Source organism: Microcaecilia unicolor, chromosome 7 (genome assembly GCF_901765095.1).
Source record: "Microcaecilia unicolor chromosome 7, aMicUni1.1, whole genome shotgun sequence".
Taxonomy (NCBI): Eukaryota; Metazoa; Chordata; class Amphibia; order Gymnophiona; family Siphonopidae; genus Microcaecilia; species Microcaecilia unicolor.
The window spans coordinates 101,422,332-101,535,878 of record NC_044037.1 but is presented as its reverse complement, the minus strand read 5'-3'; the positions used below and the strand labels follow the sequence as shown (position 1 = coordinate 101,535,878).

Below are 113,547 nucleotides of genomic sequence, written 5' to 3'. Positions count from 1 at the left end.
AGGAGATGCTGTATAGAAGGGGAGGAGAGAGAAACGAGATGCTCAAAGGCAGGGAGGGAGAGGCATACAAAGGAGATGCTCAATATCAGGATAAGAGAGAGCATGCAACAAAGAGGAGCTGCTGGATGGCAGGGTGGGGAGACAGAAAGACAGAGGAGATGCTGGATGGAAGAGGGAGAGAGAAACGGAGAGGAGATGCTGGATAGTAGAGGAGAGAGAAAGAGTCTTCAAGCATAAATAAAATTAAAAAAAAAAGAAAGAAAGAAAAAGAAAACAGAAAATAAGGTGACATCTTTTTATTGGACTAATTAGATTTTTTGACTAGCTTTTGGAGGCCAAAAGCTAAGAAGAGAGTTCTAGCTTCTGAAAACTAGTCAAAAAAATATATTAAGTTAACCCAATAGGTAAGAGGAGTAGCCTAGTGGTTAGTGCAGCAGCATGAAAACCTGAGGAACTGGCTTCAATTCCCACTGCACTTCCTTGTGACTCTGGTCAAGTCACTTAACCATCCATTGCACCAGGTACAAAATAAGTGCCTATATTTAATATGTAAACCACTTTGATTGTAACCACAGAAAGCAGTATAACAATTCCCCTTTTAGGTTTTTTTTTAATTCAATTTTAATTTAGTGAGTGAATTATGTCAATTTTTGAAATTTTACATCTACTATATTTATGTTTTGCACAGTAAAGATGAACAGGCATCACTGTTTCTATTTCTCTGGTGTTGCATTGCATACAGAGTCTGACTTGTTGAGGTTTCAGTATAATTTTTATGTACTTATTTCCAATTTTCATTTAGGGTTGCTTATTCTATACTTGGTGAGGATTTATCTGTGTTCATTTGTGAAAAGAAGACCAGGTATTCTGTTAGCATTGCTCATCTGTTAAGGATTAATCTGTACTAATCTGGCCTGTTCAATGTTCCCAGTAGGAGTGTTGATGTTTTTGTGTCCACTGCAATGTTTATGGTGCTACCACTTCATAGATAGGCCTTTGTTATATAAATTCTGGAACTTAGTGATATTATGATATGGTAGGATTGATTTATAGATCCTGAGTGATTTTTGTAGGGGTTTGTATTATATCACAATGTGCCTGATTCTATATTTTGGATTTATATTTAGTTCATGCTTTTCTCAACAGTAGCTCCATGCAAACTACATTCAGTTATAGTAGATATTTTCCTGTCCCTGGAGGGTTTACAGTCTAAGGCTCCTGTTTACAAAGCCGCGCTAGAGGCTGTCATTGCGGTAATGCCGTCACAGCCCATTCACTTTGAATGGGTTGTGTCGGCAGTGCCGTACAGCAGCTGCTATCGTGGCTTTGTAAACAGGGGCCTTAGTTTATACCAGAGGCATAGCCAGACCTCAATGGGATGGGGGGGGGGGTCAGAACCCAAGGCGGGGGGGACGGGACATTTTGGCCCGCCTCCCTGCTGCCGCCCTCCCACCGCCACCTCTGCCTCCCTGCCCCCGCAAGGTACCTTGGCTGGCGGGGGTCTCCAAACCCCGCTAGCTAAACCGTTTGTCCCGTGCTGGTCTTACATTGCTGGTGCCATGTCCTGCTTTCAGCACCATGCATGGCACGCTCGTTTTAATGAAACTGAGCACATGATCAGTTTCACTAAAACGAGCGTGCACGGTGCTGAAAAACAGGAAAGCGCACCAGCAATGTAAGTCCAGCAAGGGACAGATGCCTTAGCTGGCGGGGGTTAGGGACTCCTGCCAGCCAAACCCGGGGCCCCAGATCCAGTTTGAGGGAGCCCAGGCCCCTGTGGCCCCCCTGTAGCTACATCACTGGTTTGTATCTGAGTCAATGGAAGTTGGTGGCTTGTCCAAGATCTCAAGGAGCAGTGGGATATGAACCCTACTTTCCCTGGTTCTCAGCCTGCTGCTGTTTTAGGTACTTCTAATACAGACAATACATATTCCAGTTTTGGTAACTCAGTAATAAACTAAAGGCCATCAGATCTGAAACCTGGTAATCACTTGGCAGCTTACCAAAAGAAAAAATAAACAAATAGGCAAATCATTTTATGGTTTTCAACAACCACAGGATTTCTCTTCCAGTGCTACTGAACACCACTGGTTACATGGCCATCAGGAAGATGCTAGAACTGACTGGGAGCCAAGTGTACAAGTACCTGCATATATTTCCAGAATACTGCAAATATTGTTTTGTTTAATATGTTGTATTATTTTAGTGCATTGTTTAGATTTGTTTGGCATATAATTTCCTGGAGTATATTCAGTGTCCATATTAGCATCAGTAACAGAGGTGCTAGAAGGGATGTAGCTGGTGCAGCTGTACCAGAAACAGAAAAAAAGGTGGAAGGGTTGTGTTCCGGAAAATCAGTCTAAGGAACAAAGGTCCAAAATGTCCAAAAATCCTTTATTCTCCAACAATTTCCCAAAAGCACATACAGCCTTGACCCATCAAACATGACCCTTCCACATTTTTTCTGTTTCTCTTCGAGTACTGTGGTAGTTTGTTGTTCCTCCTGTTTGCTGCAGCTGTACCAGAGCCATAGTGAAGGTGTCCTTCCCTGCTGTGTTCTTACGTGCCCCTGCTGTCCCTTTACTGTTAGCATAGGTGTTGCTCCCACCCCAAGGTTTTTAACTTGTCCTACCCTATTCCCTTGCTCTAGCCCCATCTCAGTTCCACATTAGCTCCCCAAACAGCTAAGTAGCCTAATGGCTATTTTCACCCTAGATCATTTATGGAACATGCCACATACACATTTTCAACTCATAAAAGCATAAGGCTTGCCATACTGGGTTAGATCAAGGTTTAGCAAGACCAGTATCCTATTTCTAACAATGACCAATCCAGAACACAATTATCTGGCAGGATCCCAAAAGTTAGATAGATTCCATGCTGCTTATATTAAGAAATAAGCAGTGTATTTGCCTAGCTCCAGCTTAATAATGTTTTATGGACTTTTCCTCCAGGAACTTGTCTGCTTTATCACACCCCCTGCCAACAAATTGCATTAAATGAAAAATGATTTTCTCCAATTTGTTTTACCTGTACTACTTAGTAACTTCAATGTGTATCTCCTAGTCTTTGTGCTTTTGATAGAGTAAACAACCGATTTGCCACTCCACTCATTATTGTATATAGACTCTATCATATCTCTCCTCAACCATATGCTCCTCTTCACCCCTCCAGAACAGTCCAGCTACCTGGGCTTACACTCTTCTGCCAGCAGATGGAAACTGAGAACCACGCGAATGCAATCATCTGAGACCTGGGTGGCATGAAGGACTCACAGGAGCAGGACAGACGACAGACTCAGAAGCAAGCAGGCAGGAAGAAGCTAGCTGTGCCCGAGCCCCCCCCCCCCCCTTGGAAGCCAGACCCAGGAAATTTTGTCCCCCCCCTGCCCCCCTCTTGGTGGCCCTGGGTGTATTTGGGGGGCAAAGAGTAGGCGTGCCCAGTGCTAATCAGTTAGTGCAGGTTTCAGTGTATTATCGACGACAACACCCAGATCCCTTTCTTGGCCCGTAACTCCTAACGTAGAACCTTGCATGATGTAGCTATAATTCAGGTTCTTTTTTCCCCCCATGCATCACCTTGCACTTGCTCACATTAAACGTCATCTGCCATTTAGCCGCCCAGTTTCCCAGTCTCGTAAGGTCCTTCTGTAATTTTTCACAATCGTGTCGCGAGTTAACGACTTTGAATAACTTTGTGTCATCAGCAAATTTAATTACCTCGCTGGTTACTCCCATCTCTAAATCATTTATAAATATATTAAAAAGCAGCAGTCCTAGCACAGACCCCTGAGGAGCCCCACTAACTACTAAATTTGGATCATTTGTAAGGCATCCAAAGGGCTCTGTGCAGAAGAAAACCCTCATCACTGGTTGCAATTTGAAGCAGAAAGAGGTGTCTTTATGTTTTCTTCCATTCATATATAAGAACGAACTCCATATACAAATTCGGCTGGAATCAGATTATATGCAACTGCAAAAGAAGTTGAAAATATTTTTATTTGATGAATTTTTAAGGTTTTTATTAATTGATGCTTGAAGTTTTTAATATGCTTTTTCATGATTCTTATGTTATTTGTGAGCATTCCTGATTGATGTTATTCCTCATGTTATTCGTGCGTATCTTGACATGTTAACCACCTTGAACCTCTCTTTGGGACTAGTACAGTCTACAGGTCATGGATTGGATTGGATTCTACTAATGTTGAGGATGCTATTAAAACATCAACTCAAATGGCTTTTAAAGAAATTGAAGATTGTGTGCAGATCCAATGGTCACAGACTGTTTATACTCTGATGTGGAATAATGTCCAATTTAAGATTCAAGGAAAAACCAAGATGCTGGGATATGGTATATTGGTCATAAAAGCAATGTGATAGTCATAAAAACTTGGAAAGTTTACTCCTTCCTTCTCTTTGGTGTTTTTCAGCTTTTTAATAGCTATACAGGGAGGTTTTTTGTTCCATAGAAAGGAAGACAGGCATTTTTCTATGTCTTTATATACCATTGATTTGAAGAAGAAAGGCAACATACTGACCCCCCTACTTCTATAAAAGTTGCTAAAAATTGTGTGTGCAAATTGGGCACAGGACAGGAGGGAAGAGAGGACAAGATATATCAGGCTACAAAGGTGGGGATGGAAGAAAGAGAGAGCAGATGCTGGATTAGAAAGGTGGAGGGAGGAAGGCGCTGGGAATGGTGGAACTATGTGGGAAAGGCCAGGAAGGGGAGGAGAAGGGTGGCAAGAAAATGGATGAGATGACAGTGATTACAGAGGGTAGAAATATGGTAATGGAGAATAGATAAAGATGGAAGGGAATGGAAGCCTGGGGAAGGAGTGAGATGGGAAATGAGAGAGCTAGTGGGCGAAAGAAGAAGATAGAAATCTGATAGGTAGCTGAAAAGTGAAAAGGAGGAGAAGGATGAGAGAGGGTGAAATTTGAGTTGACAGAGGCAGAAAAGAAAAAAAATGAGAGGACAGAACTAAAAAGGAATGATCATTATATCAGAGGTAGGTGTAGTGAGGGAATAGACAGCAGAGAGAAGACAAATGTACAGCAGCCGCTTGAAGGAGAATTAGTAGATGACAGGAAATTGGAACCAACATAATGGAAAAATAAAACATCCAGACAACAAAGGTAGAAAAAAGCATTTTATTTTGAATGTTTTAAATGGAATATATTAGCTTTCAGAAATGTGCATAGCAATTGTCTTTGCATTGTGTTCAATAGAAAGGAAATGCATTTCTGTTGTTGTTTCTCCAGTGTTGTAGTATATGTTAAGTTTAACTTCTTGGGATTCTCAATTCAATTTTTGTGTAAATATTTTAATTTCTAATTTGTGATCCCTTGGTCTGTATTTGGTGAAGGTCTGTCAGTGTGATTAGTATTGGCAGTGGGGAAATTGGAGGGGAGGCAGGGAGGAGAGGGGATCAGAGAAAGTGCCCTCCTTTATTTTCTGACCTGGGCCATAGCATGCCTAACACTGGCCCTGACCCTTGCTTTATATCTGGTGGGGAACCCCAAGCATCCCCAGCTGAGAACCTCCTCCAAAGGCAGCCAGAATTCCCTTCTACCAAATCCAGTCAGTGACAGCATCCTTGAGCCACCGACTACTAAGCACGCATGTGGTGCTGGCATTAGTGGCTTAGGGACATTGCTGCTGCCTGCCAAGCTTGGTAAAAGGGAGTTCTGGCTGCCTTCGGAGAAAGTCTTCAGCTAACAGAGCTTGAGGATCCTCGTTAGTTAAAGTATTTATATTTTGAGGTGGAGGAATGGCGGGGCAGAGAATTTTGTGCCCACCCACTTTAGGCTCAGGCCCACCCAAATTTGGCTATCTGGCTATGCCAGTGGTTCATTTCTACGTATTCACTTCATATCTCCTCATCTATAAGCTGACCACTCAAGTACATTATTTTGGTAGGCACAGCAGGCAATTTTACTGCCATTATTTGCCTAGTACAACATTGAAAACATTTAATGCAGCGTGGCAATCCTACACAAATAAGTAATATTATAACAAACATAGCCAAGATTATTTGGATAATTTTTCTTCCCCATGATCCAAAATCAAGTAACCAAGATGTTAACCATGATCAAGCCAAAGCACCATAGCCAGCATCAGTACCTTTGGGAACATAAGCCAAGTTTTCAAAGTAGACTGCTGAGCATAGCAGAGCCTGTGATTGATCATCCATGTATATACAACAGCTAGTATTAACTATTGCAACAAATACCTCCTTGGGCAGAGAATAACTCATCAAATTCTAACCTACCCTGAATGGTATAATCACGCATCTTGTTTCACCGAATCCATCCTTGAACTGAATAGGTATAGGCCAGTGTGGTTCCTGAACCAAGTCCTGGAAGCACCCAGATAGTCAGGTTTTCAGGATACCCACAATGAATATTCATGAGAGAGATTTGCATGCAGTGGAGACAGTGCATGCAAATATCATGAATATCTCTCATGAATATTCATTGTGGATATCCTGAAAACCTGACTGGCTGAGGTGTTTCCAGGACTAGGTTTGGGAATCACTGGTATAGGCAGAATCCAAGAACTGGTGTAACATAACATAACATAACATAACATAACATAACATAACATAACATAACATAGATTATTGGTTAGTATTTCTGCATGCAGCTCCTTACTACATGGGCCATGAACCACATGCCATGCCACCATTTGTAAGGGGTTTTAGACTAGGATATTTTACTATATCTCTGGACTCTTCAAGCTCTCTCTTACTTAAGTACATAACTACATAAGTATTGCCATACTGGGAAAGACCAATGGTCCATCGAGCCCAGCATCCTGTTTCCAACAGTGGCCAATCCAGGTCACAAATACCTGGCAAGATCCCAAAAATGTACAAAACATTTTATACTGCTTATCCCAGAAATAGTGGATTTTCCCCAAGTCCATTTAATAACGGTCTATGGACTTTTCCTTTAGGAAGCCGTACAAACCTTTTTAAAACTCCGCTAAGCTAACCACCTTTACCACATTCTCTGGCATTGAATTCCAGAGTTTAATTACATGTTGAGTGAAGAAAAATTTTCTCTAATTCGTTTTAAATTTACTACATTGTAGCTTCATCGCATGCCCCCTAGTCTTAGTATTTTTGGACTAGGGGGCATAAAATGCCTACCCAGGCCCACCCGTGGCTACGCCCCTGAAATGAACTGTCTTTAGTACGGGGAGAATGATGTAAAGGGTGATGAGATCCAGGCTTTCATGAACATTGAAGCATGGTTTGAATGAGTTCTTGAGAAATCATATGACCAAAGGAGGGATTTATGGACATGAAAGAAGGTTTGGGAAAGTAAAAGAGGAATCTGTGGTGATAACAGAGTTAAAAATTATCTCCCGGATTCTATATAGAGCACCTAGAGATCCGTGCTGATATTGGTGCCGAATCTATAACAATGTGCAAAACTTAACAAGCTAATGAGTGCTGATAACCTGTATGATCCACCACGCAAATTCGTGAAGCGTTCCATATTTTTCCTTCTTACCTACAAATGCACTCAATCTGCCGCTCCTCACTACCTTTCTACCCTCATCTCCCCTTATGTTCCCGCCCGAAACCTCCGTTCACAGGACAAGTCCCTCCTCTCTGTGCCCTTCTCCACCACCGCCAACTCCAGGCTCCGCTCATTCTGCCTCGCCTTACCTTATGCCTGGAACAACCTTCCTGAGCCCATACGCCAAGCCCCCTCCCTGCCAATCTTCAAGTCTGCTTAAAACTCACCTCTTCATTGCTGTGTTTGGCACCTAACTCTTACCGTCAGTAAATCCAGACTGCCCCAATTTGACCGTTCACTTGTCCACTAGATTGTAAGCTCTTTGAGCAGGGATTGTCCCTCTATGTAAATTGTATAGCGCTGCGTAACCCTATTAGCGCTTTAGAAATGTTTAGTAGTAGTAGTAGTAAGAAGCTATAATGAACACTTATTGGCACTGATTAGAATTTATGCGCATAACTCACTAAGCTTATTCTGTAACAATGTGCTCCAAACTTCTAACATGTGCAGGCAAAAAGGGGCATGGTTATGGGCAGGGAAATGGGCATTTTGTGGATGTTCCAAAAGTTACACATGTAGTTATAGAATATGGCCCAGTGCACATAAATCTACATGTCAGGATTTACACCATGTTTTCGTTGGTGTAAATGGATTCTCATAGTTTTAGGTGCTAAGATATCAACTGAGCTTATTCTATAATCAGCACTTAAATCTAGGCACCGATTATAGAATACGCTTATTCAGCACTGATTTTTAGGCGCCATATATAGAATCTCCCCCATATTTCTTAAATTAGAAAAAATTATATTCTTTGAATAGAAGCTTGTTATAGTTACAGTGCAGGTAAGTGCAGATAAGCAAAGTTTATTTCAAGGACACAGATGTTCATCCTGAAACAATCAGAGCTCTGACATCATTTCCTTTTGGCGAGGGCGGGCGGGACGCACGCTGAGAAGGCAGGGAAGCGAAGGACAACGGAGGAGCTTGATGCCTTGACTAGCGCCACCCACCAGTTCGCCGCTGCGACTTGGTTAGAGACAGTGAGTGGAAGGGAGTTTGACATGGGAGAGGGGAGGGAGGAGAATCGCTGGCGAGGGGAGGGAGGAGAATCGCTGAAGAGGGGAGGCCAGGGGAGGGAGGAGAATCGCTGGACATGGGTGGATGGCAGGGGGGACGGGGGGGGGGGGTTGCTGGACATGGGAGAGGGGATGGCAGGGGAGGGAGGCGAATCGCTGGCCATGGGAGAGGGGAGGGAGGAGAATCACTGGACATGGGAGATGGGAGGGAGGAGAATCACTGGACATAGGGCAAGAAATGAAGAAGAAAGGCGGAAAGTAAAGAAATAAATGAAAAGGAAGCGCTAGAAACGGAGTTAAGAGAACAAATAGAGAGCAGCAGAATCGGAGACTAGGACCAATATGGATAGAAAAACAAAATCACCAGACAACAAAGGTAGAAAAAATCATTTTATTTTCATTTTAGTGTTTGGAATGTGTCCAATTTGAGAATTTACATCTGTTGTCTTATTTTGCACTGGGTATACTGGAGCTGTAACAACTTACAGAAATTATTTGTAATGAAAACAAATCACGTTGTTTCTTTCACTCATACTAGTATATTTTCAATGATGTCTGTTTATATGCGCTATGGCTGTTATAAGGGGTGTGGCTATAATAGGGGTGGAGTCATATGGTACATATGTGGTGACTCCGCCCACAATGAGTACCGGCACCTTTTTTTTCTACAAAAAAAAGCAATGGATACATATGATAATTAGCAATGGCCAGATGTTATTTTGTTTAGTTTAGATTTTTGAATATTTACTGTATATGAAGAATTTGCTGACTGTGTATTTTCTTTGTGCTTTATGATGCCAATTATATATCTTTAAGGTTATAATTCCCACTTCAGGCACGGGCAGCTCCTTGTGACTCTGGGCAAGTCACTTAACCCTCCATTGCCCCAGGTACAAATAAGTACCTGTATATGTAAGCCGCATTGAGCCTGCCATGAGTGGGAAAGCGCGGGGTACAAATGTAACAAAAATAACAAAAAAATAATAATAATGCGATCATATATCTTTAAAGTTTGGATATCTTGATATGAGTAGAACATCTGCGTCCTGTTTTTCCTAGTCTTTGTCTTTTTCTTGAAGCCATTTATCATCTTAATTATCCAGTTAACTTGCCAATATTTTGTCTATAAAAAGAGGACCTTTGCCAATTGTATTTCAAACGGAATCAGACTTAGAGAGAAACTGTCTCTCCGTTCAGAATTTGTTCCTTGCCTAGGCAAATACATTGTACTCAACAATGAATAAATCAATTACATTGCTGATTTGTTAAACTCGTTCTTTGTCTTTACAGCATTATCACTATGGATTTTTCTCTGGGTTCCACATGGCCTTGTCCGATAAATACACACAAATAAAACGATTTGTAAAAATGGAACTGCAAACAAGTTTTGGTGAGAAGAACTAAGAGTTCTCTAGGGGAGGAATAGGGAATCAATAAACTAAATTTTGTACACATGTTAAAATTTTGAAGGTGATTCTATGTGATGTGGAGGGGCATAATCGAAAGGGACGCCCAAGTTTTGCAAAGGGGCGGGGAAACCCGTATTATTGAAACAAGATGGGCATCCATCTTTCGTTTCAATAATACGATCGAGGATGACCAAATCTTGACATTTAGGTCGTCCCTAGAGATGGTCGTCCCTAGACTTGGCCTTTTCTGATTTTCGGCGATAATGGAAACTAAGGACGACCATCTCAGAAACGACCAAATGCAAGCCCTTTTGTCGTGGAAGGAGCCAGCATTCATAGTGCACTGGTCCCCCTGACATGCCAGGACACCAACCGGGTACCCTAGGGGGCACTGTAGTGGACTTCAGAATTTGCTCCCAGGTACATAGCTCCCTTACCGTGTGTGCTGAGCCCCCCACAACCTCCCCCACCAAAACCCACTACCCACAACTGTACACCACTACCATAGTCCTTACAGGTGAAGGGGGGCACATACATATGGGTACAGTGGGTTTGTGGTGGGTTTTGAGGGCTCACATTTACCACCACAAGTGTAACAGGTGGGGGGATGTGCCTGGGTCCGCCTGCCTGAAGTGCACTGCACCCATTACAACTGCTCCAGGTACCTGCATACTGCTGCGATGGACCTGAGTATGGCATTTGAGGCTGGCACAACATATTTTTAAAGTTTTTATTTTAGAGGTGGGAGGGGGTTAGTGACCACTGGGGGAGTAAGGGGAGGTGATCCCTGATTCTCTCCGGTGGTCATCTGGTCAGTTCGGGCACCTTTTTGTGCCTTGGTCGTAAGAAAAACAGGACCAGGTAAAGTAGTCCAAATGCTTGTTACGGACACCCTTTTTTTCTATTATGGGTCGAGGACGCTCATGTGTTAGGCACGCCCAAGTCCCGCCTTCGCTATGCCTCCGACATGCCCCCGTGAACTTTGGTTGTCCCCACGATGGAAATCAGTTGGGGATGCCCAAAATCGGCTTTCGATTATGCCAATTTGGGCGACCTTGTGAGAAGGACACCCATCTTCCAATTTATGTCGAAAGATAGGCGTCCTTCTCTTTCGAAAATAAGCCTGATAGGCTGACAACCATTTCTCCTCCTGAAGCAGTGGGGATACATGATTGTATTTCTTAGTGCTCTAACCATTTTCACTGTTTCATTTTGGATAAGCTGTAACCATTTGAGATTTGTGAAATGAATGCCTTATAATAAGGTACTACAATAATCAAGAATGCTTAGAACTAGAGAGTAAGTGAAATCTGCTCAAGGGAAGATTTTTCACACATGATAAATAAATCTAAGGGCTGAGTCCAAAGAGAAAGACACATCATCCTACAGAACCCAAAGCAAGGTCCACACTGCCACCTAGGGGCATGTAGCTTATTCAGGTTTAGTAAGCGAAAAGCAGACCAAGGGTATAGGAGTGCTAGGCAAATTTATTAGTACAAATACCCGATGTGGCCATGTTTTGCCTACAGCTACATCAGGGGTTAAAAACTAATAAGAAACAGCTAAAATATTCAATTTGTCAAAATGATAAAATCAGCTCACATTAATAAAAATATAAGAACATTAAAATAAATAAAATATATCTAATTGATCACAATAAAAACATCAGTAAATATTCAAGTGCCTTGAATTGGCTCATTTTTAAACTACTTTTTTCATAGAAACTATGTTTTATTGCTATTTTGGTTTTAAATAGTCCTGTTTGGATTTCTTATATTTTTTCATACATTTTTTACAGATATTTGGAGACATAACTATTAGGGGAAGATGGGTATTTTCCCCCATAGGTACATATTCCTTTCACATCATAGTAACTTAAGTAACATAGTAGATGACGGCAGAAAAAGACCTGCGCGGTCCATCCAGTCTGCCCAACAAGATAAACTCACATGTGCTACTTTTTGTGTATACCTTACCTTGATTTGTATCTGTCATTTTCAGGGCACAGACCGTATAAGTCTGCCCAGCACTATCCCCGCCTCCCAACCACCAGTCCCGCCTCCCACCATCGGCTCTGGCACAGACCGTATAAGTCTGCCCAGCACTATCCCCACCTCCAAACCACCAGTCCCTCCTCCCACCATCGGCTCTGGCACAGACCGTATAAGTCTGCCCAGCACCATCTCCGTCTCCCGCCACTGGCTTTGCCACCCAATCTCGTTTTAGCTCCTTAGGATCCATTCCTTCTGAGCAGGATTCCTTTATGTTTATCCCACGCATGTTTGAATTCCGTTACCGTTTTCGTTTCCACCACCTCCCGCGGGAGGGCATTCCAAGCATCCACTACTCTCTCCACTACATCTTTGGCTTTACACACATTTTCTGAGTAGATACATTTTCACATGTAACGTCTGTGTGTTTTTACATGCAGTTTGTATATACATGTTCAAATTGTAATTCATCATGTATATTTAATTGGTTTTTGCTCCAATTGTTTCTCTATTTATAATTGTTTTATTTGGAGATATTTCTAATTAGGTTTTTCATTCAATGTTATGTATTGATGTTTTTATTGTGATCAATTAGATATATTTTATTTATTTTAATTTGCTTATATTTTTATTAATGTTGTTTACTGATTTTATCATTTTGACTAATTGAATATGTTTCTTACTAGTTTTTAACCCTGATGCAGCCATAGGACAAAATGTGGCCATGTCGAATATTTGTACTAATAAATTTGCCAGCACTCCTATATCCTTGGTCTGCTTTTTGCTTGCTGTCACATTGGTGTGCAGATCATCGCCTCTCTTGTTGAGTGCTAGCTTGTTCAGGTTTAGGCAGAACCATTGCACCCATCTGGAGATGCTGTAGTGAAATGGTTTTAACCTCCTCACAACACAAGCATGGTATGGTCCCATTGCCAGAAGCATACTGGGCTACTGTGGATTCAAACGTTATCCTTGCACTTTCCATGTCCTGCATGATGACGATGGACACGTAGGCAAAGCACTCCTCTTAGGTAGAGTTATATATTCTGTCAATTATTTTTATGCTTTCCAATTTGATGCATTTTTCTAACACTATCTTGTATGTTTATCTAACAGGGTCTTCCTCCTCATCTTTGGACCAGTTTAAGAAACAGTGATATACTATGGTTTCTGTGTTTGACAATGCATGACTGGTGTGATATACAAATGTATGTGTATGGGCCAAGATTCCCATGTTGGACATCACTTCCCTAACCCTCTCTCCCCTTCCTTGGAGAGAGAGAAGAGAAAAGACAGATTCAACAGTGGGCAATAGAGGTTCTTTATCTTCAGGGAGGAGCTTACCCGAGATGCCAAGGGTGAGCCATCCTAAAAAGTGAGCTTTTCAAACATTGTGTCCAGGATATAAATCAAGAAAGATTTAAGTATAGTATTGCTTTGAAAATACAAGCAGCATAAAATAATATTTGCTTTTCTTTGGAAATATAGTAACGTGGAGGGCCATAATCGAACGGGGCCGGCCATCTATAAGGGCAGCCATCTCTAATGATGGCCCCGTAAACCAGCGTACCCGACCGTATCATCGAAACAAGATGGCCGGCCAGCTTTTGTTTCCATAATACGGTCGGGACCGGCCAAATCTCAACATTTGGGCCGCCCTTAGAGATCGCCGGCGTTAGAGATGGCCGCCATTGGTTTTCGCTGATAATGGAAACTAATGGCGGCCATCTCAAACCCGGCCAAATCCAAGGCATTTGGCCATGGGAGGAGCCAGCATTGGTCCCCCTCACATGCCAAGACACCAACCGGGCACCCTAGGGGGCACTGCAGTGGACTTCACAAACTGCTCCCAGCTGCATAGCTCCCTTACCTTGGGTGCTGAGCTCCCCAAATCCCCCCCAAAACCCACTACCCACAACTGTACACCACTACCATAGCCCTTAGGGATGAAGGGGGGCACCTACATGTGGGTACAGTGGGTTTGGGGGGGTTGGAGGGCTCACATTTATCACCACAAGTGTAACAGGTAGGGGGGATGGGCCTGGGTCCGCCTCCCTGAAGTGCACTGCAGTACCCACTAAAAAGTGCTCCAGGGACCTGCATAGTGCTGTGATGGAGCTGGGTATGACATTTGAGGCTGGCAAAAAAATGTTTTGTTTTGTTTTTGGGTGGGAGGGGGTTGGTGATTGGGTTACCATATGTCCGGATATCCCCGGACATGTCCTCTTTTTGAGGACATGTCCGGGGAGGTTTTTCCCGCCCGCCCGTTTGTCTGGATTTCTGGACAAACGGGCGAGCGGGCAGGTGAGCGGCGCCGTGGGTCTCGCCTCCCCTCCCCTTACTTACTATCTGCCCTGGTGGTCTAGTGACCTCTTCGGGGAAGGAAAGAGCCCCCTCTTTCCTGCCCGGAGCGCTGCCTACCCTTGCCCTGCATCCTTCTCAGTCTCGGCTCGGGATTCAAAATGGCCACCGAAGTTGAAGCGGCCTCGCGAGACTTCAACTCTCGGTGGCCATTTTGAATCCCAAGCAGAGACCGAGAAGGATGCAGGGCAAGGCAGCGCTCCGGGCAGGAAAGAGGGGGCTCTTTCCTGCCCCGAAGAGGTCACTAGACCACCAGGGCAGTAGATAGTAAGGGGAGGGGAGGGGAATATGTGACAAGGGGGAGGGGAGGGGAGGTGACGGGGGGCATGGGAGGGGAATATGTGACAGGGGGCGGGGTGAGGATGCAAAAGGGGCGGGGTGTGTGCAGGATAGGGGCAGGGTGTGGGCAGGACATGGGCGGGACATGTGTCCTCTTTTTAAGAGGACAAATATGGTAACCCTAGTTGGTGACCACTGGGGGAGTAAGGGGAGGTCATCCCCCATTCCCTCCGGTGGTCATCTGGTCAGTTGGGACACCTTTTTGAGGCTTGGTCATGAACAAAAAGGTTCCAAGTAAAGTCGGCCAAATGCTCGTCAGGGCCGGCTTTCTTTTTTCCATTATCGGCCAAAGCTGGCCATCTCTTAACCATGCCCCCGTCTCGCCTTCGGTACACTGCCGAATGCCCCCTTGAACTTTCGCTGGCTCCGCAACGGAAAGCAGTTGCAGCCGGCCAAAATCGGCTTTTGATTATACCGATTTGGCTGGCTTTAGGAGAAGGCCGGCCATCTCCCAATTTGTGCCGGAAGATGGCCAGCCTTCTCGTTCGAAAATAAGCAGGATAGTAACATAGTAAATGACGGCAGATAAAGACCTGTATGGTACATCCAGTCTGCCCAACAAGATAAACTCATTTTACATGGTATGTGATACTTTATATGTATACCTGAGTTTGATTTGTCCTTGCCTTTCTCAGGGCACAGACCGTAGAAGTCTGCCCAGTACTGTTCTTGTACTAAGTTCTGAAGCTCACGTCGAAGCCCCTTAAAATTTACACTCCAGCCCATCCCTATCTATTCAGTTATGATCAGGGTGTAGACTGTAGAAGTCTGCCCAGCTCCCGTTTTGTTTCCCAATTACTGGCGTCGCAACCCAATCTCTGCTAGGATTCCATGGAACCATTCCTTCTAAACAGGATTCCTTTGTGTTTATCTCACGTATGTTTGAATTCCATTACCGTTTTCATCTCCACCACCTCCCGCGGGAGGGCATTCCACATATCCACCACCCTCTCCATGAAAAAATAGTTCCTGACATTAGTCCTGAGTCTGCCTCCCTTCAACCTCAATTCATGTCTTCTAGTTCTACCACCTTCCCTTCTCCAGAAAAGGTTCATTTGTGGATTAATACCTTTCAAATATTTGAACGTCTGTATCATATCACCCCTGTTTCTCCTTTCCTCCAACGTATACATGTTCAGGTCAGCAAGTCTCTCCTCGTATGGTTTGCAGCACATATCCCATACCATTTTTGTAGCTTTTCTTTGTACCGCTTCCAGTCTTTTTACATCTTTAGCAAGATATGGCCTCCAAAACTGAACACAATACTCCAAGTGGGGCCTCACCAATGACTTGTAGAAGGGCATCAACACCTCCTTTCTTCTGCTGGATATGCCCCTCTCTATGCAGCCTAGCATCCTTCTGGCCACGGCCATCGCCTTGTCACATTGTTTCTTCACCTTTAAATCCTCAGACACCAACACCCCAAGGTCTCTCTCCTGAGTTGATATTACTAATCTCTCCCCTCCTATCCAGTATCTCTCTTTTGGGATTCTGCACCCAAAGTGCATCACTGTACACTTCTTGGCATTAAATTTTAACTCTACAAAATATCAGAAATCTAATTTAAAAAAAATATTTTTTAAAGTTTTTTTAAATATGCTGATAGTGCACAGTAACTAGGCTGTCACTCAAACTGACTGGCAGTTTAGTAGTGTCAAGCCCATCCAGCCATCATAGCACCAACCACCTCCAATCCTATGTGTTGCTCACAGTTGAGGCTGTTAGACAACCATAGTCCCAACAGTGCTAGTAAGATCTGAATACAATAACTGTAAAATCAACCCTTCCATATAGTCAGTTCCTGAAAATTAAATGACTTTGTTTAGACCCAGAGCTATATCAAAACATATCTCAAGAGATACATAGAGGGGCATAATCGAACGCGAACGCCCATCTCCATGGGCGACTATTTCCGAAAACGGGTACGTGAAGGGGTGGACCAGACCGTATTTTTGAAAAAAATGGGCGTCCATCTTTCGGTTCGAAAATACGGTTTGTACGGACCAAATATGCCATGGATTTAGTCATTTGTGAGCTGGGCATTTGTTTTTTTTTAGCGATAATGGAAACTAAAAATGCCCAGCTCACAAACGTCCTAATCCAAGCCATTTGGTTGTGGGAGGGGCCAGGATTCGTAGTACACTGGCCCCCCTGACATGCCAGGACACCAACTGGGAACCCTAGAGCTCAGTGCGGTGGACTTCAGAAACTGCTCCCACATGCATAGCTCCCTTACCACGGGTGCAGAGCCCCCAACCCCCCTCCCCCAAAACCCACAAATGTACAACACTACCATAGCTCTTAGGGGTGAAGGGGGCACCTACATGTGGGTACAGTGGGTTTTGGAGGGCTCCCATTTACCAGCACAAGTGTTACAGGTGGGAGGGGGATGGGCCTGGGTCCGCCTGCCTGAAGTGCACTGTGGTACCCACTAAAAGTGCTCCAGGGACCTGCATACACGCAGGCCTCTAGGACTTGTTGCTGCTGTATATCCTTGGCACACCAGATGACACCTGAAGACTAATCTACTACTACTACTACTACTACTACTATTTAGCATTTCTATAGCGCTACAAGGCATACGCAGCGCTGCACAAACATAGAAGAAAGACAGTCCCTGCTCAAAGAGCTTACAATCTAATAGACAAAAAAAAAATAAAGTAAGCAAATCAAATCAATTAATGTGAACGGGAAGGAAGAGAGGAGGGTAGGTGGAGGCGAGTGGTTACAAGTGGTTACGAGTCAAAAGCAATGTTAAAGAGGTGGGCTTTCAGTCTAGATTTAAAGGTGGCCAAGGATGGGGCAAGACGTAGGGGCTCAGGAAGTTTATTCCAGGCGTAGGGTGCAGCGAGACAGAAGGCGCGAAGTCTGGAGTTGGCAGTAGTGGAGAAGGGAACAGATAAGAAGGATTTATCCATGGAGCGGAGTGCACGGGAAGGGGTGTAGGGATGGACGAGTGTGGAGAGATACTGGGGAGCAGCAGAGTGAGTACATTTATAGGTTAGTAGAAGAAGTTTGAACAGGATGCGAAAACGGATAGGGAGCCAGTGAAGGGTCTTGAGGAGAGGGGTAGTATGAGTAAAGCGACCCTGGCGGAAGATGAGACGGGCAGCAGAGTTTTGAACCGACTGGAGAGGGGAGAGGTGACTAAGTGGGAGGCCAGCAAGAAGCAGATTGCAGTAGTCTAAACGAGAGGTGACAAGGGTGTGGATGAGGGTTTTGGTAGAGTGCTCGGAAAGAAAGGGGCGGATTTTACGGATGTTGTAAAGAAAGAAACGACAGGTCTTGGCAATCTGCTGGATATGAGCAGAGAAGGAGAGAGAAGAGTCAAAGATGACCCCAAGGTTTCGAGCTGAGGAGACAGGGAGAATGAGAGAGCCATCAACAGAAATAGAAAACGGGGGGAGCGGGGAGGTGGGTTTGGGGGGGAAAATGAGAAGCTCGGTTTTGGTCATATTTAATTTCAGGTGGTGCTCCGAAAACGTCCTTTATTGGAATAAGCACGTTTACTCACAGTTAACTGCAGATCAGAGGTTGTACCCCACTGGCAACGAGTCTCCCAGGTACTGAGATTAGCAGTAGGCCAGAGCTGGCAGAATGCTGTACAATGCCCTCTTTCAGAAAAATTCAAGGTAAGAACTAGGTTCTGTACCGTGGCTAACACATGAAAGGGATCTAAAACTGGCTTACAAAAATGGCCACTACCTCATGGACTACCAGAAACAAAACAGGGCACACTCTGACCCATTAGGCAGGGGGAAAAGCACCATGGGAGTAGAGCCTACCACCTACCAACATCGTGAGCATTTAACACAAGCTAGTGGAATCACGGAGCCCAATACCTTACACCCACCACAATGCATTGCTGATGTGACTCTGCAGTGCACATAACAGAAAAGGTGTCACACTCACCCGAGAGCTACATCAGAACTAGGGAAAAGCTGTCACAGGATGGAACACATTCTGCTGTCATGGAGGTGGGTACGGCATTTGAGGCTGGCATAGAGGCTGGCAAAAAAGGTTTTTCAAGTGGGTTCTTTTTGGTGGGAGGGGGTTAGTGACCACTGGGGGAGTCCAGGGAGGTCATCCCTGATTCCCTCCGGTGGTCATCTGGGCAGTTGGACCACTTTTGGGGGATTTGTTCGTGAAAAAACAGGGTCCAAAAAAAGTGACCCAAATTTGCGCTAAAAACGCCTTTCTTTTTTTGATTATCAGCCGAGGACACCCATCTCTCCTCGGCCGATAACCGCGCCCCAGTCCCACCTTCACCACGCCTCCAACACGCCCCCGTCAACTTTGGTCATTTCCGCGACAGATTGCAGTTGAAGCCGCCCAAAATCGGCTTTCGATTATACAGATTTGGGCACCCACGGGAGAAAGACGCCTATCTTCCGATTTGGTTCGAAATATGGGCGTCTTTCTCTTTCGAAAATAAGCTGGATAGACACTTTATGGACACTCTCCCAGCAAGGTAATATTCACTTATCAAGAAAAGTTTGTCTTTTCTCAGAACTTCCTTTGAAAACTAAGGGGCCTTTTTACTAAACCGTATTAATAACTAACACATGCTTAATACATGACAAAAGGCTAATTTACACTTATTTGTATTTGCTAAAATCACCTTTTTAAAAAAAACAAATCAAGGCGATGTATAATAAAAGAAAAAAAAGAAAGGAACTCCATTATAAAAGGACACTCAAACATACCAAGAGTACATCCAAATAACCAAGTAACATTGGGCTCTTTTTACAAAGCCGCAGTAGCGATTCCAGCATGGCAAATGTGACAAAGCCCATAGAAATTGAATGGGCTTCATCATATTTGCTGCACCATAATTGCTAGCATGGCTTTGTAAAAGAAGTCCATTGACTGCATGCTGTTCCTAAGACAGATACCCTTTGCTGTCAGTTCCCAGGGACTATAGACAGCATTGAAGGCTTGGTTGAAGAAAAATGCTTTCAGACCTACCTTAAATTTTTTAAAAGATGGTTCTGATCAAAAAGGAGGGGGCAGGGCATTCCAAAGAGATGGGGTCAGAAAGTAGAAAGTGCTTTTTCTAGTTGACTCCCAATAAGTAAGAGGGACTGGGAAGAACAAGGTGATGGTCATTCAATGATCGAAGCTGGTGTACTGGAATATAAGGGGTCTTCAGGAAGGCTAGATAGTCTGGGGTCATCCTGTGAGCCCAAATGTTGAGGCCCCATATAGTTGAGAGATTAGTCTGAGGGTATTACTCTTCATATATATTTATACGTATTTGATCATTTATTGAGTTAGCTTATAATATTGGATTCAATAGTTGAGCTAATGACTGCAGACATGTTTTTGAATATCAGCCTCATAAATGCATAAAATAAGATGACAACTTTGCACATGCCTCAGAGCAGATATAAATTTCCTCTTTATTTACCATCGGGAAATTTAAAATGGGAAAATATGTTTATTTTCCCTTTTAAAACTGGTGTAACATACATATTCCTGCCAAACAAGTTACACACCTATTTTAGAATTAGGTTACAAATGAAAGGTGAATATTTTATATAAAGGGACTCTTGCTGTTGGATGGAATTTCAAGAGTCTGGGTGACGATATTTCACAGAGAAGGGTGAAGGGAAACTGTGGTCCTCATCCCTTTTTCAAGCTATGTTTGGTCTCAGCTTCCCATAGGTGACCTTCTCATCTTTTTCCTTTAGAGCATCAGATTAAATCTCTGCCCGGAATGCCAATGTCGTCCCCATCATTTTGTGTTGATAATGTGCATCAAAAGCTTCATTCTGTGCCACTGTGAAGTGGTGTTTCCAGTTCCCTACTTCTCCTGGTGAGAGAAAAAGAGATGCTAGTTGCAACTACATCACATGAACACTTACATTTAAGAGCCCTCCCTTCTCACTTCTGAGTTTGGGGAACCTCAGATGTGGACCAAACACAAAAATGGCAAATAAATTGTCATGGACAGGGTGCTTCTGATGCCGATTAGCTGCCTTTCACCAGTGACCACCTCTTCAATATCTTTCATTCTTCTATAAAACACAGTTTTCTAGAGTCACTCCTTATCATTAGTAACCAGGCTTTTATTAGGTCTTCAAACATTCAATCACAGCCTTAGCTTCCATTGCCCTATTAACCCTGCAGTATCCTCGCTGAAATTGGTACAAGTCTGTTTGCACAGTTACTGTTACACAGGTCTTGTATTCTGCAAATACCATTCCCTGGTTCACTGTGGATAACAATAAGACAAGAAGGAAATTAAAAAAGGAAAAGAAAAATACTACTAAACAATTCTATACCATAGTAAGAACCAAAATACAGATGAAATACTCTGACCAACTAATTTTTAGAGGTTAGGTATTTAGAAAAAAAATAAAGTTTTCAATGATTTGCAGAATATCCCATAATTAGTGAGTATATGAATTTCTAATGGAGGAGTGGCCTAGTGGTTAGGGTGGTGGACTTTGGTCCTGAGGAACTGAGTTCAATTCCCTGCACAGGCAGCTCCTTGTGACTCTGGGCAAGTCACTTAACCCTCCATTGCCCGCCGCATTGAGCCTGCCATGAGTGGGAAAGCACGGGGGTACAAATGTAACAAAAAAATATATATATTAATACAGCCAGATATTGAAGAGAAGAGTCAACGATTCTTTCCAACTTAATCTGATTCATTGAAAGGAAATGTAACATAAGCTGATTGTGAGTTCTTCCCTTTACAAGATTATGTAACAGAATATGCCTAGATTTATGTGCAGAACCACACGTAACTCTATGCGTGCTATACAGAATCCAGGGGAATATGGGTATTACTAAGACAGCAGTGATAGATTTCTCCAGAGGACCTGGGAAGAGGGAGGTCCCCGCCAATGGGCTGGAGATTGTCCAAGGGAGGGGTTGGATGAGAAGTTGCAGAAATAAAGTGGTACCCTGTGGTTAGTGACAGCAGGGGAGAAATAATAAAAGGGATTGAGGTGAGGTACATGAGGTCTTTGGCTGCCTGTACCCCTGCTAGGATCCTTGGGAGCACTTTGGGATCCTGGAGTAAAAGAAATAAATACAGGCTGAATAAAGCAGTAGTTGCTGTCTCTAAAAGTGGCAACTGAGAAGACGACAGAGCTTCAGGTGGATGAGGGGAATCCAGCCTGGAAGCAGAGCAGGGGAAGCCTGTTCAAGGCCGGGGTGCAGCCCTGTGAGGTGCATCACTGAAAGAAGGACAGTCTATAGGTTCTGTGCCTGAAGGAGTTGGATTGGTAACAGGAGTAACAGAAACAGCCTTGGGTTTATTGCTGGCACAACAGGATGGGCAAGGGACAGGAACCTGTGTAAATAAGTACAGTTTTGGAATACTTAAAGAGTGAAGTGGAGTGTATAAGATTATCACGGGTAGTCAACATGAGTCAATACCATGGTCTGAACGATCAATCTAAACACCTGTCAGAAATTTGGATCTTATATGTCTCAATTTCCACAACACCTTAAAATCTCTATTTGCTATCTCCTGAGCCTGAGATTCAAAAGTGAGATATCTGTCAAAGATTACCCCCAAATAGTTCAGGGTAGACTCCAAAGGAAAAATCATACCTTCAAGATTTAGGTCTTTATCCATGATTGCATTAAACTGATTGCTAAATAGCAAAAACTTGGTTTTCTCCTTATTTAATTTTAACTTGAAAGTGATGGCCCATTCCTCCAATATTTCTAACCCCATTTTCACAGTAGAAACTACACTTTTTTTTTTGTTACATTTGTACCCCACACTTTCCCACTCATGGCAGGCTCAATGCGGCTTACATGGGGCAATGGAGGGTTAAGTGACTTGCCCAGAGTCACAAGGAGCTGCCTGTGCCTGAAGTGGGAATTGAACTCAGTTCCTCAGTTCCCTAGGACCAAAGTCCACCACCCTAACCACTCAATCTCAAAAGGAATAAACATAGTGATGTCATTAGCATACATTAGTAATCAAAAACCGTGTCTTGAGATTTTACGTCCTAGAGACACCATCATCAAATTGATTAGAATAGGTGAGATGGGGGATCCCTGGGGCATCCATTCTTCAGACAGCAATTCCTTCATTTTTACTCTATAGTATCTGCAAGACAAAAACCCTTTAAACCAACTCAAAACTGAACCACTGATACCATAATAATCCAAGATGGTTAACAGGACCTCATAGTCCACCAGGTTAAAAGCACTCGACATATGAAATTGCATTAGGAGAACTCTCTTTCCTAAACTAACCTTCCTCCTAACTTCTAATGTTGCCAGTACTGTCTTTGTATTATGCCCACTCCTAAAACCTGACTGAGAACAGTGCAAAATGTCATAATGGGTCAGATAATTGGTCAGTTGTTCCATGACTGCACCCTCCATAAGTTTAACCAACAGAGGGATCGATGCAACAAGTCTATAATTTGACTCAATACCCAATTGCAATGTAAGATTTTTAGGAATGGGGTAAGTACAATATGACCCTTCACCTCTGGAAATCTGCCTTCAGCCAGCAGTTTTATCATTCCTTGAAGCAAGAAAAACAAAAATTCACCAGGTCTGCCCCACAGTAAGTGGGTTGGACAGATGTCCAGTGGCCAATGGGACCTAGAATACTTACATATATATGTTCTAACTGAATTAATAGATGGACAAGAGAATCTCTCCTAGCATTTATCAACATAAGCACCACCTATCTCATAATCTAACTCTTGAATATAATCTATTGGCTATGAATTTTGAATGGGAATTTCTTTCTTCGCCTTTTCAATTTTAGTCTTAAAAAAATAAGGCAAGCAAGTCTGTAAATGGGATCCTGGAGTAAAAGAAATAAATACAGGCTGAGTATAGCAGTAGTTGCTGCCTCTAAAAGTGGCAACTGTGAAGGAGACAGGGCTTCAGGTGGATGAAGGGAACCTAGCCTGGAAGCAGAGCAGGGGAAGCCTGTTCAAGGCCAGGGTGCAGCCCTGCAAGGTGCATCACTGAAAGGACAGTATATACAGGTACTTTCTCTTTCCCTAAAGGGCTCACTATCTGTTTTGTACCTAGGGAAATAAAGAGTTAAGTGACTTGCTCAAAGGAACAAGGAGCTGCAGTAGGAATTGAACCAAAGGTTTCAGAATCAAAGCCTGCTGCACTAACCATTAGGCTACTCCTAACACTGGTAGCCATTTTGAAGGCTTTCATAACTGTGATTCATAAGATTCCTAAGACCCACAAACATTGTTTAGATAAGGTCTTTTAGCCTCTTCTTTGAAACTGATGATTTCTGATTTCCTGAAATTATAAGTGGATTTAGTGTGTCATTTTTGTGTTTGAGCCACATCTGTTGCAATATAAATTCCACTACACCACTGAATTGATATATTATTCTTGAGATTAGTTATTATTGTCCCCCGTTTTCTGGTTTTGACTGGAAAGAAATGTGACAGGTGATCTTTTCTAGAACTTCCATACTCAGTTCTCTCTCTAAGAACAACATAACCTTATGGTTCTCAAGTATGAGGTTTTGCTGAGGGAAAAGATGGTATTGTACGGTCTGTGCCAGAGCCGGTGGTGGGAGGCGGGGATAGTGCTGGGCAGACTTATTCGGTCTGTGCCAGAGCCGGTGGTTGGGAGGTGGGGCTGGTGGTTGGGAGGCGGGGATAGTGCTGGGCAGACTTATACGGTCTGTGCCCTGAAGAGCACAGGTACAAATCAAAGTAGGGTATACACAAAAAGTAGCACATGTGAGTTATCTTGTTGGGCAGACTAGATGGACCATGCAGGTCTTTTTCTGCCGTCATCTACTATGTTACTATGTAAGGAGCCCCTCTTAATACCTTTTCTCATAAAGGGGGAGATAGAATGATCAAGGATAAAACTGGGTAATGATGTATAGTTCGCCATTGGGTTCTCCCTCATAACCTGGAAGCATGTATGATGGACAATCTTTTGCAGGACCTCCTCGTCCAGGTCCTTCTCCAGGAAGTGCATCACCTTCCGGATCTCACGAGCAGGATCCTGCATAGGGAAGAAGATACTTTAAAAATACAGAGTATATTTGAGCAAGGGAAAATAAGCCTGTGGTAGTTGGGAGGGGGGGGGGAGGTTAGATGTAATGTCAGAAGTGAAGCGGCAATTTTCAAAGAATGAACCTTTGTTTACTCACAAAAAAACTGATAATTACACCACCCCTATCTGTGAAAAAATTCACATGCTGTGCACAACATGCATACCTTTTGTTACTGGTAAAAGGGACATAGCAAGGTAGTGATACAACAGGCTGTGTGTTGTTTTTCTCATGTATTTTGCACCTACAAATTTATGAGTTAAAGATTCCCTGCAGCATTCTCTGCCACACGACTATGTTACTATGTAAGAAACACCATGGGGAGTTTTCCTTTGAAAATGGGCTTTCAGGCCCACAAGTATTTGTAAATGTGGAGTGGCAGTTTAGAAAGGACATCTAACTCAGAATATGGACGTCCAAGTCAGAACATAAGTACATAAGTAGATAAGTTTTGCCATACTGGGACAGACCGAAGGTCCATCAAGCCCAGCATCCTGTTTCCAACAGTGGCCAAACCAGGTCACAAGTAGTACCTGGCACGATCCCAAAGCAGTACAATACATTTTATGCTGCTTATCCTAGAAATAAGCAGTGGATTTTCCCAAGTCCATTTTAATAATGGTCTATGGACTTTTCCTTTAGGAAGCCATCCAAACCTTCTTTTTACCCCACTAAGCTAAATGTTTTTACTACATTCTCTGGCAACAAATTCCAGAGTTTAATTACACAATGAGTGAATAAATATTTTCTCTGATTCGTTTTACATGTACTACTTTGTAGCTTCATTGCGTACCCTCTAGTCCTAGTATTTTTGGAAAGAGCAAGCAAGCGATTCACGTCTACCCATTTCACTCCACTCATTATTTTTTAGACCTCTATCATATCTCCTCTCAGCCGTCTTTTCTCTAAGCTGAAGAGCTGTAGCTGCTTTAGCCTTTCCTCATAGGGAAGTCGTCCCATCCCGTTTATCATTTTTGTTGCCCTTCTCTGTACTTTTTCTAATTCCACTATATCTTTTTTGAGATGCAGTGACCAGAATTGAACACAATATTCGAGGTAAAGTCGCGCCATGGAGCGATACAAAAGCATTTTAATATCCTCATTTTTGTTTTCCATTCCTTTCACAAATGAATGTCCAGCTCACATGTATTTTAGAACAAGGTACAGCCTGTGCACAGTTCACAGCTCACATTTATTTAATATACCGCAAATAAAATAAATATCTAAGCAGTTTACAAGCATTTATAAGTTAATTAGAGAAGCGGAGGTGAAAGTACAAAAGGATTTTGAGGATAGAAGAGGAAATTTTCAATGAAAAGAAAGTTACTACTTTTAATTCATGGGTAGGACACACAAGGTGGGGGAGGATAGTATGAAAGAAGATGAGACAGTGAGAGGAGAGCCACTGCTGTAATGGAAAAGAACTAATGAGAGGGCCAAAAATGCCAGTTAGGTTCCAGTGGAAATGTTTTGAAAAAAAATGGGTTTTAAATTGGACCTTAAACCAAAGTGATGAAAGTCCACTTCACAGATGCAATGGGAAAGCATTCCAGAGAGTAGGAGCATTCTACCAGAATGTGAGTGGATCTGAAGGAAAGAGGGGATAACTAGGAGATGTTGATGGGAAGAATATATGGAATGATTCAGGGAGTAAGGGATAAGGTGCATAAATGAGAAGCGGGAAGACCTGATTGAAGGGTATGAAAGTTTAGGAGGATAATTCTATAAGTGATTTGGTTTTGAACTTGTAACGTGTTCGGTTCGAAGGAGGGGAGTAACACTATCAAATTTTTTTGCACCATATATTAATTTGATGTGAGTGCTCTGGATAAGCTGTAGACATCATAATTGGTAGTGGGGTAAGCCATGAATTATAGAATTGCAATAATCAAGATGGTAGATAAAAGAGAGTGGATAAGGGGACACAATGGTGGTTGGTCAAAAAAGGATCTTACAAGGTGAATTTGACAAAGGAGAAAGAAAGATTTAGTGACAATAGTGGAAATATAATGTTTAAATGTTAAGCAATTATCAATGATAACTCCAAGAATTTTAGCCTCATCTTTGAGTGGAATGGGTATACCTGAAATAGAGGGGGCAGAGGCAAGGCATGATGATTTAAACAAGGGAAAGAAAAGAGCAACAGTTTTAAAATACATGTGAGATGGATGTCCAAGTATTGGAAATGTTCAACATGAATATCCATTTTACAAACTTAAACGTCCAAATTATGAAAGAAGAGGGGGGTAAAGGGACAAGGACATCTGTGTGGCAGCATAGGAATGTCCAACTTATAAAGTGGCCACACAGAAATCCATGCAGAGTAGAGCAATGGCGGAGGAGGGGGTAAACCGTGGGGGACCTTGGCTCCCCCACTTTGGGATTTGGCCCCTTCCAAACCTGCAGCATCCTGTTAAATGGCTGGTGGGGATGCCAAGTCACTCACCTCCTTCTTGTGCTGTATTCAGAAGCTAGTGATGTGCCTTCAGCTGCCGACTCCATAACTTCCCAAGCATGCTCAGTATGCACGAGGAGAAGTCCTGGTGTCACAGTGGCAACTGGAGGCACACTGCTAGCTTCTGATTACAGCAGCAGCATAAGAAGGAAGTGAGCAACAAAGGTATTTTTAACAGGGGGTAGTGCCCCCCAAGTCCATCCCTGGGCCCCCCCAAAATTTGAGGGCTGGATACACCCCTGGAACAGAGGGGTAGCATAATGGTTAGGATTGGATTGAGAATCAGGGGACCCAGGTTCAAATCCTACTCCAGCTGTTTGTGATTTTTTTTTTTTAATTGTGAGCCCTCCAGGAACAGAAAAATACCAACTATACCTGAATGTACACCACTTCAATAGCCTTAATGCTTGCAGGTGTATATTAAGGTACAGTAGATATTTTTCTGTTCCTCAACAACTCACATTAAAAACAAAAATCACAAACAGCCAAAGTGGGATTTGAACCAGGATCACTTGAGTCACAGACCACCACTCTAACCATTCAGCTACTCAGAGCTACCTTTGTTTTTCATTAAGAATGTTCATAATACCTGAAGCTGTCATTGATCCTGGTATCCCTTGCTGGTTTCACATTCAGCAGAGAGAAAAAGGGACAGCAACCACTGGGTAATTAAGGGGGTGTCCTGGTGTAATTCCTCCAGTGCTCAGCTGCTCAGTCGGACTATCTTCTATAACCTGGACATGACAAGTACCAGGTCTAAATAACAACTTCAATCTTTTTTAGACATGAATGTCCCTTTCCCTTCTGTGATTGGAGTTGGAAGTCCATATTTTGGGCCCTCCTTAGTCCTGTCGAAAACATGCCCTGACCATGCCCCCTTGCAATATTTATTTATTAGGATTTATTTATTGCCATCTTAAAGTAATTCACTCAAGTCGTTGTACAACAAGAATAAGTCAAGCATAAGCAATAGACAATTACAGCAGTAAAAATATTAAAATAGCAGTACAAGTATGGAGTGTAGTATACTACATTACAGTGTCAACACAATACACAATAAAACATTTTAATAGACAGCATAGGGTGTAAGCAAAGATGAAACATATAGATAGAGTAAGAAAATAAGGGACTAATTTAAAGAAAGCTGCAAATAAGGTCAGAGAGGTGCTTGAACATTATCTTATCTAGGGTAGGAGTGGATAAACATGTCCTCCTGCTATAGTATGTGCAGCTGGTGTCATTTACTTCTTCTGTTAAAGGCCTGGTTGAAGAGACAAGCTTTCACCTGCTTCCTGAAGTAGATATAGTCTTGTGTTAAGTGAAACCTTTTAGGGAGTGCACTCCAGAGTGTGGGGGCTACTCTGGAGAAGACTCACTTGCGGGTATCACATCATTGATGTCCTTTGGAGAGGTTGTGGGTAGGGCTACTCCTTGTGTAGACCTTAGTGACCTTGGAGGAGTATAGAGGGAGATCCTGTTCTTCAGATACTCTGAGCCATTTCTTTTAAAGCCTTTGAAGATCAAATATAGATCTTTAAATTTGGCCCTGTGTTGTACTGTTAACCAGTGAAGTTTTTGCAAAAATGGTGTGATGTGGTCATGTCGCTTACAACCTTCCATTAGTCTTGCTACAGCATTCTGAATTACTTGGAACTGGTGCAGACCCTTTGTAGTCAGACCAGTGTAGAGTGTATTACACTAATTCAGTCTTGATGTTATCATGGCATGCACAACTGAGACAAGGTTTGCCATCTCAATGTAAACAGAGAGGCAGCATATCGCAAGTGATAAAAGCTACTCTTGAAGGTTGCTTGGATTTAGGGGATCAGAGTAAGTGTTGAACTGAGCTGTATTCCAAGGTTCCTGACCTGTGATTTGAGGGGGAGTTTGTATTTCCCAAAAGAGATTTTGATATCAGGTATGTGCCCACTTGTGTTAGGGACCATAGAAGCTTGGTTTTACTTGGGTTCAGGCAAAGTTTCTTGTTTGTACCCCATTCTTGAACTGATGTTAGACAGGTAATCAGTTTATTCAGGGCTGTGGTTAAGTCAGGTTCAATGGGTATGAGTATGGACATACTGCAGTGTCAGAAGTCCATATCTTGCCCTCGTAAAATTGGGATGTGGATGTCCATGCAATATGGACATCTAAATGCCAGTTTTCAGGCATCTAAAACAAGAACAGAGCTTCTAAAATAACCACCTTAGCCTCCCAGTATTTCAGGGCTCCATTATCTCACCTCCTTTATATCTTCATAGAACATGTACAGGATCCTCTGCTTGTCCTTCTCATCCCAGTAGCCACGTACATGATCGTACCAGGAGCCCCAGCTGACTGGAAGGATACAGAACAGTTGTGAATGGAGCTAACAGAAGCAGATGTTAAACATGTTGCAGCCCTTGAATGAAATATACAAAATATAACTTAGATTGTGAGCTCATTAGGGACAGTGCAAAGTACCTGCAATAGAAATTGTAAACCTCATAGCAGGGGTGTAGCTAAGTGGGGCCATGGGGGCCTGGGCCCCCCCCCCAATTTCGTCCAAGCCCCTGGTTTTGCTGGTGGGGTCCCCAACCCCTGCCAGCCAAAGACTTCTTCGGTGCTAGTCTCCTCGCCTCCCTCCACCGCCTCGCCGCTCTCCCCCCACCACACCCCACCGCACCAAATACCTTTGCTGGGGGGTCCCCAACCCCCGCCAGCCAAAGGCTTCTTCAGCACCGGTCTCCTCGCCTCCCTCCACCACCTTGCTGCTCCCCCGCCACACTCCACAGCATGCTCAGTTTCACTTAAAGGAATGTGCAGGACATCAGGAGGAAGAAAGCACAGGGCAGTGAACACAGCGAGCTGGAGACCGGAACTGAAGAAGGCTTCGGCTGGTGGGGGTTGGGGACCCCTGCCAGCAAAGGTATTTGGTGCTGTGGGGTGCGGCGGGGGGGAGGGACTGGCGAGGCGGTGGGGGGGAGGCGAGGAGACCGGCGCTGCAGAAGGCCGGCTGGTGGGGGTTGGGGACCCCTGCCAGCAAAGGTATTTGCTGCTGTGGGGTATGGCGAGGCGGTGGGGGGGGCAAGGCGGTGGGGTGGCAGACTAAAATGTGCCCCCCCACCTCAGGCTCTGGTCCCCTCCCACCGTGAGGTCTGGCTACGCCTCTGCCTCAGTCACCTCAGGGATGACTTGCTGAAAATAAATAAATAAATAGAACCTCTCGCTCATAGCTGAGGCACAGGAAAGATAACTTCTGAGCCTTTCGCCTATTATAATCTTTGCTAATCTTTTAGTCAGCATGGCCTCTTTTGCCCTCCCAGAAAGCACAGCTTCAACCACATGTCAAGGCACATTCCCTTTAAATCTGTTTGACCACATCTGAGTATATATTATTGATTTAAACTGTTTCTAAGTAAGCAGGGTCAGCAGGGTCCTATGATGCTTGAACCATTTTCCATTCTGAATCCTCTGTCTCATTTTATTTGTACCACATGAAGTGTTTCTACCGTAGTACCACTGCTTACAGCTGCCACAGTTAGGGAACTGTGTGCATGTATTTATTTTTATTACATTTGTACCCCACGCTTTCCCACTCATGGCAGGCTCAATGCGGCTTGCATATTGTATACAGGTACTTATTTGTACCTGGGGCAATGGAGGGTTAAGTAACTTGCCCAGAGTCACAAGGAGCTGCCTGTGCCTGAAGTGGGAATCGAACTCAGTTCCCCAGGACCAAAGTCCACCACCCTAACCACTAGGCCACTCCTCCACTCCATGTGTATAGGTATGTGTGTTTTTCATTTTTCCCCATATTTCTTTCATCTCTGTGGGAAAGAGTTGCTTGAGATAGGGAAGGAAAATGCTGGAGTATGGAGGGTGTGGGAGAAGGCAGGAGGACAAGGGGTTGTGATGGGGGAAAGGAGGCAAGGATGAATGCTGAAGTGGGGTGAGGAGAGAAAAAGACAGGAGATAAATGCTGGGCTGGGGTGAAGGGAAAAAGGAAACTTGGAGAAATGCCTTCACAGATGCCCTGTTATAAAATTACTCTTCATGTGTGCAGTTACACACAGGCAGCACCCAAAAGGTTGATCATTTTTACCCTGGGACATTGCTGGAATGAAGAGTCACATGACACAAGCTTATAAAGAAAATGGTCGTTAAGGGGGGGGAGTTATCAATGTGGGCTAAAGTCATGCTATTTTAGCACAGGTTCTAATTGTATAAAATGGGATGCTGTGCGACATGTGGTAGAATAACCCATCTTAACAGTAGCCCATGTTGATAACTACCCCCTTAATCAAGTTGTTCAGTAAGGGGAAATAGGAAAGATTCAGGTAATAATTAGTGGCTGCATGATTGTATACGGAAGTGGAGCTGGGGGGAGGGGAGGAGGAAGGGGATTATTTTATATTTCCTTAATTGCTTCCTTCTGTGCAAAATGTTCTGTGGAGTGGAGGAGTAGCCAGTGATTAGTACAGCAGGCTGACAATCAGGGGAGCCTGCTTCAAATCCTACTACTGTTGCTTGTGATCTTGGGCAAGTCACTTAATCCTCCATTACCTCAGATACAAAATTAGAGTTAAGAAGACCTCCAGGACAGGAAAACACCTAGTGTACCTGAATGTAACATGCTTTGAACTCTACTGATTTAAAAGTATAATCCCCCACTATACCACTGGTAATAATCAATCTATAAGTAATACAAGCCAGGGTTTTTATAGAACCTTATTAAGAAAACCAAAGGGTATAGATGGAGAGCTTCATATATAATTATATGAGCAGAAATTATAAATATTTGTGTGGAAAGGAGAAATTCTCAGTTTGGACTCACCCAAGCAGAGTGCCACCATAAGGTTCTAGGCTATTCCTAGAGGGTGGATGGGTTTCTGTATCATTGAAGATCTCCCATGTGTTCAAATGAACAACAATGAGCAAACCAGTGCTCCCAATGCCAATAAAGTGACAATCACAACAAAAGATGTGACAACAATTTTATCTATGCTATAAACTGAATCTCCCTACTTATATCCTGATTTATAAAAGTATTGGCTCTCATATACATCCATACACTTACACAAGCGTTCACCCCTCATTCACCCATTTTTTTTCTCATTTATTTCATGCTATAATCAAGGTAATGGTACTTTAGTCACAGTATTGTTCCGTTTATATTACTTAAGGCTAAAGTGAAATATAAATTTAAGATGTTAACTCATACTCATATTTGTATCATAGAAATGTTGTTCCTACTATACTGATATTCGTTTGCTTATCTACTTATTTAGATACAATTAGGATATTATAATGCCTGTAATAATTGACCACTGAACTCCTGTGACCTCAGAAACTAAATGCCATGCAAGGCTAATCTCTCTATATATCCACTACCAATTCTATAAGAAGCGGATATAAATAATATGAGAGGGACAGAGCTCATATATGAGAATATACTAAAGGCACACTTATCTCAAGGCTGCTGAGTGTGTGCACTACATCCGAAAGCTGCTGCTTTTCCAAGCGTCGTGATATTTTCTTCGCTGCTGTTCTCGATAGTGTAGCTGGCAGAGTACGTCTGTGTCTGACATTGCAGGGTTTCGAGTTGACCTTCGTCATGGACCCAGATCAAAACTGCCACTCTCTGTGAACAAATATATACTGCGCCAAACTTTTGTGGAACTAGAAAGCACATCTGAGCTTAAAGAGTTCTTATTTATATGCTCCCATGGCCGGAAGTGACAAAGCATACGTGGTGGAAACGTCTGACATCATCTCCAAGCCAGAATAAATCCCGGTGACAACACTCACTGAAAAAAGTAACACAACAGCTATATTTGAAAATATGTATCTCCAACCCACCCAAATAGTTCATCAGATGGTACTCAATTACAAATGTTGGCTCAAGCTATACATTGAACTAAATCACTGTATTCCATTCTATAAAGGAAGGGTAGGCTCTTCTCAAAAACCGGAGGAGACGTAATGATGAAAAATCAAATCTTTATTGCAAGAAAACCAGAAACGACTCAACACAGCAGCCATGCTTCGGCGCCTCACGCGCCTTCCTCAGGAGTCTACAAAATTTGGTTATAAAAACATACAAAAAGATGTATGATAAAATAATAATAATAACCAAAATCGACAAAAGAAATATATAGGAGACAAATAAACCTAATAATATAAAAATTATTTACATATATGTAAAAAAGATGTCATACATAATCCATCAATCTACATATATGTAAAAAAGGAAAATAACAAAGCAGATAAAACCAAAGTTTAATGGAAAATAGGTAATATAAAATAGCAAGCCCGACACAGGCCGTGTTTCGCCCAACTGATGCAGCCCAGTTGGGCGAAACATGGAAGAAATTGGAGAGTCATGTGATAGGAGATAGTGCTTTATTGTGGATTGGTTCCATAGTCCTACGGACCCCGCCATCCTACAAACGTGCCCACCAGAATACAAAATCACGCACTGGACAAGAAATGGAAAAAAAAGAGGAGGCGGAATAGCTTTAATACACAAACCTGAATTCACCATCACAATCACAGGCGAATCTACCTCACCACAACTTGAAATTGCTTCGACAAGAATCAACCATCCAAGCCTAATAGGACACCTTAACACAATCCTATTCTACAGGCCACCAGGAAAATGGCAAGACGCCCAAACACAACTCATGGATTTCATCTCGAATACCTGCGTATCAACCTCAAACATCCTCATACTAGGCGACATCAACTTACACCTAGAAGATGACACCATACCAAGTACACGAGAATTCAAAGAACTCCTACAACTCTGGGATCTGCAAACACCCAACTTACAACCAACACATGAAAAAGGACACACACTAGATATCATAACAAATAGACTCGAACCGAACTCAACTATCACACTTACCAACACAAAATGGACACCCACATTATGGTCAGACCACCATAAAGCAAATGTCACCCTTTACTGGCAAAAAATACAACCAAACACAATCAACAAACATGAGCGAACAACCTACACAACGAGAGGAAAAATAAACCCCACAACATTCTGGCAACAGATCTACCAGAGCGAATGGACTACAAACGCTAGCACCATCCAATTCCTCCAAGAATGGGACGATATAAGCATAACAACATTAGACAAAATCGCCCCAGCCCAAACCAGAACATCACACAGGAAAAATGCAAATCCATGGTTCAATGAAGAGCTGAAAAAACTGAAAACACAAGTCAGGAGACTTGAACGAGCCTGGAACAAAAAGAGAGATGAACAAACACTAAACGACTGGAAACAACTTCGAAGAAAATACAAATACACCATCAAACAGACAAAAAGACTACACTACAAAACATTAATAGGACCAAACTACAAAGACACACATAAACTCTTCAACCTCGTAAACAAACTGTTAGACACCACACCTGTCACAACCAACAGCAAAGATATACCAAGTGTCGACAACCTTGCAAAATACTTCAAGGAGAAAATTGTACAATTACGACACAAAATACCCGCAAGCCCTATAGAATACACCGTTCTCCTAGACTGTCTAGATCCAGTAGAAGGAACACACCCAGCAGACAGAACCTGGACCGAATTTGAACTATTACCAGAAGAACTCATCTCTAAAACTCTCAAAAAATATGCCAAATCTAACTGCAAACTAGACAAATGTCCAAACAGCCTCATGCAAACTGCTCCTCAACAATTCATAATAAACCTAACAAACCACATAAACTACATGCTACAAAATGGACTCTTCCCAAAAGAAAAAGGAAAAATCTTACTCACACCAATTCCTAAAGACACAAAGAAAAACACGAGCGAAATAACCAACTACAGGCCAATTGCATCCATACCACTAATAACCAAGATAACCGAAGGTATGGTTACCAAACAACTCACAAACTATCTAGACAAACATTCAATATTGCACGATGCCCAATCAGGATTCCGTTCGAATCACAGCACAGAAACAGTATTAGTCACCCTTATGACCAAATTCAAACAAATAATTGCAACCGGCAACAATATACTCCTACTACAATTTGACATGTCTAGCGCCTTCGACATGGTTGACCATGAAATCCTACTACACATACTTGAATACTTTGGCATCGGAGGAAATGTCTTGAATTGGTTCAAGGGGTTCCTAACCCTGCGCTCGTACCAAGTCACATCAAACTCAACCACGTCCAAGGCATGGATACCTGAATGTGGAGTCCCACAAGGATCACCTCTCTCTCCAACTATATTCAACCTAATGATGATCCCTTTAGCAAAACTCCTATCAAACCACAACCTCAACCCGTATATATATGCCGATGATGTAACCATATACATCCCATTCAAACAAGACATCAAAGAAATCTCCAACGAAATCAATCAAAGTCTACACATCATGAACACATGGGCAAATGCATTCCGCCTGAAACTAAACGCAGAAAAAACCCAAAGCCTGATACTCACCTCCCAATACAACACAACTGAGTTCAACGTGATAAACACACCAAACCTAAAACTTCCAATCTCAGAAACGCTAAAAATCCTTGGAGTGACTATCGACCGCCACCTAACACTCGAAACTCACGCAAATAACATAACCAAGAAGATGTTCTTCAGCATGTGGAAATTGAAAAGGATTAGACCATTCTTCCCAAGATCCGTCTTCCGTAGCCTAGTGCAATCCCTCGTCCTTAGCCACTTGGACTACTGCAACTCATTATACGCAGGCTGCAAAGAGCAAATACTGAGGAAACTTCAAACAGCCCAGAACACAGCAGCCAGGCTCATCTTCGGAAAACCTAAATATGAAAGGGCAAAACCACTACGAGAGAAACTACATTGGCTTCCACTCAAGGACCGCGTTACTTTTAAAACTTGCACACTAGTCCATAAGATCATTTACGGTGAAGCCCCAGCGTACATGTCTGATTTAATAGACCTACCACCTAGAAACGCCAAAAGATCATCCCGAACTCACCTCAACCTCCACTACCCAACCTGCAAAGGCTTGAAGTACAAGACGATACACGCGTCAACCTTTTCCTACAAGAGCACGAAGTCCTGGAATACATTACCACGCTACCTAAGAATGATTAACGAACAAACCTCCTTCCGTAAACTACTGAAGACACACCTGTTTGAACAAACCTACGGAAAGAGCCAAAACACATAGAAACTACTGACTGTTCACAATGCAATACACATCCACATCTGATCCATCATCCCTTTATCCAGTCAATCACACATTCAACCATGGAACTACAGTATGTACACTATATGTCTAGGTGCCTATAAATGCCCTTTTTTCTCTCATTGTCTCCTTCTAATGTCCCTATGTTGTTGTCCCACTGCTATACTACTAAGGATATTCGAATGTCTCGCACAACTCTGTTCAATGTATTCTATAACCTAGTCGTAACAAATGTATTTCTATTATTCAAGTCTTATTGTAAGCCACGCTGAGCCCGCAAATAGGTGGGAAAATGTGGGATACAAATGCAACAAATAAATAAATAAATAAATAAATAAATAAATAAAAGAAATATATAGGAGACAAATAAACCTAATAATATAAAAATTATTTACATATATGTAAAAAAGATGTCATACATAATCCATCAATCTACATATATGTAAAAAAGGAAAATAACAAAGCAGATAAAACCAAAGTTTAATGGAAAATAGGTAATACAAAATAGCAAGCCCGACACAGGCCGTGTTTCGCCCAACTGATGCAGCCCAGTTGGGCGAAACATGGAAGAAATTGGAGAGTCATGTGATAGGAGATAGTGCTTTATTGTGGATTAAAAAACGGTTAAAGGATAGAAAACAGAGAGTAGGGTTAAATGGTAAGTATTCTCAATGGAGAAGGGTAGATAGTGGGGTTCCCTAGAGGTCTGTGCTGGGACCGCTGCTTTTTAACATGTTTATAAATTATCTAGAGATGGGAGTAACTAGTGAGGTAATTAAATTTGCTGACAACACAAAGTTATTCAAAGTTGTTAAATTGCTAGAGGATTGTGAAAAATTACAAGAGGACTTTGGGAGACTGGGCATCTAAAAGGCAGGTGACGTTTAATGTGAGCAAGTGCAAAGTGATGCATGTGGGAAAGAGGAACCCAAACTATAGCTACATAATGCAAGGTTCTACGTTAGGAGTCACTGACCAAGAAAGGGATCTTGGTGTCGTTGTTGATGATATGTTGAAACCCTCTATGCAGCATGCTGCGACAGCTAAGAAAGCAAATAGAATGTTAGGTATTATTAGGAAAGGAATGGAGAACAAAAGTGAGGACGTTATAATGCCTTTGTATCGCTCCATGGTGTGACCGCACCTCGAATATTGTGTTCAATTTTGGTTACCGCATCTCAAAAAGGATATAGTGGAATTAGAAAAGGTACAGAAAAGGGTGACGAAAATGATAGGGGGGGGGGGGGGGGAACGATTTCCCTATGAGGAAATACTGAAGTGTCTAGGGCAGCTTGGAGAAAAGACGGCTGAGGGGAGATATGATAAAGGTCTATAAAATAATAAGTGGAGTGGAACGGGTAGACGTGAATCATTTGTTTATTCTTTCCAAAAATACTAGGACTAGGGGGCATGCGATGAAGCTATAAAATAGTAAATTTAATATGAATTGGAGAAAATGTTTCTTCACTCAACGTGCAATTAAACTCTGGAATTCGTTGCCAGAGAATGTGGTAAAGGTGGTTATCTTAGCAAGGTTTAAAAAAGGTCTGGACGGCTTCCTAAAGGAAAAGTCCAGAGACCATTATTAAATTGACTTGGGGAAAATCCACTGCTACTTCTGGAATGAGCAGCATAAAATGTATTGAACGTTTTTGGGATCTTGCCAGTTATTTGTGACCTGGATTGGCCACTGTTGGAAACAGGATGCTGGGCTTGATGGACCTTTGGTCTGTCCCAGTGAGGTAATACTTATATACTTACCTTTCCAATGACACAAGCTACAGTCATTCCATAATCTCACTCTTGCTTATCTTTGTAAGATGTGTTTGTCACTTGACTGAGCAAACAATCCATTGCTAGTGGCCCATTTTTACTGTAATTGAATCTATTTCCATGTAATGTAACTGTGCTTCAAGGGAGTGAGCTGAGTTATTCCAGGTCAGGAATTATTAGTGAAATTTTGAGCATGAATTTAGGAATATTTTTTAAGCCAGTTAGGAGCATAACTCTCAAAATTAGGAGTCTAAAATCTTTTCAAATTGATTCTATGATGTCCATGTTTCTCGTCCTCAGAGACAAGTCCCATGTTGTCAACCAGCAAAATAGCTGCCTAACTTGCCTGAATAGTTGGGTGAGGAGAAACAAGTGTTCTTGGTGTTTTCTCAGATACAATTTTGTTTTCATTTCTAACTTATTCCAGAAACTTAGTACAAAAGAATGACCCTATTGACTATGGCACTGATATTGAGACAGTGGGAGTTAGACTGGCTAACCCCGGCTGTCGAACCCGGAAATTCAATGCCGGGGCCGTATCCGGCCATCAGCATTGAATTTCTGTTTTTTTTAAAGGTGCCACACATATGGAGGGGCATAATCGAACAGAAACGCCTATCTCCATGGGCGTTTATCTCCGAGAACGGGTCCGTGAAGGGGGCGGACCGAATCGTATTTTCGAAAAAACATGGACGTTTATCTTTTTTTGAGCTGGGCATTTTTGTTTTTCAGCGATAATGGAAACCGAAAACGCCCAGCTCAAAAACGAATAACTCCAAGACATTTATTCGTGGGAGGGGCCAGGATTCGTACTGCACCGGTCCACCTCACATGCCAGGACACCAACCGGGCACCCTAGGGGGCACTTTTACAAAAAAAAAAAAAAAAGGTAAAACAGCTCCCAGGTGCATAGCACCCTTCCCTTGGGTGTTGAGCCCCCAAAATCCCCTTCAAAACCCACTGCCCACAAATCTACACCATTACTATAGCCCTAAGGGGTGAAGGGGGGCACCTACACGTGGGTACAGTGGGTTTGGGGGCCGGTTTGGAGGGCTCCCATTTACCAGCACAAGTGTAACAGGTGGGGGGGGGGGGGGATGAGCCTGGGTCCACCTGCCTGAAGTCCACTGCTCCAGTGACCTGCATACTGCTGCCAGGGAGGTGGGTATGACATTTGAGGGTGAAAATAAAAAGTTGTGAAACGGCATATTTTGTGGTGGGAGGGGGTTCGTGACCACTGGGGGAGTCAGGGGAGGTCATCCCCGATTCCCTCCAGTGGTCATCTGGTAATTTAGGGCACTTTTTGGGGCCTTATTCGTGGAAAAACAGGGTCCAGGAAAAGTGCCCTAAATTCTCGCTAAAAACGCATATTTTTTTTCCATTATCGGCGAAAGGCGCCCATCTCTGATCGGCAGATAACCACGCCCCAGTTCCGCCTTCACCACGCCTTCGACACGCCCCCATCAACGTTGTCCGCATCCGCGACGGAGTGCAGTTGAAAACGTCCAAATTCGGCTTTTGATTATACCGCTTTATTCGTTTTTGGGAGATAAACGTCTATCTCCCGATTTGGGTCACAATATAGGCGTTTTTCTCTTTCGATTATAAGCAGGATAGTCAGTTAAGCCGATATTCATCAGCTGACCGGCTATGTTCTAGTGACCAAAGATAGATCTGCTATTTACGCGTCTATCTGGCCGCTAAAGTTAACCAGTCAGCCGCTCAAAGTCAGCCTTAACCAACTATTTCACATGACATAGTTGGTGACCGGGCTTTTTGCTGACTGGGATATTGAGCAGGAGATAACCAGTTATCTCTCGCTGAATATCGGCAGATAGCCGGCTTCAAGGTATTTAGCCGGCCAGGTGCCATTCCTGGCCAGTTAAATACCTTTGAATATTGGGTGGTATGTGACTAGGATATCTTAAAGGGCTAGATAATGATATGAGAATAAAGTATAGACAATTCAATAGATACATAGAGGTTGATATTCAAAGTGATTTAGGGGTCCTTTACAAAGGCGCGCTGAAAAATGGCCTGCGGTAGTGTAGACGCGGGTTTGGGACGCGTGCAGAACCATTTTTGAGCGCATCTGTAAAAAATGCTTGTTTAAAATTTTTGCCGAAAATGGACGTGCGGCAAAATCAAAATTGCTGCGCATCCATTTTGGGTCTGAGACCTTACCACCAGCCATTGACCTAGCGGTAAAGACTCATGCGGTAACCAGGCGGTAATGACCAACACATGCCAAATGCCACTTGGTGCGCATACAATACGCACTGCTAAAAATAAAAATTATTTTTCGGATGCGCATATCGGATGCGCGTCAAAAATGAAATTACCACAAAAGCCATACGGTAGCCATGCAGTAACTCCATTTTGGCGCATGTTGGGAGCACATAGACGCTTACGTGGTTTAGTAAAAGGGCCCCATAACCAGTCAAAAATAGGTCCTGGCAGGTTAAATTGCTTGTTCAGAGCTAACCACTCATATTCAGCGGCACTTATCTGGTTAATGGTGCTGCTAATGTTCGGTTAACACCCAACTCAAAACTGGCTATTTTGGGGGCATTCTGGAGGTGAACTCAGCACTTAGCCAGTTAAGCGCTGATATTCAGCACTTCACTGGCCAAGGTAACTGCATAAAAAAGTGCTGAATATCGCATTTAATCAGCTATGGTTTCACCACCTCTGCAAACCCGGAAATTCAGTGCCAGAGCCTGGACATGGTCTAGCATAGAATTTCTGGGTATAACACCGGCAGCATTCAGCAAAACACTGAGTCCTGCTGACTGAATATCGGCCCCATAAATTTTGAAATTTCTAAATTTAGGTGAATTTTCAGATAAAAACTTAGGCTTCATAGTTTTTCTTAAAATAGTGGACAAATTTAGACTCCTAATTTAAGTACAATAGTTTTGTTATTCGTTCCAATCCAACAAAAGTTGAAAATAATTATGGAAAAGAAGTTGAAAAATATCTGTCTGGGAACAAAATAACTGTTGGACAATATGACAGAATGGGATGAAACTTGGTGCAGGAGTAGAACAGGTGAAAAGATATATCAAGTTAGAATCAGGGCTGGCCTGACCAGTAGGCAGTCTGGATGACCACCTAGGATGGCATACTTTGGGGGAGCAGCAGTCAACAGTTCTACAAATGATTCATTGCTGCCAGTGCAGGGTCTTGATCATCAGCTCATATACATGCCTGTCAGGGCCCGCCCTCTCCAAACTGCCTATTTCAGAAGGGGTGGGACCCCGCAGACCTTGAGAATAAGTGGATACTCAAGGCTCTATGCTTGCAGAAGTGACACTTACTGACACACACTAACTGCTTTGCCAATGCTGTCTTAGAAAAGTTAGGGAAGGGAAGCCTGAGGGGGTAAGGAGGAGGGAACAGGAATGTTGAACACTCCGGGGAAGGGTGAATGAGGATCAGGAGATGCTATACACCTGAGGTAGAAGGAGGAAATGGGAAATGTTCAACACTTAAGGGGGATGTGGAGATAGATGCAAGACACCTTGGGGAGGGAAGGAAGGGAAGGAGATGCTGTACTTCTTGGAGGGTGAGAGTAGGGAAGGGAAGGAAAGATGCTGGACCTGGTAGGGGAGGCCCTTGAGCCACTTTTTGGTGGGGAGGGGGTGCATGGCTGAAGGTTCTCCTAGGTTGTCAGATAGTCTTGGTCTGGCCCTAGTTGGAGTATGGGCCAGATCTGGCTGTGGGTTCCAGAGAAATAAGTCCCCCCTAAATAAAAAAGGCCTGATGCATTTTTTATGGGGAAGAAGTTCAAGGTTCTATAGCATAGAACATTTCCTACAGTGAAACTACCTCCAAACTGCCCCACCACCCTGCAAACTGACAAAGCCTCAAAAAATACCTCCCCCAACTGTCCTAATTCCAAAAACTGCCCCATGTAACTGCCCCAACACTGCACAAACTATCCCAACACCAAAAACTACTAACCCACAACTGCACCAATACAAGAACAACCCCAATAACTGGCCCACCACTCCACAAGCTACCTCATTCACAAAACCTAACACTAGTATCTGCCCTACCACCCCACAAACAATCCCACCCCAAAAAGCTATCCCATGGAATCTGCCCCACCCACAAAACTACTCCCTATAACTTTCACTAACCCCCAAAACTACTCCCCTACAACTGCCCTAGCATTCTGCATACTGCCCCAATCCCAAAATTTACCATCCGACAACTGAGAATGTGGCTTAGTCCTATTTTATGGAACGTACAATTTAAATGGATGTTTTAAAGGGGTAATGTTGTAAAGCAAAGCATGCTTTATATGTGGGAAATGGTTATTAGAAAATTGTGTGAGTGAATAGCCACATGCAAGCATGAATTCCAACTAAAGCATGGATACTTACATGCAGTTTGTGAATAGGCATTCCCAAAGATGGCAAAAAGGGGCATAATCGAATGGGGGCGCCCATCTCTAAGGGCGGTGCTGCGAAAGGGCGGGGAAACACGCATTATCGGAACAAGATGGGCGTCTGATGCATCACAGCGTCTGGATTTCCACAGTCCATTTTAGACTCTTTTCCCTTTTGCATCCCTTCTTCCTCTATTCTTCTACCTCCTCTACTGTCATTGTAATTGTTTTCTCAGTTCATTGTAAACTGCTTTGGGGCTGCTTTCAGTGGCAAAAAGTGGGGTATAAATGTTCTAAATAAATAATAAATAAATAAATAATATGGTCAGGGATGGCCAAATCTCAATATTTGGGTCGACCTTAGAGATGGTCAACCTAAATGTTGAGATCGCTGATCTTAGAGATGGGCAACTTCAGTTTTCGCGGATAATGGAAACCAAAGACGTGTATCTCAAAAACGGCCAAATCCAAGCCCTTTGGTCATGGGAGGAGCCAGCATTTGTAGTGCACTGGTCCCCCTCACATGCCAGGACACCAACCGGGCACCCTAGGGGGCACTGCAGTGGACTTCAGAAATTGCTCCCAGGTGCATAGCTCCCTTACCTTGGGTGCTGAGCCCCCCAACCCCCCCCCCCCCCAGGTCCGCCTGCCTGAAGTTCACTTCACCCACTACAACTGCTCCAGGGACCTGTATACTGCTGTGATGGACCTGAATATGGCATTTAGGATGGCAAAAAAGTATTTTTAACCTTGTTTTTTTATGGTGGGAGGGGATTAGTGACCACTGGGGGAGTAAGGGGAGATCATCCCCAATTCCCTCCGGTGGTCACCTGGTCAGTTCAGGCACCTTTTTGAGTCTTGGTTGCAAGAAAAAATGGACCAAGTAAAGTCGGCCAAGTGCTCGTCAGGGACGCCCTTCTTTTTTCGATTATCGGCTGAGGACGGCCATCTTTTAATCACGCCCAAGTCCCACTTTCGCTACCCTGCCGACACGCTCCTGTGAACTTTGGCCCTCCTCACGACGGAAAGCAGTTGAGGATGGCCAAAATCGGCTTTCAATTATGCCGATTTGGCCAGCCTTGCGAGAAGGACGCCCATCTCCCGATTTGTGTCAAAAGATGGGCATCCTTCTCTTTTGAAAATAAGCGTGATAGTTAGCAAACCTGGGGTAGAGTTCTGATGTATGTGCATACTTTATAAAACACACACATCCCTCCGGATTCTATAAAGGTCACCCAAATTTAGGTGCAATCCTGAGTTATGTACACAATTAAATTAGTTGGCACTAATTTGGAGTTGCACGCACAATGACCTATGCGTGAATCTATAAGAGCTGTGCGGCGCAACCCAAAAATGAGTGTGGCCAAGAGAGGGGCATGGGAAAGGTCAGGGGTGTTCAAGAAAGTTATGCTCAGTGTTACTGAATTTGGGAGTTGTGTACCTAACTTGTACGCCAGGATTTGCATCAGGTTTCAGTTGATTTAAGTCCTTTGAGCACTAGAATCTGCACTAAATGTTATTCTATAAACAGCACTCAGCCCAGAGTGCTCTTTATAGAACAGTGCTGAGTAGTGGTTTCTTGGTGTCATTTATTGAATCTAGCCCATAGAGTACATGCACATAGCTGCACCTGTGCCCTATTGGAAATATTTTTTTCAGCCTATTTATTTATTTAGATTTTGCTCACACCTTTTTCAGTAGTAGTTCAAGGTGAGTTACAATCAGGTACTCTGGATATTTCTCTGTCCCAGGAGGGCTCACAATCTAAGTTTGTACTTGAGGAAATGGAGGTTTAAGTGAATTGCCCAAGATCACAAGGAGCAGCAGTGGGATTTGAACCAGCCACCTTTGGAGCAAGACCAGTGCTCTAACCACTAGGCCACTCCTCCACTCCACTTGCCTATTTTATAAAGGCAAATACAAGCTTATGGTGAATGAAGTAGGTACAGTTTTGGCCCTTCTATAAAATTACTCCTTTGTCACACAAAGGCAGATACTCAAAACAAGGGGGAAAGCAAGAAGATCATGGCTCATGGAATTCTTTCCAACCCTTCTGCATGAGTATGCGTGTTGGGGCAATTGGTGTAGTTTTTTGGAGTGGGGCAATTTTGGTAGTAGTAGGGTAATTGCATGAAAAAATTTCAAAGAAGGGGCAGCCTGTGGGGCTGTAAGACATTTGTAAGATTTTAGAGTGGTAGGGTACTTTCCAGGTGCTAGGTTTTAGGAGTAAGGCAGTTGTCAGGAAGGTAGGTTATAGAGTGGGGCAATTTATAGGGTGTAAGGGGTGTGGTGAGTGGTTTAATTTTGGGGTGTGGAGTTTACAGGGTAGTGGGGCAGTGGTAGGGGATACTTTTGGGTGTTAGGGCCATTGTGGGAAAGGTTTTGGGGCTGGAAGCAGTTTGCAGGGTTTGGGGCAGTTGGGGGATCAATGCTGTTTGGGGTTAAAGCAGTTTGAAGAATGGTAGCGTAGTTGCAGAGGTAGGTTTTTGGGTGCAGAGGTAGTTTTTTGGGTTGGGGAGATTTGTGGGATGGTGGAGCAGCTGTGGAAAGCAGGTTTTAGAGCTGGGACACTTTACAGAGACGGTTGTGGGAGTATTTTGGGAGCTGGGGTAGTTTACATTATGGTAGGGCAGTTGAGGAGGTAGTTTGGGGGTTCAGGCAGTTTATGGAGTGGAGAGACAGTGATGAGGGTATTTTGGGAGGGGTTGGGGTATTTTTTTGACTGGGGACAGTTGCAAGGAAGAGTTTGGGGTGAGGTAGTTTGTGGAATGATGAGGCTGTTGCTGGGATAGGTTGCGAGGTTGGGGAATCTGCATTGTGGTGGGACAGTTCTAGGGGGGTAGTTTTGAGGGGTGGGGCATTTTGTGAAATGGTAGAGCTAATGTGGTGGATAGTTTGGGGTTAGCAGCTGAATATGACTGCTAAATGGATAATTATTTCAGCCTGGCCTCAGCCTACACCAAACCCAGTATCTTCTTATACAGATAAAGAAATTATACATTCACCAGCTACCACTGACTAAATAACTTCTTTTAAAATTGCCCCCTCCCACCACCGCTGAGATTGGTTGGCAGGTGTAGTGTTTTATTCTGTAGAAATAATGAAAACCATTCAATCTTTTTCAGTAATGACTCTTTCACCAACTTCTACATTGTGCTCTTTATTCTGTGGGGTCCCTCAAAACTCCATCATCCTGAGGATTCTGGTATTAAAGCTTTTCTCTTTGCTGACACTTTTCCCACCACTCCTTTATAACCTGAATTGATACCATTTCAGGATTGTTTGTAGCTTGTTGCAAATTGTCTATCTGATAACAGGCTGGTGCTGAACAATTCACAAAGAAACTTCAGACCGCTCAAAACACAGCAGCCAGGCTGATATTTGGCAAATCGCGATTCAAAAGTGCCAAACCCCTCCGAGAAAAACTGCACTGGCTTCTAATCAAAGAGCACATTACCTTCAAAATCTGCACCCTGGTCCACAAACCAGCTTATAATCGAAAGAGAAAAACGCCTATATTGCGACCCAAATCAGGAGATGGGCGTCTTTCTCCCGTGGGCGCCCAAATCGGTATAATCGAAAGCTGATTTTGGGCGTTTCCAACTGCAATCTGTCGCGGAAACGGGTAAAGTTGACGGGGTCATGTTGGAGGCATGGTGAAGGTGGAACTGGGGCGTGGTTATCGGCCGAGGAGAGATGGGCGTCTTTAGCTGATAATCGAAAAAAAGGAGTTTTTACCGCGATTTGGGGTCACTTTTTTTGAACCCTTTTTTTTTCACGAACAAGTCCCAAAAAAGTGCCCCAACTGACCAGATGACCACTGGAGGGAATCAGGGATGACCTCCCCGACTCCCCCAGTGGTCCCACCAAAAAAACCCCACTTTACAAAATTTTTTTCCAGCCTGTATGCCAGCCTCAAATGCCGTACCCACCCTCCATGACAGCAGAATGTGTTCTATCCTGTGACGGCTTTTCCCTGGTTCTGATGTGGCTCTCGGGTGAGTGTGACACCTTTTCTGTTATGCGCACTGCAGAGTCACATCAGCAATGCATTGTGGTGGGTGTAGGGTATTGAGCTCCGTGATTCCACTAGCTTGTGGCAAATGCTCACGATGTTGGTAGTTGGTAGGCTCTACTCCCATGGTGCTTTTTCCCCTGCTTACTGGGTCAGAGTGTGCCCTGTTTTGTTTCCAGTAGTCCATGAGGTAGTGGCCATTTTTGTAAGCCAGTTTTAGATCCCTTTCACGTGTTAACCACGTTACAGAACTTAGTTCTTCCCTTGAATGTGGCTGAAAGAGGGCATTGTACAGCATTGTGCCAGCTCTGACCTACTGCTCATCTCAGTACCAGGGAGACTCGTTGTCAGTGGGGCACAACCTCTGATCTGCAGTTAACTGTGAGTAAGCGTGTTTATTCCAATAAAGGATGTTTTCGTAGAGATTAGTCTTCAGGTGTCAACTGCTGTGCCAATGTTATATAGCAGCAACAAGTCCTAGAGGCCTGCGTGTATGCAGGTCCCTGGAGCACTTTTAGTGGGTACCGTAGTGCACTTCAGGCAGGCAGACCCAGGCCCATCCCCCCCCTACTTGTAACACTTGTGCTGATAAATGGGAGGCCTGCAAAACCCACTGTACCCACATGTAGGTGCCCCCTTCACCCCTAATAGCTATGGTAGTGTTGTACATTTGTGGGTAGTGGGTTTTGGGGGAGGGGGGTTGGGGGCTCAGCACCCGTGGTAAGGGAGCTATGCATGTGGGAGCGTAGTCTGAAGTCCACCGCACTGACCTCTAGGGTGCCCAGTTGGTGTCCTGGCATGTCAGTGGGGCGAGTGTACTACAAATCGTGGCCCCTCCCACGACCAAATGGCTCGGATTAGGACGTTTTTGAGCTGGGTGTTTTTAGTTTCCATTATCGCTAAAAAAAACAAACGCCCAGCTCAAAAACATCCATTTTTTCGAAAATATGGTCTGTCCCGCCTCTTCACGTACCCGTTTTCTGACATAGACGCCCATGGAGATATGCGTTCGCGTTCGATTATGCCCCTCAAAATCATCTACGGCCAAGTCCCAGGCTACATGACAGACCTCATAGACCTACCACTCAGAAACATAACCAGATCATCCTGAACATATCTAAACCTCCACTACCCAAACTGCAAAGGACTTAAATACAAAGCAGTCTATGCATCCAGCGTCTCCTACATAAGCACACAACTATGGAACACACTGCCAAAAGCTGTGAAAACAGCATACTTCCATCTAAACTTCAGGAAATCATTAAAAATCAACCTGTTCAAAAAGGCATACCCCACCAACCCAACATAACCACTTACACACTGCAACACAACAAAACCAAAGATCGTAATGAACACTACACAACCTCCCTCTCCTCGATCCCCATTGTACCTGTAACACATGTACCTATATTCGACTATATCACCTTGTATTTGTTTCTCTACTGGACTTGGCGAATGCCCTTACGGTATTAAGCAAGCCACACTGAGCCTGCAAATAGGTGGGGAAATGTGGGATACAAATGCGACAAAAAAATAAATAACAGGCTGGTGCTGAATCCTGGTGAAACTACAGTATACTGGGTTACAGGCAGCTCTCACCAGCCTCAGCTGGCCCCCTTCCTCTTCAATATACCAGTCCCCACTCTGGATTCTTTCCACTATTTTATTTATTTGGATTTTGCTCACACCTTTTTCAGCAGTAGCTCAAGGTGAGTTACATTCAGGTACTCTGGATATTTCTCTGTCCCACGAGGGCTCACAATCTAAGCTTGTACCTGAGGCAATGGAGGGTTAAGCGATTTGCCCAAGATCACAAAGAGCAGCAGTGGGATTTGAACTGGCCACCTCTGGATTTCAAGACCAGTGCTCTAACCCTAGGCCACTCCTCCACTCATGATAATGGACTTTATTAAAGACATTCAGATTTACGTCTTCCAATGCCAATTACATAGCTATATAGGCAGAAAGTCAATCACAGGCCCATAAAGTCCAAATCTTTCAAATTTTCTGAGTGCTCTCTCCAAAGTAATCACAAGGAAGCTGAAAAGCGCACAGCGAGTCTGCAGCCAAGTAATCTGTGCAGTGATTTGCAGCCCCTTACACAGCATAAGAGAAAGTCTAGAAAGTCATAAGTGTGAGGCAAGTGGCAGCAATGGAAATGCAGCCAGGCTCAAGCAGCTCTCCCCGGCTGTGCAGGTCCAGAAAACAGAGTGGGGAGCACACGCCAACCAAATGACACACCCAGTTGTACACCACGGTCCATGCTCTGGCCTCTCAAAAACAGATTACAAATGTTGGGAAAGCTGGGTATTCTGCATTGCATCAGATCCGCTCTCTCCGTGGTGTCCTAGATTCCTCTGCCCTCCACATTGGTTTATGCCTTTCTAATATCACATGTTGGTTATTGTAATTCTGTGAATGCTGGGTTGGAACAGTTTTCAAGTGGTGGGGCAGTGTACAGGGTGATGGGGCAGTGGTAGGGGTAGGGGTAGTTTTGGATGTTGGGACAGTTGTCATCCTAAAGGCTTGCAAACCTTGCAAAATACCGCAGAGCATCTCTTGGTGTTGGACAAGACATTTTGATCACACCTCCCCTTTGTTGTTCTATCTGCACTAGTTGCTGTTCATGCCCGGATTAAATTCAAAATTCTTTGTGTAACCCATAAGGCCTACTATTAGGGAACCCCCCTCTACCTGTCTTCAATACTATTCCTTATACCCTATTCGGTCTCTGCACTTCCTGGACGCCCGCACCTTGGTTTTACCCTCACCATGATGTGCATACTTTGAATCTACCAGACACACTGCGTTTTTCCTTCTTGCACTACGGTTGTGGAATGACTTGCCTCCTCCACTATGTGCAGAACAGTCATTTTCTAAAATTTAAAGCCTCTTTCAAGACTTATTTTTGAGTCAATTTTTAGGCATATGCTCTGATGCTCCCCTAATCACGTGCTGCTCTCCTGATGATGCCCTTTGTATGTTACCTCCCCTATGTCTCTCTTGTTAGTATGGTCAACTGTTCCTGTCCTATTTTTACAAAATTGGTATTCCTTTCTCTTTTCTTGACAGTTATTCTTGTAAACCACTTTGATCTGCCTGCCAGATAAAGTGGTATATCAGGTTCTCATAATAAGCAAACCAATACTCCAGCAGAGACAGCCCCAACTTACGTTTTTCCTCCATAAAATTCTGAAGGTATTCATGCCAGGACCCTGGCTCTGGCTGCATCATGTTCATCTTGTCAAAGTGGTAGAATGAGACCACACAGTCCTTGGCATTTCTGGCCACATAAATTGTCTGAAAGAGGAAGAGAAGGATTAAAAAAAAAGCTGCATCTGTGGAAGGAGTCCATGGTAAGAAATGCCATTTATATCAGGTTGTCTATATGTGGAGGCCAAGTAGGTGCTTATTTCCAGTCTATTTAATAAAGACACATAGCTGCCTATGCTGTTCATTTTCAAAGCACACAATCAAACACACACTCAGGAAATGTCCAAGCAGGCAAGCTGCACTGAATAAAACGATCAGAGAAGGGGCGTTTCGGGGCAATATTATGGGCGGTGTTATGAGATGAAGGTTTTCTAGCAATAACAGATAGCTGGGTGAAATCCTTGGGGTGGAAATGAAAATGTCCCAATTTAGACCTGCTATAAATGTGAACAAGTGAAGCCACAACCTGTCTATGGACCCATTTGTGCTTTCGTTGAATTGGAGAGAGGAGAGGTGGAGTTGGTTACGATGTGAAGGAGAGTGGAGAGTTGCTGAGTGGTCTGTTTGTTGTCTTTGTCTGCCCCAGTCTGAAATCTTTGCCCCCTACATTTCCTGCCTTGTCTCTCTTCTATTTCACCTCCTAAACCCCTTCACCACATCTGCTAGCCCCTGCCCACAGACATCCCTGACTGTCTCTCAAGCTCCTTTCCCTTTTTGCTCTATCTTTCGCCCAAACACCCACACCTCTCTCCATACCCCTTTACCTGCTCCTACTCCTGCTCTCCTTGTACAGCTGTGCTGTTCATCTGTGTTTGTCCACTTCCACTTTGTCAGTATGCTGTGTACTGTTGCTGGGTGAGTGTTGCAGTGACCTAGTACTGGGTGAGTAAGTACTGTGTACTGTTGCTGTAGAGCTGCCAAGGGATCCCAATTTTTGATAGGGAGATTATAGTACATGCTCCCTAGCCCCGCCCACTCTGCCTTGGCCCCACACACTCTACCTCATGGATCCACCCCATCACACCTCAATCCCACGGCCATTGCAGAAAATATTTTATTTACACCAGTGACCACAGGGGTGGGTAAGGGGGAGTGTTTGAATTTATATATTATATCCCCTATCCAGCATCTATTCCCCCCAGGGACATAACCACAAGGGGACCTCGCTCCCCTCCCCCAACTTTGAGCTTAAATAAAATTGTGGCACTGATTGAATTGCTGGCGGAGATGCCCAGGCCCCCCTAGCTCAAGAGGTCCACTAAGTGAGCCCTCTACTGTGCTGTTTGAGCAGTGCAGCAGTCAGCAGCGTGCTTCAGCTGCCGATGCCGGACCTCCTGCATAGGCTCAGTTCAGGCACTTGAAAATGGAAAGTAAGTATTGAATTAGCCTAATACCTTTTCCATTAGCTTTCAGAGGCCAAAACCTCCCACCTCAGGTCAGGTCACTGCTATTATGGTATCCCCTCCAGACTTGAGGAAAGAAGTGTTAGTCTCTGAAGACTAATCAAAAATGTATTAAAAGCCCTATATAAAGGTATCATTTTATTTTCTATTTTGTGTTTTAATTGTATTTATTAACCTTTATTAGCACAGCTACCATATTACTTTGTCCTAAATTAATAATAAAATTATTTTCTCTTTGTTGTCTGGCCATTTATTTTTTTCAATTCTGTTGGTTCCATTCTCTTGTTTCTGCTTTCCTTCGTCTTTTCTTAACTCTCTTGCCAAGGTTTCCTCTCCATTTGTCATTTTTCTCCCTCCTGTTTCTTTTTGTTTTCTTCAATTTATTTTTCTGCCTCTCTGTCCAGATTTAATTTATTCTTACTATCCAATCTTTAATTTCCCTCTTTTTACTTCATCTACCTATGGCTTTTCATCTTTCCCTCACCCTTGTTCTCCCCTCTGCCCCTTCCTCTTATTCTTCAGCCTGTCACTAACTTTATCCTCCCCCCCTTTCCATCCAGCATCTCCCCTCTTTCTCTCTACATCCTTTCATCTAATGTCTCCTCTCTGTCTCATTACCCTTTCATCCAGAGTCTTCCCTCTTTCTCTCCCTATCCTTCCATCCAAAGTCTTCCCTCTCTCTCCTTATCCTTCCATCCAGGGTCTTCTTTCTTGCTCTTCCTACCCTTCCATTGAGCATCTTCCCTCTTTCTCTCCCCATCCTTCCACCCAACATCTAACCTCTCTCTTGATCCTTCCATCCAGTGTCTCCCTCTCTCTCCTCTTCCTTCCATCCAGTCTCTGTCTCTCTCTCTCTCTACCCTTTTCCATTCAGCATTTCCTGCCTCTTTCTCTCCATCCTTCCAGTGTCTCCCCTCTTTCTCTCTGCATCTTTCCATCCAGTGTTTCTCCTCTTTCTCTTTCTACTGCTTCATCCAGTGTATTCCCTCTTTCCCCATCCTTTCAGTGTCTCCCCCTCTTTCTCTCTGCATCCTTCTATCTAGTATCTTTTCTTTCTCTCCTTAACCTTCCATCTTTCTCTCCATACTTTTCCATCCAGTGTCTTCCTTCTTTCTCTCTCTACCCATCCATCAAGCGCCTTCCCTCTTTCTCTCTTCATCCTTCCAGTGTCTTCCTTCTGCATGCTCTCATCCAGCCTCTCCCCTCTTTATGTCCTCATCCTTCCAGCAGCTTCCCTCTTTCTCTCCCTTCTTTCATCCAGCACCTTCCCTCTTTCTCTCTATATCTTTCCATGTATGGTCTTCCCTTTTCTCCCCATCTTTCTACCCAGCATCTTTTCTCTCTGTCCAGCCCTTTTCCATCCACTATGTCCCCTTTTACTCTCCCCATCTTGTTTTCACTCAACATCTCTCTCTATTTCCCTCTCTCTATCCCTCCAACATCCCCACTTTTTTTTAGCTATCATTTTTCCTCCCCTCTCATCATTTAGCATCTCCTCTCTCTCTCTCTCTCTCTCTCTCTCTCTCTCTCTCTCTGTGTACCCCCTTCCCTTCCGTTCTTCTTCCCCTTGGTATCTTCTGGGTCCTGCTGCCACTTCAACTTCTCCTGATGAGCAGCAGCGGTGGTAAAATAACAGAAAGCAAGCACGGAGTCACAGCCTACAGGCATGCGCTGTTGGCTCTGCCGGTCCTCTGCCCCGGAATGGAAAGTTGACATCAGCAGGGGGCAGAGGACCGGCAGACCCGACAGCATGTTCCTGAAGGCTGCAGCTCCACGCTTGCTTTCTATTGTTTTGCCGTCTTCTGCTCATTGGGAGAAGCAGCAATTGCGGTGCAGTGTTGTCCGTTTCAACGCCAGCAGGAGAATTTCCTGCTTTGGCGGGACTGTGGGAGATGACCCGCAAAAGCTGGAGTCTCTCTCTCAATGCGAGATATGTGGCAGGTTTGTTGCTGATGCTGAGTCAGTATCTCACTAGGTGGTTCTGAGCTCTGCAATAGATGGAGGTGCGCACAACGGTGTTAGTAGAGTAAGGAGGTTGCACCAGTTGTGGTGGGACACCTGCACAAGAAGCACAGATCTGCTGAATGCTCTTGCACTTGAGGCTTTGCTGGATGTGGCTGAGAGTCTGGAGGGGAGAGCTAGGAGAAGGCACCCCTATCAGAAAATGTTTAGGCCATGGATCCTTCCTGGACCTCAGTGACTAGGAGTGCCTTAACAGGTACCACTTTTGTAGGGCTGCCATACAGCACCTCTGTCAGCAGCTAGGGACCCAGCTCCAGGCCAGGACATGCAGGAATAATCCTGTGCAATGCACCTTAAGGTTACAACTTCCCTCGCCTTTCTTGCCACTGGTACCTATCAGTCAGTGCTCTCGCAGTCACAGCAGACCTCACTCAGCCCACCATCTCAAACTGTCTGACCAAGTTCCTTGATGTCTTCCTCACCACACATCTCCTTCCCCCGTACTGTCCAGGCCCACCAGAACAACATGACCCCCTTTTTATTCCATATATGGCTTCCCCTCGGTCCTAGGGGCTATTGACTGCACACACTTGACTCTCAGACACCCCCACCCCATCACTCCCGGGCACAGGAGGGCATCTATAGGAATAGGAAATCCTATCACTCTATGAACATGCAGGCCATGTGTGATGCCCAGGGGATGATAATGTGTGTGCTTGGTACCCGGGATCCTGCCAAGATGCATACAATCTACAGCACTCAGAAATCTGTCAATACTTTTACTAAGGGGAAATCACTGGCGACTGGCTCCTAGGTAAGCAGCACTGGGATTCCCTCCCCTGGTAACCCCTTCCCTCCACCCTCCAAAGGTGACCAGACCTTGCTACACACACCCATGTCTGTAATCCTTGTCCCCTCCAGGTGATAAAAGCTACCCCCAGCAAACATGGCTCATGACCCCCATTGTACACCCCCCAAATGAGGCAGAGGAGTACTACAATAGATCCCATAAGAGCACCCGTGCCATCAAAGAAAGGCCCTTTGGCCATCTAAAGAATCACTTTCAATGCCTCGACTGTTCGGGGGGGGGGGGGGGGGAAGCTCCTCTACACCACAGAGAAGGTTTGCCAAAATCTTCATGGCATGCTGCATATCTTTGCTCAGCAAAGAAGGCAGCCCCTGCCAAAGCCTACACAGCAGCAGCAGGCAGAACTGGACCAAGAGGAGGAGGATCTCCCCCTTCCCAACAGAGCAGACCAGGCACCAGACCACCTGGGGGGTGCAAGCATGACAAAGGCTTACATGGACAGAGTTTCAGTGACAGTGAATGTTACCTTTATTTCCCAAACAAACGTGACAAATCCACCAGCACCACTCCCCCCAACACCCTCCCTCCCATCCTCCACCTACCCTCCAACTCCCTGACACCCCCCCCCCCCCCAAATATACACACCCCCAACCGATGTCTATATTGAGCAATCTAGGTACCATTTTCAAATCTTAACGTTGTCTTAACATTGCAAAGGGGGAGGATGCAGGAATAGTCAACACCTGTGAAACTAACTCTTTTGCTCTCCATTCTATCCCCCCAGCACTAGCCAGCAAAACCCAGGAAGCCATGAAGCTGGAAGATGCCTCATTTGCTACTGTGTGCAGGTAAACTGAGACCACCGAGCCCCTCTTCCCTTTCTGATGGGGAGAAGATATGAGACCTGGTCTGCAATCAGGTTTTTGTTACACAGGCTTCCTTGAATTTTTCAGGATCTAGCTCGTGGACAAGATAGAGCGCAGGCACCGATCAGCATCAGTGGCGTAGCCACAGGTGGGCTTGGGTGGGCCAGGGTCCACCCATTTATGGCTCAGGCCCACCCAACAGTAGGAAAACAAAAAGAGCAGATCATGTAAAGGTGAAATGTAATTTATTTAAACAATATATCAATACTTATGTAAATATAGACAGCCCGACACAGGCCGTGTTTCGCCCAACAGGGCTGCTTCAGGGGCTATAAAAAGATAAAATATATATAAATATTGTCTGTTATAATATTACACATGTAGATAACATATATATTATATATATATATATATACACATATACATGTATATACACACACAACACTTATATCGTACATATATAAATTAGAAATAATAATACATCATCTGAAATTATATTGAATATTAATAAACTAGAGTTCAAAAAGGATAAAAGGAACAGCTAACGCTTAAAATTAAAAAATAATAATTAAATTAATTAAATAAATTAAAAAATATGAATTAATGATAGGCAGACATAAACTAAGACACCCACCTATACAAGAGTCCTTTATTGCCAAATAATAGGCAGACGGAGCAAATCCTGTCAAGATGAAGTATTTGATCCATCAGCGTCCCTATATACTACACCACCCAGAAATAATGTAGACAAACAGATGCAACACTTAGGCCAATTCTGGAAGAAGAAATCGATAACGGATAACTCCACCTCTGAATACCCTAGAGGACACATATCATATCGAGGCAGAGGACGAGGCAGAGGTAGAGGAAGGGGTGGCTTTTTTCAGAATAGGCAAAGACAGGAAAACACAATCAGGTATTAAGTACAGTATATAATATCTCAAACAGAGAATTGACTGACACCGAAAAAAAGGTTCTTAGTAAAGGTCTGTCATTTATACCAACACCCAAATACGATGCATTTAAGACTAGAGTAGAATTTTTCAAATTCATACGCAAATTGAAAATAATGGAATTCTTCTCAAAAAAACCATCCGAATATAATGACCTCTCAATTGTCAAAAATAATAGTAAATGGCTCCCACCTGGCAACACTCACCATCTGATTGAAACTTATGAAACAGTGGTACTTAAAGAGATATTAGCATTAGAAAAACAAGGTAAGAAAAGAGTATTTTACAATTTAACCAAAGAAGAAAATGCTGCAATTAAGGTTTTACAAACAGATCAAAGTATCGTTATCAAACCAGCAGATAAAGGAGGAGCCATAGTAATTATGAATAGGGAAGACTATATCCATGAGGTTCATAGACAAGTAAATGACACTACCTTTTATAAAGTTCTAACAAAAAATCCTACAGAAAATATTCAGAAAGAAATTTCCACACTAGTCCAAATAGGCAGAGCAGCGCATTATTTAACAGAAAAAGAAGCTAATTTCCTTATAGTGAAAGAACCTGTAATACCAACAATATATATTTTGCCTAAGATACACAAATCCCTGTCTAAACCCCCAGGCAGACCCATAGTATCTGCATGTGGCTCACTTCTAGAACCATTATCCATTTTTACTGACAAATTCTTACGTCCTTTGGTTCACAAAATTCCTTCCTATGTACGAGATTCTGCAGATATGATCAACACACTTGAAACAATTTCACCAAGTGAAGACATGCTCTTAGTGACTCTTGATGTAGAGAGTCTGTATACTAATATTCCACAGGAAGAATCCATTGAAATTATCAAAGAACAACTACTTGAACAAAATACATCATCTAGATTTCCAGTGCAATTCATTATCGAATTAGCCACGATAGCACTTACCAAAAATTTCTTTTCATTTAAGGGTAAATTTTACCACCAAATCAAGGGAACAGCTATGGGTGCCACGTTCGCACCGTCTATCGCAAATCTATATGTAGCAAGTTTCGAGAAGAAATTCTTGCCAGGTAATAAATATATGGGAAATGTATTTCTGTGGAAGAGATATATTGATGATATCCTCATGATTTGAACAGAAAGTGACCTGAAAGACTTTTGTAATTGGATAAACACTTTGGATACCAACTTGAAATTCCAAATGAACTATAATAAAAAAACTATTCCCTTCCTGGACATCAATATAAGTATTAAACAGAATAAATTCATTACAGATATCTATCGTAAACCCACAGACGTCAATAAATATTTACATTATGAAAGTTGCCACAGTAAAAGTTTGAAAGCTAATTTACCCTACAGTCAATTTTTGAGATTGAGACGATTATGCTCAGACTCAAGAACATATGTAGACAGATCTAAAGATATGTCCAAACGCTTCATAGAAAAGGGCTATCCACAGAAATGTGTAAGAGAAGGTTTTCAGAAAGCCTTGAAATCCACAAGGGAAGCATTACTTAGGCCAAGTCATAAAACTAATACAGATAAGATTGTGTGCACACTACCTTTCACTAATATGTCCTATTCCATTGTTAGTATAATCAAAAAGCATTGGCACCTATTGGAGAATCTAGAAATTTTTGACCAAAAGAAACTTATTGTTGCTTACAAACGAGAGAAAAATTTGAGAGATCTTCTAGTTCCATCTACACTACCGAATATAGATGTATCACTAAGAAATCTTCCTAAGGGACATTTTCGGTGTGGCAAATGTACTGTATGCAATGTGAATATTAAGACCAAGAGTATATTTATACAATCAGCAAATAAAGAGATCCATTTACACCATTTTTCTAATTGTCAGACAAGCAAGGTGATATATGTTGCCATATGTCCCTGTAAATTAGCCTATATAGGCAAAACAAAGAGGAAACTTAACATTAGAATTATAGAACATAGGAGCGCCATAAAAAATCAAGTCTTGGAAAAACCTTTAGTAGCGCACTCACTAGCCCTAGGCCATAAGTTTGAAGAATATATATTTTGTGCAATCTATGTATATAAGAATAAGTGGAGAGGAGGTTCAGCAGACACATTTCTACTACGGAAAGAGCAGGAATTTATCTATAATTTAAACACCCTCCATCCACATGGTTTAAATGCAGATACTGATTTGTCTGTCTTTCTCTAAAAAATATTTTATGATGCAATTTGTATGTCTCCAATATGTGTTAACAAGTGCTTTTTTGTAACATTCCCAAAGAATAATAAGACAGACTTCTAAGACATCCACCACACATACAGTTTATTTATTCCCATTTCTCTTTCTAATCAGTTTTATCATTCATTTTTTAGTACACATTTTTCATTGGTCATTCATTTTTAATCTATTTATATAATTAAATATCCCGTTCATATCAGTGACGTCATTTGACCCCTGACCCTCCTTTTGTTTCGATTTGACAATTATTTGATCTTCCATCCTTCTATAATTAATATAAGAAAGGAAGATTCACTAGGTATTTTCCACAAAAAGAACTGCTGCAGCCATCATTTAGGCAATATGAGTTTGTTTTAGTAGTCTGAAATACGACGACTGTGACGTCATCAGCTGCATAATTTATCTATTTTTAACAACCCTTTTCATTAAACTACTTGTTTTATATAGTTCCCCCTTCTTTGAACTGGTATAGCACTGGTGCTTAGCAATTATAAACAGAGAAAGTGAGACTTTCATGTCTTGAAGCCTGACCTTTGAACCCCCATTTCCTGTTTTAAATTTCCTCTGTTCACTGCCGGGTTTTTTTTCAGCGTTTTCAGAGATGCGCGACTGTGATACTGGCTTTTTGTAAGTAAACACACTTTACTTTTAGCGGTCTGAATGGCAAGCACCGAATATATATATATATATATATATATTTTTTAAAGTATATAGGAAAGTGTCTATAATGCAAGCAGCACTTTGCTTTTGTCTTTCCTTTTTTTTGGCAAGCATGATAGACATATACGTGACGGTAGCACTGGTTTTATATAAACTGCACCTCTGCTCTAGTCATTGAAATACAAGTAGTATTTTTTATTCTCGCGCGTTAAACACGATATATAAATATAATATTGACTATTTGGAAGCAGTTCTTCTTCAATAATGAGCAGAAAAAAGATCTAGAGGAACGTGATGATACCTCCGTTTTAGTTTTTAGTTTTTTGTACACAAGCAGCACTTTGATTTTCGCGCGTTTTTCAACGATGCACAAACATAGTATTGCCTTCTTGTAAGCAGCTATTTGACATAAATTTAGAGAAATATTATTGTGGGATTGATACTTTTGCTCCAGCAATTCTTTGATGATTGACCTATTAAATATTATAGTACCACTCCTCTTTTATTAGGTCAGCGGATTACTATATATTTTGGAATCTCTGATTGAGCTGTTTTTTCCAAACCAATTCCTCATATATGTGAGTTGAGATTTATTTTCAAAACTTTCTGATTTCAGTTTGCCTTATTCCAGTAGTAGATAAAAATTTTTTTAACTAATAAGAACTTTTTTATTTTTAGCTATTGACAGGACTTGCTCCGTCTGCCTATTATTTGGCAATAAAGGACTCTTGTATAGGTGGGTGTCTTAGTTTATGTCTGCCTATCATTAATTCATATTTTTTAATTTATTTAATTAATTTAATTATTATTTTTTAATTTTAAGCGTTAGCTGTTCCTTTTATCCTTTTTGAACTCTAGTTTATTAATATTCAATATAATTTCAGATGATGTATTATTATTTCTAATTTATATATGTACGATATAAGTGTTGTGTGCGTATATACATGTATATGTGTATATATATATATATAATATATATGTTATCTACATGTGTAATATTATAACAGACAATATTTATATATATTTTATCTTTTTATAGCCCCTGAAGCAGCCCTGTTGGGCGAAACACGGCCTGTGTCGGGCTGTCTATATTTACATAAGTATTGATATATTGTTTAAATAAATTACATTTCACCTTTACACGATTTGCTCTTTTTGTTTTCCATCTTGGAGTTTGCAGACCGTCTGCCTTTGTGCTTTCTTGGACCCACCCAACAGTAGCACATGTTTAGTGGTAACTGGTGGGAATCCCAAGCTCCACCAGCTGAAGATTTCCCCCTGATGGTAACGAAAATGCTACTCTCCACAACACCGGCACCTGCGCATGCACAGTTTTCAGTGCATGCCTGCTGCCATGGTGGAAAGAAGCGTTTTCCCTCCAGCTGAGATCATTTTTTTTTTTTTTTTGGGGGGGGGGGGGGGACACTTGGTGCCCACCCAATTCTTGCGTAGGCCCACCCAAAATCTGTTGTCTGGCTATGCCCCTGATCAGCATGGAGACAAGGGGCAGCTTAATCTTTGGAAGCGCAATGCTTTTTATGGATTGGACTATTTATGTTGTAACCTCATCTTCAAGGACAAATAGTTTACCTTACTATACCCAACTGAATACTTCAGGCAAACTTTCATCAAAACAGAGATGAAATACAACTATTAAAACTAGCCTTGTCGTTCTATTGCTAAAATAGAAGGGGAAAGAAAATCTAAAAAAAAACAAAAACAAGAAACTCAAGATCACAAGTGAGTTCTATTAGTAAAATTCAATAAATTTATTCTTACTTAATTTGTAACATTAACTTTTAATATAATCAATTTTATGTTTTTATTTTACAGTTCATCATCAGAAATTTCTACAACAAACTCTGACTCTATCAGATAAGTACCTCTCTTATCTTAAAACTAAATTTAGTTTTAAAACGTATGTAATTAGTTCATATTAACCCAAGTTAACTATATTTTAAAGAAATTGATGCTTTGTGTACACTTTTTCTTTTATTTCTCTACAGGTTTCTCGCCGTTAAACAGGTAAGATTTCAATACTCTCTATGCTCTACTTTCTTTAATTTCTCAGTTCTTTATAATTCCAGATGTAGAACTTGTCTGAACTTTGGTCTTTCACTGAAATTTCAGGCTCTCTTGGAAATCTTCTGTTCTTCGCCTTTCTTTTACGTTGGGTACCGTTTTCAGTTCGTATGAAGGAGAACTCTGGTCCAGAGGTACCTTTCTACTCTAATTTTAAAGAACGTAACGGGAATAAAACTTTTTCCCTAACTAAAAAAATATATACATTTCTTTAAAGGGTTTTATTTTAAGCTTTTTATTATCCTTTTATTACTCCCTAACTAGCTGCCCACATAAAAAAAATTAATAGTCCAGTTTCCCTGTGCTAAACCACCCACATTAAATTTTTCAGAAAGAGTTTTAAAATTTAAGAGTTTTCATATTATGACATTAATATATTAACAGGCTCATTTTCGAAAGAGAGGGACGCCCATCTTTCGCCATAAATTGGAAGATGGACATCCTTCTCACAGAGATGACCAAATTGGTATAATCGAAACCCGATTTTGGACGTCTCCAACTGCAGTCCGTCGCAAGGACGTCCAAATATCAAGAGGGCGTGTCAGAGGCGTAGCGAAGGCGGGACTTGGGAGTGCCTAACACTTGGACGTCTTTGACCCATAATCAAAAAACGCAAGGATGTCCCTGATGAAACACTAGGACGTTTTCACCCGGACGTGTTTTTTTTATGAATAAGGCACAAAAAGGTGCCTGAAATTACCAGATGACCACCGGAGAGAATTGGGGATCACCTCCCGTTACTCCCCCAGTGGTCACTAACCCCTTCCCACCCTCAAAAAACATCTTTAAAAATATTTCATGCCAGCCTCAGATGTCATACTCGGGTCCATTGTGTTGAGTTTAATCACCAATTTACTCAATTGAAATGGTTAATTATTGATCAAGTTTTCGATTCCTCTAGAGGAGGGGATTTGGTTCATATACTTAACCAGAAGGAACAATTTTGGATCTTTGAATTAGGGGCATTAACACCACATGGACTCAATGATTTAATTGAGTGGAATACGATCATTTGATCCTTTTACTGCTGAGTTTTTTATTGTGATGATTATTCTATCATTGAGGAGGAGTCCGAGTATGACATCATTTCCTGCTAGGGAACATTTAAAAAGTCTTTGCTTGACAGGAGCAGAGCACCAATTGAAGAGTGGCACTTTTTGCAGCTTTATTTTGTTAAATCATACTTTGAGTTCCTGAAGAAGTGAAAACAAAACCCTGCAGAGTCGAACTCGCTATGGTTTATTGGGGAAACATATAGTGTATGAGCGCTTTAGATCTGGAATAGTCATTAGGCTCATACGCTCTGCTTCTGAGAAGGTGCTGTGGTGATGTATTACTTCATGGGGCACAACGTTGTTATCATGGATTGAAGTCAGCCCTGGAGCGGATCACCGGCCTCTACGCTAAGTGCTTGAATTGATTGTATTGCCTTATACTCCAAATAAGAGTGCTATGTAAATTGAGCATTTTAATTAATTGGTAAAAGAAAAACTATAGGAGAGATATTCTCCATATACATATTTGCTGTTGGTTTAGGTGCAAGACTCTGAACAGAGTAAATGAGAGTATTGATCCAGAGGTCTTAAAATATTGAATAATTTTATGAGCACATGAGGCTGTTTTTGCTCACACAAAAAATAAAAATTAGTGGAGAAGTTCTATGATCGAGAAACTTGTCCACCCTTAGAGGCGTAAATCATTTCGGTGTAGACTCGCTTGGTGAGTATATACTCTGAGATCTCTCCACCCTTATCAAAAATGTATATATACAAATATTTTGTTGGTTTTTTCAAAATATTCTTTGTGTACTTAGTATATTTGACTTATCTGGATCATTCTTTTTCTCATTTCTTCCCTCCATAGTAGACCCTGGTTCTTTACAGACTTTAATACTCGGGTCCATGACAGCACATGAAGGTCCCAGGAGAAGTTTTAGTGGGTACTAAGTGCACTTCAGAAAGGCAGACCCAGGCCCATACCCCCCCCCCACCTGTTAGATTTGTGAGGAAACAGCGAGCTCTCCGAAACCCACTGCACCCACATCTAGGTGCCCCCCTTCACCCATAAAGGCTAAGGTAGTGGTGTACAGTTATGGGTAGTGGGTTTTGGGGGGCTCAGCACACAAGGTAAGGGAGCTATGTTCCTGGAAGCATTTTATGAAGTCCACTGCAGTGCCCCCTAGGGTGCCCAGTTGGTGTCCTGGCATCTCAGGGGGACCAGTGCACTACAAAAGCTGACTCCTCCCTTGTCCAAATGGCTTGCATTTGGACGTTTTTGGTTTCAAAAATCACCATAAGTCAAAGATGTCCATGTCTAGGGATGTCCAAATTTAAGGATTTCAACGTCTCTGGCGGTATTTTCAAAATGAAAGGTGGACATCCATCTTTTTTCGAAAACACGGTTTTCCCCGCCCTGGTTTTCAATGTTTTGCAAAGACGTCCAAATCGCAACTTGGACGTTTCTTTTGAAAATGCCCCATATATATTTTTCCTTTGTACTATGTCAGATTTTTCTTTAAAATATTAATTCTCTGACTTTCCAGATTATAGCTACAGCGCTCAAAGACTTAAGCCTCACAGAACAGAGCTCAAGTTCAAGTAACACAGGATTTTTTATTATTCTGAATTAATATTATTCTCCCAGCTAACACCTGCTTAATAACACAGTATTAACTATAGACATAGAACTCCTCAGCTCAACTCCTTTTCTATGATGGGTGATAACATTTACAAACCACACCATTCTAATTTTGCTGAGCTTCTTTTATCACAAATGATATAATATTTTAGTTAGTTCTAATATTAAGACTCCTCACACAAGTCCTCTGTCAAATCACCTGAAGCCAAATAAAAAACTCCATGAGGCTTCTTTATTTAACTAATTTAATTCAGTCACACTCTCTCTTATCCCAGAATTATATAAAACAATTTATTCCGTTTAAAAACAAAATTTTTCACTTGACAGAACAGACACTCTCAATACAGGTCTGTTCAACTCTCTACTTACCACCCAACTGACTAAAAACACCGTTTAGAATTTTTTAACAGCACTACTGAGCTCGATCTCTAAGCCACAAGCTCCTGCCACAACATACCCCTAAACCACATTTAAAAGGCATTTTTAAAACACAATAAACATTTTACCAGCATATATTTTAAAACAGCTTTTAAAATAATGTGAAATTTTGTGCCTTTTTTTTATCCTTAGTGTTTTTTAAATTTTATTTTCCTCTCTGCACGCCACGAGCTGGCATCTGGCTCATGCTGTCAGCCTTCTCTTCCCTGAACCGGCGCATATGCAGAGCCTGAAACCTTCACTGCCTTCTGGCATCAAATAAAAAAAATAAATAAAAGAACGAGGAGCTCACCGGCAAGGTTGCCAGATTGAAAAAATTTTCCCCGCCGAAAACCAGCCCCAAACCGCACAAAGTCAAACCCCGCCCCCGACATCATTAACCCCGCCTCCAATGTCATCAACCCCGCCTCTGATGTCATTAACCCAGAGAGGAGCCAGATTGGAGGCTTGGTAGGGGGTGTGCAAACCCTGAATGACCAGAGGTGCTACTTGGCATTAGGTGGGCAGGAGACCAGTGGATGGTTTGGGGATATCTGTACTTGGGCAGGGAAGAGGTGATGGGCAGTCAACTATGGCAGGTGTGACTTAAGGTTGCAGGGTCTGCATTGCTGAACTGCTGCTACCGTTCATATATGTATGTCAGTGTGGACCAGAAGTTTAGAGCATTGGCAGAGATGGTTAGTTACCTAGTTCCAGGTTGGAGATTTTTGGAGCAGTCCTAGTTTTGACCTTACATTCCAAAGCAGAGTAGGTCTGGTACTGCCTGATGCTGCCCATTGAAATCAGTACTGCAAGTCCCATAAGGAACCAGGATTGGGTGGTGATGCATCCAGGACTGTCCCAAAATGTGCAACCTGGAACTGGGTGACTTGGCCTCTCTGCAAAGGTAGTGGAGTATCAGACTTGGATGGGAGAGGCCTCAGGGCATGGGGGACATGTTCTGGTGTTTTCAGTAGGGGGTGGGGTCTGATAGCCTTCCCACTAACTTAATGCATGTGATCCTGGTAAAGTATGGTGCTTGCACATGGTTGATGCTGGATTTCTAGCAGCACTGGAAAAAAACTCACCATTCCAGGGTCCTGCAAATGATCCTCCAGGCCCTTATGGCAACGTTGTGTGGTGGCAGGTTATGATGCCTTTTCATTATTTCCCTCTTGTGTCTGAGGCACAGGAAGACAAGGTACTGTGACTCCTTGGGTGAAAAGTTGGACTCTTTTCTCAAGGACATGACTGAGTCAGTATGGAAAATGCCCGTCCACTTGCAGTATCATATATAGATGTGGTACACATGGAGGGGACATCCTGACATTGGCAGACGTTTTTCTGTGCAGGACCATTTCCACATGTGGATGTTTCCTAAGGGTTATTTTCCATTGGCGGATATGACTATCTGATGACATCTATGTGATATATCTGTTACAGAATGCTGGGTCAGCACATCCCACCTGGGCACCAGCATTTACCCCAGGTTTCAGCAGCTGAAAGTCTGCTGCACAAAGTTAGGATGTGGGAATCGGCATCAGGCGCTGCCAGGGTGTTCACTTGGTGGAAGTCTATACAAAACCGCCAGGTTCCATCTGCCTTGGGAACCAGCACCACCGGACTCGACCAAGGGCTATAGGACTCCTCAATTACCCCGAAGTCTAACATTTCTTTCACCTGCCGTATGACTTCTTGTTTTTTAAGCGGAGACAATCGGTATGGTCTCTGTTTTACCACTTTGCCCCCTTCCGTTATGATCTCATGCATTATAAGATGCATTTCTCCTGGACAGGGGTTCAGCACATCCCGAAATTCTTCTAAGAGTTCCCGCACATCTTCCTGCTGCCTGGGGCTTAAGGTCATATTAATGTGGGGCTCCGATGGCTTGAATATATCCGAAATTTGGGGCCCAACTCCTTCTGTTGCTCTTCCACCCCCTGGGCAACCAAAACCTCTCTTTCCCGCCAAGGTTTCATAACATTATTATAGTATGTTTGAGTCCTTCCTCTCTCATTATTTATCTCATAGGTAGTGGGCCCCAACTTCCCTTGCACTGTCCAAGGTCCCCTCCACCTACTCGTAAATTTATGTGGGGAATCTGGTATCATAATGAGGACCTTGTCCCCTATTTGGAATTCCCTCCTCTTAGCTCCTCGATCATAATAGATCCTTTGATTTTCCTGGCTATCTTTGAGCCGCTCCCGGGAATATTTCTCCAACCCTCATAGACGTTCCCTCAAATCATATAGAAAAGACACGACCATCCTATCCTCAGGGTCAGGGGCCACCCACTCACTGTTCCTTAAGAATGCCCAAAACACCCCTAGGAACCCACCAGTACATTAGCTCAAAAGGTGAGACCCCCAAGGATGCCTGGACATTCTCCCTACATATGTAGAGGACAAAGGGCAAAAGTTGATCCCAGTTCTCATAATTAGAATCCAACCCCTTCCGTAGAAGAGCTTTCAAAGTCTTATTGAAGCGTTCTACCAAGCCATTGGTTTGGGGGTGGTAGGCTGCTGTGCAGATATGTTTGATGTCAAACGCCTCCCATACTTGGGTTAGAGTACTTGACAGGAAGTTAGTACCTCTATTCATCAGGACTTCTCTTGGCAGGGCTGGTCTTAGCAAGTGCGGGGCCCTTTGCAGACCAATTTGATGGGGCTCCACCCTAGCCCTACCCCCACCCTAACTCCGCCCCCACCCTAGCTCCAGGGCCCGCCACCCCTCCCTCTGAGCTCCAAGGCCCCTAGCTTCAGGGCTTGTCGATCTTGCATAGTCAATACCAACTGAAAGCCATGTCTTTTTCACAAACACAGATACACCCTAATCCACTATAGAATAAGTAATCATAAACTTTCTATTTAGACAAAAAATAAACTGAACCCCCAAGATGCCAGACTCTGCATACAATGCAACACCACAGAAGCAGAAAATGTCCCCTAGTACTGTGCAAAATATAAAGACAGCAGATGTAAATTTGAAAAAAACAAATACCAATCACCACTTTACAAATTAACAAATAGAAATAAAACAAATATAGAAAATAAAATACCATTTTATTGAACTAATACATTTAGCTTTTAGAGGCCAAAGCATCCTTCTTCAGGTCAATACAGTATAGTACTGTTACAGTATCCTATCCTGACCTGAGGAAGGGGGTTTTGTTCTCCGAAAGTTAGCCAAAATGTATTAAAATTAGTCCAATAAAAAGATTAACTTGTTTACATGTTCTATTATAAACATTTATTAAAACATCTACAATACTACTTTATCCTAAAGCAAAAAAATAAAAATATATATTTTATTTACAGTTTGTTGTCTCTGGTTTCTGCTTTCCTCATCTTCTTTTCACTGTCTTCCTTCCATCCAGCATCTGTCTTCAGTCTCTCTCTGCCATCCAGTGTCTGCCCTCTCTGCTGTCCCCTCCATCCAATGTCTGCCCTCTCTCCCTGCTCCTTCCATCCATATCTGCCCTCTATCTCTGCCCCTTTCATCCACCATCTGCCCCAGTCTGCCCTCTTTCTCTCCCCCATCCATTCACTGTCTGCCCTTTCTATCCCTTCCATCCACTGTCTGCCCTTTCTCTCTGCCCCTTCAATCCACCATTTGCCCTCCCTCTCCCATCCATCCAGGGTTTGCCCTCCCTCTTGCTCCCCCATCCAGGATCTGCCCCTCTCTCCGCCCCTTTTTTTCAGCCCCCAGTTCCAGCCCCACTATCCCACCAGTCCCCCATTTCAGCCCCAGCCCTTTTCTCCCACCAGTCCCGAGCTTCAGCCCCCCAGCCACTTCTCCCTGTCCCCTTTTCAGCCCCCAGTCCACAGTTTCAGCCCCTGCCCCTTTTCAGCCTCCAGTCCCAGTACTAGCCCCCTTATCCCACCTACCCTCCTTTTCAGCCCTCAGTTCCAGCCCCTTTCATCCACATGCCTTGTATTAGGGCCCCCCTTTTCAGAACCATTCTCCCACCTGACCCACGCATGCCCCATTTTCCCACCAGCCCCAGGCATGGCCCCCATTTTCCCATATTGCCCCTTCTCAGACCCCAGTGCCAGTCCCCTTCTCCCATCTGAGAACCCCCTCCCCAGTCCCCTTCTCCCATCCAAGAACCCCAGTCCCCTCCCCACCCGTCCCCTTCAACCATCCAAGAACCCCCTCCCCAACTCAGTCCCCTTCTCCCATCCAAGAACCCAAGTCCCCTCCCCACCCATCCCCTTCTCCCATCCGAGAACCCCCTCCCCAGTCTCTCCCATCCAAGAACCCCAGTCCCCTCCCCACCCGTCCCCTTCAACCATCCAAGAACCCCCTCTCTACCCCCTTCTCCCATCCTTGAACCCCCTCCCCACTCGTCCCCTTCTCCCATCCGAGAACCCCCTCCCCAGTCCCCTTCTCCCATCCAAGAACCCAAGTCCCCTCCCCACCCATCCCCTTCTCCCATCCGAGAACCCCCTCCCCAGTCTCTCCCATCCAAGAACCCCAGTCCCCTCCCCACCCGTCCCCTTCAACCATCCAAGAACCCCCTCCCCACCCCCTTCTCCCATCCTTGAACCCCCTCCCCACCCGTCCCCTTCTCCCATCCGAGAACCCCCTCCCCAGTCTCTCCCATCCAAGAACCCCAGTCCCCTCCCCACCCGTCCCCTTCAACCATCCAAGAACCCCCTCCCCACCCCCTTCTCCCATCCTTGAACCCCCTCCCCACCTCAGTCCCCTTCTCCCATTCAAGAACCCCAGTCCCCTCCGCACCCGTCCCCTTCTCCCATCCGAGAACCCCCTCCCCAGTCTCTCCCATCCAAGAACACCAGTCCCCTCCCCACCTGTCCCCTTCAACTATCCAAGAACTCCCTCCCCACCCCTTCTGCTTCTCCCATCCGTGAACCCCCTCCCCACCTCAGTCTCCTTCCCATTTGAGAACCCACTCCCCACCCTCACTGCCTTTAAAATAACAATTTCGAAGTGCTGGAGTAACAGGCAGCAGCACCTCGCGTCTGCCCTGCTACTAAAAATCTTTTCGACAACGTCTTTGGGCCTTCCCACATTGAGTCCCGCCCTCCTCTGAGGTAACTTCCAATTACCGTGAGGGCGGGCGGGACTCAATGTGGGAAGGCCCAACGACGTCGTCAAAGAGATTTTTAGTAGCAGGGCAGACGCGAGGCGCTGCTGCCTGTTACTCCAGTGCTTCAATTTGTTTTTTTTAAAGGCAGGACAGGGCGAGCAGCGGGAGCGGACTCAGAGCACCCCCCACCCCCCACACACACCACCCGCTGACATCTGGGGCTGACCGCCCCACCACGTCGCCGTCGTGTGTTGTTGAACTTGGGAGGGAGGGAGAGTGGAGCTCAGGCGGTCAGGGAGGGGTGACCTGAGGCGTGCCACACGGGGCCCCCCTGAGCGCGAGGCCCTATGCGGCTGCCTTGGTCGCCTCGCCTTAAGACCGGCCCTGTCTCTGGAAAACCCCACCTCACAAAATATACGCAACAACTCCACTGCTATGGCTTTAGCCGAGATGTTACATAGTGGCATTGCCCAGGGAAATCTAGTGGCCATATCCACCACCACTAATATATAGGTGTATCCCCTACTGGACTTGATAAGGGGCCCGACAATATCCATCGCTACCCATCCCATGGGCTGGCCTATACGCGGAAGGGGCACAAAGGAAAGCGCCCTGGTCCTTGCTCAGATACCCTTTGGCAATTAGCACAGGAGTTACAATATTTTTCCACTTCTTTATACACCCCCGGCCAATAAAAATGATTCAGTACCTGCATTAGGGTATTTTGCCCCCCTTTATGTCCCCCTAAAGGGTGGTCATGAGCCAATCTCATAACCAGCAGCTGGAAGCCCCTAAGAACCACCAATTGTTTCCTATATCCCTCTCCTCCTCCTCCCGGGGCCAACCGGAATAGCAAGCCCTTCTCCACCATGAATCGGGGATAGCTTGTCACCTCTTCCCCCTTGGCTTGCTCCCATGCATATGTTAGAGATGGGTCTGACTCTTGCTCCCTCAAGAAATATGGGAACTGCCCCCTAAGAGTATCCGGGTCAGTATGGAGCTCACCTTCCTCTTCTGCTTCCCCCATAGCCTGTCTCCAGGCCCTCTGGGTATTCCTTTTAAGTGCTCGCTCCTTCCTTGTTTTCCCGGGGGAAGCCAAAATATCTACATGAAAGGGAAGTAGCTGAGATACGGAAGTTTCAGGTTCCCGCTCATGGCGCTCTTGAGCCCTGGTGGTTACTAGGGCCTCTTTTTCTTTTAGACACTGAGAAAAAGGGGGCCAGGGTCTGCCCAATATAAGCTCCTGGGGAAGATGAGGAAGGACCGCCACTGCTACACAATTACTCCCCTTAGGCCCCATTATCCTGACCTTATGTAGAGCATAGCGGGTCATAGCACCATGTATGCACTGAATCGCTACCTCCCCTTTATAGAATTTAGTTTCCATCCCTAACTTGTCCCTAACTTGCTTCCACAATCCCTGAGACAACATCGTCTGATCAGCTTCCGAATCCAGCAGACCTTCCACGGCGATCCCCTCCACCTTGGGTATATTGGGGAGCCACCTGCTGACTGGCGTGAGAGGTGAGGCCCACCCTCCCATGACAGCCCTTGTGCCAATGCCCCTTCTTCCCGCACCTGTAACAAAGCTTTCCCTTCTCCCCTTCCTCCTGTTGGGGACCCAACGGCATCACCCGGGAGCTTCGGCTACGCTCACCTCCTTGGGGTCCCTCCCCCACCTTCCCATGGTGCCGACATTCCAGATAGCATTTCATACTTCCTATAGCCTCTTCTAAAGTTTTACAGCCCCTCCGCACCAGATACACCCTTAATCCGGTAGGTAGGGCCTCTAAGTACTGTTCCAGGATTAATTCCTGCATTATCTGGGATGCATCTGCGAAAGAGGAACCCGAATTATAGCTATGTCATGCAAGGTTCCACGTTAGGAGTCACGGACCAAGAAAGGGATCTAAGTGTCGTCGTTGATGATACGTTGAAACTTTCTGCTCAGTGTGCTGCTGCGGCTAAGAAAGCAAATAGAATGTTAGGTATTATTAGGAAAGGAATGGAAAACAAAAATGAGGATGTTATAATGCCTTTGTATCGCTCCATGGTGCAACCGCATCTCGAATATTGTGTTCAATTCTGGTCGCTGCATCTCAAAAAAGCTATAGTGGAATTAGAAAAGGTGCAGAGAAGGGCAACGAAAATGATAAAGGGGATGGGACGACTTCCCTATGAGGAAAGGCTAAAGAGGCTAGGACTCTTCAGCTTGGAGAAAAGGCGGCTGAGGGGAGATATGATAGAGGTTTATAAAATAATGAGTAGAGTTGAACGGGTAGATGTGAAGCGTCTGTTCACGCTTTCCAAAAATCCTAGGACTAGGGGGCATGCGATGAAGCTACAATGTAGTAAATTTAAAACGAATCGGAGAAATTTTTTCTTCACTCAACGTGTAATTAAACTCTGGAATTCGTTGCCAGAGAATGTGGTAAAGGCGGTTAGCTTAGCTTTAAAAAAAGTTTGGATGGCTTCCTAAAGGAAAAGTCCATAGACCATTATTAAATGGACTTGGGGAAAATCCAATATTTCTGGGATAAGCAGTATAAAATGTTTTGTACATTTTTGGGATCTTGCCGGGTATTTGTGACCTGGATTGGCCACTGTTGGAAACAGAATGCTGGGCTTGATGGACCTTTGGTCCTTCCCAGTATGGCAATACTTATGTACTTATATCTGGGGAACCATTTTCCTCTCTGGCTCTAACCACTTCCCTGCCAGATCCCCTAATTTCTGGGTCAAGGCCCTGGGTGTCTCCCCCTCCGCCCACCTTAACTCCCTAAATTTCCTTCTATAGGTTTGCCTGCTCAGCCCACACCAGTCCAAGATTGCCCCTTTTAACTTAACATAATCCCTTACCTCTAATGAGGGAAGGCTCTGGAAAGCCGCAAGAGCCTCCCCTGTCAAGGAAGGGGCTAAGCGAATGGCCCACTGCTCCAGGGGCCACCCTGCAGCTGTGGCCACCCTTTCAAAAGCACTCAAATAGTCCTCTATATCATCATTGTCCGCAAGCTTGCCCTATGAGAGCCAGTTAATATTTAAAGGTCCTACCGCCACAGAAGGTTCCTCTAAACACATCGGGGCTGAGGCCAGACTCTCCGCCTGGGCAGCCCCACCTCCTCTAAAGAAGTCTTGGAATAAGTCCAATAAGGGCTGCTGCTGCGCCCGCGTGGCTTCCAAGGACTCTTCCATCAACCTCTGGGCCAGCTCCTGTTGCTTCTGGAACTGATAAGTCATGAAGGCAAACAGCTCCTTAGGATCCATAATGACCACCTTCCAGCAGCCCCTGAAAAGGGAAACACAAGAAACACACCAAGAGCGGCCATCCCAAAAAAAATGTTTCCCTTTTTTTTTTCAAGCCCAGGTAAACACCTGAGAATCCTCAACTGCTTCCATACACGCTTACCAGAAACAGGAGAGTATTTCGCCTTTAGCTATGTCAGCCCCTTGGATGAGCTGCTGGAACCCTTGCGGCCTCCTGACCTCCGTCCTGCCAACGACTGTCCGGAATTCCCCGAGTCTCCTGCACCTGGTAGTTCAACAGATCCCGCCACCACTGCCACCAAAATATGTCAGCAGGTCACCACTTTCAGGCCTTCCTGCAGATATAAACTCGGCTGACCCTGGAAGGGCCCTTCCCTGGACACAGCACTCCCAGAAGCAGACACCAAAAATATGTTTAAAACCGCTTTATTCCATCAGCAAGGCCAAGACATTTCCTCTTCCAGACACAGTCCTTGGTTACAGCACATCACTCCTGGTTCCTTCCCCCTGCCAGCCACAGTTTCTGGATACAGTTTAAATTATTCACTGCTTCCCCAGCATGGCCCGATTCCTGGACACAGTTTTAAATCACTCACTCTTTCACCAGCATGGCAGTGTTCTGAACACAGTTCAAGTCACTCACTGTTTTCCCAGCATGGCACCACTTCTGGACACAGTTCAAATCACTCACTGCTTTCCCAGCTTTCGCGTTCCTGAGGACCTTGGCATACTGTCAGGCTTCTTCCCCGGGAGCACTGGGTTCATGAGTCCTTGGGCCACTACCGTGGAGCGGCAGTGGCAAGCAAGATCACCTTCAAGGTAGAGACGAAACAAGACTGGACCAGAACCCTGGACTGGAGTCCTACACAGGAATACACGGGACTGGAACACACCGGACGGGTGCGCACTGGAGTGGAGCTCGCTGGACTGGAACACACTGGAGTGGACCCACTGGACTGGAATATACAGGAGTGAAGCCCGCTGGACTGGAACCCACTGGAGCGGAACCCACTGGACTGGCTTCACCTACGCTTAGCCACCTTTCCCCGAGGGTTGAGCCCTCAGGTTCGGGCAGCCGGCAGGGCTTACAGGAAAAAACGGAACTGGAACTTGCAAGCAGGAACAGCAGGAATCAGGATACAGAAGTGCCCCCAGGCACCTAGGCGAAAGCAAGGCAGACAGGCAGGGAATGTCCGGGTTCCCGCAGTAGGCAGGTTCAAAGCAAGTCTCAGGGCGGGCGGCTAGCAAAGCAGTAGTCAGGTTCAAAGCAAAGTCTCTGGGCAGGCGGCTAGCAAAGCAGTAGTCAGGTTCAAAGCAAAATCTCTGGGCAGGCGGCTAGCAAAGCAGTAGTCAGGTTCAAAGCAAAGTCTCTGGGCAGGTCATGGAGCAAGACTAAGGCAGCTGCTCCAGTATCAAAGAGTACTGGCAACAGCCAAAACAAGGGCTGAAGCTCCAGAAGCAAAAGAAAACACACACGGGAAAAACCAGAAAGCAAAACACGAGAAGACTAGGAAACTGAACACAAGCTAACAGGAAAGCAATGCCCAAGCTAACCAGTCATATACTAGAAACATACACAGAGCAAACACAGGAGAACTAGTAAAGCTGTACACAGGCTAACAAACAAAGCTGTGCCCAAGCTAACAAGTCATACACCAGAAACATACACAGAGCAAACAATGTAGCAGAGTACAGAGCACTCTACATACCAGGGCCCTTAGACGAAATGCAAAGGCAAGGGCTGCAGTCTCTAAGTGATTAATAAAGCCCTTCAACACCAGAGGCACAGCTGCAGCAATCTCCTTGCCTCCAAACAGAGGCTTGACACACAGAGAAGTCAGCCCACAGGAAGGAACAGCGGGAGCCATCTTGGATACTGGCATAGAGGAGTCGGCAGCCATCTTGGAAGAGGCATAGCCCACACAGGTGAGGTCCAGTAAGGCAATCAGCACACAGAGCCAGAGAGAAACTAAGAAAGAGACAGACACAGAGACAAGCAGAAGCCAGCACAGCCACTGACTCCCAGAAACAGGGTAAGAATGAGGGTGGTCACGGCCACAGACGTGACACCAGCATGGCATGACTTCTGGACACAGTTCAAATCACTCACTGCTTCCCCAGCATGGCATGACTTCTGGACACAGTTCAAATCACTTATTGCTTCCCCAGCATAGCATGACTTCTGGACACAGTTCAAATCACTCACTGCTTCCCCAGGATGGCATGACTTCTGGCCACAGTTCAAGTCACTACCTGTTTCTCCAGCCGGGTCTGACTTCTGGCCACAGCTGAAATAATTCACCGCTTTACAGCAAGGCACCTCTCTCCCCCTTGAGTGGAACAGCTGCTTAACTTTTCCTCCAAGCTTTCCCCAGCCTTGAAGAAGGTTTGTTATGAAGCCTTTCCCTTGTTCCTGAGCTACAGCAGCAATCTCAATGTGCTCACTTCCCCAGTCATCTTGGGCTTGGATCTCCTCTCCGACCTCTTTCTTCCCCTCCCATTCCATGGGCTCTTCTCCCTTTATGGTCCCCAGCTGGTCCTCTCCCTCCTTATTATTCCTCCTCAGCCAATCCCCCTCTTCTCCCTCTGGATCCTGGGACTTGTAGTTCCCTTGCTGCTCTCTTTGCTTGCCCCCAGGGCTTTGCAGCGGTTCTTGGGAACTGTAGTCCTCCCTTCTCCGGCTCTTGGGAAATGTATGCCTCCGTGGGGGCGTGGCTTCCCAGCCCCTAGAATCCTGGGACTTGTAGTTGGAATCCCGGGTATGAAACCTACCCATCTTGCTCCTCTTCCAGATCCCTTCTTCCCTGACCTTCAGGGGTTCCTCACAGTGTGTAAATCACAACTCCAACCCTGAATATGCCTGCTCACAGATTATGTAAATGCACACATCTTCTTAACATTATTTTTACATATTTAAAAAACCCTTTATAAAATTACACCCAGGCTGAGGAGGATAATCTGGGACCATGAATATGCAGTGTGAAAATAATGAAATGATTTTGCCAGTCAAACACAAGAGCTGCAGCAGCAAGGACACAAAGCTAAACTGTGTGGGATGTTCTAGGATGAAGTTTGTATTGTTAGTACTACTACTACTACTACAAATCATTTCTATAGCGCTACCAGTCATACACAGGCACAGCGCTTCACAATTGAACATGAAGAAAAGACAGTCCCTGCTCAAAAGAGCTTACAATCTAAATCAGGACAGACAGACAGGACAATAAGGGATAAGGGTAGGACAGACAGATAGGACACATAGGGAAAAGGGAACTATTGAAGAGAGGAAGACAAGATAAAGGTTACGAGCATGTGACAAGTTAGGAGTTAAAAGCAGCATCAAACAGGTAGGCCTTTAGCCCGGATTTGAAGGCGGCCAGGGATGGAGCTTGACGTAACGGCTCAGGAAGTCTATTCCAGGCATAAGGTGCGGCGAGATAAAAGGAACAGAGTCTGGAGTTAGCAATGGAGGAGAAGGGTGCAATTAGGAGAGATTTGCCTAGTGAACGGAGTTCCTGGGAAGGAGTGTAGGGAGAGATGAGGGTGGAGAGGTAGTGAGGGGCTGCAGAGTGAATGCATTTATGGTCAATAAGAGGAGCTTGAATTGAATACAGAAACGGATAGGGAGCCAGTGAAGTGACTTCAGGAGAGGGCTGATATGGGCAAAGCGACTTTGGTGAAATATTAGTCGTGCAGCAGAATTTTGAATAGATTGGAGAGAGATGGCTGAGTGGAAGACCTGTGAGAAGCAAATTGCAGTAGTCTAAGCGAGAGGTGATGAGAGTGTGGATGAGGGTTCTGGTAGCGTGCTCAGAAAGGAAAGGGCGAATTTTGGCGATATTATACAGGAAGAAATGACAGGTTTTAGCAATTTGTTGAATATGTGCAGAGAAGGAGAGGGAGGAGTCAAAGATGACCCCAAGGTTATGAGCAGATGAGACAGGAAGAATGAGCGTGTTGTTGTCAGAAATAGAGAGTAGGGGAAGGGGAGAGGTTGGTTTAGGTGGGAAGATAAGGAGCTCCGTTTTGGACATATTGAGCTTCAGGTGGTGGTGAGACATCCAGGCAGCAATGTCAGACAGGCAGGCAGATACCTTGGCCTGGATTTCTACCGAGATTTCTGTTGTGGAAAGGTAGATCTGGGAGTCATCAGTGTAAAGGTGATAATGAAAACCATGGGCTGAGATCAGAGCACCAAGGGAGGAAGTATAGATGGAGAAAAGGAGAGGTCCTAGGATGGAACCTTGAGGTACACCCACTGACAGTGGGATAGAGGAAGAGGAGGATCCACCCGAGTATACACTAAAAGTACACTGTGAGAGATAAGAAGATAACCAGGAAAGAGCAGAGTTCTGAAATCCAAGTGAAGATAGCGTGCCAAGGAGTAGGCTGTGATCAACAGTGTCAAAAGCAGCAGAAAGATCGAGAAGGATGAGAATTGAATAGAGCCCTTTTTGATTTAGCCAGGAATAGATCATTGGAGACTTTAGCAAGTGCTGCTTCAGTTGAATGAAGAGGGCGAAAGCCAGATTGGAGTGGATCAAGAATAGCTTGAGAAGAAAGAAAGTCAAGGGAGCAACAGTGGACTGCACGTTCTAATATATTGGATAAGAAAGGGAGGAGGGAGATGTGGCGATAGTTGGAAGGAGAGGTAGGATCTAGAGAAGGTTTTTTGAGTAGAAGGGTGAATACGACATGTTTGAAGGCATCAGGGAGAGTCGCAGTGGAAAGTGATAGATTGAGGATGTGACAGCAGGAGAGATAGTGTTGAGGAGATGAGTGGAGCAGGTGGTTAGTTTTGAGGATGAAAGAAGAAGTAAAGTTACTTCTTCAGTGATTTCGGAAAAGGAAGAGAAGGAAGCAGGGGTAAAAGGGTTGAGAGAGTGGACTAAGGGAAGAAGGGGTGGAGGAGGAGAGCTGGTGAATTCAAGTTTAATCTTGTGAACCTTATCGTGAAAGTAATCAGCCAGAGTCTGGGGAGAAAGTGAAAGGGGGAGTTGGAGGAGAAGGCACTTTGAGGAGAGAGTTTAGCGTGGCAAAGAGACGTCGAGGGTTCGAACCATTAGCCAATTGGATATAATAGTCCTGTTTGGCAAGTTGGAGAGCAGATTGGAAGGAGGTCAGCAAGAATTTGAAGTATATGAAGTCAGCATGGGCACGAGATTTAAGCCAAAGGCGTTCAGCAGAGCGGGCACAAGAGCGTAGGTAGTGGATAGTAGGGGTCAGCCAGGGCTGGGATTTGGTATGTTTAACGGTACGAGACATGGGAGGAGCGAGAATGTCCAGAGCAGATGACAGAATAGCATTATAGGAAGAGACAGCCTCATTGACGGACTTGGTTGATATAGCAGTAGAGAAAAGATATGAGATACTGGAGGACAGGGTAGAAGGGTTAATAGCCTGTAGATTCCTAAATGTGTTGATTAGAATAGGACGAGACTGGGGAGGAGGGTGTTTAAGTGTGAAAGTTAGAAGATGATGGTCAGATAGGGGAAGAGTTGAGGCAAGGAAATTGGAGGGTGAGCAGTTGGAGAAGAGTACAAGATCAAGACAGTGGCCATTCTGGTGAGTAGTGGCGGTGGAGCACAGTTGAAGATTGAAGGAGGATGTTAAGGCAAGAAATTGAGAAGCATAAGAGTCAGAGGGGTCATTAGCATGAAAGTTAAAATCTCCAAGAATGAGGGAAGGAGATGAAGGTTCAAGAAAGAAGGAGAGCCAGGCATCAAAGTCAGTGAGAAAGGAAGAGGGGGATTTAGCGGGGGGTCGATAAATGACTGCTACCCAGAGAGGTAGAGGAGTGAATAGACGGATCGAGTGGACTTCAAAGGAAGAAAAGCAGTGAGACTGAGGTGGAAGAATGGGTTGAAATTTACAGGAGGGTGAGAGTAGAAGCCTGACCCCGCCTCTGCGGCCAACCGAGTGAGGAGTATGGGAGAAGAGATAGCCTCCATGACATAGGGCCGCAACTGAAGCAGATGAAGGGTTCAAAAGATAAAGAGGTCATGGATGTAGGAAAGTTTGTTGCAGACAGAGCGGGCGTTCCAAAGAGCACAAGAGAAGGGCAGAGAAGAAGGGGGGTGGAGAGGATTAGAAATAAGATTGGAGGTATCACGGTGAGGCCTACACGAATAGGATGAGGGTTGATGTGGGGGACCAGGATTGGGATTAATGTCACCAGCGGAGAGCAGGAGAAGGAGTAGAAGAGGACACAGGAGAGTAGGAGAGGTAAAAAGGTGAGGGGTGAATGGAAGGAAGGAAGTGTTGAAGGTTGAGAGATGGTGAAGAGAGGGATAGAGAGATGATGAATACAGGGGGAAGACAATCCAACTTAGTTTCGAAAGTGATCGCCAGCCATTTCCCGACATAAATCGGGAGATGGCCGGTGATTTCGGAAAAGCGGTGAAATTGGTATAATGGAAAGCTGCTTTTTTTGACAGCATCGCCGCTTTCCCGTCGCTTCGTCGGCGAAAGTTCAAGGGGGCGTGTCGGTAAATTAGCGGAGGCGGGACATGGGCGGGCATGGGCATGGCTACCAGATGGCCGGTTTTCGCCGATAATAAAAAAAAAAAAGCGGCGTTAGGCAGTATTTCGCCAGCTTTACTTGGTCCTTTTATTTTCACGACCAAGCCTCAAAAAGGTGCCCCAACTGACCAGATGACCACTGGAGGGAATGGGGGATGACCTCCCCATACTCCCCCAGTGGTCACCAACCCCCTTCCAAACTAAAAAAAATAAAACTAAAAACCTTTTTTGCCAGCCTGTATGCCAGCCTCAAATGCCGTACCCACCTCCATGACAGCAGAATGTGTTGTATCCTCCGACAGACTTTCCCTGGTTGCAATGTGGCTCTCGGGTGAGTGTGACACCTTTTCTGTTAGGTACCCTGCAGAGTCACATTACCAATGCATTGTGTTGGGTGTAGGGTACTGGGCTCTACTCCCATGGTGCTTTTCCCCCCTGCCAACCAGGTCAGAGTGTGCCCTGTTTTGTTTCCTGTTGTAGTCCATGCGGTAGTGGCCATTTTTGTAAGCCAGTTTTAGTTCCCTTTCCTGTGTTACCCACGTTAGAGAACGTAGTTCTTACCTTGAATGGTGCTGAAAGAGGGCATTGTACACCATTGTGCCAGCTCTGACCTACTGCTAATCTTAGTACCAGGGGACTCTTTGCCAGTGGGGCACAACCTCTGATCTGCAGTTAACTGTGAGTAAACGTGCTTATTTCAAGAAAGGACTTTTTCAGAGAGATTAGTCTTCAGGTGTGAACTGGTGTGCCAAAGTTATACAGCAGCAATAAGTCCTACAGGCTGTATGCAGGTCCCTGGAGCAATTTTAGTGGGTGTAGTACATTTGTGGGTAGTGGGTTTGGGGGGGGGGGGGTTGGGGGGCTCAGCTCCCAAAGTAAGGGAGCTATGCACGAGTGAACTTTTCTGAAGTCCACCACAGTGACCCCTAGGGTGGCTGGTTGGTGTCCTGGCATGTCAGGGGGGCCAGTGCACTAAAAATGCTGGCTCCTCCCATGGCCAAATGCCTTGAATTTGGCCGGGGTTTGAGTTGGCCGACATAACTTTCCATTATCGCTAAAAAACAAAGCCGGCCATCTCAAACCCCGGCCAAATCCAAGGCATTTGGCTGGCCACAACCATATTGTCGAAACAAAAGATGGCCGGCCATCTTTTTTGAAAATACGGGTCTGGCCAGCTGTTTGCGGCGCCGCCAAAATACATCACCGGCGCCGTTCGATTATGCCCCTCAATGTGTTCCTGCGGTGGGAAGTGGTTTCATAAGGAGAAACAGATTGGGAAGGGATAGTGCCAAGAAGAGCAGGTGTACTGGAGCCACAAGAATAATAAATTTTGGTACAGAAATGGTCAGAATAAGCTGAAGGGGGTGGAGGTTCAGATAGGCTCAGAGCAATTAGGAGGGGGATGGTAAAGGAATTAAAGGTAATAGCCAATAATACATGATAATAAAATTCAGGGTAATGCAGCGAGCAGCAATAGAAGCAGTAAGAGAGAGTGACCAGAAGAAGTCAGTAGTAATACAAGATAAATACAAGTCAATAATACAAGATAAATATAAGATAAGTACAGAATAGGGTAATACAATATGCAGTAGTAGAAGCAGTAGTAGAGAGTACACACCACTTCTAAATTTTTGTGAAATTGGGGTAGAAATGAGGGGTGAGTTGTGTGTGTGGGGGGGGGGGGGGGGAGGGTACTACTAGTGTTGGGTACTTTTTATGGATTTTGTGATTTTATGAGGGTGGTTTATGGGGGGCAGTTTTGTTTTTTATTTTATGATTTTATATTGTAAATCACTTCAGGACCTTGGATAGAGGCAATTTAATAAACAGAATTAAATAATAAATAGATTAAGTTCATGTGAGGGAGGGGGACTTAGCAGATGAAGGGTGTCTGAAAGTCTAGAGGAGAGAGGTAGAGGAGGGAAGAGGTTTACCTTACAGTTCAGCTTCCAGAAAGACTTGGGCACCAACTGAAATGGGAGGTGTGTTTTAATAGTGCGAGGAGATGGGGTCTTCTGAAGGATATTCACACCTGAAGAGAACAATGAGAGGTCTATGATTCCATAATATTGTACCATAGGATAATCATAAATGCTTTGGAACAAGTAACACAAGGTAAGTCACCTGACGGGAAGGGTTTTGGACTGCAAATTTCCAAAAATGGTATCCGATTGTGGATGGGAGCCCGGCGAGCCTTTAATACATCCCCTCCATTATTAATGAGGTCCACGATCTCTTGTATCCATGTGGTGCCTAAAGACATGCAAAAATATGTGTAAGTTGCTGTCACTGAAAAAATAAGGGTGATGTGTGAATGTGTCAGTGTGTGTCTTTTTAAATGTCCCTTTGACTTTCTACTCAGAAATTTTCCCCAGTCTCTGGAGTTTCCTACCAGCTTTGGGGTAAGCGGCTATGAGCAAATCATCTGTCCGGGCTTGAAATTCCTCTATCCGCTGCCAGTTCTGGGCTATAGGTTTCATGAGTGGGACCCCATGTACCATTCTTAGGGGAAAACGCTTGAAGACACCTTGTAGCACAAATGTCAGGATTTCATTGTTATTCTTTTCCTCAGCCATCTCTGCACCAGGGGTGGGTAGTCAAAGATCTATGACAAAAGGAAAGAGTCTTCAGGATCAACATGGAGGAAACTAGGATGAAGAGCTAAGAGGTAAGCCAATGAAATTACAAGTATTTATGCAGGCCATGTGACCAATAGCACTTAGCTGGTTAAGATAGCCAGTTATATCTGCTGAATATTAACTCTTAGTGGCTAGCCGCTAAGGAGGAGATTCTATATATGGCAGCTTAAAAACTGACACTGAAATCAGTGCTAAGTGAGGCTTGAGTGTTCTTTGTCATGATTCGAGATTTATGTTCCGTAAGGCGCACCTTCACAGGACGAGTGCTTCTCCCAACGTATATCAGTTTGCAAGGACATTGTATTATATAAATCACATTCTTGGTGTCACAGTTGGTATAATCTCTTGCTTTCAATTTTTTCCCTTTGTTTGGCACTTCCCAATCAGCTCCTACTATTGCTGACTTGCATCATTGGCATCTCCCACACACATGCTGTGATCTCCCTGAGTCCTTTGTATATATGGTTTATGAAACTTACTGGGGGTTAGCCACTCTCCCACAGTTTTCCCTCTATTATATGCTATTATAGGAAACTCTTCAAAACCTGGGTAAAGTTGGATCATGTGCCAATGTGTCCTGATTATTTGTACCAATTTTTTACTAATTTCAGTATAAGGGAGCACACATGTTAATCTGTTGTGGTCCTCTTCAATGGATTCCAGCACCCCCGCCCCCCCCCCCAAAAAAAAAACCCAAAACAAAACACTACAACACCAGACTAATACGAGCCTTTAATAACACGGCCAACCCCCCCACCTCCCACCCAACAACGCTGACCCCCCTCACAGCCCCCTCCCACACCCTCTCGCCCCAAACATCCAAGTCCACCCAACCCTCTCTCACTTACACACACACACACTCTCTCTCTCTCTCTCTCTCTCTCTCAAACACACACAATATATATCTCTGTGACACACGTGATCTTTCACTCTCACACAAACACACTCAACCACCGCCCCCCCAACCCCCCCCCCCCCCCCCCCCCCGCAGAAAAACACTCACACACACATACACTGATACGGAACATGGAGAGATGCACACTCACACTGTCTGTCACTCTATATCACCCCTGCAACAATAACCACCCTCAAAGCCACACACCCCCCACTTCCTCCCACTTTAGCAGCATGGCCCATCCTCCAACCCCCACCCCCTCCCTCCCCACCCCACTTAAACCAAAATTAAAAAAAAAACAAAAACAAAACTACACCACCACACTAATACGAGCCAGCAACAACACGTTGAAAACCCACCCACTCCCCCCACCAACGCTGACCCACCTCCAAGCCCACAGCCACACGTTCTTAGTTCACCAGCCCTGCACCCTCCCTGTCATTGTGAGACACACAAACAATATCACAAAAACAAAGACACTCGCAAACAACCTCCCAGTCCGCCCCACCGTCTATCACGTTCACACACACACACAAATTCTGTGACACAAAAACAGTGATGCAGGCACACAGATCGCCACACACACCCCCTCCCCAACCAATTCAAACCCCCCAAACTAACAAGATTCCTGTACCTCCAAGAAACACAGTACAACCCAACAGCCAACCCCTTAAAATTCACCAGACAACCCCCTTCCTCTAATATTGTTACCCCTCCAAATTCACAAGACAACCCCCTTCCTCTAACATTGTTACACACGCACGCAATAAACACCACACACACACATACACACTGACATTCGCCCCCACACTCCAACTTTGCCCCACCGTCTATCACTAACACACACACACGCTCAATCTATCTCTGTGACACACATGATATTTCTCTCTCACAGACACACTCACAGCCACCCCCCCCCCAAACCCACAAAAAACCCACTCACACACACATACAATGAAGCGGAAATTGGAGAGATTCGCTGGGTGGCTGGAGGGGGGGCAAGGGAAAAAGGAGAATCGCTGGGTGGCTGGAGCAGGGACAGGGGACACAGGAGAATTGCTGGGTGGCTGGAGGGGGGCAGGGGAGATAGGACAATCGCTGGGTGGCTGGAGGGGGGCAGGGGAGAGAGGAGACTCGCTGGGTGGCTGGTGGGGGAGCACGGGACAGAGGAGACTTGCTGGGTGGCTGGAGGGGGCAAGGGAAAAAGTAGAATCGCTGGGTGGCTGGAGGGTAAGCAGGGGAGAGAGGAGAATCAATGGGTGGCTGGAGGGGAGACAGAGGAGACACAATCGCACCCAGCAGTCTCACTCTCTCTCTGTCACACACACACACTCGCACATTCACTCTCTCTCTCTCACACGCAGTCAATCTCACACATACTCTCTCAAGCATACACACTCCAAGGAAAACCTTGCTAGCGCCCGTTTCATTTGTGTCAGAAACGGGCCTGTTTTACTAGTAGCTTTATAAAACAGAAAATAATGAGATTGCATATGACTTGTAGATGCAGTTGGCCATAGGGTATATTTAAAGAAAGTAGACCAATCAGTATGCTCACATTTCTTGCCTGATGATGACCAAATGTCCAAATTGATCCAATAGAGTGAGAGAGTGCATATTTTTTGAGCGTAGAGCTTTATAAAATAAGGAAGTTGTATGTCCCGTGAGTGAATCATGTCTGAAATAATTGAAGTAATTCAGAGCAATGCGGCCAGTCTTGGAAAGATTTATACTCAGACGTTAAGCTATGTTGTAGTTGATGCTATTTGAAAAATTCAGTGCCAGGGAGATTAAAGATTTCTCTAAGTTGTGAAAAGGATAATAATTTGTTTTCATAAAATTGATGATGTAGGTGAGTAATGCCTTTAGATATCCAGGAGGTCCAAGAAATAGGACGTTTAACAATTTTTGAGAGTTATACCATATAGGGGCATCAAAAAAATGCCACCTATTTTTCGATATCGAGTTATCTAACATTTGGATGGCATGTAAGGTTGAGAGAATAGAATCAGGCAAATGTGGATTAAACAAAGAAGAGTAAGGTAAGTAGTGTAAAGGAATGGGAAGGGAGAGATAAGTTTCAACTAGTAGCTATGTCAGGCATTCCAATGAGTCCACAGAACAATTGAGCCAAAATGTGCTATATCTTAGGATAGCAGCAATATGATATAAATAAAAATCTGGAAAACCAAATCTCCCTTCACATCGAGCAGCTTTTAATGTTTTCATAGCTATACGTGCCAGCTTATTATTCCATAAATATTTGGAAATCCTGCTCTCTAATTTTTTTATAGAAAGGGATAGGAGCCAATTTAGGTAACATGCCTAAATAGTAATTAACAACAGGTAAAATAGACATTTTAATAGCTTCCATACATCCCCACCATGATAGGTTTGTAAGAGACCAAGTATTATTTATTTATTTGCTTGTTTGTTTCTTTGTTGCATTTGTATCCCACATTTTCCCACCTATTTGCAGACTCAATGTGGCTTACAATATTACATCATGACATGCGCCATTCAAGAGTAGATACACAATTGGTTACATACAGAAAAAAAAGTGTAACATAATGGAATAGTCAATTCAGTAAGTTAGAAAACAGCCAGACTATGAAGTAAGTAGTGATGCATTGGAATATTAAAGATTTTGTCTACTTTTGACAATATAGCCTCAAGATTTATGCTCATGAGGTGCTTGTGATCCTTGTGAAACAATAAACCTAAATATTTTACTTGTCTTGGAAACCATTTTAGATCACAATTACCTATATCATACATGGTGGTGAAATCATTGAGAGGCATAACCTCAGATTTGTCCCAGTTTATACGATAACCTGCAAACGAAGAAAACTGAGACACAAATTTGTAATAATTTTGATATGGAAATGGACAGTTGAGAGAGAAAAATAAGTAAAACATCAGCATAGGCTAATGTTTTAAAATGTTTATTACCAATAAAAAGACCATGGATATCATTGGAGGATTTAATAGTAATAAGCAAGGGTTCTAAGGCAGGTTAAAAAGGAGAGGGGAGAGTGGACATCCTTGTCTAATACCTCTATATAAATGAATGGGTTGAGCCACAGAATCATTAATTTTAAGTCTAGAACGTGGATGGGTATATAATAATTTGACCCAGTTATAAAAGATTTCAGGACATCCAAACTGTTTGAGGGAGTTAAATAGATGAGGCCATTCTACCATATTGAAAGCCTTTTCGGTATCCAATGCTATAGCAACCAATGGTTGATCTGATCGATAAGCAAGATTAATAAGCAAGTGAAAAGTTCTAGCATTATCACCAATGTAACATCCTTTCATGAAACCAACCTGGTCAGGAGAGATGAGGTGACTTAAATGGTTTTCTAATCTACTGGCTAATATCTTTGCCCAAATCTTACAATCTAGATTCAAGAGAGATATCGGTCTGTAGTTGGAAACTTTAGAGCTATCCCTATCAGGTTTAGTGAGAACAGAGATATGGGCCTCAGCAAAATTCCCCTGGCCAGTAGGGGGTTCCTATAGATAAGTATATAGTTCATACAACCATCATGGTGATAAGACAGCATAACATGTTTTATAAAATTCAGCTGGATACCCATCTGGGCCAGGGGCTTTGTGAGAAGACAATGATTTAATTGCAGTTTATATTTTACATAGTAACATAGTAGATGACGGCAGAAAAAGACCTGCACGGTCCATCCAGTCTGCCCAACAAGATAAACTCATATGTGCTACTTTTTATTTGTACCTGTCCTCTTCAGGGCACAGACCGTATAAGTCTGCCCAGCACTATCCCCGCCTCCCAACTACCAGTCCCGCCTCCCACCACCAGTTCTGGCACAGACCGTATAAGTCTGCCCAGCACTATCCCCGCCTCCCAACCACTAGCCCCACCTCCCAACCACTGGCTCTGCCACCTAAACTCAGCTAAGCTCCCAAGGATACATTCCTTCTGAACAGGATTCCTTTATGTTTATCCCACGCATGTTTGAATTCTGTTACCGTTTTCATCTCCACCACCTCCCGCGGGAGGGCATTCCAAGTATCCACCACTCTCTCCGTAATAGGTAATGGAACTTCTAGAAGTTTTTTTATTTGAGATTCTGATAATACTGGGTGGGAGAGAGAGGGCAGAAAAATATCTTGATCTATTGAAGTATTGGATAAGTTGGAATTATATATAACTAGTAAAAAAGGCCCGTTTCTCACACAAATGAAACGGGTGCTAGCAAGGTTTTCCTGAGAGTGTGTTTGCTTGAGAGAGTGTGTGTGAGAGTGACTGTTTTAGAGAGAGAGAGAGTGAATGGGCGAGTGTGTGTGTGTGTGTTTGACAGAGAGAGAGTGTGTCTTTTAGACAGAGTGTGTGCGAGTGCGTATGTGAGACACAGTGACTGTGAGAGAGAGTGTGTTTCACACAGATACGCTGTGTGTGAGAGAGATTGTGTGTGAGAGAGAGTGAGAGAGTATGTGTGCATTACACAGACTCTCTGTGAGTCCAATTCAAGGTGTGTTTCGGAGTGTGTATGTTTGAGAGAGTGTGTGTGCGAGAGTCAGAGTGAATGTGCGAGTGTGTGTGTGTGGTGTGTGACAGAGTGAGTCTGTCTGTGTGAGAATGAGAGTGTGTGTGTGAGAAAGTGTGAGTGTGCGGCAGGGCCCCCCCCCCCCCCCATCCGTCTCTCGGCCTCTGATTCCCTCCCCCCTGTCTTCCCTCCCCATTTTTCTTTCCCTCCCCCCTTGCAGCTTCTGGGTCGTGGCCCCCCTGGCTCCGCCTTTCAGTGTCATGGCCCCCCCGTTCCCTCCCATGACCCTCTTATGCCAGAGAATATAAATAAATAAGTTACAGAAGGGAATACATAAGTCGCTTCTGTTTGATTGTTTTAAAAGATTTATAACTCACACAATCCACAATGTTCAAGGCAACTTTCAAATAAATATACATATTTAAAAACAATCACAAAATAAACTTAAATTAAAATCATTTCCACATCTCCAGATGAACATTGACCATCCTAATTCTTTGATTAGAAGTTTTCATTACCATACTTCTAAATCAAAATCTATTCGATTGTACAACCATTTTTAGAAAAACTTAATCTCCTAATGCATTTTGAAATAGTAAGGTTTTTAGCTCCCACTTATAATGATGTGCTGACGCTATTTTTTATATTCAGTGGCAAAGTATTCCATAGTTTCATCCCCCCCAAACCTTTCAATTAATAATTTTTAACCAAGGCACATTTAAAGATTCTCGGTCCGCCTCCTTCGTTCCTTCCCTGAGGTAGGCGGTAGGGGAATTCCTCCTTCCCTCCGCCTGTGGTAGCGGCAGCAACCACCGTCGACTCTCGGGAAGCGCCCGAGGGAGGGTACGCAAGGTTCACCTCCGAAATTGGAGGCGCTGCTTCCGAGTGGGTGGAGGGTTGGTTTGTTGACATCATCCTGGAGTGGTGACGGCGTGTACCTGTTCTGGGAGCTGAGGGGGAGGAGCGCGTGCGCAGTTGCAGTCGTTCTGTTGATCCCGTGTGTGAAAGTGGTAGCGGGGAACTGTTCTTGTTTCATTTGGGGGGGGGTGAGCGGCGGCGACCTCTTTGGGGGGAGGGTGGAGCAGTGGGTTTTGCGACTCTGGTGGGGGTTGCTGTGCCTGGTCCACTTCAAGTCGCCGCGAGCCTACGTCTTGGAGGGGGGGTGGGGGTCAGCGTTGGCTCGGGGTGGGGTGAGATGAGAGTTAGTGCAGCGTGGCATTGAAGAAGTTGGCAGTGTCCTTTGTTGAGTTGTTTTGTTTCGTGCTTGGTCCTTTTAGCGTTGCTTTGATGTCGTGTAGCTACTGTGTGCTGCTGGTTTTCATTGGTTGAGTGTTATTTGTCCGCCCTCTACATCATGACATTTGACGCAGGGGGCGGGGCAAACACTCATGTGTGAATTTCGGGTTTCACCACCATGCTTTTAGAACGTTGGGAGTTGTTGGAGGCTTCAGAACGTTGGAGGTGCGTTTTATATAGAGAGATGTTTGGTAAAATGTTGCAAACTCTTTAATAATATCATCATCAGTGAAGGAACAGCCATCAGTTCAATCACCAGCAAGATGTATGTTTGGGTAAGCATAAACTGATTTTTATGGAAATGAAAGCATGGTCCAAAATTAAAATGGGTGAAATCAGAGGAAGTAGCAAGTAGGGATTTAGATATGAGGAAGTAGTCAATCCTTGAATATAATTGGTGCGGTGATGAGAAAAAGGTGAAGTCCTTTTGTGTAGGATTGAAAGCATGCTATGAGTCACAGAGTCCAAAGACTTTAATTAGAGATTGTAGCTGATGCCACACTTTGGAAGGATGATATATGCAAGTAGATTTACAATCTAGGATATAGTCTAGAGGCATATTAAAGTCAGCTCCTAAAATGAATTGAGTACCCTCACATTCCGTCAGAATATCCTGAACAGATTGTAGAAAAGAATCAGTATTTGGAGCACACACGCAAGTTTGATATTACAGAAGTTAATGAGTGTGAAAATCCATCTCCCATCAGCGTCCATAACTAGTTGAATGATATTAGCATTAAGGGAGTTTTTAATAAAAATGGATACTCCTCTTTTCTTGGAGATGGCAGGAGAGAAAATATGTTGAGTCGCCCAGCTGAAAGAAGTTTTCTTACAAGCTTCACAATTTAAGTGTGTTTCTTGTACAAAAAGGATATCAATTTGTTTTCTAAAGGCATACAAATTGGGCAGTCGGCACACACTCAGACGTACTCCTTTTATATTAAATACCAATACAATATTCTGATTTCAACAAGAAGTGGAATTTATTTTGGCTACAGTCAGGACTTCAAACATTATATTTGAAAACATAATACATACAATATTACTTCACTTGCTATATTTTAACATTTAGCTCTTGCCTAGGTACACAGCCTTTTAACAACTGCTACCTGTTATTACCTCACAGGTGTGCCATCCAAGCATCCTATCAGGCTCATTTTCGAAAGAGAAGGGCGTCCAAAAGGTGACACAAAAGGCACATGGGCATCCCCGTGAAAGAAGGTCGCCCAAATCCAATAATCGAAACAGGGCTGTAAGGACGTCCTCCGCGCGAGGACGCCCATCTATGGTCATCCCCACAGGGGGCGTGTTAGGGGCAGCGTTATGATTTGGGCACCCCCAGTGTATAACGGCTAGCGAAATGGTTTCGCATGGGTGGGAACATGGGCGTCCTTAGTTAGACCTGAAATAAAAGCGACCAGGGTAAGGAGGAAGTCGTCTTTAGACCCATTAGCGATTTTGTGCAGTTGGAGAGTGGCAAGAGCATTGTTGGGAGAGAAAGCTGAATCGTTGTTTGGAGAGAAAGCTGAGAGTTTGAGTACCTGTTACTTTTGTCTGTGTGCCATAGTTGGAACGCTTTTACCCTCACCTGCCTCATTTGTGTTTTACCTTTTCAGCTTTCCATACCCCTTCTAGCCCCCAAACCCAGACACTACTACTACTACTACTACTTAACATTTCTAGAGCGCTACTAGGGTTACGCAGCGCTGTACAAAATAAACAAAGAAGGACGGTCCCTGCTCAGAGGAGCTTACAATCTAAAGAACGAAATGTCAAGTTGGGCAGTCTAGATTTCCTGGGTAGAGGTGTAGAGGTTAGGTGCCGAAGGCGACGTTGAAGAGGTGGGCTTTAAGCAGAGATTTGAAGATGGGCAGGGAGGGGGCCTGGCGTATGGCCTCGGGGAGTTTGTTCCACGCATTGGGTGAGGCGAGACAGAAAGGGCGGAGCCTGGAGTTGGCGGTGGTGGAGAAGGGTACTGAAAGGAGGGATTTGTCTTGAGAGCGGAGGTTACGGGTAGGAACGTAAGGGGAGATGAGGGTTGAGAGGTAAGGAGGGGCTGCAGATCGAGTTCATTTGTAGGTTAGTAGCAGAAGCTTGAATTGAATGCGGTACCTGATCGGAAGCCAATGAAGTGACTTGAGGAGAGGGGTGATATGAGTGCATCGGTTCAGGCGGAAGATAAGACGTGCAGCAGAGTTCTGAATGGACTGAAGACACCACTACTCCTTCCTCTATCTCCCCCATCCCCTCTCCCTATCCTTCTCCATTCACTGTCCCCAAGTTCATATTTCATTCCCTTACCTGTTTGTAGTCTTAGTTTGTCTCTGTCCTGTGTACTGCTGCAGCGTGTTTGTGAAGACTGTTGTTTGCTGCTTGGAGAATGAGTGGCTAGAGGGTGTGGCAGGAGAGTTTGTAGTGGGACAGAGAGTGCTTGCAGTGTTTAGGAATCTACAGGCTATTAACCCTTCTACACTGTCCACCAGTATTTCTAATCTTTTCTCTATTGCTATATCAACCAAATCCGTCAATGAAGCTGTCTCTTCCTATAATACTATTCTGTCATCTACTCTGGACACTCTCGATCCTCCCGTGTCTCGTCCTGTAAAACGTACCAAACCCCAGCCTTGGCTGACCCCTACTATCTGCTACCTATGCTCTTGTGCCCGCTCTGCTGAACGCCTTTGGCTTAAATCTCGTGCCCATGCTGACTTCATACACTTCAAATTCTTGCTGACCTCCTTCCAATCTGCTCTCCAACTTGCCAAACAGGATTATTATATCCAATTGACTAATTCTATTGGTTTGAACCCTCGACGTCTCTTTGCCACGCTAAACTCTCTCCTCAAAGTGCCTTCTCCTCCTCCAGCTCCCCCTTCACTTTCTCCCCAGACTTTGGCTGATTACTTTCATGATAAGGTTCACAAGATTAAACTTGAATTTGCAACCAGCTCTCCTTCACCCCCTCTTCCCTTAGTCCACTCTCTCAACCCTCTTACCCCTGCCTCCTTTTCTTCCTTTTCCGAAATCACTGAAGAAGAAATTTTACTTCTACTTTCATCCTCAAAACTAACCACCTGCCCCACTGACCCTATCCCCACTCATCTACTCAACACTATCTCTCCTGCTGTCACCCCTTTCATCTGTCATATCCTCAATCTGTCACTTTCCACTGCGACTGTCCCTAATGCCTTCAAACATGCCGTAGTCACCCCACTCCTCAAAAAACCTTCTCTGGATCCTACCTCTCTTTCCAACTATCGCCCCATCTCCCTCCTCCCTTTCTTATCCAAGATACTAGAACGTGCTGTCCACCATCGCTGCCTCGACTTTCTTTCTTCTCAAGCTATTCTTGATCCACTCCAGTCTGGCTTTCGCCCCCTTCATTCAACTGAAACAGCACTTGCTAAAGTCTCCAATGATCTATTCCTAGCTAAATCCAAAGGGCTCTACTTTATCCTCATCCTTCTCGATCTTTTTGCTGCTTTTGACACTGTTGATCATAGCCTACTCCTTGGCACCCTGTCCTCACTTGGATTTCAGAACTCTGCTCTTTCCTGGTTTTCTTCTTATCTCTCACAGCGTACTTTTAGTGTATACTCAGGTGGATCCTCCTCTTCCTCTATCCCACTGTCAGTGGGTGTACCTCAGGGATCTGTCCTAGGACCTCTCCTTTTCTCCATCTATACTTCCTCTCTTGGTGCTCTGATCTCAGCCCACGGTTTTCAAAATCACCTTTACGCTGATGACTCCCAGATCTACCTCTCCACACCAGAAATCTCGTCAGAAATCCAGGCCAAGATATTTACCTGCCTGTCTGACATTGCTGCCTGGATGTCTCACTGCCACCTGAAGCTCAATATGTCCAAAACTGAGCTCCTTATCTTCCCACCTAAACCAACCTCTCCCCTTCCCCAACTCTCTATTTCTGTCGACAACACGCTCATTCTTCCTGTCTCTTCTGCTCGTAACCTTGGGGTCATCTTCGACTCCGCTCTCTCCTTCTCTGCACATATTCAACAGATTGCAAAAAACCTGTCGTTTCTTCCTCTATAATATTGCCAAAATTCGCCCTCTCCTTTCTGAACACGCTACCAGAACCCTCATCCACACTCTCATCACCTCTCGCTTGGACTACTGCAACTTGCTTCTCACAGATCTTCCACTCAGCCATCTCTCTCCTCTTCAATCTGTTCAAAATTCTGCTACATGATTAATATTTTGCCAAAGTCGCTATGCCCATATCAGCCCTCTTCTGAAGTCACTTCACTGGCTCCCTATCCATTTCCGTATACAGTTCAAGCTCCTCTTATTAACCTATAAGTGCATTCACTCTGCTGCCCCTCACTACCTCTCCACCCTCATCTCTCCCTACACTCCTTCCCAGGAACTCCATTCACTAGGCAGATCTCTCCTAATTGCACCCTTCTCCTCCATCACTAACTTCAGACTCCGTTCCTTTTATCTCGCCGCACCTTATGCCTGGAATAGACTTCCTGAGCCATTACGTCAAGCTCCATCCCTGGCCGCCTTCAAATCCGGGCTAAAGGCCTACCTGTTTGATGCTGCTTTTAATTCCTAACTTGTCACCTGCTCATAACCTTATCTTGTCTCCTCTCTTCGTCCCTTTTCCCTATGTGTCCTATCCGTCTGTCTACCCTTACCCCTTATTTGTCCTGTCTGTCTGTCCTGATTTAGATTGTAAGCTCTTTTGAGCAGGGACTGTCTTTTCTTCATGTTCAATTGTGAAGCGCTGCGTATGACTGGTAGCGCTATAGAAATGATTTGTTGTAGTAGTAGTGTGGCTCTGCTGTGTGTGACTGCATTGTTTGTCGGTGGTGGGAGAGCAAGTGTCAGCTTCTGTTTGTTGCTGCTGTGTTTCACCAAGTTGATAGGGAGAGGTGAGCACTGGTGTCACTGCATTGCACCTGTAGTGTGGGGAAATGGAGGCACTAAATGCACAGGTGGCTTACATGTTGGAGGACGAAGGGAGGCACCGCAGGAGGTACTCACGCCCATGAGTTTTCAGGCCCCGTAGCAGTTTCGTAGACCTCAATGACCTGCAGTGTCTCACTAGGTACCGCTTTGATAGGGCTGCCATTCAGCACCTTTGTGATCAGCTCCAACCCCTCCTGCAGCCCAGGACCCGTAGGAACAACCCCATCCCTGTGCACTTAAAGATCACTGCTTCTCTATCTTTTCTGGTCACTGGGAGTTTCCAGTCTGTCCTATCTGTGAACACGGGTCTCACTCAGTCTTCCATTTCTAACTGCCTCACCCAGTTCCTTTATGCCTTCCTTACCCACACCCCTGAGTACATCACCTTCCCCACCACCCCCCAGGCCCTGCAGAACAACATGGCTGATTTCTACACCATAGCTCACTTTCCCTCAGTCATAGGCGCCATTGACTGCACACACGTCGCACTCAGAGCCCCCCCCCCCCCCCCCCCCCCCCCCCGGGCACAAGAGGCCACTGATATGAACAGGAAAGCATTCCACTCACTCAATATGCAAGTTGTGTGTGATGCCCAGGGGGGGATTCTAGACATGTGTGCCCGATACCCAGGTTCCACCCATGACGCCTATATATTGCAGCATTCAGGAATCTTCTGCAGGTTTGAGCGAGGGGAGATCACCGGCAGATGGCTCCTAGGTAAGTGCAGCATGGATCTTCCCAAACTATACCTCCTCCACCGGGCAACCCTCAGCACTGTCTCCCTCCAGCTCACTCCACAACCCACTATTCCCCCCCCCCCCCCCAACATCCCCAAGGTACCCGCTCCAAACAATACACACTCATCTTTCTGATCCTGCTTCTCCCAAAGGTGACAGAGGCTACCCACAGCGGAGTTGGCTCATGACCCCCATAGTGCACCCACAAACAGGGTCAGAGGAGAACTACAACAGTAGACATCAGACCACCCATGGCATCATCGAGCGGACCTTCGGACAACTTAAAAACAGGTTCCGATGTCTGGACCGTTCTGGAGGGGAGCTCCTATACAGACCCAAAAGGTGACAAAGATATTCCTGGCCTGCAGTATGTTACATAATTTGGCAATGCGCAGAGGACAGGCCCTCCCAGACGAGCCACAGCCACCACAGCAGCAGGCCCCAGATGAACAGGATGAGGAGCCCCCTCCACCTCCCGCCCACAGAGCAGAGCAGAGCGCAAACCAGCTGGGGGTCAGAGCCAGGCAAAGACTGATCGAGACAAGTTTTTTGTGAGAGTAAGTTGACATTTATTTCTATAACATAGTATTTACACACCACCACCACCACCACCCCCCTCCCACCACCATCACCCACTCTGTGCATATTCCCCTCCCCCAACCCTCACCCCCCCCCAGCATGTCCATCACTTTCCCCGTCCCCTCCTACCCCTCCCACCGTGTTCCTTTGCAGCTGGTGCTGCAGGGGAACTCTGTTGAGAGTCCTCTCATGAGCTCCCACTTTCCTCTGTGTCCAGAAGGCAGCCTGCTGCCTCGGCTGCCCGTGGAAGTCCGGCCACTTTGTGGTCTGTGGCGTGCCCTGCAACCTGGGCACAGGACCCAGAAGGGGAGCTGGTGTGGTGGCTGCTGGACCAGTGGCTGGAGAGGCTGAGGATCTCAAGCTCCTCTTCTTAGCAGGTGGTTGCTGTGCAGTGGTGGAAGTAGATGCCACTTGTTGCTGCATCAGGGCTGTACTAGGTGCTTTCAGGTCACGGCGTAGGCCCTAGATGCTGTGCTCCAGCCGTTGGAGCTGCTGTACCACTTCACGTTGGGCCTGTACTGCTTCCCGTTGCACCTGGAGCGCTTCCCTTTGCAGCTCCAATTTCTGGCGCCGGTAGTCTTCCATGTGCACATTCTAGCCCAGCAATTGTGTGGCGAGGCGCAATAGCTGCCTTCTCTGGCTGGATGGCCTTTGCTGAGGAGGTGCCTCCCCTTCTGCATCTTCTTCTTCTTCAGTGTCACCATCGGGGATAGCCTCTGCTGCGGGTGGTGGAGGGAGAGCCTCTGCTGCAGGTGGAGGGAGAGCCGGCGCTGCTGCTGCTGCTACTGGGTCCTGTGATTCCACCCCATGGTCCTGTGTGCTTTCTTGTGCAGGCAAACTGGTTTGCTGCTCTGTGTGCTGGGGCTGGTGGCCACTAGGGCCAGCTTCTTCCTCTGACTGGCTGTCATCACCTTTATAGCAAAAGAGGAGGAAGTGTGTTGGTCAAAATAACCCACTTTTGTTTTTCAGCATTCATATACATAGCCCCACATGCAAAGCCCAACAAAGAGATTGTGAGGAATGGGATTGGCAGGCAAGCCACACATGTCATTGTACATGGTACAGAGCTGGAGACGAGGAGCGCAGTGTACTACAGAGACTGATGTGCAAGAGAGCCACACAGGCAGGTGGGTAGACATAGAACTGTGGAAGGAGTACACTGTTATGACCCGGTAGTAGTGAGCCCCTGTGCCCCGACTGAGCACGGCAGAGATGGAGTGACACCGCACTCGGTCAGGCAGCCAGACAACCCCTAGCTTCACCTGGAAAGCGACCACCGTTCACCGGGAGTTGAGCTCCCAGCTGCAGGTAGCCACCAGGACTTCTGGAACCGGCGGGGTTGCACGGCCACTGACCAGAATAGCAAGAAACAGACACAGTCCAGAACCAGAACTCCAACAGGCAAAGAATAGTCAATTCAGTCCAGGGTCAAGGCAGGCAGCAAACAAGCGTAATCCGAGAAGACTAGCCAAGGTCCGGTACACAGGAAATCAGGAACAGAAGAAAGTCGGTGAACAGCACTCCGACAGCAACTCCTCAGAACAAATGAGGCCGAAGCAACGAAGGACTGAAGGCAGGGCTTTAAGTAGTGGAGGAATTAGGCTCAAGTATGTGCAGCTGATTCAAGATGGCTGCCCCCATCAGCAGAGGTGCCTTCGTCCAAATATGGGCTTCCTTCCTGACCTCGTTACTCCAAGATGGCTGCCCCCTCCTGAGCTAGCCAAGATGGCTGCTGTCCTTGATCCAACCCGGATGACGGCTGCCTGACATAGGAAACCGACCCTCCTAAGACTGAACCTTGTCCCTCTTGAACGAAGCTGAGGAATGACTTAGCCGGGAGGAGCGTCGAACAGGTGAGGGACGTAACAGTATCTCCCCCGAAAAGCCCCCTCTTCTCCCCGGCCCGGGTCGAGTAGGGTGAAGGGAATGGTACTCAAGGACCAGGTCCGGAGCATGGACATTGGTTGCTGGCTCCCAGGAGTTGTCTTCTGGTCCGAAGTGCTTCCAGGACAGCAGGTAGAACAACTTTCCACCACGCAGCAACCGCCTCTGGCGTCCAGTTCTTAACATCCGCACCCTTCCGCGTGAGGTCCGTTAAAGGAGCTGTGATAAGGGAGTAGTCTTTGATAAACTGCCAGTAGTAGTTGGCGAATCCCAGGAATCTCTGCAAGGCCCGCAGACTCTGGGGAGCCGGCCAGTCATGGATTGCAGCCAGTTTCCCAGGGTCCATTTGCAATCCGATGGCAAAGACAATATATCCCAGAAAAGGCAGACTCTTCTTGTGGAAAGAACACTTCTCCAGCTTGGCATACAGCCGGTGCTCCCGAAGGCGCTGGAGCACAGTGCGGACATGGTCAACATGCTGTGACAGCGAGGTGGAGTAGATCAGAATGTCATCCAGGTACACGAACACGGAGGTGTAGAGCAGATCCTGGAAAATGATGTTGACAAAATTCTGAAACACCGCGGGAGCATTACATAGGCCAAACGGCATCACCCAGTACTCGAAGTGACCCTCATGAGTGTTAAACGCCGTCTTCCACTCATCCCCCTTCCGGATCCGCACCAGGTTGTAGGCCCCGCGCAGATCCAGCTTGGTGAAAATCTGGGCTCCTTGGAGGCGATCAAACAGCTCCAGAATGAGAGGAAGTGGGTACCGATTTTTCACCGTGATCTTGTTCAGGCCCCGATAGTCGATGCAGGGGCGAAGTGACCCGTCCTTCTTCGACACGAAGAAGAACCCGGCCCCTGCAGGTGAAGTAGAGGCCCGGATAAAGCCCTTGAGGAGATTCTCTCGGATGTATTCCCTCATAACACGGGACTCTTCATGGGACAGGTTGTACATGCGCCCACGGGGCGGATCGGTTCCCGGCAGGAGGTCTATGGCACAGTCAAAAGACTGGTGAGGTGGTAACGTGTCAGCCGCCCGGGCACTGAACATGTCCCGAAAATCCTGGTAGTCCTTGGGCAGCCCTGGCAAGCCCTCCTGCAGTGCTTGGAGCGGAGCAGAGCAGAGAGGCAGAGGGGGCTTGACCTGCTGGAGGCAGTGCTGGACACATCGGGAGCCCCATTGCCCGATCTCTCCGGTGGCCCAATCAATCACAAGGGCGTGTAGACGGAGCCAGGGCAATCCCAAAATCACCGGATGGATGGCTCGGGCGAGAACCAGGAACTGGATCTTTTCCTGATGTAAAGCCCCCACCTGCAGATGTATAGGTGAGGTAATCCGAGTGATGGTCCGGGGAAGACTATCCCCCTGGATGGAGGTGACCCGAAGCTCAGGCTGACAGGGCACCGTGGAACTCCCCAACTGCGCCAGGAACTCAGCGTCGATAAAGTTCCCTCCGGCCCCAGAATCCAGTAGGGCCCTGGTATAAACCTGACGTTCCTCGTCTTGGAGCAGGACAGGAACAGAGAGCAAATTGTCCGGAAGGGAGGCCAACCGGCCCAGAGCCACTCCCTTCATGGGGCTCGGGCCGGGGCATTTCCCGACCTCCCAGGCTTGTTTGGGCAGCTGCCCGAGAAATGGCCGGCCTCCCCACAATACAAACATAGATGGTTTTGGAGTCGATGATTTCTCTCCTCCCCGGACAGGCGATGCCGCCCCAGTACCATGGGTTCCTCCTTGGTTCCTTCCGAACCCTCTTCGAAGGACCTGGGCATCTCTGGGCAGCGGGGAAGGCCTCTGGATCTCTGCGGTGCCGGCTGCGTGGCCCTCTCCTGGGCTCGCTCCTGGAACCGGATGTCGATTCGTGTGCAGAGTGCAATAAGGGCGTCCAAAGTAGCAGGAATCTCTCTGCCAGCCAATTCATCTTTTATCTGGCCGTCCAGACCCTGCCAGAAAATGGCTGTTAAGGCCTCCTGGTTCCACCTGAGTTCCGCGGCCAAGGTACGGAACCGGACGGCATACGCCCCAACTGACCCGGAGCCCTGCTGGATCCGCAGCAGCTCCCCTGAGGCAGAAGAAGGTCGGCCAGGAACATCGAATACCATCCGGAACTGCCACAAGAACTCCTCCAGGTTTGCCAGAACCGGACTCTGCTGTTCCCACAGCGGGGACGCCCAAGCCAGCGCAGCACCAGAAAGCAGGGAGATGATGTAGGTCACCTTTATTTTGTCAGACGGGAAAGCCTCCGGTTGCAGCTCAAACAGGATCTGACACTGGTTCAGGAACCCCCAGCAAGCTACGGGAGTACCGTCAAAGCGAGGTGGCTCTGGAAGTCGCAGACGTGCAGCGGAAGTCTCCGCTCTAGAGCCTGGAGGGTCCGCAGCCACCTGCCGCTGGAGTCCTGGTAGCTGACTGCAGACCTCCTGCAAGGCGCTGGACAGGCGGGTTAGTTGCTCCTGCTGCTGGTGGAGAACCTGAGCCAGGTGAGACAGCTCGGACCTGTCTGGCGAGCTCATTGCTTTGGCCTACTGTTATGACCCGGTAGTAGTGAGCCCCTGTGCCCCGACTGAGCACGGCAGAGATGGAGTGACACCGCACTCGGTCAGGCAGCCAGACAACCCCTAGCTTCACCTGGAAAGCGACCACCGTTCACCAGGAGTTGAGCTCCCAGCTGCAGGTAGCCACCAGGACTTCTAGAACCGGCGGGGTTGCATGGCCACTGACCAGAATAGCAAGAAACAGACACAGTCCAGAACCAGAACTCCAACAGGCAAAGAATAGTCAATTCAGTCCAGGGTCAAGGCAGGCAGCAAACAAGCGTAATCCGAGAAGACTAGCCAAGGTCCAGTACACAGGAAATCAGGAACAGAAGAAAGTCGGTGAACAGCACTCCGACAGCAACTCCTCAGAACAAATGAGGCCGAAGCAACGAAGGACTGAAGGCAGGGCTTTAAGTAGTGGAGGAATTAGGCTCAAGTATGTGCAGCTGATTCAAGATGGCTGCCCCCATCAGCAGAGGTGCCTTCGTCCAAATATGGGCTTCCTTCCTGACCTCGTTACTCCAAGATGGCTGCCCCCTCCTGAGCTAGCCAAGATGGCTGCTGTCCTTGATCCAACCCGGATGACGGCTGCCAGACATAGGAAACTGAAACCGACCCTCCTAAGACTGAACCTTGTCCCTCTTGAACGAAGCTGAGGAATGACTTAGCCGGGAGGAGCGTCGAACAGGTGAGGGACGTAACATACACAGGACACAGAGGCTACAGCACAGAGGTATAGGAAAGAGATATGCACAGTTTGGTGATGGGGAAAAGAGGAGGGAGTGGGGAAGGCCCCCAAAGCTGTGGTAACTTACACACACATTGCTGGAACCCTCCCCCCCCCCCCCCCCCCCCGGCTACTCCCTGTGTCATGGTCTGTAAGGAATAGTGATTTGTATTGCATGTGGTGTTCTTACCCCTTCCCCTACTGAGGAGCACCACACTGTCTCCCACTTGTGTAAAACAGAGTGTAGTGCAGCACAACAGATACCCCAGCTTCCTAATGGTGAACCTACCCATGTGTCAAGGGACCCAATGCCATGGAACCCCTCCTGGGGCAAAAGCCCATGAATGATGCGCTCAATGGGAGTCAAGTTAGCAGTGTCATCTGGTGGGGGGGGGGGGGGATTGGCACCAGCCTTCCTGCTGACATCACTTCTCAGCCGGCGCCACTTCCGTTTGCAGTCTTCCACATCCCTGCCACAGTGGAAGACCGCGTTGAGTCAGTCCCTTACTGCCTCCCATTCTCTCTGCTTTGTTGTAGCAACCAGCCTCTGGCCCATGAGAGCAAAGAGATGCATGTGCCTCCTCTGGATTTCCTGAACCAGCAGTTCAATTTCAGGTCGCTGAAATTACCCTTGCGGGTGGGTGGTTGCTTTGGTGCCATTGTACCAATGCGATGCAAAGAATCGAAAATGCAGAGAAGGGCGCTTATTACATACTCTCCCAGGGATGCCCATGTAAGAACGCGATGGGTGTCCCTGAGAGAGTATGGAACTAATTTCGATTATTGACAAAATACTTAAACGTCCCCAGCTGCTCTGGTGATTTGGGCATCCTTATTTCGATTATGGGTAGGGAACTATGGACGTCCCCAGCTGCTCTCTGTTTTGGGCATCCTTATTTCGATTATGGGTGATAATGATAAACGTCCCCAGCTGCTCTTCCCATTTGGAAGTTTGCATTGGCGCCTCTTTAAAACAGCTTTCTCTGTGCTTGCACTTTAGTAGTTTTTCTTTAGATTATGGGGTGGTATTTCAAAGCGTTTTAGCTTCAGTTATAGTAAAACTTGTTTTTACCACTGTATGCTTTTGTACACCTGTTTGGGGGGGGGGGGGATTTTTTTGCCAATTCTTGAAAGATAACTGGTGTGTGGCCTTTGTACCTTTCCTTTCCAAAAGTTTCAGACTGGGTGTTAGCTGGTAGCTTAGCATATACTCTGCATTTTCTACATGTGACCAACTCTCCATTCTCTACCCTCCAAGAGCTCCTTGCTGTGTGTCATGTGCTCCCTCACTGCCCCCCATTCTCTCTCTCCTTTGTTGAAGCAGGCAGACTCTGATCCCTTGGAGCCAGTGGTGTGCTGGAGCCGGCTCGCAAGAGCCGGTTGTTAAATTTTCTTCCGACTTGCGAGCCGGTTGTTAAAAAACCGCAAGCCGGCTCTGGCTCTCCTCCCTCCCTCCGGATCCTGTCCCTCACCGAATCCTCGTCCTTTGAATTCTTTGGGGCAGGCAGTCTTGCCTGCCCGCTGCCAGCGCTGACTCTCCCCCGCTGCTGGTTCGCACTTTAAAAATTGCCGCCGAGACTTCTGCTGAAGTCTCGGCGGTCATTTTGAAGCACGATCTGGCAGCAGGGGAGAGTCAGCACTGGCAGCGGGCAGGCAAGACTGCCTGCCCCAAAGAATTTAAAGGACAAGGAGTCGGTGAGGGACCGGATCCGGAGGGTGGGAGGAGAATTCGCTGAACAACTCAGGAGGGGGTGGCAGGGGAATGAAGGGAGTCGCTGGGCATGGTGAATGGAGGGGAGAGAAGGGTCACTGGGTATGGGTACATGCAGGGGAGAGGAGGGTCACTGCTGGACAGGGCGGATGGAGGGCAGGGAAAAAGAGGGTCACTGGGTATGGGTGCATGCAGGGCAGGGGAGAGGAGGGTCACTGCTGGACATGGGTGGATGGAGGGCAGGGGAAAGAAGGGTCACTGGGTATGGGTGCATGCAGGGCAGGGGAGAGGAGGGTCGCTGCTGGACATGGGTGGATGGAGGGCAGGGGAAAGGAGGGTCACTGGGTATGGGTGCATGCAGGGCAGGGGAGAGGAGGGTCGCTGGGTATGGGTGCATGCAGGGCAGGGGGAGAGAAGGGTCGCTGGACATGGGTGGATGGAGGGCAGGGGAGAGGAGGGGAGAAAGAAGAAATGCTGGACATGGATGGAGGGGAGGGAAGAGTGAGGAAGGAGATGAGATGAGGGGAAAGGAAGAGAGGAGAAAAACTGCACATGGATGAAGAAAATAGGCAGAAGCTGAGGACCAGAAATGAAGAAGAAAGGAGGAAAGGAAAGAAATAAATGGAAAGGAAGCCCTGGAAACGGAGTTAAGAGGACAGATAGCAGCAGAATCGGATACTGGGCCAGCATGATCAGAAAAACAGTCACCAGACAACAAAGGTAGAAAAAAAATCATTTTATTTTCATTATAGTGTTTGGAATATGTTCACTTTGAGAATCAGGTGCTCAACATTAAAAGTTTTACTTATTTATGGCATTTTATCCCACATTAAACATGAATTAGATTGGAACCTGGGATCATTTAATTTCTTTTTCCTGGAGAGAGTAATGCATTGCCCCCCCCCCCCCCCCAGGCTCTCTTCCCAGCTATAACCAGCTCTGCAATTTTGGAGGGGGGGGCACGGACGGGGGGGGGGGGGGCGCAGAGGTAGATTGGGGGGGGGGGCGCAGAGGTAGATTGGGGGGGGGGGCGCAGAGGTGGACCTGGGAGAGAGCCTGTTGTTAAACATTTACCAGCACACCACTGCTTGGAGCCAACAGATTCTTGCACCACAAGTTCAAGGTAAGCTCATACCTCTCAGCTACCTCTTCCCTTTCTGCTGTGTAGGTGCTAAACAATCACTTCTTGCATCTTGCAGGACAGCTGGTCAAGAGGATTGCAAGAGACAGCAGTGGACTGTAATACACTGGACTCTGAGAGCCATGATTGCTTGTTGTCTTGTTTTCTATTGGACACACTCACTTGTGGCTGCCTGTGGGGTGGGAGAGGGGAAGAGGCCCTGAGAATGGATATGTACATCCCTCATGGTCAAGGGCTCCCCATTCTCTGTATGTTCTCTGCATTCAAATCTTACCTCTATTTTCACCAGGTTCACGGGTATCCACAGCTGGTAGTTTTTCTCCCACTTTGCACCTCATGTGTCTTCCTGCTAGGTTCCATTCTTCTTTATGTGGTGAACCCCATTTCCCTTTTATGAAGTACCCACCCATTCTCACCTTAAGTCATGGTGAGGGAGAGGGGTTCTGGTTACAGTTCCTATTCTAAATTACCTGCAGGTGGCTACAGCCTGGTGCCTATATAATTCCCCTAGCCTGTGCCCTTCTGTACCTGATATATTATATTGCAATTGTGATGAAGTAAACATCTATCTAATGCTTTTACCGTTGTTTTCCCTTTTCTCCTCAACACTATATACCATTGCTGATACATTCAATGTGAAAAGATGACCCAGCTGTTTCTAGCTCCTTCCTTGCCCTCACCTATGTGGTTTGGTTGTGGGTAAGGGTGTCTGGTGATCAGAAAGCAAACATCGTCTATGCGCTACCTATGGTTATCTGCAAGTTTCTACTTAGCAGATCACTAGTGCTAGACAACATACCTATTATTTACACAATTCTGTGCTGTGGAGCTCTATGGTAAGGAGGGGGGAGAGGCTGGATGGGCATTTCTGTTCCTCCAGATAATACTGGTCAAAATTCAGCAAAGGAATGTAGTAATAATAATCAGCTGAAATGAGCTAAACTAACCCAATGATTCAAAAGTGTGTGGTGACAACTGTGTAACCTTTTCTTTTTTTAAAGTGGAAAAAAAAAAACCTCAGTAGTCACAGCTTGGCAACAATGTACACAAAGCACTCAAATGGCAGCGTTATTTTGACTGCGTTCTTATTACTGGTCAAAAAACTAAGTGGAGTTTTTTGACCAGTGATAAGAACGCAGTCAAAATAACGCTGCCATTTGAGTGCTTTGTGTACATTGTGTACAGGAGCTTAGTCAAGATCGGGAGGCGGGGCTGGTGGTTGGGAGGCGGGGATAGGGCTGGGCAGACTTATACGGTCTGTGCCAGAGCCGGTGGTGGGAAGCGGGACTGGTGGTTGGGAGGCGGGGATAGTGCTGGACAGACTTGTACGGTCTGTGCCAGAGCCGGGGTTGGGAGGCAGGGCTGGGGAGGTGAGGATAGTGCTGGGCAGACTTATACGGTCTGTGCCTGTGCCAGAGCCGGTGGTTGGGAGGTGGGGCTGGTGGTTGGGAGGCGGGGATAGTGCGGGGCAGACTTATACGGTCTGTGCCCTGAAGAGCATAGGTACAAATCAAAGTAGGGTATACACAAAAAGCAGCAAATATGAGTTATCTTGTTGGGCAGACTGGATGGACCGTGCAGGTCTTTTTTCTGCCATCATCTACTATGTTACTATGTTACTATGTTTTGCCAAGCTGTGACTACTGAGGTCTTTTTTTCCACTTTAAAAAAGAAAAAGTTACACACTTGTCACCACACACTTTTTAATCATTGGGTTAGTTTAGCTCATTTCATTTCTGTTCCTCAACAGAAATGCCCACCTAGCCTCCCCCCCCCCCCCCCCCCTTACCATACAGCCATGCAGTTTGGAAGGAACAGGTGGCCTTCTCTATGGCCACACTTACGACACATATGTACCAAAGTTTCTCTGTCACAGTTCACCTGTCATGCAACCCAGATTGCTGACTCCTCTCACATCAACCCCAGCATTTGATAATATGTAGTGCACAAAGTAGATACACTTACTGTCAGCACGTCCCCCTCCAGCCACCTCCATCTGCACTGTCCGCTCCTGGATCTGTACCGGTCCGTGCTGTTTGAACAGCCCTCCATGCTGTCCGTCTCGACTTCCACACCAGTCTGTGCTGTTTGAACAGCCGTCCGTGCTGTCCGTCCTGAATTCCACACCAGTTAGTGCTCTTTGAACTATCGTCCGTCTTGATATCACCTCCAGTATCTGTCCCCCTGGGAAACCAGCCAACCTTGTTCTGACGGTAAGTCCAAAGTTCCCAGGAGCAGTTATAGCATACTTCAAAACCCATTGTTCTGGTTGTGCTTCTTCCCCTCAGTAAGGGTAAATACAAAAGAAAAACTATTATCTCCTCTTTTACCTCGGGCTATCTCCCAGCTTCACAGTCCTGGAAGCCAGGGTCACTGGGATAGTTCAGTTCACAACACTGCCCCAAGATCCTTTAGTAAAGTTTCAGTTCAAAGCCCCTGCTTCAGCATACAGTTCTTCCCCCCACCCTAGGTTAATTCTCAATACCCGTAACCCAGTAGAATCATCAGTCTTATTGATATCAAATTCAGTCTTTTCCCCTTTCTCTCTTAAGTACAATCAAGAGACCGGGTTCAACTTCACCACCCTCTTTGCCAGCCAATAACTCTCTGACAACCACCCACTTAGTTCAGACTGACCTGACCTAGAGGCATTGATACTAATACCAGTCTTGGTTTAGCAGTCTCTTTCTCTCTCGGCAGCACTCCCACATGCAATAATTCCTCTTTGTCTTTCAGGCATACCTCTCCTGAGTCTGGAACAGAAACCTCCATCTGCTCCTCCTCCCCCTCCTCCATCTCTCCCTCTCCTCTTTGTACAAATTCCTCCCACTCCATAGAGTCATTCCCCACCCTCTTCTCCCCTTGATTATCCTCCATCTCCCAATCCTCTCTTGACCCTACTGCCTCCTGGGGATTGTAGTTCCGCTTCCTGTGTTCCCTCCTCTCCTGCAAGAGGCGCTGGGTTCTGTAATTCTCCCCTCATACAGGGCGCCCTCTCACACCCAGGAAATTGTGGTCCTTGTAGTTTCCTGTTCTTAGAACCTTAGCTCCCCTCCTACCGATTCTTTCCCCTCCTTGTTAGCCTACCGCATTGCCGACACCTCCAGCCTCATCGCTGACACCTCCTGCAGCAACTGGTTTTGGCTATTCACCAGTTGCTGCAGGAGGCGCAGTGATGGGGCTGGTGCTGGGGATGGTGTGAAGAGGGCTGGAGGTGTTGGGCTCTCCTCCTCGAGGGGAGGCATATCATGCCAGGGGTCCTCCTCCTCCTCCTGCTCGACCACCGCTGCAGGTAGTCCTGCCTCCTCCTCCTGCTCCTCCTCCTCCTGCTGGCGCTCTGTGTATGTAAAAGGATTGTCTTTGAGATCAGTGCATTCAACATGGCTTGCATAGTGCAGGAGCTGGCTGGCATGAGGCAGGAATGGGGAAAGGTGGGGTCAGTGGTGAGCCCTGGGCTAGACACATGGGGTATGAGACGCATGAGATGACATGACAGGGAACCCTGGAAGCTGATCTGAAAAGGGAGTACACTATAAGATGTGTTGGCAGGGAACACTTATTCCTCCAAAAAGAAGGTCCAAGTCTCCTGCAAAACGCATAAAACAACAAAGAAAGTGGAAGAAAAACCAAAATAGACCAGCATGTTAGCATTTTGAGTTGTGACTATGGTAGGATGACCATTTTGGGGTGGAAGCACTATTTCTTTACATTACTTTCAAATCATGCTATGACATCCACTAAGAGCAGGACATCAGGCAAGAATACCATGAAACAGTATCCACCCCAGAAAAGGGGATACAGAAGTGAGGCATGTCATCTCATTCATCTCAGAGGAGGTTTGTTGGAAGTTGCAGCCACACTCATGGGAGGGTAGCAGCAACCTCAGGCCTTGATCTGGGACAGAGGTGTTATGACTTACTAGTTGCCTATTAGCCACATGGAAACTGATATTGTACACGACATTTGCATTATTAAATAAATACATTTACAAATGAGTAGAGATGCCCTGTTTACAATACTTACGTTGAGACGTGAGGCGCCGTCGCACGCTCCTAACAAGATTGGGGCTGTCATGCCGTCTACGCCGGAACTTAGGGACTCCAGGTCCCTCTGAATTCCAAAACGTCTGCAAGATACAAGTTTGTACACCAGGAGTCAGGTGATGGCCCTTCTTCCTTTCACAAAACAAATTCATTTGGCAGCCAAATTGTAGAGACACGCAACAGTGATTTTGGGGGGGGGGGGGGGGGGCATTATATTGGTACAGGTGATGTCATTGAGATGGACATGAGGACAGAGAGTACCATTTGTGTGCAGTAACATAGTAACATATATTGTAAGGATGTGCGAATGTTTTTCCTTTCTAGTACATAGATCCTATTAATGAATGTGCATGTGCACATACCGTATCACTGATTTTCCTTGAATACAGACTACATTTAGTGCTTACATTGCTGAGGGGGCTCTTAAATGTGGTGCTACAGGAGGGGGACCTGATAGCCTAGGAACAGTGGGGGGGGGGGGGGGTGAAAAAAAGCACTTACCTTTCCAGCCTTTCTCGTATCTGTGTCCATGTTCTAATGGACACAGTCCTGGGGACAGGTGGTGGTGGTACATGAAGAGCCTGCGCCGGTGCCTCAGGCAAAGCTCCACGAGGAGCAGACCCTCCGCCAAGCTAAAGTTGGGTTCTCTACGAAGCGCCATGTTTCTCAGTGAATAACCGTTGAAAAACGTGCATCGCCTTATATGGACGTCCATGCGTGATGGATGTCCTTACATGCACAGTTCCATATATAGACGAGTCGGCACATGGACGTCCTGCTCCATATATGATGGGTTGGCACGTGGATGACCATCACACATGGACCATCATCACGAGTGCGGGGCGTTATTTGGATGAGTACGTGTTCATACTTGCAGAGCCTTCCTTATATAGTAACATAGTAGATGACGGCAGAAAAAGACCTGCACGATCCATCCAGTCTGCCCAACAAGATAAACTCACATGTGCTACTTTTTGTGTATACCTTACCTTGATTTGTACCTGTCCTTTTCAGGGCACAGACCATATAAGTCTGCCCAGCACTATCCCCGCCTCCCAACCACCAGCCCCGCCTCCCACCACCGGTTCTGGCACAGACCATATAAGTCTGCCCAGCACTATCCCCGCCTCCCAACCACCAGTCCCGCCTCCCACCACCGGCTCTGGCACAGACCATATAAGTCTGCCCAGCACCAACCCTGCCTCCCGCCACCAGCTCTGCCACCCAATCTCGGCTAAGCTCCTTAGGATCCATTCCTTCTGAACAGGATTCTTTTATGTTTATCCCACGCATGTTTGAATTCCGTTACCATTTTCTTTTACAGATTATTATCAAGTTTACGAACCTCTTCAAATCCTATATAATAAAAAGCACATCCAACGTTCTGAAGCTGACTCCGTGGCCACTGCCTGGAAGCATTCCTGCTCTCTGTATCCATCTCCTGAATTGACATCACGTACTTCCGGGTGCGTCACCAGCAGCAGTGCCCAATCACATGATAGCAGCACGAGGCACCTCCAGCGTTCTGTGGCTGACTGCAGTGAAGGGTTCGTAACGGGGGGGACCAGAGCACACAGAGAGAGAAGTGCCGAGCCTGCATGCCTTTTCCCGCTGCTGCTGCCAGCCGCCGTAACCCCGACTTGGTACATGAAGATGACTTCTAAAACCCCAATGCACACTCCCGCTGACCTTATCTCTCCTCTCCAACTTCCAACCCCTGCCCTCCCCCTACTCCCCGACCGACTCCCTCCCGAGTCACCGTTCAACCACCCCATACTCTCCCCCCTCCCGTCACGACTCCTTTGGATGTAGAGGACCCCACCCTCTCCCCCCGACTTCCAGGGTCGTCGTCTCTCCGTTACTCCCTCCCTCCCTTCCAGTTCCAGGCACCCTCCCTCCGAATTTCAAAAGACATCTTCACTTACATCATTGGAGTTAAAGTGGCCCTTCTCTCTCTCTCTCTCTCTCTCTCTCTCTCAGGACATGAGAGAGAAAAGGGCTGAGTCTGCACGCTTTGGTCCGCTGCTGCCGGCCACTTTAACACCGACGATGTAAGTGAAGATGAATTTCCCCCCCACACACACACACGCTGGCCCCCCTCCAAGCCCCCTGCCACACCCTCTCAATTCACCACCACCCTCAAAGCCACCCACCACTCCCTCCAACTTTGCCAGCACGGGACATCCCCCCCGCCCCCCCAAAAAAAAGAATTAAAAAAACAAACTACAGCACCACACTAATACGAGCCAGCAACAACACAGGAAAAACCCTGGAACTCGGAGGGAGGGGGGAGGGGAAGACCCTGGAACTCGGAGCAAGAGGGAGGGACCCTGGAACTCGGGGGGAGGGGACGATCCTGGAACTCAGAGGGAGGAAGGGACCCTGGAACTCGGAGGGAGGGAGGGGACTACCCTGGAACTTGGAGGGAGGGGAGAGGGGACGACCCTGGAACTCGGAGGGCGGGGGGAAGGGCACGACCCTGGAGGGGACACCCCTGGAACTCGCAGGGCGGGGACAACCCTGGAAGAGGGAAGGAGGGGACGACCCTGGGACTGGGAGGGAGGGGGAGGCCCCTGGCACACACTCTTTCTCACACACACAGACTCCCTCTCTCGCAGACACACTCGCACCCAGTCTCACTCTCTCTCTGTCACACACACACACTTGCACATTCACTCTCTCTCACAGAGTCACTCACACACACACTCTTACAAACATACACACTCCGAGGAAAACCTTGCTAGCGCCCGTTTCATTTGTGTCAGAAGCGGGCCTGTTTTATTAGTATACACAATAAAATATGTATGTTCCTTATATTTCCCATAGCTGCATGTTGCACAAGTACAGTGCATGTAGTTGCGGACATCCAGGTACGGGAAAAATAAGGGACATTCATAAGTGGAGGAGTGGCCTAGTGGTTAGGGTGGCGGACTTTGGTCCTGGGGAACTGAGGAACTGAGTTCAATTCCCACTTCAGGCACAGGCAGCTCCTTGTGACTCTGGGCAAGTCACTTCACCCTCCATTGCCCCATGTAAGCCGCATTGAGCCCGCCATGAGTGGGAAAGCGCGGGGTACAAATGTAACAAAACAAAAAAATAATGTAAAGTACAGTATCAAGGACGTGTTTCTCACAGAACTGCCGAAGGACGTCCCTCTTACAGGCCCGCTGTCCTTCGATGGGCCTAGTAAGATGGACATCCTTCGGCAGTTCTGTGAGAAACACGTCCTTGTTACTGTACACTTATGAATGTTCCTTATATTTCCTGTACCTGGATGTCCGCAACTACTTGCACTGTACTTACGGAACAACCAGGTATAGTAATAAGGACGTCTTTCTAGAACCAGCGAAGGACATTGATATGACAAATTGGCAAATACAGTGAATGTTTTAGGGACGTCCTTTCACGGTTCTGGAAGATGGGCGTCCTTTTTACTATACTTTGGGTTTCCCTGATTTGGGCATTTTGCACTGTGATAATGGAATGTCTAAGGACGTCCATACTATTTTTCGATTATACCTACCTGATTTTGGCCATCTTCACGAGGGCATCCTAATTCATACTTGGATGACTGTCACAATTGTGGCCATGATCCCTCTTTGACTTAGGGCCGGTCTTAGGGCGGTGCGAGCAGGGCGACCGCACAGGGCCTCGTGCTCTAAGGGGCCCTGCGCGGCGCGCCTCCTCCTTCCCGCCCTCGGCCCGACCGGCAGCCCTCCTCCGTTCCGTTCCTCCCTCCTCCTCCGTTCCGTTCCCCCCCTCCGCTCTGTCCCCCCCTCTGGTCCGCCCCCCCACGCAAGAGTGTTGAACCTGTCCTTTTTCTTTCAGTAGCAGCGAGCGACGTGAAGACACTGCTTCAAGTTCTCCCTTTCCTCTTCACACAGTGTCTGTCCCGCCTTTATGATGACGTATTTCCTGTTTCCGCGAAGGCGGGATGGACACTGTATGAAGACAGGGAAGGGAGAACTTGAAGCTGGCGAGCTTGCAGTGCCTTCACGTCGCTCGCTGCTACTGAAAGAAAAAGGACAGGTTCAACACACTTGTGGGGGGGGGGGAACGGAGAGGACTTGGAGGGCTGTTGGGGAGCTGAGGGAGCGCAGGGAGAATCGCTGGCCATGGATGGGATGGGATGGGAGGGCAGGGGGAGGGAGAGGGGAGCTGAGGGAGGGCAGGGAGAATCGCTGGCCATGGATGGGATGGGAGGGCAGGGGGAGGGAGAGGGGAGCTGAGGGAGGGCAGGGAGAATCGCTGGCCATGGATGGGATGGGAGGGGAGGGAGAGAACAGATCGCTGGACATGGAGAGGAGGGTGGGGGGAGAGAACAGATGCTGGAGGGGAGGGGAGAGAAGAAATTGCTGGACATCAGGACATGGATGGATGGATGGAGGGGAGTGAGGAAATTGCTGGACAGGGATGAGGAGAGGGGAGGGCAGGGGTAGAGAACATAAGGACACAGGAGGATGCTGGACATGGTGAGTGAAAAAATATCAAATGGAAAGAAGACACTGCATAAAACAGAAGACACTGGGACCAAAGTGAATAGAAAAACTAAATGATCAGACAACAAAGGTAGAAAACATTTTTTTAATTCAGAATTTATTAATTGGAATATGTCAGCTTTTGGAAATGTGAATCTGTGATATTTTGCATGTAAGTTTCAATTTTTCTAGTATTGCTGCATGCTGAGTCTGACTTCTTGCGGTAACTTTCCAGTTCAGAAATTTGCCTTCATATCTGTTGTGTCATGTGTTTTTCATGTGTGATCAAGGTGCAGTATTTTGCTAGCGTGTAGTATTTGCAGCCCTTTTTGTTTTGTTTTGTTTTTTGTTTCACTAGGTTGTGTATTGGTGTTTTAGAGCCTGGTGTAATTATAGTGCTGCCTTTCCACGCATAAGGTTGTAGCTCATCCTGTCCTTGGAATTAGTGCTGTTATGGTTTGGTAAGGTTATGAGTGTGTTTTTGCACAAGTTTGTGTATAGTGTTTTGCAGTGGAGAGATTGTGTGTTGGCCTTACTGAGGTGGCACCAAAATATCAGAAAGGGTGTAGAGCCTAAATCATGACACACTACCACTTGAAGGATCTATATATGGTTGTTAATAAAAGGAGCTCATTGTGAACACTATCCACCCTAAAAAGGTGTTTTGTGGCTCTACATGAGAATTGTGATATGATCCCTTGTTTCATATTGTTGATGGTCTGCATTTTCCGTATGGGTGGTATATTGGTGTATTAGGATCTGCCCAGTGTAATATTTATGGTACAGTAAGGTTCTGAGTGTGTTTTTGCACAAATTTGTGCATAGTGTTTTGCAGTTGAGCTATTGTGGACGCACTCGCAGAGGACTTATTCCTGGTCAAAGAAGCTCCTGGCTGTCGCTGTGAACCGGGTCTGCCCCAGCTGATGTTAAGAGCCTGGATGATGTAAGGACCGGTGATGATGTATGTATAGTGTATTTATTGCTTCTTTTCCTTGTCTAAGAACTCTTAGCATTGCATAGATGTAGAGACCAGTGATGTAATGATTGTTTATATACGTAGCTAATCATTGTGTGTATATAGCTAACCATTGTATATATCTTAATCATTGTAGATTTTAGCACCTCTAATAAAGGTCTCATTTACCTAATACGAATCCAAAAGAATTTACGGTAATTATTGCGTAGTCTGCGTTAGTGAGACAGGCTGTAAATCCATAGCAGTATACCTTTTCTCTGCAAATCAAGCCCTGAAAACATTAAGTGCCTCATATGAGGAGGCTAAACCTTCCCATTCCTAACCATGATCTTCCCCGCCTGCTCACTCACTCACCGGCTGTCACCTCCACCAGGGCCACCAAGAGGGGGGTAGGGGAGGGGAAAATTCCATGGGCTTGGCCTCCAAGGGGGGACGTGGGTCTGGCACTGGTTAGCTTCTTCCTGCCTGCCTGCTTCTGGGTCTGACTTCTCCTTCTCCTGCGTGCCACCCAAAACCTGGATGATTGCATTAGCATGATGTTGCATTAATGCAATCATCCGGATCCTGACTCCCGTCACAGTCAGGAGCAGAAGAGGACAGACCGTGGGAACTGGAGGGGAAGAGGGTATGGAATCAGGACTTCAAGGCGGAGAAAGGGGGAAGAAAAAAGTATGATTATGCAACTCAGTTCCAGACACCTGTGTTCCAATCTGGAGAACCATAGATTCAGCTTTATCAAAGCAGCTCATTCTTTCTCTACTCTGCTTTTCTTGTGCACTCAGATGCACCAACACATACACACACAACTTGTAGTGTACATAATTCCTGCCTTGCAGCACTCTTTGCTATTCTTGTATTGACACCTACATATGAAAAACCATATCAGTGTATCTCAGTCCAGCTGACTGTCAGGATCCTAACCTTCCCCAGACATTGCCAAAGCCAAGACAGCAGAGAGAAGCAGAAAACTGTTGGATAAGTGGAATAGAGTGAGTTCCTGTGGAAACCAACTTACCACACAGTCCGTCCTGGGATGTCCCTCAGCCTTCCTGAATCTCTTGGGAAGCAGGTCTGTGTTTGTCACGGCTTCTAGTCAAAAGCAAGCAGGAAAGACTAGAGGTGGCTTCTCTTTCCTCAGTCAAGCAGGAAGTGTCCTAAAATTGTCTACACCACCAATAAACTTGTGTAATGGAAATTGCATGAGCAGATAAGGCATTGGAAAGAGAAGGGAGGCAGAAAAGAAGTGAGAAGCATTTACAGGGACGACTTCTTCATGACTGATGATAAATAAACACTGAGGAAAAGTGGCAAAGGAGGTTCCCTGGACAACAGCCAAAACCTATGGCAGATCATATGCTGGAGTATATCCAGACTTTGTATTGCACAGCACTGAAACAGCAAACAGGATGCTAGGAATTATTAGGAAAGGGATGGTAAATAAGACCAAGAATATTATTTTTATTTTATTTTTGTTACATTTGTACCCCGCTCTTTCCCACTCATGGCAGGCTCAATGCGGCTTACATGGAGCAATGGAGGGTTAAGTGACTTGCCCAGAGTCACAAGGAGCTGCCTGTGCTTGAAGTGGGAATCGAACTCAGTTCCTCAGTTCTCCAGGACCAAAGTCCACCATTTTATAATGCCTCTGTATCACTCCATGGTGAATCCTCACCTTGAGTATTGTGTTGGTCGCTGTATCTCAAAAAAGATATGGCGGAATTAGAAAAGGTTCAAAGAAGAGCGACCAAAATGATAAAGGGGATGGAACTCCTCATATGAGGAAAGCCTAAAGAAGTTAGGGCTCTTCAGCTTGGAAAAAAGATGGCTGAGGGGAGATGT

At 45.5% G+C, this 113,547-nt stretch overlaps 1 protein-coding gene across 1 annotated transcript; it reads right to left on the bottom strand.

Annotated features, from left to right (window-relative positions):
* Positions 1-20,108: 20,108 nt before the first annotated feature.
* LOC115474632 (sulfotransferase 1C1-like) lies at positions 20,109-112,965 on the bottom strand. The gene is made up of 8 exons (XM_030210204.1): positions 112,724-112,965; positions 80,993-81,205; positions 80,725-80,853; positions 80,535-80,632; positions 49,727-49,853; positions 29,430-29,524; positions 24,506-24,686; positions 20,109-20,523 (listed from the first exon to the last, which is right to left on the bottom strand). The coding sequence occupies exons 2-8, from the start codon at positions 81,174-81,176 to the stop codon at positions 20,411-20,413; spliced, it is 927 nt and encodes a 308-aa protein (XP_030066064.1). The 5' UTR covers positions 81,177-81,205; positions 112,724-112,965; the 3' UTR covers positions 20,109-20,410.
* Between the last annotated feature and the right edge of the window lie 582 nt (positions 112,966-113,547).

What these genes read in the sequence shown, in the direction of transcription:
- LOC115474632 (XM_030210204.1), bottom strand. Translation starts at nt 81,176, where the DNA reads ATGGCTGAGGAAAAGAATAACAATGAAATCCTGACATTTGTGCTACAA. An exon ending in AGCCGCTTACCCCAAAGCTG is followed by an intron (nt 80,854 to 80,992) that starts GTAGGAAACTCC and finishes GCATGTCTTTAG; the next exon opens with GCACCACATGGATACAAGAG. An exon ending in TCCAAAACCCTTCCCGTCAG is followed by an intron (nt 80,633 to 80,724) that starts GTGACTTACCTT and finishes TGTTCTCTTCAG; the next exon opens with GTGTGAATATCCTTCAGAAG.